General features: G+C 39.3%; 1 protein-coding gene across 6 annotated transcripts; it reads left to right on the top strand.

Moving 5' to 3' along the window:
* Nucleotides 1-57702: 57702 nt before the first annotated feature.
* pbx3b (pre-B-cell leukemia homeobox 3b) lies at nt 57703-132812 on the top strand. 6 transcript variants are annotated; one of them, XM_055050732.1, is made up of 11 exons: nt 57703-58135; nt 58707-58780; nt 115121-115362; nt 116706-116896; nt 119259-119394; nt 120247-120276; nt 125276-125441; nt 126933-127010; nt 127449-127561; nt 128375-128464; nt 131118-132812. In XM_055050732.1, the coding sequence occupies exons 1-11, from the start codon at nt 57888-57890 to the stop codon at nt 131208-131210; spliced, it is 1461 nt and encodes a 486-aa protein (XP_054906707.1). In that variant the 5' UTR covers nt 57703-57887; the 3' UTR covers nt 131211-132812. The 6 variants fall into 6 exon arrangements, with proteins under 6 accessions (XP_054906707.1, XP_054906708.1, XP_054906711.1 ...); XM_055050733.1 differs by lacking the exon at nt 120247-120276; XM_055050734.1 differs by lacking the exon at nt 127449-127561 and having other exon boundaries at nt 57704-58135; nt 131118-131303.
* Nucleotides 132813-144179: the final 11367 nt, after the last annotated feature.

The raw sequence follows: 144179 nt of genomic DNA, 5'->3' as shown, positions 1-144179 counted from the left end.
GGTTTTAGGTCTCACCTTTCTATGTGGAGCCAAAACAGAACCAAAGTTTGAAATCCGTCCCATGAAAATGAATCCCTCTCAATTATAGGATGACTGGAGCTGGCGACAAGACATTTGTTAAAAGTCTTTCCGCTTCCCTTGGCTGCATATATTATTCACAAAGTCATTTCCCACGGGCCTATAACACACGCTGCAAAGCACTTAACATCTGTGCTTTGCTTAAAAGGTTCCTTTAAATAAAGCACTTTCGAACACAATCTTCGGCTTCCTTTGTGAATTTTATCGGAAACCCTCGGTTTGTTGACTCACCCGGGATCTAATCACAACACAGGAGGAACTGAAATGGGAATTTAAGACATTCGTGCTGAGTCAGTTTCTGTTGTCCTGATTGCTCATGCCACAGCTTCCACGTAGTACTTTAATAAATGAAGAAATAATAAAATCAATCATCTTAAATAGCTCTGCACCATTTACAGCAAAGGAAGGGAGGGAAGAGAGAGAGAGAGAGAAAGAAAAAGAGAGAGAGAGAAAAGCAGACTTTTAATTGATGAACTTGACCTGTTTTTCCCTGATAACAAATTTCATTTGTTCTATAAAAATTATGCTCAAGTGACATTATTTGACGGGATCTTTATCACCTGCAGAGTAAATAAGAGTAATTTATGCTGTTTAATTTTGAGCGCGGATTATAAATCACGGCTTGTATCATACATTACAAGGCCCGCATTGATGAGGGGAGTGAGCGCGAGGCCAGCTGATTGGGTTGTTAAGGCGGCGGTTACAAAGCAACAGTTTACAGCGGAGGCTCATTCGCTCAGCGTGGTTCTTTATAGCCGAGAGCAGATTGATGCCGATGATAAATGATGATAAACACCCAACGCGCCCGAGCGGTGAACGATAGACTTTTAAATAAATTATAAAGTATGCAACGATGAAAATCCGACAGCAGCTTGACGCGAGAACAGATTGCAGGTATGTATATTGTCTTCCCTGCGAATAATAAAGTTGAAGTTAATAATCATTACTGTAAATCCAGGTGTCTTCACGCTGCACCGCCTTTGCTGTAATAAAACTCTCTGAAATGATATAATAAAGAGCAATACTCAGTAATAATAACAATAAACCCAAGGTGTATTGCTCTTCGTTATGACTTAACACAGTATAAATTAACACAGACATAATTTCGCCTGTGCAGGCTGATTACAGGCGGCTCTCTGATGCAGGCGCAGCCTTGCGGGGCGCTGAAGCAGAAAGCCATCTCTGGGCCGAGGAGACCCTCAGATCCTCTGTCAGAGGGATGGCTTCTGACAAATATCACTCTGCACTGAGGAAGACATGACAGCTGTCAATCATCTGTTGATAACAGAGGAGGAAAAACAGCTCTCCTGCTGTGGGTTTGACCCGTGAAGCCACACACTCGCACACACAAAGGCTTCACACGTTTACTTTTTTTTTTAAAAGCAAATATTAAACAGCATCCTGTGACGCTTCAAAGACCAACAGAGCGACTAACAGATTACATAATGCGGCTAGGTGTTAAGCAGGGTGCTACTTTGAGTAAGTACACACACTTTTCTACATCCCTATTGTGATGCACAATCGTGAAGCGGAAAGCAAATCAAACGTGATTTCCAAGATATTTTGCAAAACAACCCCAAAAGCGGAAAAAAAAAAAAACAAAACGATCTGTCCGCAGAAAAAGCTATTAGTCAGGAACTCTAGAAATCTGTTTATTCTGGAGGCATGGCAATAGGATCCATGTTTGCTGCAGCGCACATGGATCATGTGGAAGAAAGTGCCATGGTCAGATGTGACCGAATATGAATGTTTGATCAATGTATCAAACATCTTAGGCAATGTGGAGAAAAATTAACAGCAACCATCAATATTGTCGTAAATATACAAAGTGTAACAGCAGAAGGGTTCAGATCGAGGACAATTTGAGTGTTAGAAAGTCCACTATAGCTGCTGTTCGCCAACACTCTTTACATGCGGTTGCCTGACATGTTTCTCCTTTAAAAAGCGAAAGTTGTCAGGTGTCGTGTAACTAGTGCATGATTTCATTTCTCCAGCAGCAGAGACGTGAGAAGATTTATTTTTTATTTAAAGAAGTATTTTAACATCAAATCTATTGTCATTATTCGATGTTGTAACAATGACAATAGATGTGTTCAGTTTCTAAGTTGTCAGCAATATATTAAAATAAGAGTTTCCAAAACGTTCAGTTCCAGGGTTCAGTGTAATTGGTTTGCTGCTCAGTCCTGCTGTTCTTCCTTTAGTTTTTAGGAAATTAAAGGAGGAAAAACAAAAGTTTATCTTAAATCCCATTAGCATTTCAACTTTGCATCACACTGACAGCCCGATGCAATTACTATTTATTGCGATGCGACATAACACTGCTCTAAAGTCTGCGTGCTGTAGTCAACGAAACGCTATGTATTCAAATTAAAAAGGATTAATAACGTTCGTCCTGCAGAGCTTTATGAGTTCCTTCGATCCCTGCTTTCTAAAGCCATTAGTGCTCTTCCTCTTGAGAGGGCGAAGCCCGGAGCCACAGTCAGCGTCCCCTTCCTGCTCTAACCAGAAATGACACAATGTCAATAAGCATACTGATTATTCTGCCCATTTGTTTTGCACAATGCAGTTAACGAGCCTTATTACACAAAAAGACATTGTGAAAACCTAATAACCATTCTTTATCATTTGTTTTGATGAGAGTAATAGAGTGACTCATGTCTGTGGAAACTTCTGGTAGGGGCGCACACCGGGGGACGAATGAGGAACCACCGCAGCGCGTTGTCGACGGAGGGTGGAGGGTTGCCGGGGAGGGGTTGGCCTCGGTCCGCTCCATCGTCTTGAAGTGTTTGTGTTCCTACATCAGCTGTCCTCCCAGTTCACCATTTATCTTCCCTGAACTGTCGTAACCTTTTCAAGCTTTCACTTATGACAGATTCCATATACACTGGGCCAAGCCTCACTGGAAACCAGCTACAGCATCGTGCACACAACTGTCAGTGCAAGGGGAAGCCTACACATGGCCCCCACACGCTGGATTGGCCTCTTCCTGTACAGCCATATAAATCTCAGCAGCATCAGACAGGTGGGAGGAAGCGCTGGCAGATGCAGTCAGACCTCAGACAGGTCCTCTTCCCAACCTCTGGCCCTCCTCGTACGCAGGGAGAGAAACGGTTGTGGGAGTCTGAAATGAAGGTGAGTTTTCTGGCTCCTGTGAGTTTATAGCTGGAGCTGTCAGAAGTTTGATGGTGTTCACATTTAAAAAAGTTATGTAATAAAATACGACATGCAGCGAAATTGAGAAAATATGAGTAAAATGGTGGCTGAAAGAATGTGATATATTAAAATAAGGGGGGTTTAAAAATTATTAATTTAAAAAATCTTTAGAACTAAACTTATAAATTAATGAATGACATCTTCTCGTTTTTAGCATATGAGAAACTGGCTTTGAATCATGGTGATGCTCTGGTGATTTTGACCTCACAAAATGGCACTATCGCTTTATAATAATAACACTGAATCACATTATGTACGAAAAACACAGAAACCTGGAAAAACGTGAGTACCTAAAATTATAGTAAACAATACGATATTTCACTACCCCATGTGCAACACCACTTCAGATAATTTGAGTAGAGAACAATAAGTAAATAACTAAAAATGGGAAAACATTGTTGTTGAGCCGCTGTAAGGCATGCCTCACCTTGCTCATCACAAATTGCTATAAAAAACAGAAGCTTAAGAAAGAATTTTACGCTTAAATGACCTTTTTGCTGCTCTGCTTCAACAACACCACCTTCATTTTGTAACAAAACTATTGACGCAAACTGAACGTTTTTCTAAAAGGGACCAGTAATTATTCAGATTTAAACATGGCGAGTGGCTCAAATGCTGAATAAAATATTCAGATCCAATATTTCTGGTAAATCACCGAATAGCACTGTTGAGGAGATTTCTGTTTAAGTTTGACAGCTTGACTTTCACATTCAGTTCCTTTAATAGGGCAGCACATTCAAGTTTTGCTCGTGAAAGCGTCTTGCATATCAAAGATAACTCAAAAATGCATCTGAATGTCCAGAGGACATGAAACCCTGTGGACTCGTACGCTTCCTCTATTTGGGAATAGACCTTCAGCTGCCCTGATCACAGTTTTCAAAAAGCACCCAGCTGCTCTTTTCTAAAAAATGTTTTGTATCCAGGTCTGTGTCAAGCGCCAGTTTCCCCTAAATATGGGCATTGAAAAACAAACAAAGCTTTCCTTTCTGATGTAAAGATAAATACAAGTGTATTTTGATGTGTGATTATATAATCACACTTTAATTTCACCTCTTGAGTTTGCTGTAGATAGTGTGTGGTCCACATGCCCCTTAATACCAATTGCCATAAGTGATGTGTCCTGAAAATAATTATTTGTTTTGTAAAATTCTCTTGAAACATTTAACAACCAAAGTATATCAGCGTTAAAACAAATAAATGAAAAGTGCTATTGCTGTATTGCATTGACGTCTTCTATAATAATAGCTTGAAGTTATGATAGCATAAAAAGATTTGTGTTGGATTTGTCTTCTCTGATGGGGGATTCCTCACACAAAAATCTTTTCTTTTTCTTTTCTCTTCAAAATGCCATTTCCAACAGAGAGGCCATAATGAACAGATGCGAAGTGTGCTTGATTGACCGGGCCGTGCTGCATGCTGTCTAATCAGACAGGCCTGTGCTGCACTTTCCTTGCCACTCATTCTTTTGTTTCTGGCCTGATGAACCAATTCGCTCTTCCTCCTTCAGAGCTGCAGCAACACTGCCAGAATTCAGTCTGGGCGGAAGTATGGTGAGTGTTTGCTGACAATTTCCTTCACAAGTATTGAATTTGCAAAATGAATTATGAACAGTGAGGATGGACATCTGTATCAGATAGAAACCTGAATACAAAGGGTTTGCAATACTTGACTTGCAGCAAGCACATAACATTGCTGCACCATAAAAGGTTTGAACCCCTCAAGATGCACTCTGCAAAATATCAATAGGAACATACCTTCATACTGATTTGTGTGGTGTCACAGGTGACTCACATCTGTTGTTTACAGATTTGCTTAGCCTCGCACACAGACTCTGAAAGAAAAAGAAGGAAGATATTTTCTAGTACAGATTATAACACTGGGGGTTCTTCCTCAGAAACACCCAGTTAGTCGGAAGTCGTTGCTCACTAAGCAGCGGATGATATAAAAACCCCCTACGCAGACCCTAGTGCCCCACCGCTGTCATTGACATGCTAGAGCATGGCAAAATGGGCCCAATTTATATCAGAGGCAACAGGTGGAGCAGTCGAAAAGTTGCCCTGAGGTGGAGTAAAGAGTGCTGGGGGTAGGGCAAAATTAGGTCATTTTTTGACAAGTCTGCATTTCAAAAGGTTTTGATTGAGCTTGTTGCAGGCGGGGTGTTTTCTTGTTTGTGCCTTTCACAGTTGGCGTCTCTGTTTCATCCCCTTTTTCTTCCATTTCAAAAACATAACCAATTTATATCCATTTATCCTCAATGCTATTTTCATTGATAATCTGCACCCCTGATTAAACCAAGATAACTGTGCAAACTTATGCTAGTTCACATCATTTATTGGACTATGACTGAATAAAAGGAAATTACTTTAAATCCTCAGTTGTCAAAGTGTGGATCGTTAGGTATCATTCACCCTGGCAGGTATTAATTCATGCATGGCTGGTGTAAAACATCCAAGCTTCACTTCTTGAAGGAAAAAGTGAACCACAAAAAAAAAAAAAAACAAAAAAAAAACAAACCTACAAAGAAAGGGACAAACAATTTAAACCATTTATTTGATGTATTTGATGTTTTCTTTTAATCCCAGATGTATCCATTTATGTTAAAGCACTAAGTATAAAGGATAAAGACTCACCAAGCTGGAAAACTCCTGAAATACCTAAAAGTCTTTAAAAACTCACCTTTTGTGAGACATATGCATATAGTCGGTTTCTCCAAAAGCCATGGCAACATTCAAAACACTGCCATCTTTAAAACAAGTACATGAACAGCTTCTTCCATCCTCTTTAAATAGCTTGGCTACAAGTTCATTTACATGTGGCAACATTATCTGTGACGAGACAGAAGAGATGAAAAGTGACCATGAGAGGATGGGAGTGGCCCGGGGGGTGAAGGGTGAGAAGGCGCGGCAGTGTTGCGCTGAAGTCTTGTCTCTGTTTTGAGAAGGAGTAGACCTGACAGAGGCCACCTCCAGAGACTCTTCACTCTCCATCAAAGAGCTGAGAAGAAGCGGCAGGGTCTGTCAAGGGTTCCCAATTCCTACAGAGCACCCACATGCTGCACCTCCCACCCTAAACACCTTTAGTCAGTCTCACAAAGCTCCTCACACTGCCACAAGCCTCCAGACTCATTGGCAATGCATGACCAATCCCCAGCTCAACCAGCCAAACATCACCAGAGTTTAGCGCTTAGAACATGACAGACATGTCCAGGGGCTTCATTTCCACACAGTCTGCGAGCTCTCAGATCATACGCAACCCCTGCAACCCGTGACAGAATCCGCGCTCGGAACACATCAAACCCTCGGCGTTGTTTGCCTTTTACAAATTTAAAACTGTAGCACATCAGGAAATATTTGATAGAAATCTTAAGCTACTGAGACAGGAAGAATAAGATTTCTCCTAACTATATCTGGACACCCAATTCCAGTCATTCCCACCTCACTACAAATTGAGATTCCTTCACTTTCCATTCCCAGTCTTTTTTTTTTTCCAACAGGACTATCACTTTTAATTTTACAAACTTCCTCTTTCCCATCAAAATCAGGTCGGAGGAAAAAGAGAACGCAGAGCTGGAGACCACCATCCCAAGTTTTATCTGCTCGACAAAATGCCGTTATCTTAGTGCGGTGTCAAGAACTCTATCTCTTTTTTTCTTCCAGGTGACAGGCACAGACGAGAGATAAGATTGGAAAAGAATCCCACTCTACTGAGTAAATAAATAATCAATACTCATCTAAATGTAAATGAGAAAGTAGCCCCCTTTGATAGGAGGGTTTTTATCAACCAACCAATTTTCTACAGGCACTCGCTGGGCCTCAACCAAATCACCATCATTCAGCTCCCATGTAATGGATAAGAAAGGGAAAGGGTGAGCGGGGTTGTGGATGGGTGTTGGGGTGGAAAAGAGGAAGGGTCATCTGAGAACGGCTACGTTAGACATCTGCATCAACAGCGCTATTTTCTTTTTCTTTTTTCAACTTCCCGATTGTTGCATGGCAGGTAATGCGGCACGTATCACAGTAGTTATGAGGATTAAGTGCTATTGTTTCTAAAGTTGAGGGGCTTGTCGACATTAAGTGTTTCAAACCAAATCACTCATATTTTTATATGAAGATATGACTTTGCAGTGACTCTTTAGGAATATTCCACTGATGCTAAAGATGACATAAGTAAGACATCATCTCTATAATATAATTTTGCTATTCAGTGTGATGAGAAAAAGAGAAATGAAAAGTTTGCTGGAGCACAAATCCAAAGAGAACACGATCAGATTTAATGCTAGTCACATTAGCATTGAAGCTAAAACTGCATTTCTCTCTACACAACAAAACGCCCCTCAAAGAAAATAGCCATGCAACAACATTTCCAATGCAGGTTTCACAGAAAATATAAAGAACACTAAACAAAACAAACAAAAACAGCAAGCCAAAAAACATACGCATATTATGTCCTCTTACTTAACATCTGGGTCATTGAGGTCATAGTGAGAAGAGACAAGATGGCAAGAAGCAAAAATACAGGATTCGCCTCAAAAGATGAATTTCGGGGTAATTTTATGTCATTTTATATAACACGCAAGCAGTAGTCTTAAGATGCAAACTAAATCTAACAATTCGGAAATCTGTCATGTTCTTGAAGCATTTTTTTTTTTACAAACAAATGCTAGTAAAGAACAAAGGTCAATAAAAAACACAGAGGACCTCTGACCACATTGCTGGCGGCATTCTTAGTAACACTCCATTAACATGATTTTTAGTGATTTGAAAGCAAAGACTAGTGTAAAATTAAGTTGAATTTCTGTCATAAAGAGGATGCTTTTCTGTCTTGTGCCATTGCCTCTGATATCTTTGCACTTTTCCAACCTTCCTTCCCATTCTGTGTACCAGCTGAGAATAGCATTTTACTGATATGAGGATGCTCAGACCTGACTTTAAACTGATCTAATAAAGACCCTCAAACGGCGTTTTCCTCATCCACATTACATTAGGGTTTATTTCATAACTCATACATGTCAATAATAGAAACCATTATAGGGCAGTATACTCAATAACAGAATTCTCCTGCTTGTAATGCATACAGTATTGATTTTGTGTTGTTGTTGTTTTTTTTGTTCCTGGGTCTGTAAGGGCAAACGGTGGAAGTTGCTTCCCTTTAGTCGGTCAGAAACATCAGGAGCCCATGTCTGTCATATACTGTAAGCTTTACAGAAAAAGCATGACCTTTAACTAGATTTGACAACGCTAAATTTGGATTCAATAACTACTACTAATAATTTGGAGAACAGTTTTTTGTGTCCATATGGCGATTCCAGACTTCGGGGTAAGTTGTTCAGGAAAATGTTCGTTTCTCAGGTTTAGTCCAGCGGTGGTTTTACAGCGTCTGAGGCTGGCACTTTACGGCAGAAAGCTTCCAGGTGAAACTGTGTGCTATGGCCCAGGCAGGTTTGATATTTATTGTGCTGAAAGGAAATGACAGAGCAAAGCGTTTCATGTTGTCTTTCTTCCATTTCTTCCACTGAATCCCTTCAAGCTACCCCTCTGGATCCCTTGGGAAACAGACCCATCCAGCTAATATGCCATGAGCTGACAGGCCTCCTCAGGAATGTGTGCTAAAGAGCCCTTTTCAGAATCATAAAGGCATGGTTAAGGCACTGAAGCAGTTTATTTAGAAAATTTAAACTTGCAGCACATAAAGAATACTCTCTGCTCGGGTTGGCGCAGAGCTGGGGGTTTTTAACAAATGTGCAGAATGATAATTATGTGCATCGACCATGTCTAATGAAAGCTAAATTTAAAAAAAGAGATGAACTTTCAAATTCAGCTCACAGTATAAAGTAGAATTTGGAATATTAAAGATTAGTCATAAAATGATTTCAGTTCAAATCAAATTATTAGTTTATGTAAAATTCAGTAATGTTTAAACTTGAACTAAGTTAACTATTTCTTTTTGCCCTAATGACTTCTGCATAAAAAATGTTTTTTAGGATTTACTTGAGCATGTGCATACGTTCAGTCAGTCCTTATGAATCATGACTTGTGTCCAGCAGAAAACAAAAAGGCAGATATGTTTAAATGGGTTACATTTCGAATGAATATATCCAATAATTATCGATATACTTGTGATTAACAAAGTTTCTGTGTTGGAGCAGAAATTAAGGTTTATTTTTATCTTTCAGCAGTTTCAAGCTAATGCTGATGGTAGCTAATGGGAGCTAGCTACATGTAGGTATCATGTTTAATTTAATAGTGCGGCAGCTGATGGCAATAATCAAAATGTCTTAGTTGTGGTTGGCCTGGAAAAATATTTACTGGCTACACTGTTAACCGTATATTTAGCTTTCTTCTTCACGAATGAGATGACTTGACGAAAGACACAGTAAACATTAGGATTTTTTCTCCAGATGTTTTAGTGCTTCAATCTAATGAATTCAGCAATTGGCGTGTTGTTGCGTGTAAGATCTAAGTAAATTTTAAACAGGATAGCTTACACCAATTTCAAAAAAACAACAAACCCCCCCCCCGAATTAGCCTGGGTAGAATAATACTAACATTACGTAGGGCTTAAATAATTTTAAGTACATTTTAAAAATGAATTGGAATTTATATAACAGGTTTAAGTGCATTTTTTTCCCTCTTGAACAGAATAATTTCTGAACAGAAATACTTAAGTATTCATCCAAAATGTATAAGTGAATACTTTGGTTTAACAGTGCCTACAGAAGAAACAAATGTTGCAGAGCATTTTTATTTTTTTTTGCAGAGACAAGGACTTGGCACTACTATGAGTTTCTGACTCAGTGATATAAACGCCGTTTAGCAAGCACATGAAATTGCCTCGAGTTTTCCGAACTCAACTTTAATCCTCTCAAGGAGGATTTGCAGGCTGTTTCTCCAAACCATTTTCAAACCAGACATTATTGTGATGGTGAGAAGGAAAAAAAAAAAACCCAAAATAAAACAAACTCTTTAAAAGGAAATCTTGACAGGACACAGCCAGGGCACAGCTGCTTTTATTTAAATCTGGGGCCTCCACATTTCTTCCATTTCCTGAATATATTGCATCATTACAGAATGGTAATGTGTATTACATTTCACTCTTTGATGAAAACGTAAATGCCTCTTCCTGATTTATTTGCCGGCGAATTAGCAGATAAAATAAAACAATATGAGCGCTTCTCGCACCGCAGAGGCAATGTTTGGCGAGCTTGTCTTTGGTCATCCAATTTGCGCAAAAAAAGTCCTAAAGCCAGAAGTTTTAAGAGGAAGAGATAATCTTACGGTATCAGAGAGCAGTCTTACAGAAGCACATTGTTCAACAACAAAATCACCAGCCATTTAAAGACCAATACCAGAGACCATAAAGCTTTTATGGTTGGTGTTGTCATCTCAATTTTCAAATTCCTCCCCACTCTCTGGCTCTTCTATTGAAGTGTCATCTGATCTGCTGAATTACTGACAAGACAACAGTCATCATGGTAAGGCTCTGCCTCTCTCTCTCCAGCAGCATCCATAGCAACTGTATTACATTCACCTCCAGCCAAAGAAATAACACCTCTGTATGAGAAAAAAGGCTTGAGGCTCCCCCAACTCTTCCTGCATGATCTTTATATCTACTTGACGTCTGAGTTTTTTTCCGTCTGTGCATTAAAATTAGAATGTAGAACGTTTCACTCGCTCTACAAAAGATCACCAGCCAGAAAAGCACATAAAAGATTTCTTTATGCCCTCATGTTAGGAAATTGTAAATTTACTAAAATCAATTTGTTCTTTCCAGAATATTCTGTCATGCAGTGCTGTGAAAAGGGATTTGTCTCTTAAAGATATTGTGATTTTTTAAAATTATTTTTGTCATACGTCAATTATTACAATAATCAAACAACAAAAATGAGAAAATCAAAGTGCAGTTTTCAAATAATTATATCGTTTATTAAGGGGGTGGGGGGGAAATACATATTTAAGTCAACCTGAACCTGTGTGAAGAAATTTACTCTGTAACACCAGTGACTTCTTTTGCCAGCAGTGACTGAGGACTCATCACTTTAACTGGAATCCCTGCGAAGAAATTTTGTCCCTCTTTTCTTTGCAGAGTTGAAATCAGCGGGATCTGAATCAAAGTTAGGTCTGAAATTCATCCAGGCCATCTTTTTTTTAATTTTTTTTAAATCACTTTCTTGATTTTTGAGTCATTAACTATTTATGATGCTTCACACTGCTTTAAAAACTGATGGCCAAATATACTTCATCAAAATGTTCTAGTTGAGAGCAGAAATCATGTTTCTGATAAAGCAATCCCAAACTATTTCACTTCAGCTTTGTTTGAACATTTATATAATATTTTTATTCTGACAAAAGTGTGTTGGATTTACAGCATCTGTAACTTTTTTATTTTATTTTGATAGACCACATAATATTGTCCCAAAGATCTGGCAGATTGTGAAGATGTTCCTTGTAAAATTTGGGATGTTCCTTTTAGTCTGCACTGTTTCTTGCCTTGGGAATTTTTTAAAAATAAAATACCTTTTCATTCATTCTGTCTTTATGATACATTATTTTACTTTTGGAGCATCAACATGAACTGTACACTGTCAATGCAAATGTTGAGCAGTTGCTGAAATCTAATCTCTGATGGTATCGAAACGCAACAACAGGATACTTTTTTGATGCCGTGGTTAAGTTATGCCTCCAAGTGAACAAGAGAGTCCAGTAACATTCAACACAGCACCGTACGATTCTACCATGAAGCATAACTGCAGTGCACTCATTTGACACAAATTGACTCACCTGGAGTTGTATGATTTTTTTGTTGTTGATTTTTTTCACTAAATGATTAAAAAACAACTAAGTGAGCCAAGATGTTCTTTGCTATACTTCTAAAACTATATAATTTTATATTGATAAGTGATTAGCCTCGAGGTAAGTGAACAAACTTTGTGAGGATTTCAGGATTTCACAGAAAAAAAAAATAAAATGACTGAATTTGATTTTCTAGTATTTGGCAGTGAGGGGTGAGGGGAAGACCTAAATGGATTCTCCTGCAGATTAAGAAGCCTCTGCTCTTTTTTTTATATCATAAATGCCCTTTCTGCCTCAGGCACTTTCACATCACAGATTGTGAGAGACACAAATAACTTCTTTATTCTCTTAAGCTTGTAAAAGAGTGTTGCCACGTTCATTATTTATCATCAAATGGCCAGACTGCTTTTAGATGCACTTAAAGGGTTAAGATAAGCGCAAAATCAAAATCTAAAAATGCTGCGAATGCAGCTGTGAGATTCACAATTCTTTGCTTCAGGATTTTTTTCTAAGTTGAAGCTGTTTCTGATCTTGCGATCTGTCACACATTATATTTTAAACTCTGTTTAAACCAGAAACTTTCAGTGATTTCTTTAAAATATAAGACTACAAATACTTTGAAGCTACAGTTAGCATTGTCTTTTCCATTTGTACTTTTCATATTGTTCACACCCCGCCTCTTGCCCAAAACGTTCCCTGGAGAAAGGCACCAGGACCCATCCTGACCCCACTAGGGACAAGGGTGTTAGACATGGATGGAAGGATGGATAAAAATGGGAGTTTATCATAATAACGTAGTAAATGAACTCCTGCTACATGTTTTACGTCACATCCTCAGCAAACACACCTGAAACTCTGCGGCCAGCGAGATTCGACTCCCTGGAGAAAAACAGACAAAAAGTTCTTTTAATAGTTTTGGGCGAAACGATCCTTTAACTTTGTGTGCAGAGCTCATTTTCCAGGTGGGCCTTCCTCCCTGCACACATCTGCTCCTGCTAATGCCATCTCCAAGCAGCATTCCTGATGCTCAGGTGAGTGCTGTTGTGCTGGTGTGAATTGCAGACCTTGTGCTGAACATTGATGCACTGCCTCCATTATCGCCCTGCCTCCTTCCATGGAGCCAAAGCTATTGTTTATGACACTGACACATGCAGTAATGGGTATTTCACTTCTGCGCCTATACTGAGCGTGCGTTGAAACTGGAAACAGAGATAAATATGGTGCGCATCCACAACATCAGTAAATTTCTATTTCATCAACCGAGGCATTAGAGTGATCACCGGTGTGGTTGCGGGGCCGCTCATTGCGCACGCCCGCCGCTGGAAACTGAAATGATAATGTTGGTTTAAAAGAGCTGAAGAGGTCCCATGGGTAAAACTGTAACAATCACAAATTCACCATCTCCTTGTGCTTGCTTTTGTTGTTTCTTGGACTTAAATGTTCGGGGAATTTGTGGTGAAAAACTTCTAAAAGAGACTCAGCCGAAACGTCTCTACAGGAATATCATCAAACATGTACAAATGCGTCTGGAGGGCGGAGGGTGGGGGTGTGTGAGGGATTTGGAGAAGTTCCGACCTACAGTAGAAGTCAGACGAATCCTTCAGTGGAGTGCGTCCCCGCAGACATCCAAACATGGCAGCTGTCACTAACAAGGAAAGTCACATGCCACTCTCCTCCTTTATGTTCAAATACAAACACAGACTCGGGAGTATTAGTGCCAGATATTTTCAATTATCTCGTGTCAACCTTTATCTCCTCACATTTACGGCGCTACAGCTGGATTGATGCCTTCCTTCTTTCATATTCCGCGCACAGTTGTACTTCAGAAGGGGGAAGACGGAGAAGAGGAAAATCGCAACTCTTTCATCTAACTTTTATGTAAGTGTTTCAGATTCTGGTAGCCCGGGGGTACATGGTGCACACAGTTAAATTCTTTAAGAACGCTTTTAACGGCACAATGAGTGTAAATAAAGACGAAGGCTCCCGGGAAATGTTTGTCTTGTTCGTTTCCCAAAAAAAAAAAGAAAAAAAGAGAGGATTATCAGTACAGATAGAGGGATGATTGAGTTCAGGAGATATGGGGAGAATCTGCTGGGGTTGGATTGCTGAAGGTATGTGTTTGTATAATAACGATTCACAGCGTGGTTCTACATCTCTTTGGTAGTTTTCTATTACAGTACAACAAAAAGCCTTTTTCTGTTTACATAGCAAGCTTGCATCAAGTGGAGGATTGTGCACATAAAATTACCATAATAGGCAGCCGTGGAGTTTGCTAATGTGCTTTTCTGGATGAGAGGGCATGCAGAGTCTCGCTGAGGAACTGACAATGTAATGTGGAGAAAAAAAAAAAAAAAGAAGAAAACTAAGAAAAAATAAACAAGCCACAAAATGATCAGAATATCCTCATTTTTTCAAGCCCTGTTTAGTACACGGATGTGCATCCACCCGGGGAGCGCAGAGGTTACCCCACATCTGGAGAAATGAGTTTGACCCTCTCAAAGGGCACAGGGAGTTTCCCCCTTAAAGCTGCAAACAAAAGCAGCAGTGGCGAGCGGGAGCCCAGAGCGCCATTCATCGCGGCTAATGACTTGTTCATTAAGAGTGATGATGGATAAAGACTTCTCACGCTGAGATGAAATCAAGATTTATATGCGTTGTTTCCTCACCCAACTTGTGGGAAGATCATCATCATTTAATTCTATCTCTGCGGCCGGTGATGGGCATCCAGAGAGCGGGCTATCAAACGGTGCAGTCAGCTGGCAAAATCCAAAACGTGCCGTTGGCACATCTGGAGCTTGCCGTCGCAGCTGAGGGTGAGCAATGGCTGCTGGCGGGTGGCCAAATTACAGGCAGAGACGCTTCAGGACTCCGCAGCCTCCACCCTGGCTTCTCCTCGTTTAGATCATCATCATTATTTATTTGCTTATTTATTATTTTTTTTCCAATATGTGCGCTGTGTTGCATTTCAATAGCACTTTTTCCCCCCTCAGCTTAAGCGTATTATCACACCGCGCTAGACCCTCGACCCACCTCTCTCTGTAGGCTCTTATCTCTAGCTGGAAATAGGCCTCAAGACACTTCATCAGTGTCCTTCACCCTGCTATCTGCTGCTCCCAACTTTTATTAAAACTTCAGCCTTTATCAGCTCCTGGGTAATTCAGGCATGACAAATTGGGCACCAGATGCCACCTCCATTTGAGGCCGCTGTACATCTCTTGCTCCCCTATCAAGACAATGGGAGGTGGCAGGCTGCAGCATTGTGGGAAACCCACCTTTAGCCCATCACATCAGGTTACCTCAACAAACTTCCTACATCCATCTGAATGCTAAATACTTTGACTCGGGAAAGTGCCTCTCTATGAATCAGGGCAGATGATGTTCGCTTTATTTATTTATTTTTATCAGTGATATGAGAGAAATACTACACTTTATTGACTCTAAACTGAAAAAAAGAACAATAAGGCAAAGAAAATGTCTCTTTCCAGATGCAGTTTGTGCTTCTGCATGCTGTTCTGCTTGCAGATGTGAGGAGAAAACGATCAACATTCATTTGTTTTGTGGTGCAGAAAGAAAGTATTTGAAACTGAGAAAGTGCTGCTGTGAAAATGAGAATTTGTCTTGTGAGTGCGAATGCGTTATGGATAAAACTGCTGATGAACCGAACGATCAGCTGGCGATTTTCACTCTGCACACCAGTAATCAAACCTTTTTTAGATGCACCATACTTTAAATGTTACCAGTTTGCACTGCCCATAACACTCTTCTGTATAGAAGTTATTACTGACAAAGTAGCAAGAGCACAAAGGTGAGTTTAGCAGATGCGCAGAAATGCACTGTTTTATAAATTTTTTCTCTTTTATTGCCGGTTGTAAAGTAAAAATACATTTTTTCTGAAAGGGTAACATGGATTGGAATTGCTTATGACATTTTTTAAATTATTCACACATTTTTAATTTGTTGCACTTGCTTGTCTAAATGGCCACAATAGTATTATGATGTTACATAAAACCACCAAAGAATCTGCCTTTATAGTTATCACAGCAAATTTTACTGTACTGATTAGTAATGTAAGATCTTAAAGACAGTTCAAGATGTCAGTTTGACATAATTGTTTGTTTTAGTCTATTTAAAAAAACCCCAAAACAAAACAAACAAACATTAAAGAAAAAGAAACACCTCTGAAGAAACTGAAAATGTTAGAGATCCTACAAAATCTAAGGTTTCCTCGCGGATAATAAAATATCGTCAAACTGAATTGAAATCAACATTTTGAAAGCAAGGTCTTGAAAATACTCAGCAGTCCAAATCGGTTAAAAACATTTTAGGACGGTCAAAGCTTTAGAAAGAAAGACCAGAAACCGGAAAGCTGCATTTCAGCGCAGTCATCTTGATGACACGGACAGCTCATACAGTATTTACCACCTCCTCCTCCCGTACATTTCATTTTTGGGCATGTTTAAAGATAGGACACAATTTATGATGCATTTAAAAGGGGGGTAACACGGAGCAGAGCTCCACGCTCAGTTTAATAAACCCACAGGAGGCCGATATAGAAAAGGAATTAGTCAATGTCATTAGTTCATTCATGACTGACTGGAACAGACAATACACATCTACTCACGTGTGAGATAACCTAATTCTGTGGTTTAAAAGATTTTGAAGCTGACAGGCGTGCACATGAAGGAACCAGTTGGATCATTTACTCGAGCTCTTGGGATACAGACAGTATTCATGGGATATGGTCCCTGCCTTGACCTGCACATCATCTGCTCTTCAGGGGATTCAGTGAGGGTCCTGTCTGTAAATAAGAATCCATGATAGAGGGGCAGCAGGCGTGAAGCATGAGATTGGAAACCAAAGGCATCACACTGGGCTGTTGGATCTTAGTGATGTTTAGCAACGCATAACTCTCATAACTCTGCGCACAGACCCCGGCATTTGGCACGAGCCAGTACGCAGCCATGCTCACAGGATAAGACAGACCTCTGAACGCTCTCTCACACACTGTATTACATCGGCATCCGCATTTCACAAATGTGGCTTTCAAATGAGCTTATGATAATCAAAGCCTGCACTTGGAAAGACTTTCTGGATCCAGCAGAGGATGAGACAAAACACACACACCCACACACACACCCACACACACAAAAACCCAGCATAATGTCAGTCCACTCTGAATGTCAACAACTGTGCTGCATTTTATTTCTGACATCCTTTCGTTTGGTCCAGCCATGCCCAGCGCTGCAGTGCTGGCCAAGATGCCAGCTGCGTTTCAAGCCTGAAATGTGTTTTAAGCGCTGCTGCAGGATGGTAATGTGTTGTGAAACCTGCCAGCCCATGAGCATCCCGAGGCAAATAGGAGAAGCAGTGGTTAAAAAGCAGGCTTTTTTTATTGGGTCAGAGCCAAAGAGTAATCTACCACATAAAGGCATGGTGTAACCGGGGGCGATCATATGGGACACGCTTCCCAAAAGGCATCATTTTGCGTGGAAAGCCTCCATTATCTGGTGCCAGTGGAATTTGGCACTAAGGGTCTTTTGTGGTCAATTAACATTTGGAATTAAAAAGCGCTTTACAAAGCCATGTTAAATACATTAGCAAACAGATTAATTTGTCAGGAACATAGCATCATCAAAGACACCGAGTTAAACAGAAAAAGCTGAGACCGATCTCCGAAATGATAAAAGATGTTTTGTTTTTTTTTCTCTTCTTTTACCAACTGATTTCAACCTCACACCGATTTACTCATTGGAGTGCGTTTTCTGCAGTTCAAAGAGGTTTGCAGAGTGAACTGGACTTGGGTGTAGAAGTAAGTGATGAATTGAATCCATTAAGCGGGAATCTTACAAACCACAAAGTGAAAACAGACCTAAAACAAGAACATCATTAGGAAAATGAGCAAAGACCTGAACCTGGAGAGTTTCTGAGCAGAGATGAATGATGGCATCACACCTCAGTCCATTATAGACTCTATTTATACACTGGGACACAAAGGAGCAACACTAGTTAGAGGCTTCTCTCCAATTAGGTTATTACTGGTCTGGGAGTCTTTTTACTGAAGGAAATTTCACAGTGAAAAATATGTCTTTAATCAAGCTGAAGAAAATCTATCCTGAAAAAGGTTATTCCTTGGAGTCTTAAGTCAAGTACTTTAATGCTCTTTGCTTAGTTTTGGTGAATATCTTTTTTTTTATTATCCAGCTGAGGAGGAAATATAAAAGGAATATTTACTGGAAAAACAATAGTCGTTAATGAATGTCTTGGTTCTTTGCTTTGGAATAGATAAAAAAGTAAAAGGTTAAGAAATCAGTGGTGGATGATTAGGGATTATTTAGTTAGGCTGAATTACTTGACACAAGTTTGTTTTTTGGGTTGGTTTAGGTGGAACAGTGTCTGATTCATTTTGTCAAAGAAATGCTGCTTCACTTGGTTTATGTCTGGTTCCAGTAGCAGGAATGCAAGTGAAGGAGGACAGAACTGCGCAGTCTATGTGGGTGGCAGAAGAAATTGCGCACGTCCAACCTTATTATGAAATAGACCAAATTCTCATCACTAAATCACTGTTAACCTTTTTTCACTAATAACATCTAAGTCTCCCATAGAAATATCTGAACCAGTTCCCATAAAGATCCCAAGCAGAATAAAAAAAACCCAACAACAACAAACAGTTATTTGGGCTCTAAGCATTTTAGAAATCATTCGTAATCTGTTACTTACAAAGAGTTGAAAAGTCTGTAACTATCCCCATAGGAAAGCCTCCACTATGAGGGACAGAATATAAATGAAAAACCCAGAAAATCACATTGTCTGATTTATAAATTAACTAATTTGCATTGAATAAGTATTTGATCACTAAGCAACCGACAAGAACGGTGTTTCTGACAGACCTGCGTGTTCATTTTTAAGTTGTCTTGCCCTTCATTCATTACCTGTGTTAATTGCACCTGATTGAACACATTGTATTTATACATATATAAAAAAGCAAAACAAAACAAGAACACTGACTATCAGTGGTTGGTGAAAACAGTAAACAGTTTTGGTAGGGCTGAAATGCCAATAGAGTTACTGTATAATATTTAGATTATTTCCTCTCTCCATATCTGAGAGCCCATCACTCCTATTGACCAAATGGCAGTGCAATCAATCAATCAATCAATCAATCAATCAATCAATCAATCAATCAATCAATCAATCAATCAATCAATCAATCAATCAATCAATCAATCTGACTCCAACCTCTCTGGACAGCCTACCAACAGTCTAAAGACATCATGGACAATGTTGTACATCTACACAAGGTTGGGACAGGCAACAGGACAAAAGGCAACTGTTGGTGCAAGTGGAAAATGCAAGAAACCAAAGAAGACTCGGACTCTGACTTGTGGAATATCAATCAATGATTATAAAAAATGTGATGAATCACCTTGAAAGAGGACCTGGTCAATGATCTGATTGTGTGCAAACCTGGTCAGAAACTGAAATTTTTACCTTTGTTTACCATTGGTAAACAAAGTTTTCTGTACCAGATATTTATCATGCTCCCTGAACATCTCTTTCACTATGTGTGCCTGATGAAACTGGGTAGACTCGGAGGAAATAGCCCAAATGTGATTACTTTGAGGGGATAACTGTGATAGGATGGTCATGACAGTAGGAGGTAAAAAAAAATAATAATAAAATATGGGGTCAGGACTGAGGACAGCTCCTCAAGGATCAGGATGTGAATCGTTAGGGAGAAAGTTACAGCTATGAAGATTAAAGTCAACCAAAAAACCATTGACAAGTCTGTACTACTGTTTTACTAAACCTGTATTAATAAATCTTCCAGTATTCCCATTTCAACCCACCTGAGTGCACCGCACCCCATGAACAGTCCAACTCTTATCAATCCTGGTACAGACAGTATAGAACTACATCACTGAGAAACCAAAATGTTACCAGTCTACCTTCCTACCAACTGCAGACACTTGGTATTTAAACATGTATAATAACTTGTCCACTCTCTACACCATTACAATATTATAACTGCTGCACATTTTTTAGAAACGCTATAAATGCTAATGCTAAAACTGTTTTGTTTACAGTTCTATTGTGGCTATCCAGAACTACACCTGCTCCTTCCAAAACCATCACACCATTTTTATCGCAGAAAATGGCTCTCAACTCTTTCATGAAAACGTTTGGTTCCATGTAGAGGGACACTGAGGGTTAAAAGGCAATAAATGTTGTGCCATAACATGAGGTAATGTGTGTCTGCTCCCACGCAGGCGGAGTGACAGACAGGTCAGCGTACAGCCCTGGAATTCCCCCCGCGCTCCGCCTCATCACTGGACATGGTGGCCTCACTTGAAGTCGAGCGAGGAATAAAGGATTGCCTTCTGTATTTTTTCATTAGACTTTTCTTTTGTTACGGAATACATAAATCCATTGTGGCAAGATGCAATATGTATCACGGCACTCCACCTGCGGACGTCTCATAATGGCTGCCATGTCCCTCCAGTCAGAGATGATAAGTGAACCCCCCGTGAATGTTAATGATAGTGATCATTCTGAACCAGCCCGCCTCTCCGTCTTCGCTCGCAGCCCGGGTGTCACACGCCGGGTTCAAGGGACCAAAATGAAAACAAACACTCATGGAGGTTTATAAATAAATAAAAGACATAAATGAATGAACGAGCGGCTGAATGAATGGGCGAAGCTGCGCTGCAGAAAAACACACCCAGAATATATGGAAGATTCTTTTTTTTTTTTTTTTTTTGCACTGCTCTTATGCAGAAACACGCAATTCCCAAGTGCTGTTGTTTTCAAGGGCCTGATTAATTAGCGTGCCACTTTTAATGCAAAAGTCCACACTGCTGGAATATTTCTGAACAGAGAGACTTATTTCATTATTTACAAAGCCCAGTAAACACCGGGGAGCAGGTGGGTTCAAACAGATGTGGCTGTTTACATGACCACAATAGTCTGGGCTTCATATCTGGTCATTGCTCGTAAATAGCTCTGACAACATGCACACTTGCTGGGCCAGAGGACAGCTTGACTCAGCTAATCGAAGCTGACAGTACTGAAATCACAATGAGCCTTTTTATATCAAGAGCTGCGAGTCAAATAGGATGTGAGCTTTAAGAAGAGCAGTAATACTGAACAGCAGCCCCACAACAAAACCAACCTGAGAAGATCCTGCATGCACAGAAGTCAGTTTCATCTAAATCCGCCCGTCTATCCCCACTCACACACAACCTCATTAATGTAGCTTCCTCTGCAACATGTGTTTTTTTTTTGTTTTTTTTTGTGCTTGCCGGATTGTTTTGACCAACACGAAAACTCTCTAAGCAACACGCTGTGCTTGAGTATCAACCAAAAGGGAAGGGAAAAAAAAACAAAACAGCCAGTTCATCCCCCTTTCTCTGTGTCTCACTGCTTTCCTCCTTGTCTAACTTTGCCAGAGTCCTTGGAAGTTGCCAAATGCGGTCATGCCTGCTTAGCTTGCTGGACTGATTGTGCCAGAAAAGAAAATAAGACACAGATGTATACAAACTCTTGGTGGTGCCAGTGGAGAGACAGCTAATGGCTTCATCTTGACCCTCCCATTGTAGCCGGGCACAGGTGGGGATAATTACAGCTCGCTCCCCTCCCCTCACAGGGGGATTCGACCCTGACAGCTTCAACCCTGTCCGGTCTCCTTTACTGCTATGTGACACTGCTGGGTTTGTGTTGGCAAAACTTGAGAAAACTGAGTTTTCCAAATAGGGACCAAGAACTTTCCCACCAGTGGAAAAAAAAAAAGCCCCATAACAGAACGTCTCCTTTCAGGACAGACAGCGTCACAGTCATTTAGCGAGAAGTGTGTATCATTGCAAGGTTAAATATTTCAGCACAAACAAAGTGAGTTTAGTAGAGACTGAAAAAAAGTAAGCAGATTATTTGTAAAGGTTTTATTTTCTGTTGAGGTACGTTGAATAAAATCAGCTTTTAGGTATAATTAGCAGTCTGATCAAAAACCACCATTGACACTCGACTCAAATCACAAATGAAACTACCACAAAATACATACAGTCGTGTGGAAAACCGTTTTTCTTCATTGTGCAACCACTTTTTATATTTGGAGTGAGATTTTGTGTGGGCAGAGTGAGACTGCACTGCATTTAACAACTGCTCTGACCCCTCCATCAGCTCCTTCTCAAGCATGATGCTGTTAACACATAGTGACTGAATGGGATGATGTCGGAAACTTTTGATGACTTTCTGGGAACAAGCAGCAGGTGGGCCCTTGGGGCGCTGCCCTGTCACAAATGACGTAAGCCTGAAGCTATTTGTGTCTAGGTTGTTTTTGTGAGTTACTGTAGTGGTTCATAAGGTTGAAAACAAAACCTGACTTGAGAAAACTTACCCCAAAAAGACTAATAAAAATAACCCCTCTTTTTCTTTTCTCTACAGCTGGAAAAATTAGGGCTTTGGTAGAACCTCTTTCAGATGTTCATTAGGGTTGAGTGAATATCCAGATTTGCATGATTGTCATTGCATAAAGCAAGAAGACTAGAACTCATGGCAGCAATTCCAATATGAAAGTTTAGTAAATAAAAAAAAGAAAAGAAAAAAATGACAGAAAGTAGAATCATCGATTGATAACATCTGAAATGTAACTATATATATATATTTTTAAGACATTGTAAGGTCTAAAATTGAGATAATAAAATTTTCATAAAGACACTGCGGACAACACGGGTACAATAAAATCAATATCAGTAGATTGAAAACAGGAGATCTTAAATTTTCCACAAAACTACATTGTACAAGTCTATATCCTTTAAAATGTTATGTTCCCTCTATAAACACAGTTAATATCTTAATCTAACTTAACCTAACCTCATTATGTATCTTAAAAAAAACTGCAAGTGTTTAAATAAGCTCCAGAGTGTGACCTTTGTCCTCTCTCTAGGAGTCTCATAATGGAATATCCCTCCTTAATGCAAAGGAGGAGAGCTATCATACAGTCCTGTGTGCTTCACAAAGCCTGAAAAGGAGAGTTTTTCCTCCGTTAGCCTGAGTGACAGCAGAGAGACATGTGTCTTCAGATGAGAGGAGGCGAGTCTCATTACGCCGTATTTGGCTGACACTGAGTGATTCAAGTGTTCCTGGACAATTCAGACACACTGATATAAAACACATTAAATGTCTTTCACAGCACTTTACCTGACACCGCTCATCTGCGCTCATCTGTTATCCCCGAAGAGCCTGCTTTGGTCGCGGCTCAAAGTCTGGGATCGGGATTGTGCTGAGCGGTGAATAAAGAGAAACTTGTAATGAAATACAGAAAGACAAAACATTAAAAGAAGCGAAACGTCAAATCTCATTTGGAAGCTGGTTGTGTTTCATCTGCTCGAGGATTAAATATAGCGCTCGTCGTAAATATATTGTGGTTAGTGTAAGACCGAATTGAGAACACACAGCAGGTAGCATCTACAGCGGGCCTTTTGTCAAAATTGATGGACCACCTGCAGATAAAAATCAAAAGCACCATAAACTTAGCTGACACATATGGGTGTCTGACAAAGTAAACTCTACCGTGTCATACAAATATTTGTTGCTGAACAGTAATCATACATGACACACCATAAAAATATGTTGTCTGACACTGAAACTGAATGTTGACACTGAATATTTGGCCGCTGAAAGAAGAGACAGATACTGAAATTCAAGATTTTTACAAAAAAATTTTCAAGTAGACAAAGGAAACACAGTGAAGAGAACTGAACAGAAAACATAAATTTGAAGTAGGTCACAATAAAGCTAAGATGCCAGCTATTCCAAAAACTTATCCAAAACAACTGAAAGCAAAAGAAGTACATATAAATCACTGAGGCAGTTTTGCAAAAATAGCTTCACGTAAATGAAGCATATGCCTTGAATCCTTTTGCATTTTTGCTATGTAAAAAAAGATCATGAGTGTATTTCATTGGGATCAAAGCAAAACAGTGGAAAACTCTAAAATGGAAGGATAAGGATGTCATTTTTCAAAATGTTTTACAGTCTGAAAGGAATGCTATGCATTTGTATACAGTCCCTCTGAGTTAATACTTTGTTGAGCCTCTGGCTGCAGGTCTTGTGGGTTATGTCTCTTCCAGCTTTTCACATCAAGAGACTGAAATTGTTGCCAGTTCTTCCCAAAATAGCTCAGTCTCAGTCTCTCTGATTGGATGGAGAACGTCTTAGAATGTGAAGTCTTTATAGAGACTGGGTTCTGGTCCATTCTGACGCATATGCTTTGAGGTAAACCTGTGGTGTCCAAACATTATCTCATGCAGGCCGAAACTGCCAGTGTGTAAGTACTAAAGTGTAATACAATTTTATTATATTAAACTGCACAACAAAATTTAATATAGTATTTATAGTTGATTTTTATCATATCAACTAGAAACTGAGCATATTCAATGAAACAAAAGAATCTGTAGAAAAGGAATCTGATTGTATCTTTTAAAAATAGTCCCAGATGTTTGGCTTATTTCAATAGAGGCATACATTTTCTAGAAATTTTTGAATTAGCAGTTTTTTGCAAAGCCCATCTGGTGACATGGGAGAAAACACACACAAAAAAAATGCTCACCGTCACGACTTGTCATAATTAAGTAATTACTCATGAGATAAGTTGTTTCCTTAAGTTATCAAGTCATGGACATAAATTTCTAGATTATTTTCTCCCAGACGGACTCTTTATTATTTATTTATTTATTTTATTTTTTTTCCAGATTGGTTTAGTGAAAGAAAACAGGGAACATCGATTTCAGTGTTTTCTTACACACTCACTGTGTTTGACCAATATAAAAACTAATAAAGTTAAATTAATGATTAGTCTCGTTTTGAGAAGAAGTAGCGTAATGACTGTGGTTCTATTTACTATGAAGTTAAAATAATGACAAAAAATAATAATAGAAAAGACAAGTACTTAGCATTGTACTTTTCTTTTAGAGAAGATTTTAAATTTTCAATAAAAATTTTGCAAAAAAATAAATAAATCCTGACGCATCAGCTGCCTGCTGGACCAAATTTGTTCCATTTTTGGCTTGTAGTTAGGGGTCACGTAAAATCTTTTCAAGGGTCACAACTGGCCACTTATAACCTAAATCATTTCAGTGTACCTTTGGCGAATCTTCACTCCACTTTCAAGACTTTTTGCCTTGTATTTAACTCCATCCATCTTCTCATCAACTTAGCTTCTCGATGCCTGCTGAAGAAAAGCATCCCACACAGTATTGCTTTTTTCCACTTCACAATATATGTGATGCTATGTGTTGTTAAAAGTGATTCAACTAGGTGGGTTGTAAAATGACATGTGAAAATATTGCAGATGCATGAATGCTTTTCCAAGTAGTTGCAGACAATAGTACCTTCTATTAATATATGATGTGTGCAAGAAGGGACAGGGAAGAAACAGCAATAGAAAACCAGTCAAAATTCCACCTTTGTTAAAGATTTGTAAAGCCAGGGATGCCTGATTAGACATGTGGATATGAACTGATGGTTCATCACTGTTGTCAGGCTGCAAAGAGTTTTCAAAAACCAACAAACCAAAGTCAACAGCCGGAACCTTTCCTTGCAAGCATGCAGTCAGAAACTGTTAGCCTTCATTCCTCCTCTTTGACACAAAGGCCTTGATTCACGCTCCCGCTGCAAAGACGTCGAGGCGAGAATGAAGTGGGGATAGAGACGCGGTGATAGGGCAGGTGAGCGGAGAGGATGCCAAGCCCAGTGGTCAGCAGGTAACACAGAGAAGGCGGCTGTCACATCCTGCTGACTTAGCCAAGACAGATGAGACAATCAACAAGCCAAGGCCCAGACAGCGCTTCAACCCCGCCTGCATCCTGTGTTCCAGGGCAGGTTGTCCACACCATCTCTGAGATGATCTCACCTTTCTCTCTGCTGCTCACCGCTGCTCTGGATTGATAACAGACATGTGAAGTGTTTACAGATATTTGATGCACTCTGCTAACCCTTAACGCTGCACATATATAGTGGGCAGTGCACTTTCTTTTGACAAAAACAAAACAAAAAAAAAACACAACAAAAGGTAAGCAGTGAAAAACTACTGTCGACTTTGGGAGTACAAAGATTTTTTGGGGTGAAAATTTTAGTCCATAACTAACAAAGTAGTAGTGATAAGCTATTGCTGCTTCGGTTAACTCAGACTGGTTATTACAGTGTAATGACATGAAAACATTCAACACATGTTGTGAGAAGCTTTTAGAGGGATCCTGAAAATGTTTGACCAGAACTATTTTTTTAAAGGGCAATTCAACTAAATGGTAAGGAAGCAAATGTAAACTTCTAAATCTAAAAAAAATATATTCTGCCATCTAGTAAACAGATTTATCCACAGTGAATCTGTGTAAAGTTCAAATAAATAAAAATGATATGTATTTTATATATAATACAAAATATATGTAACATATTATATTATAATATTGTAATATTATTATTATAACAAGCTTTTGTGAAACAACATAATAACAACATGTATTTTATACTTTAATATTAATATAGTGTAATATGACTGGTATAATATACTATATTAATAATCTATTAAATCAAATCATATATTAAAACACAAAAAGTCTTTATTTTTCCAACATATATTTTAAACTCCTTATCATATAAGTCTAATAAAGTTGCTTTAATCGTGAGTCCCTCTAATGACTTGACTCTGACAGACTTCGTACACTGACCAACATTTGAACCTTGGAGCAGATGTGAGAAGGTTCTCATGGAGTATCTGGATTCAACACCAACATTTATAAATGAGGTGTGAGGCAAGGGTAAACAATCACCGGGAGCACCGTCTCATTTTTTATTAATTGTTGAAAGGTCTGGTTATCGGTTAAAGAAGAATTTCATACTGGCACAAAAAATAAAAAATAAAAATAAAAAATAAAAATGCAGCCTGTGCAAAAACTCAGAATGTGGATGTTTATCTCCAAACTTTTACTTTACTGAATCCATCATTTAGTGGAAAAAAAGGGAAGTTTAAAAAAAAAGAAAGTAATGTACCTGCATGTGTGTGGGTAGGTGTGTGTGTGTGTGTCAAAATTTTTCTAAAGACCAGGCAGCTTCCACCCTCTCTCCTAATTGCATTGATTTTTTAGCACAGTAAATCTAGCTGTGTCACAATCTGCACTCCCCAGGCATGATGTACTGCTCCAACACCAGCCTGCATGTCTGCTCCCAGAATTGCTGGCTTAAAGTTTGAACGGTGATGGCGTGATTAATGGTGGAATTAATTAATTGCTAAATATATGCTAATTGTTTAATCGGTCGCCTGATCTATATAAGATCATTTATAGAATAAATGAGTTGATTTAGAAAGTGTATTGATTAAATGTGACAATGAGTTATATGCCTGACTACCTGATTTGCTATTTTCCCAATTAAATTTGCAAAGCTCTTAAAAAGAGTGTGATTTTGCAAAGTGTGGCCCATCCAAGTGATCTACACCACACCTGACGCGGCTGTACTTATTTATGAAATCCGACAGCTGATAATGATGCATCAATATTAATGCAAACTGTAAATTTTCATATTGCTCTACTGAAACCAATCCAAATGCATTTGTCACCACAACTGCAGCCATATTTTAAATTTTTTAATGGAAACTGAAGTGTAGGTTCTGAGTAAGGTCAAGTGAGAAGAACTAGATTTTATTTTTCTTGTTTGTTTTTTTCAGTTATTTTGTCCTGTAAGTTACATGGAGATTATATTAAATAATAATAATAATTAAAAAAATTCAGAAAACATTATAGACATTTAATCTAAATTATGATAGATTTTCAAACTAGACAAGATGTGATGTGATTTAAAAAAAGCGCTTAAGGGATCTGAAATTATAATGAGCTACAAATAAAGTTATAGCAAGATATAGTAATCAGGAAAGTTGCTGACTTTTCTGCTGCTAGAAGAGATTCTGAAAACTAAGAAAAAAACAAACAATCAAGCACAACTTATACTTTTAATTTGGTTGTTTGAAGCAGAGGATCTGTTAATCCAGTGCACCCCCAGTATTTGCAGGGTTGAGGGCCACCACAGGAACCCATGTATACTTATAAAAAATGCTTAGAACTGACTATTTTAATTAAACAAACACCAAAGTAGCAGACACACTGAAAACTGTCTTAGCTTTACCTCGGAAGCTAATGCCTACACTCTTGCTTATGTTCACTCTTGAGAGTAAACAAATGAAGCTCCTGGATTGGTCGCTCTACAAACGCCAGCCAATAGTGTGTCTAGTATTATTGTGGCAGTTGTTCCAGCTCACCAAGATGCATTTTCTAAATGTTTCTAAATGTTTTAGATATGTCGTAATCAAGCTGTTAATTAGGTCAGTGATAAACAAATGTTATTCATTATTCTCCAGATTCTTTATTTAGAAATTTAAGGGTATCATTATTACAGCATCAGCTATCCCAAGGCACTAAAGCTCAAAGGTGTTGAGAATTCCCTCCCAGTCCGGCAGGGGGCGCCCAAGAGGACCTGACCTCTGACATGGACTACATGTCCAACAACTTCAGATTTGTAGTTCAGTTTGTCTGGAGTCCTAAATATGCTCTGAGGGCTTCTGACAAAATGGGGAACGTTGGTATGAATAATTTTGCTGGTAGAGTGTTTATAAAACCCACAGGGAAGATATACAGGTAAGCATCTCTTGATTCGTTTCCTCACTGAATGTTGACATTCGAGCGACTATTATTCCCAAATGACAAAGTTCAACTAAACATTTATGAAAACACCTTTGTACAGCGACACCCGGTGAAAAACAACGTGTGATAAACACTGACTCGCGCATGTGCTGACACCCACGAAGACTGAAACTTGACTGAAGCTTTAAAAAAAATATGTAAAATTCCTCAACTGGACATCTTATTCAAGCAAACACACAGATTCCAACAATGAAATCCAGATTTTCTCTGAAATCACAACTGCCAAGAAATCTACCTTTCAGACACATTCATCTTCCTCCCTGTCTTGTCTCCCACCTTCTGTTTATTCTGGCTCTCTTCAGCGCCATTACTGCCGTGCATGTCAGATCTCTTAGAGGGAAATGAAAAACTGCAGTCATTTTAAAGTGCAGGGTAGGTTATAAAGTCTGGCACATCACTCTCTGTATTTGTGTCTCCCTTGCTAGTATATTCTGTATTACATGCTGCATACCACTGCTTAATGTGAAACTTCATAAAATGTCTCCCAATTTAGTGTCTCTGTTTTAACTGAAGCTAAAATACAAAGAGCGGCTCCAGTTTTGAGGCTTCCAACACATTTAACACAGAACTTATAAAAGCTAAATATGGTCTCCAGCTCATAGAAAGAAACAAGTGTGACATTTTTACAGCTATAAAACTCACATGCAATCAGCTCTCAAACAGATATTCATCTTTGCAAAAATGTTCTTTGTGAAAAATTCCTTTTTTTTTAGCTCATATTTACATTTTGTCCGTCCTTGTGAGTGAGTGAAAGCAATTAGCCTAGCAAAGCTCTCAACAATGTCATGATCGCACTGAAAAGGAATGATTACACAGGTGGGAAACATCGCCGTGTCTTCAGAAAAGAAATGCACATAAGCAAATGTTGGTGTTCTTGGTCCAGAGGTCAGATGTGGCACTTGTAATGATTTTTTTAAAGATTTTTTGTAGTTCCTCTGAGGTTATGAATGAGAATGGGTAATGTGCCAGTAGCAATATCTGTACAAGTAGCTTATTTCATGTTGCCAAATATGATTTATGACCAAAAAAAAGGGGGAGGGACAAATCTTGTGACTTCACCATTTGCCCTCCTGCACTTCTATATTGCCCGAAAGGAGTTTAGGGGTATTGGATTGACACAGCAGCTGCACACATCTGGTTTGGCCATATACTCAAGCTTTTTTTTAGTTTAACGACTATCTGCAGGACTAAAAAGGGTGAAATAAGGAAAACAAATATATAATAAGGCAGGAGGGAAATAATATCCATGGAAAAGATAATTAAGTTGCAACTTTGTTTCTCAGACTTTGCTGTCCAACATTTTCCAAGTCCAACTCGTAGTGATGTCCTCTCTGGCATTCTTTTAAATAAGTGCCATTAAAGTGACAAGATATGTTTTCACATGCAGGAATAACGTCTGCCGTCTGCTGTGCACAACGAGAAACCCTGATTGGAATAAAATTTACTGCTAAATGCTATTTCTCTGTAAGGCTACCACATAAAAGTTTTACTGCTAACAGAGAGCGAGAGAGAGCGAGAGAAAGAGAGAGAATGAGATAGGAAGGTTTTCAGATGCTCAGTTTTCCGCCAGATGTAGCTAGATATTTACATTCCAAAAAATGTCACTTTTGCCTCGTCTTTCTGCAGAAGATTTTCTCTTGGAGCAATTTTGGTAGGAAGGCTACTCATGGGAAGGTTCATCACTCTTCCATAGTTTCTGCATTTGGAGACAATGTTGTTCATTCTGAGTCTCCAATTGTTAGAAATAGTTGTTCAACGGAAAGCAGAAGACATGTTTTAAACCAGGTTATGTCAGCTCTTTTTTTACACTACCATAGAGATTTCTTTATTTTAGAATATATAAATATATATAATAAACACATTTCTTAAATATTAACATAAATTTAGAGGAAAAAAAGTGTGCTGTGACATGTTAAGACTCTTGTGGTTAAAGCAAGACTGTCTTTTTGTTATCTTCCGTCAGATAATCTGTTTTCAGATTTGTAAAAAAAAAAAAAAAAAAAAAAAAAAATATATATATATAAATATATATATATATATATATTATATATATATATATATATATATATATATATATATATATATATATATATATATATATACAGGCTCCATCCAACCTCAGGTAAATAAATGTATTTGAAAACAGTAAGAGTTGTTCTGTAGTTTGTTCTTTCCTACAGTAAAACTCCAAATTTTACATAATGGAGTTCCTTGCCAATTCATTTCCTGAAACTACCAAAGAATCCCCCAAATTTCACTTTTCATAAGTGCCATTAGCGTCTCTGTCATTCTAAATAATATTAATATAAAATCAATGTGGCTAAAATGTTCAAGACATTTAGAAACTCTATTAATTCCAGCAGTGTGTGGCGTCATATTTAGATTTAATAGAACATTTTTAATGAAGCAGATTGGAAAAGGGATCCTTGCCTCCATTACTGGATGATAGATAACTGAGAAAGGTTAGCAGCCACTCATTAACACTCTCTTAAATTACGAAAGTACTTACTGCTTTTTTTCCCTCCCCATCTTTCATTGCTTCCCTCTTAAATGAGATAAAATAATATTGAGAGGATAGAAGTTGAATCAAGCCAAACCATAATTAAACGCTCTGACGGGGTGAAAGTATCCTCTGGTGGTGGTGGTGGTGGTGTTTGTTAATGTAGCTGCATGTTCACACTTCAGTTTCAGTCCCCACCACTGTCTGTGGGAGTGTGATAGAAAAGTCTTAAAGTCTCTTGTTCGCGTCAAACATGAATGTTAAGTACAATTATTTAAGCAATTAGCTGAATGCTTGAAACAGGAACTGAGTTTTTACTATTTGTAGCTCTTTAGGGTAATGTTGGGCTATAGCAGACAAATCTTTTGCATTTTATGTCATTGCATCAAAAAATAGGGTGCATTTTTTGGGTTCTGCCGGAAAAACAAAACAACCGGAAAGTACATTTAATGAGCAGTTTTTAAAGACTTTAAATTTTGTAGTGGAAATACCAAAATTCTGTGCAGACAGGACCGCTTTGATGAGACCATCTGCAAGGATGTGCAAGAATTATGATTGCTGTAAAGGTGTGAGTTGTTAGTATGTTGCATAAGTAAGACAGTGAATTTTATGTGTGAATCTAACAGAAAACAGCAATACTTAGCTGAAGATGAAAATATCCTTTATAACATGTTCTGCAGCTACACATCTTACGGAAAGCAACTTTTAGAAATACTAAATGTGGAAAAAAGAAGGAAATATGATGGAAGCAAATTAAAAGCCCAAAACTGACAACCCCAAAATTCTCATTGACATGCAAGTCATCGGTCCATGAAGGCACCAGAGTCACCATGACAGTTAAGGGGTTAAAATCCCTTATCTAAGGACAAGAGACTGAGATATTTATAGATTGTATGATTAGCTGAAGAAGACTTAGTTTTGTTCTGAAATGTTTAGTATTTTTCCCCAAAAAACCTAAAAGTCTAGTCAAGTATTTTGGTTTAGCATATTTCATTAGTTCAGAGCTTTACATGACAAAAGTGTAATACAGCCACCAACTATAAAACAAGCAACAAACATGCCATTATTGCATATTATGAGTATTATTTTTTACAACTGATGCGAGTGCTAATCTGGTAATGTATCACAGATCCAATATTAGTGTTTCTTAATCTCATGTTAAAAAAACGAGCAGCATCAAATTACTGATGAGATTAATAAGTAACAACCAAAATCCTGAGATCTGCTATTTACAATTAACCCCAAACTGCTGAAAAAAACAGACTAAAAAATGTAATACAATTTAAATGTGTAACCTGTTTGATGCATAATGTGCATTGATAGTTTATTTTTTTCTTATAGCTTTAAAAGAACTACTGCAGAGACTGAAAAGAGAATCAGGACGAAAAGTAGATCTTGATAAAAAAATAGAGGTCATAAGGTATTCTTCATTTTGCTGAGTACCAGAGAAGTGGAATCACTTGGGATGTTGGTATATAGGCCAGGTGCTGCTAAAACACTGCCGTGCTGTTACATGATTATGGCTTGATCCATCCTCCGACGAAAGCTTATGCTGGCGGAAATCAAGTACCCTGAGGCTTACAGCACGCAGCCCAAGGCCTAAAAGGTAATGGCATGAAATATAGATATAGAGGTGACAGATGTTTACAGTGCGTTGTGAGATGGCATTGAGACACAACGGTGTGGCTCCCTCCATTGGAGAGGAACCTGATGAGTGGTATAGGAAAGAGATGGAGTGATAAAGGAGGCGCTCTGGCAGTGTTTGCAGGCAGATCATTAGGACCCCTCTTTAACTCAACCCCCAGTGACAATCTATTGCTCTCCTCCCCTGTCAGCGAATCATTATGGTCTGATCATTAGTGACATTGCCACATGCCCATCACTCAGGCTGGTGCCATATTGGCAGATGAACAGCCTCTGCCCCAGGCCCACTAATCTGCAGAGTTCAGACAGGAAGGATGAAGTAAAGTCAGAAACGCTGGACTCTTTTCATTCGGATAAAATGTGAAAATCTTCAGCAGCAGTTGGAGTGAGAGGAACAAACTATATTTTTCAGAAGGGATGCATATTTTTTGGCACAGATTAAAGGGTCATTAAAGAAAGTAATTGCTCCCTTTCTGATTGCTTTTGTTTTTGCTTTTTATGTCAAGCTTAAATGTTTACAACAAATCCTTATCTCCTACAAAGATAAGTTGGTTAAAACAAAGCATAATTTTCAAGTTATAATTTTATGTATTAAGGGAAAGAAAATATCTAAATTAACCCAACCATGTGTAAAGACATAATTGCCCCTCTTTTTAAATCACATAAACTGCTCTGATTAACTGTATTTCATTTGGTTCAGTTTCACTGGCCAAACACATGAGCGAGGCTTGTTACTGCCAGACTTATAGAGTTTGTACATTACTTATACAATATCTGTTGTATAATATGAATGAAGTTAGTCCTAAAAGCAACAAATCAACAATTCAGGACACTGCTGCTCAAAAACAAACAAATCTATTTCACATTTGTCAGAAATCAACTTTTTGGGAAATGTTCACAGAATATTATATTGATGTTTTGTGTAACCTGCATTCTTTTTCATGGCATAAAACTAACATAACACTATTCTTTCATTATAATATCAGTAGTGTGAAGGTCCAGGGCTGACTCAGATGACTTATTGTGATCAATGGAGCCATGAATTCTGATCGCTATCAGAAAACTGATGGAGAGCCGTCTGATAGGTGACCTTAAGCTTAAGTGCCGTTGGGTTTTGATCCAAAGCAGATGAACAAGCCCATCCAAGGTTTTGGAGTGGCCTAGTCAAAGTAAAGACTGATTGAGACTGTTTATGCTCAAACACTCTCCTAAGCACCGTTTATATCATGGGAGAAGAAGTGAAATATAAATACTTCAGTCTTCACCTGGACAACAGACTGCTCTGGGGATGCAACAATAAAGAAGAAAACAAAAAGCAAAAGATCAGACTGTGTTTCTTGAGGAAGCTCAAGTACTTCACTGTTTGCAGCAAGATGATGCATGTCTTCTATAGAGTGGCATCTTGTCTGCAAGCATGGCATCTTGTCTGCAAGCATCATCTGCATGACACTGTCAAACAATCAGAGCCTTCGTCTGATCACTTTAACACAGTCCGAGTTTTAAATTTTTAACTTAAATGTGCGAATTTGTTATTAATTTTGAATTAGTTTTTTAGGTTAGCGCATAAAACAAAACCAAAAGAAGAAAAACACAGGAGTGGGAACTATTTCCCAGGGTGCTTAGAGGCATGTTTTTGCATCCTGTGTTGCACCGTGAGTAAGATGGAAGTATGTTACAGTAATCTGACTCTTGTGTGTTATTAAGAAAGACGTTCATTTTAATGCAGCTGCCAGTTTGCAAAATAATTGAAAAATGTGTGCTCTTTAACTATAGACAGTTTTTGTCTCGCTTATTGTGAAATAATTTGGTTTAAATTGCAGCATTAAGTTAAAACTCACACTCAATATTAATGAACATAAACTTGTCTCTTGTCGCTAAATCAACGTCATAAACTTTCATATCTGAGTTAAAACCAAAGGAATTTTCTTGTCAACTTAAATTGCATTTTCAAGGTAGAGGTGGACTTTCATTTTCAAGTTATACCACCTTCAGATGTTTTACAGTATGTGCCAAAATTAAGGGTTGTGTTTATCAAAAATGTTTATGTGAAGTTGTGCCGCTTGATATAAAAGATCAATTTATTTCAAAGTCTTTTGCTGATCTCAATGAATGAGATGGAAATATGTTACATCAATCTGTTATTCACAGGTGAAGAAATGCAGACTTCACAATGTGTCTGCATTGGATTTAATCCAATGCAGATTTAATTTAATCCAATGCAGATTTAATTTAATCACCAGTTCAAACACATAAATCATGATATATGTAAATAATATTTGGACAGGACCAAATTATACATTTTTGTCTGGCACATATATGACGAGAGAACAAAGTATTCAATCTTGGCTATAATATGCACAAACTGAAAGATTTCATTAATTTGAACTCTGGAGACTGTGTCAGCTCATTACTGTATCTTCTCAGATGATGATGCAATGAAAACCAGGAATGCATGGCCTCTGTTTTGTGACCTGTAAATAATTGATAAATCAATTTTCTTGACTGGAACGCCAAATAATTAAGCAACGCAATTCTTATCAGTTACATTTTTGTCTTAATTGTTGCCTTCGCAGAACAGCACAGCAGAACACCATGCCATTTTTCAATTAAAAGGTCCAGATGTTTTTGGAGGCTTCAGTAGACACAGGCAGTTGTGAGAAATGCTTTATCTGCATTGTAATAATCACTAGAACATCAGCTCCGGGCTGCATTTACATACTCATGTTTTATTCCAGGCCTCTTTCTAATGCACCGCTTAATTATACTGAGCGCAGACAATGTCAGACCCCCATAGCTCCAAATTTATTATTGCACCGTGTGAAGCAGAAACCATCAAACCTAGTCTACCTCATCACGGCTTATTGTACCAAACCCATCACAGCTCTTGTACGATGGCAAACACACCCTGATCTCTATAAAGAAGATATTACATTCTCATATTGTATTCATAGAAAACAAATGATAATAAAATTAATCAAGACAAGCCCCATTTCATTTGCAAAAAGTATCGTAACTTAATGAAGTCTTATAATTAACCTCCAATTACAGAAATCTGGGGACAGCCAGGAAATCCCACTAGCGTGACGTGTGTTGTGAGCTGAACACATCAGTGTTGGGGGTCAGGCTTCACCACAACCGAAAGAGTTTATACATCCGGGTGTCTTGTTCCCGAGTACGATGGAGTGAGAGATGAATATATGGATTGGGACTGCAGTAATGTGGGACCTCCTCCAGTATTTTGAAGCAAGGAAAAAGCTGATCCAGAAAGCAAAGATTCACCTGTCATCATGAGCTTCCTCTGTAAAGTGACTGGGCTCACACGTAGAGAGAGGGTGAAGAGGTTTGCTATCTACCAGGGGGCCTCAGAGTATTCAGGCACTGCAAAGGGCCAGTTGAGAAGAATCCCACCTGAATGCCTCCTTCTGGATGTTTTCTGGGCACATCCCACTGGGAAGTTTGGCCTCTGTTCTCTTTCCGACTCATCTTTTTAAAAATGTGGCAGGAATGAATAGTTCCCTCACTTGCTGCTGAACTACTCCATGAAGTTAGTTTCTGATAGGTTGAGCAGGTCCTCATGAGATCTCTGTGGAAGATTGCACATGATGGAAATGCAGCTGACTGACGAGAGATGGGCAGGAAGAGAGAGAAAAACTGAGCAAGTCGTTTTGCTCGGCCAAGAACCAGGACTGATCACTCTGCTTAAATTAGATTTGTAAATTAGATTACAAAATGTGTTTGCATATCACGTTTTGCTGAATTTCTCTTATTCGATGTGTACATTTTTATTTTATTTTTTCTTTCGCTCCTCAGATGTTTGTGATCTCTTATTGAGTCTTTGGATAGACGTTTGAGAAATTAGGGACCAATTATTTATGTTTCTTAATATAGTTTAATGTAACATTCAATTTTACATATGTGTAATTCCATCTGAATATCCATATAGACTTTTATTGTGATAATTCCCACTTTGGGGAGTGAGTTGGGTGGGGTGGGGGGATTAAAACAGACATCCAAACCACACAGTACATAAAAAAAAATCACTTCTTGAGGCAATTTAAACCGACATCTCCGGTTTGGTAAGGTCACATATTCCATTACAGTGAGCAGAGAGTCGAAGCTCAGCGTCCCCATCCTCCCAACCTACCCTCTTCCCCCCCTCCACCCCAGTCCAACATCTCAGCCCCGCTGCTCACCAATCCCTCTAAGGACAGCCAAGCATGGAAGAAATATTCTTATTTAGATGAGGGCTCGGTGAGGGGCACAGTATAGCATAACAGAAGATGAATACAATGTAGTGCGGCAAGCATTGTGAGCGACTCCAATACAACCTCCTGTACAGAAGGCAATCAAATCTGGCAGTCATGTGTAAAGATACTTATCTGCCTGGAGAGGATTTCAGCACCGTATTTCTGGGAGAAATGGAAATCAGGGTTGACAGCTGCTTGTCACTGGTATATATTCAGGACATTTGATCTCAATAGAGAAATTTCCCTCAAAAAAAAAAAAAAAAAAAAAAATCCTGGAAATAATAACCGAATAGTTAGAAAGATGCTGATCCTGCTTTGAGGACATTGCTAAAACAAGAGGAAGCTCCCAACATTGAGGACACATGCATTTTCCCACTTTGCCCTCAAACATTGCTGATAGTTTTGTAAGAAATGTGGCATATTATATTAATGCACTATAACATCTGGACTACGTTATTGACAAGTACCTCATTTGTGATCCTTTATTTTTGTTTTGTTTTTGAGTGGTCGTGTTATAGTTTTCTCTTAACACACCTATAAATTTACACTCCTTCCTGCTCTTGTGAAATATGACAATGCGGCAGCAAAATAAGACTTTGACACGGACAAAAGCACTTTATGAACTGGCATCCCCTGCGAATGTGGAATTATCGCCCAACCACCGAAACGACTTCACAATTCCAGCAAGCGGCGTTAATCAGATTTTCCCCTCCAGAGCCGTAGTTCATTGTCATTGCTAATGGAGCCTCCTCTGCAGGTTGTTGCTCTTCACTAAATTAGTGTGAAGCCTTATCCCAAAAACATTGACTAATACTGCACTTAATCTTGGAAACTCTCAACTCCTGTGAAAAATCTCATCTGGAATGACACTGATTCATCGGAGCGTTGCCCCGCATCGCATTCATCATGTTCCTGACAAAATTAATCTTGATAGACTGAAACCAAATTACACCTGAGTTCACACCCATTGCTCACCACAAACACTGAATAAATATTTATTGATGATATGGGTAATTTTCTCTGGGACAGGAGAGGCTAGTGACGAAAATAAAGATGAAATGGGAAAAGTTTTATAGTAAGAAACCGAAGAACATACCTTCCCCAAGTATTCACTCCCATTGAAATGTTTTATTTTTATTCACATTGTTGTAATATATATATATTTATTTGGATTTTATATGACACAAATCATTGTGAAACGAAAGGAAAACAATACATTTTTTTATTTCAATAAATACAAATCTGAAAAGTGTGACGTGCACATGTGCTCTTTCCTCTCTTTTGATACAAATCTTTATGAGCATCTCTGCACCAGATTTGGACATCCCATTTTTAATTTTTTTGCAGAATAAGTAATGCTTCCCTGCCACCACAAAGCTTTAAATGGTGTAATGTCCTAATTTTCCACCACGCACATTTTACATGCTGAAAAAAAAACCCCATATATATATATATATATATATATATATATATATATATATATATATATATATATATATATATATATATATATATATATATATATATATATAAATAAATAAATAAATTTTAACTCCTGGTTTGCATACTTGTCTTGTTATGGCTTTTACCTCATTGTATCAAAGGTTGGAATAATGTGTTTGTACTCTCCAAGAACAATTTAGGTGAAAATACACACAGGTGAGCTTATTTACTAATTAGATCAAATATGAAAATTGGTCTGGATTTAGAAGGTGTCAGCATAAAAAAGCTTTAATACAAAAGAATGCAGCAGTTTTTAGCTTACAGTTTGAGTTGGCCTTTGATTGCTTAAAAGTGTGTTTAATGTCCTCACTTTAACTTTGACGATGGAAAAAGAGTTTTGAATATATTTTTCTAAAGTCTCAAATCACTGACAGTCTTTTGTTCAGCTTTGTGAACAGTAAACTGTGTCATCTCATACAAATGAGGTAAAAAAAAAACAAAAAATCCCACCCTCAGCCTTACCATCCAAACGCATGCACATCTCCCATCATTTGTCTTCCAAATGAACTCATTTTTCACTACTAATTAAAACAAGTTGAGATGAGGAAGAGCATGGGAGAAGGGAAGCATTTGTTTGGGAACAGCACAGCGATTCATTTAGACATATATGTTTGGCTTCCGTTTTAAAGAAAGCAACGTGACGTACGAACACAGACAAACAGCGACGCCATTGACAGAGAGCTGCTGATACACCCGGCTGACTGACGGGGACGAAATGCTGTGAGCAGCGCTTTTTTTTTTTTTTTTCTCCTTGCCACCAGTTTAAAGAACAAAAAAAAAAAAACTCATCTGTTGTCATACACAGTAATCTGGAAGGCAAACAGCAGTTCAAAAGGAATATTTTAAATGATGGGGCTTTCGGCCTGTATGTTGATGATTGATTGAATAGAAACGCGGCATTCCACAAATCATGCCTGTAATTAGCTGTAAGCAGCACTATGACGATGCCACCTCTGTCTCAAAACACGAACAGTCAGGGTGGGGGCACCAGCAAGAGCTCCAGCAGAGTCTGGGGATTGTGGGAGGGGGATGTTACAGGGCTTTGAAAAGATGAGGGAGGGCTGGCAGTGAGTGGGGGGGTGGAAGCCCCAGGCAGCCTGTGCTGCACACCCAGGTGCTGCTGTCAGCTGGAGTCCTGCTCCTGCTGCTCGCCAAAGACTGATTTAATTATTTCACTTCCCTCTGTCCCTGCATTTCTTTAATTCTTTGTCTTCTCCACCTTCAAATCCTGTGCCTTCTCTCTGAAAGTAGTTAGCACAACATAAAATGCATTTTTAAGAGCTGGCAACGCACCGATTGAACGGGGAGCGATACTGAATACTCGATTTTCTGTTCATGTTTATTGAAGGCATTTAAAAAAAAAGAACACACGCCATTTTGGAAATAAATAAAAATCTTACAGTATATGAACGTTTTGATGCATACATGGGGAAAATGTTTCTCCTTTAAATTCAGGTAAATTCATAAACTGCTGATTTTGCCCTCATTTGACTTTATATTATTAAAAAGAAAACAGGGTGAGCTCAATGGTACATGACATAAAAAGCTGATTACTGGTATCAGTCAAGACCCCAATCGGTGCATCTTTATAAATAATGAACTACTTAATAGTTCACCAAAACTATTAAATAGTTTTAAAACCATAAAGAATTGCCTTACATTTTCCAGAACCAAATTTTGACACAATTATCGCTTAATCGGTTTCCTCCCATTCGCTTCATTTTCATACGTAATGACAGAAATTTGTATTATAATTACAAATGCTCCAGGAGCGGTGAAGGAGATCCGAGCTCCAGTCGCCTGGGTTGGAGGTCGTAGGACTTGTGTTATCAATTCTCAATGATTTAAATTACTCCAGTTCTTTTTCTCTTATCTGATCTTTTAAAGGGCAATGAAAGGGCCCATCTTTATGCTGAAACCTGTCCTCAATCACTGTTAATGCTAACTCCATGTACACGTAAGAGGGCTGATAAGGAATCATTAGTCTCGTTAATGGAATCACAGGTCCAATCCCTTCATCCTTTCCTATTGAAAAGTGCTCTTCATTTCAAAGTTGTTCTGCTTTATTAAAGCTCATTACCATTTCTCTTTTAATAAGCACTCTTTAAAGTCATTACCTGCAGTGGAGTTAAAGGCTCCGCTATTAAAAGGTTACTTTAATGTGAATAATGGCCTCCCGATATACTCAAGTTAATTACTATTGGATACTGGTTCCAGTTTAATCTAATGCCTAAACCTTAATGAAAGATATGTTGCAATACATTGAAAGGACAAAAATTGTTCCCAGTCAACACAAGCGTTTTTGTTCTGCCTCTGCTCAGACACGACATTCCTCCGTCTACAGCCTGAATTTGAACGTGCGCTCCTTCCTCAGAGCGTCAGTGGGCGCATGGTCGGTGTGGTTAATTGCCACAGAACTAAGTCTTATTAAAGGTGTCGTCATTAATCAGCTTTTTTGTGAGATTGTGTTGAAGTCATCATCTACTCTCAGGAAAGAAACGCAGTGACTTCCAGACCTCACAAACCTGTTTTCTCTTTATTTATTTTCTTTTTAAACTAACTAATAAGGGTCATGGTTTCTTTTTTTTCTTTTTACAAATTGTTTTAATTTCACCTTTACTGTATTCAAATAAAATTTTATTAATTTTATTTAAATTCATTACTTTAATTTGAATCTTGTTATTGTTACTATAATGACGACTTTCATTTAATTAGCCTGTCACATCACACCTTTAAGCTTAGCATGTAACTTGTCTTCTTGCTATAATATTTTCAGCGTTGTTTTCTATGAATATATCTATATCTATATCTATATCTATATATATATATATATATAATATATATATATATATATATATATATATATATATATCTCTATATCTATATATATAATATATATATATATATATATATATATATATATATATATATATATATTAATGGCATCAGTATATCACCCGAGAGGGCAGGGTTCGAATCCAGTCTGGGTCCTTAGGCAAGACCCTTCAAGCTACTGCCTACCTCATACCATGAGAGATACTAAGTTGCATAACATGCCGGCTCAGACGTCGCCCGGCCAAACAAGGTCTGCGTCAGGTGTTGGGGAACCAGAGCACCTTGATGACAAATGGGCTACTGGAACAAGACGGAAATGGGCGAGAGATGAAAATGTGGATCTGTTGGAATGCTACTACTCAAGTAACCCTAGTGAGAGAGGTTACATGCAAAGACTGGGGAAGGAATGGTTACTTCGACATCCCCAGTCAACACTAAGCGCTAAACAACTAGTAGCTCAGTGTTCCAACATCCGCAAACGGCAACTGCTATCACAACTTGAGATTGACGAGATACAACACAAATGCTACGGCAAAAGGGAGGAACCCGGATGTCAGGACTGTGGGGACTTAACTACAAGTCCCCACCCAGTGAGGGGATACACGGCCCCAATGAGCGAAACAGAGCTGAATGAGACAGCTGCTGACCTGAGAGAGAATCATGACCCGAATGACAACCAGGCCTCCCCGGCGCCAATTACAACGGCTGAGTGAAGTACCATCTGAAAGTCTCATTGAGAATGTGAATGCAGCATTGAGAACGATCCCTACCAACACCATAACAGAAACCAATGAGCTGATCTACAACTCAGCATCAGTGATCCTTGAGATACTTGGCTATAAGAGCAACCATGAGACCCAATACCCACCATGGAAAAGACGGTTAGAGGCTAAAATCAAGGTAACAAGGAGGGAAGTGAGCCAACTGTCAGAGCTCCACAAGGGTGCAATGAAAAGACCAGTACCCAGAAAGTACAGGCAGATGCCCATACCTGAAGCACTCGAGACTGCCAAACAGAGGCTCCAAGCCTTGTCCAGCCGCCTAAAGAGATACACAAGGGAGAATGAATCCAGAAGGATTAACCGGCTCTTCTCCACTCAACCAGCTAAGGTGTACTCTCAATGGCAGGGTAACAATAACAACAGAGCAGACCCACCAAGGCTGGAGACGGAACAATACTGGAAAGGCATATGGGAAAGGAGGCGTCCCACAACAGCAATGCACAGTGGCTGATCTCTCTACGAGAGGACCACAGCAACCTCCCTGAGCAAGCCCCGGTAACCATCACTGTGACAGATGTCCAAGAAAGAGTCTCAGGTATGAAAAACTGGACAGCACCAGGGCCTGACATGATCCATGCCTACTGGCTAAAGAAACTCACTGCTCTCCATGAGCGAATGGCAGCCCAAATGAACCAGCTGCTACAAAGTGGGACTCACCCTGAATGGTTAACTGAAGGGCGGACAATCCTAATCCAGAAGGATCCATCAAAGGGTCCAGTCCCACCCAACTACCGACCAATAACCTGCCTCTCCACAACCTGGAAGCTCATGTCAGGCATCATAGCGGCCAAGATAAGCAAACACATGGATAAACACATGAGCACGGCACAGAAGGGTATCGGTGTAAATACCAGAGGAGCCAAACACCAACTCCTCGTAGACCGCACAGTTGCCCGAGACTGCAAAACCCGACACACCAACCTGTGCATGGCTTGGATTGATTACAAGAAAGCCTATGACTCAATGCCGCATACTTGGATCATTGAATGCTTAGAGATGTATAACATCAACAGGACTCTGAGAGCCTTCATTGCAAACTCGATGAGGCTGTGGAAAACCACCCTTGAAGCCAACTGCAAACCACTTGCACAAGTGTCCATCAAATGTGGCATATACCAAGGAGATGCTCTGTCCCCGCTACTGTTCTGCATAGGCCTGAACCCCCTCAGCCCAAGTTATCAACAAGACTGGCTACGGATACAGACTCAAAAATGGGGCCAATATCAGTCACCTACTCTACATGGATGACATCAAGCTGTACGCCAAGTGTGAGCGAGACATCGACTCACTGATCCACACCACCAGGATCTACAGCACTGACATTGGGATGTCATTCGGACTAGAGAAATGTGGTCGGCTGGTCACAAAGAGGGGGAAGGTCATCCACACAGAAGGGGTCTCACTCCCAAAGGAACAATAGCAGACATAGAGGACAGTTACAAGTACCTAGGTATACCACAAGCAAATGGCAACCTCGATGAGGTCACAAAGAAAGGAGCCACAGCTAAATACCTCCAACGAATAAGGCAAGTCCTGAGAAGCCAGCTCAATGGCAAGAACAAAATCTGTGCGATAAACAGCTATGCCTTGCCAGTAATCAGATACCCTGCTGGAATAATTAGCTGGCCAAAGGAGGAGATAAAAGCCACAGATATTAAGACCAAAAGCTACTAACAATGCATGGAGGGTTCCATCCCAAATCCAGCACCCTGAGACTGTACACGAGCCGCAAGGAAGGAGGCAGAGGACTAGTGAGTGTGAGAACCACTGTCCAGGACGAAACAACTAAGATCCATAAATACATCAGGGACAAAGCCTCAACAGACAATGTGCTCAGTGAATGTCTCAGACAACAGGGAACGGAGGTTGAGGTGCCAGAGATACCATCATGGGAGGACAAACCCCATGGGATGTACCACCAGCAAATAACCCAAGTGGCTGATATCAGTAATCCTACCAATGGCTGGAAAAAGCTGGACTCAAGGACAGCACAGAGGCCCTCATCCTGGCCGCCCAGGAACAGGCCCTAAACACCAGAGCAATAGAGGCCCAGATCTACCACACCAGACAAGACCCAAGGTGTAGGTTGTGCAAGGAGGCCCCTGAGACAGTCCAGCACATCACAGCAGGGGGCAAGATACTGGCAGGGAAAGCGTACATGGAGCGACATAACCAAGTGGCAGGCATAGTGTGTACAGAAACATCTGTGCAGAATATGGACTGGAAACCCCAAGATCAAAGTGGGAACACCCCCAAAGGTGGTGGAGAGCCAGAGCTAAGATCCTGTGGGACTTCCAGATCCAGACAGACAAAATGGTAATGGCGAACCAACCAGACATTGTCGTAGTGGATAAACATCAGAGGAAAGCCGTTGTGGTAGATGTAGCAATACCAAGTGATTGCAACATCAGGAAAAAGGAGCACGAGAAACTAGAGAAATACCAGGGCCTCAGGGAGGAACTGGAGAGGGCCTGGAAGGTGAAGACCACAGTGGTGCCTGTGGTCATCGGTGCCCTCGGGGCAGTAACCCCCAAACTGGAGCAGTGGCTACAACAGATCCCAGGAACAATCAGACATCTCAGTCCAGAAATGTGCAGTCCTTGGCACAACCAAGATACTGCGCAGAACCCTCAAGCTCCCAGGCCTCTGGTAGAGGACCCGAGCTCAGAGGATAAGAACCACCTGCGGTGGGTGAGAAGGGAATTTTTATATAATATATATATATTATATATATATATATATATATATATACGTACCAGCAAACACATTTGTTGCTTTTGCTTGAGTCTCTTAATTTATCTTACCATCTTTATTTATTGTTTTTTTATGTTTTCATAAAAAATAAGAATTAATAGCAAATACACCATTTCCTCAAACGTATCAGGTCACTCTTTTAAAACATCAAATTCTAAACTTCCTGCCAGTCCCAAGGCCAAAGTTGCATAAAATATTTTACTTAGGCATAAAATCTCCTCCTGTAAACATTTTTGAAAGGATGAGTCGATCTCAGGAGCTCAGGGAATCCAATCCTGTGAAGAGATGCCAACTATGCAATGAGTCCAGCCATGAAATTTCCTCACAAGTAAAAATAAATACCCTACAGTCAAATGTTAGTGGTGCTTCATCAATGTGGAAGCAATTGGGAATGAATACAATTCAGCCATGATGTGGTTAAATAACTTATATGGGGTAAATTTGCAGAGTGGAGTCGGGAGGAGCGGAGTCACACAGTGTGCAGAGATCGGTAACTTTCTGCTGAGCCAGTGGCGGCCCAACTTTAAACTTCTTGTGGCCTTCAGATTTGCTCCATATCAGTGTGTAGAGAGCTTCATGGAATGAATGTGCATGGCTGAGAAGTTACACAGCAACCATGAGCAGAATGGAGTTAAGTGAAGCGCACCACCCCTGTATACTAGATCCTTGGATGGGATCCTTGGAAAGATGACTTCTTCCTCTTCGTGCTGCAATTTAATGGACAAGTCTGTGCTTGTCAGTTTCCTGGAGAGGGAGGATTATGGCATAAGACTGGTGTCCAACATCACTGCCTGACCTCATCAATGCTTTTTTGTTTTTTTTCCGAAATAATGATTAAAAATTCCCATGAATTGTAACCAACAAGAAAGACTTTCCATAACTGCAAAATTTATTGGCTTCAACTGGGGTTTAATTTAGTTTTCAACAAGCTCTCAGAAAGGTGACATGTTTGTGCTACAAGTGGGGCAAGTATTACTGATGATAAACTTAGTTATTTCAAAAATAACAAAAACTTGTAAAGTTGCAAAGTTTTGAAAGTTAAGCTGATAAACTGTGAGAAGTTGACTGAAAACTGAGCAGATTGTTCGATTACTTAAGGCAACAGAATCAGATTGCAGTCCTTGTTGAACGACATCCTGCAACTTTTATATGTGTCTCCTGGTCAACAAGCCTGAATCACACAGTTAGATCATGAGCAGGACTCTGTTGAGCTTTAGCGCGTGACGAGGACATTCTGTGCTTTGATATAAGCTTATTGGATTTGTGATACATCAAAAAGTTACCAGGCACCCACTCTCAAAGTCTAGAGCTTGACATCCCTATTTAAAATAAAAAAAAAATAAAAAAAAATCTGCACAATGAGCATTTAAACACACACACAAAAAAGCTGATGATGGTGTAGAAGCAGAACATGGAGAAAAGTGTTTGGTCCACTTTTACGTACTTTCCTCATACTGTTTATTCAAGCTTTTAACTTCTTATCTATCCGCCTTATTGTTTAAATAATAACACAAAAAATAGAAAAAAAATCTTAAACAATTTAAGGGAGTATTAATTATTTGATGTTTTGTAAGTTATGCTTGTGTCAGATCTTTTGCTCTGAATTTACGGCCTTGCTTGACCCAAAGCAGTGTTGAAATGTAGCTCTGTTTACGAAATGAAATTAGAACATCATCTTACTCGTTCTGGTTGCAATGAAACGGCTGATTGAATCAACCGAGTACCAGATTCGTGAGGTCAGCTTCAGCCAATAAGTGGTGTTTGAGGTAGATGCTGTGTACACAAACCACACAACTCGAAACATAGATTGTGCTTAAAGTAATATGCATAAATAATTTATCTGAGATTAGGTTCCACACTTCAGCAACTGCAGAATAGAAACTAAATTGAACTGCCAAAAACTGTGCAGACCTTTTAAAGGGAAAAAGAGCCAAAACTCAGAACACACACAGAAAATTAATCACAGCTCAGAGTTCACCGCTATCCCAGTCCTCCAACAAGACACATCTGACCTCGCTGCTATCTTTCTGTTTGAGGGCGGGGGGTCAAATAATGAAAGCTGACCCCCTCATTTCAAACTGTTTAAATTCACAAGTGAAAAGTCTAATTGCAGTGATCTGCGCTGAAGGCCAGAGGGAAAGTCTCCCGAGGAGCATTAACCTTGAGATTTCACTTTCCAGAGGAGTCACTGCTACAGATGGGTAAAAAAGAAAAAAAGAAAAAAAAAGAAGTGCTGTAAATTGACCAAACTTTAGAAATTAGATGCTTTTATGTCACACCCTTCTTTAATTTACCACTACTGGCACACAAAATACCTACTTAGTTTCATTGCACTCTTCGCCTGTTCTGGAAACTTTCTAAATCAGCAGTTTTCTTTAATTCCAGTGTCTTCACAAGAAAAATAACTCGAACTCTGATGTTAACAATTAGGAAATTACTAATTGCAAAGGAGCTTTTTTAAAGATTTATGAAAAAACCGATCACTCTAAAGCCACATTTTTATTTTTGCTGAAATGAAATATGCGTCTTGTTCATGCACGGAATTAATGTGCACCAAGTGAACCACATTAGCATTTTCTAGTAATACGTTTTCCTCTCTCTTAAGGTCATGTGGCTTTAACTGGAATCTTTGCTAAGAATCACGTGTGTGTGTGCGCGTATGTGTGTCTGTGACCCATTTCATAAATCCTGTTGCCTCCTCCACGAGATACTAAATGTCAAAAACTAGTGGGTCATCCAATCCTTACTTTCTCAACAAACCAGACTAATACCGCGTTAAGAGGTGAACAATGCTACATGAAATGGTCTCTGTGTGCTAACAACACGTCCTCCATCACATCTACAACAAACGATGCCTCCGTGAAGAGGTTTGTGGGCAGATGTAGTCGTAGTCGCTGGTTTCCGTGCTTCAATGACAGATTGTTTGCAGAACTTCAATGTTTCTTTGAAGCCAATGGGTCACTTCATGCCAGCCACTGTCAGGGAGAGGATGGACAGGCGACTTCCAGCAAAGAACAGCATGATGAAAAGGTGCATCTTGATCAAGAGCGGGAGGCTTCCATTCGGCACTGTCTGCTAAGATCAAATATTTCTGATGAAAATTGGCTGCAGCGCCTGCTATACGGTGCTGCACTTCATAAATACTGCGCCGTGTGCTTCACCTCCTCAACATGTTTGAAGAAAGATGACAATTTTAATCTCTTGACTTCATTGAAGCTAAAAATAAAGAAATTTGCTTTTTGCATTTTGTTTCATAGTGCCTCCTAATTACTCAAACCAGTCTGACTGCTGTTTTCATTTTTCTTTTAAATGTTCTCACCATACAATACACTTAAGACGGAAAAAAAAGACAGTTAGTGGTCACAGTGACAACACTGCTTGTCACTTACCCTTCACAAATGAACTCGCTGTTGAGGATTATCTCCTTTCTGGCATGTTTTTATGAGGAATGAAGAACAAAAGCTCCAGAAAAAGATAAAAAATAACTGCTTTAGATCATGACATGTGGCAGTCTGGACAAAAAGATAAACTAGAAGTTTAAAGTTTATTTTTAATGAAGTGTTGTCACAAAAATCTTTGCTTGGTTGTGATAATTGCTGTTCATTTGTCTGACCATGTTAAAAAAACCCAATTTTTCTTTTCTTTTTTTTTTAACATTATTTATTTTTATGAATGAACTGTAATTACATTTTGAAGAATATTACTCGTCAGCCATTAAAACTAATACAATCATAATGAATCGTATTGTTGTAAATGTGAAATTGGTTAAATTACAACATCAGCTACCTGAACTTAGTAACAAATCCTCCCTAAACCTAACTGATGTTGGTCAGTCGACTATTATTGACAAGAGTGAACGGTAAGGCTGAAAAGCTAACTCAGCGAAAGTGAACAATCATTGTAAGACTTTTAATTTCTATGTATTTGGAGCAAAAATAGTACTTTCTATGAAGCTTTAGATTGTTATGTGAGAGTGCTAATGCTAAAGTCAAACTGGCTCCCTCCAAATGGTTTTGAGTTGCTAATGACTGGGACACTTACAATAGTAAGAACACGTTATGTTTGAAGTATATTCCAGTCACTGTATGACCCAACTTATAAGTTTATTGATTGGAACAGATTTAAATTCAGACATTCAGGAAAACATTGGCTAAGAAAGTCTGTAACAAATGTTCAAATGTCTTCACAGTAGAATGACACAGGCTTTTGACAGTGTGGATTAGGTTTGACAAAGATCTATGAATCAAAAATGTTTGCTTACATTCTAGCATTTTCCAGCATTTTGGATGCATTGATTTGTATTTCAAACGTGAGGTATTTTGAAAGTCAGCAGTGTAGAATAATCTTGTAAATTTACTTCTAATTCTAGTTCTCATTTTAAGGAGTGAATTTTAATTCATCTTACAGAAAGCACACGAGGTGTGTACATTTCTATTATGGGACAAAGCCATGCTGACAGAGCGAGAAGCTAAATACCTGTAAAAACTACACTACTACTACTGCACAGTACTGCAGAGGTGTAGCATCTCTTGTTTTTAATAATATGTTTGAAATGAGGTAGTGCATATTATGTGTTGTGGGACGAATCAAAACATTTAACCCTTAATTTGATGATGGTGCTGTTTGTTTGCAATAAAATGTTAAGGTTCTTTGAGAGGTTATTAGAAATTAATAATTTACTTTCTTTCCCCAGATAACTTTTCTCGCATCCTCATTTTAGTATAAAAACTGATTATTGTTTTCCGGGGACTAATGATACTGGGTAGAGCAGTACCAGTATGAGAAATGACACATTGTTTAATGGGAACACAATTCTCCAAACCTTGTAACTGCCTTCACCTTTCATTAGAGGCCTTTTAACATAGAAGTACATATAGTTCCTTATGGTTGTTTACTTAGAACATCTGTTTCCATCAAATTCCAGTTGTTACCTGATATTATTTGACCCAAGATGTATATTTTATTCCAATAACATCTCAAATATTGTCTGCTTATTCATGTACAATGGAAAGTGTGATCCATAGCTAAACTATGGTGTCAATCTTTTTGTAGAATATTTACCAACATTATGAATGCAACCTATTAAAAAAAATGTATATTTGGAGAGAGCAATTCTCCTCTTTTCAATTTATCACAACATCAAAGATTTCATGTCAGCTTTTCCTGCAGTGCTTTTTTATTAAAAATGAAATGATTTTTATTTTTTAATGACATTTAATTTCTATCAAGACGAGTCCCTCGTGAACATTGCAGTCTACTCAAACCCCGTTACTACAAACCAAAAGATAAACACGTCACACCTTTAGAAAGACACACACTGCTTCCAGCAACATGCATGTTGACAAAGCAACAAAGTCATCACCGGCTGCAGCTAGCACTTGCATTATGCTGATGAATGGCAAGTCCTGCCAGATTACTTGATTTGATAAGCAGTACAACCCATCGGTAACATAATACATCACAAATTGTTTTGTCAACAATTTATGATACCATTTATCAAATGACCATCGCAGTGGGTTGAGTTATGGTGTCATAGCTGGCATAATGTCAATACTCAAGCTGAGTTGAGGGCAGTCTGGCCGCAGTGATTTAGACACGCTCTGGTCTGACCTCTTTAGAGATTTTCTCTTCATTACCAGACCAACTGATGTTCAAAGAAGAGAAATTGTGAAAGTTTATGCTTTAATCTGAATAGTTGCACACAACAAGAGATAAATAACACACCAAACTGTGGTGTGGAGAGAAATCTGCGGTCAGATGATGAGTTTGCATTCAACAGAAGTGACAGTTTTACATATGGTGTCACAAAATGAAATCACTGCTGGACCGAAGTGAAATTAAACAATTTGAATGAAGCGACACGTAACAGATTATATTTGTAGAAGATATTTTATCAATTTACACGAGAAGATCCACATCAGTGTCAAGAGAGGAAGCCGTCTCTCCCTCCCCTCCATCCTCACTAAACTCTTTCAGCACTTCTGCACATGAAACGTTTAAGAAAGCCTTCAAACCGATTAGGATTTTCGCATTAAACAGCGCAGCAATCAAGTTCTGATTCTATTCTGCTCTTGAGAATCAATGTTCAACTGCAGCCTCAATGTCAATTAAAATGTGAGGCCTTAAAATGCCTCCCCTCAAGTCAATCCGTGGCTCTGGTATTGACCAGAATATATGGCCCGTGTCCAAGCCACCGCCGGCCGTTGGCCACTCTTAAAGGTTACTGCAACCACTACATGTACCCACATTAGCAGGAGACTCACCTCTCTGGGTTTATGGCCTGTGTAATAATTTTAAGCAAAGAGAGAAGCGCATTCACTGGAGACAGTAACAGCCAGAGAGTCGAGGGAGGACAAGTATAGTATGATTGATCGTGGTGAGCAGTATAGCTGTGTACCTCTCACCTTCCTCTCTTGATTACTGCCTGCCACTGATCCTCCACATCTGTCTTGACTTACTGAAGACACAGGATCCTCGCATAATGCCCTCGGAATTAAAACCTTATTGAAACGTTGATATTCTAAGGAGACATCTTTATTTTCCGTCTTTTATTTCCTTGTGGTCGCGGAGAAAAATGAGCTGCCTCATATAACCAGATAAAAAACGAGTAGCTACATACTGTAGAAGCACTCAAACTTATTACAGAGCATATTTTCATTATTGTTGATTTTCATGGAATTGGAAACAGCTGCTTATTTATCTTTGCCATTAAAAGCTTCAAATAAGCTGTAAAGCAAAGCTTTTTCCCTTCAAGAACAATTTTTTAAATATTTGTTTCTTACTCGCTGTGTTTTTAGAGCTTTTTTCTACCCACATCTTCTGTGCCGTGTTGGCACCATTTGAATAATTAATTACACATGAAATTTTAAGGTTTCTTTTCAGAATTTTAAGATGGTACAAAGTCTTCTAGGAATTTATATCCAGGCAGCTAACTTATGTGTAATAGTGCAGTTTTATACTATTTGATAAAGGAGATTATGACACCACTGACAACATAACTCACTCTGTGCACAGTTGCAGATTATACTTTGTTATGCAGATTATACTATATTTATGCTAATACTCCCACATTATATTGTTGCTGTCAGGCAAAAAACAACAACAACAACAAAAGGAAAAGCTTGTATCTCCCCAAAGCACAACTAAAAAAAAAATGATCCAGATGGAAATTCAGATTGAAGAGCAATCAATAGAATTGATTTAAACAAGAAAACAAAAATCAATAAATATGGAGATACAGTTGACTGCTATGTGTGTCTAGGATGCATCACTGTCATAACATACCCCACTAGTTAAGTTTTAGCAAAATATACATTGTTACACAAAACTGTTTTTTTTTCTCCTTTGTTTTGTTATCCCAGCACAACTATAAAATCAAAAAAAGAAACAGCATTTTTTTTATTAGATTAATATTTCTTTATGGTATTTCTATCAGTCTGACAACAATCCTAATTTTACAAATTCATTTGAAGATTAAGATTTGACATCTAAAATATGAAAATAGTTCAGTGAATATAGCATATTCTTTAATGACGAGATTATATAAAAACTTAGAATCTACAGCAGTGAAATAAACATATTAATAACACAAATTACTAAATCAAGGGAAATGATATGACAAATGAGAACATAATAATGCAACTGTGAGTATATCTAGTTTATGGCTCTGATAATGAGAGATCATGCTCATATTAAAAGTAACTTTTTTCTGGTAACATGGAAGCGTCCTTGTACTTATTCAACTTACGTCACATTCAATTAGCCACGTATTTCCATTTCCTGCTAATTTGTGTAGTTGAACTGCTGCAGAAAATGTTTACAAAACACTTCCTGCTAAACCTTGGGTCAAATTCAGCCACTACTCTTCCTACTTTGCTCTCCTCTCACAGGTGTAGTTGTAATGGAGACAAAGTGCATGCACCGCAGTGACAAACATCAGGATATAAATAAAACGAAGTCACCAAAGCAGAAGAAAGACCTCTGATAATTAGGTTAGTAATGTCTCCGTCTGCTCCGTCATTTCCTCCAACTTCCCTGAGCAACGAGGAACAATGCAGGCGACTCTCAGACCGGGATGGATCCGTGTGACCGGCTGCCCCTCTACTTTCCTCCCCTACCATCAGCGTGATTCTGATGCAGGGAGGCTGCGAGAAAAAGCAAGCGCCATCGTCAGATGTGATACATGCAGCTTTTCCCCACAAACCTTTTAATGATTTGTGACCCGTTTGTGGACAGAGAAATTGTGAACTCACGCACCCATAACTTCTCACTTAATCTGTATTACTCTCATCACAACAGAGCAAGCCACTCTATCAGTAAATGCTAATCTCCTAATTAACAAGCTAATTAGGCAATTACAGCTTTGCAGAAGGATGCCTAAATGAAATATGACAACACAGTCACTTTCTACAGCACCTGTGGGTCTTTTCAGATGTCACAATGAGAAGCATGATGACAAAGTGTTGTCTCTGCCACTCGTAGGTGCTTATTCCTTCGCCTCGCTGTGCTCACTTTGCAGAAACAGTTTCTGCTAATTTAACCAGGAACAAAACCAGAAAGTCAAAGAAACTGCCTTTCAGGAATTTATTATTTTTTTTGTTGAATATTTGTTTCCACCAATAAAGGAAAACCGCTTGTAGAAGCGTTATGTAAACACGTTTTTGAGAGAACCAGTGCCTCCCCCCATCCCTCCCTCCTCTCAACAATGTCTTACTGTTAGGAGCTGTCACATAAGGAAATGGATTATGTTGACATATGGCTGAAAACAACGGTGAATAGGCCTGCTATGCAATGCAATGAAGAATCATGCACTGCAAGAGAGGAGAGGAGCCGGAGCTGTACCTTTGAGCCTTTCCTGACAGGTATGCACTGTGACTTGACAGCTCAGTATTTCCAAGATAAATGCAGTAGTCCTGGGACTCCCATTCACTAAACTTAAAGACTGCGTCACTCCCCTCCTTCAAGGTCAAATGGATGAGTATAGGAACGCAAAACGGCAAGTCGGTCCGTAATGACTTTATTTACATATTAAAAAATTGTCTGAGAATCCGGTTAGATTAAATCTGAAATACAGGACTTATGAATAAAAGTACATTTTGGAATATATTCTAATGTATCTTGCTATTTTTCTGACTTTCTATCTTGTTCTATCTTCTATCATTTTGCGTGTCAAGTTTTTTTTTTTTTTTTTTTTAGCAAAATGAAATATTCAGTTGCCTTCAGTGCTTCTGTGAGATTTGAGTTTCTCTTTATGGTACATGGCTTCTGCCTGTACATCACATCCTTATAACTGAATCTTCTCATTTATGTGAAGTGTGTCTGACTCATCCTCCTGTAGTTTGTGGAGTGCAGAATAGAACAGTAGGACAATGTCCTCCCCCTGCTGCTAAAGCAATCAAATGTTGAAATATTGTTTTAAGTAATGAGTCACTGTACGTACCATGGCTCCAAATTAAAGTTTTTTTTCTTTTCTTTTTTTTAAGAAAATCTTTCTGTCTTTATTGAAGATTAGTCTCGTCACTCGGCTGTTATTCTTGACAATGAATCATTTATGAATCATTTTCTGTTCTTTGTTTTGACCAGCATGAACAAACAAACCATATCTCAGGAATTCACTGATACATTTCTACACATTCAAATAATTAAGAGTTTATCATGATGACTAGCTGGTGGCTCCTGCTTAAAGAATATAGCAGCTGTTTTATGACATGGGCAATGTGACTTTTTGGACAGGACACAGGTGTGACAAAAGTAGGTTCTAAAACAAAATGCAAAAAAATAATATTGTTTATAGTCTGTGCCCTCAGAACTTTTCTGTTGCTTATTGGGATGTCCAGTCAGTGACTGTTCTGTGCAAGCTAAGCACAATGAAAAAATAATGGCTGTACATTATTGGATGCTAACGATGCAAAATAGTTTTTTGATTTGAGATTATTAAATGTAGTGCTGAATTTAAGGGATTGGCATTTAATCACCTTTTTCTTCAAAATCTAAAAATAAATTAAACATATCTTTTCTGGTCAAACCTGAAATGAAACAGTCTCCATGGAAGAGATTTGTAAAACACAGTTTGAGATTTCTGAAATCTTCACCCGATTAATGAGAAAACAAATTGAACATTTTTCTGCACTCTTCTTGCATCAAGAAAATCACACACTGACACAAGCGTGACAACTGTGACGTACAGACAGGTCAAACCTGTACTTGTTAAACATATTACGCTACTTGCAGATTCTTTAACATTCAGTTTCGGTTTCTGGAGCATTTAGAGAAACTTAGTTACGACTTACAACTTTACAATATTATGAGGTGATGTAGAAATTGCAATGCAATGAAAATCCAGTAGTTCCAAATTTAACAACCGCATGAAACTTGTAGAAACATCAGATTTTTGAAAATGCATTCACATCATTGTCTGTTTAAAATCTGCACATGCAAGATAAGAAAAATCACCAGGAATACTTAGTGACACATTAAAATATCCCATTCTGAAACTATTAGATCTTCACCACATAGAGCCAGAAACTGAATAATATTAGACAAAAGAATCCCAAATAACAACATGAGTTTTAAAACTTCTGGATTCTTTGTTTTAAGATTTAACTGGTTAAATCTGCAGACAGATAGTGAGTCCATATGTCCACTTTCCTCATCTCTTAAAATAAAGATATAAAAAAAGAAACAACAACAAAAAAGGAAAACTTATTTAGATAGAGATACAATGTGCCAAAACTTAATTTTGGTGGAAATTAAACCTTTATTTTATTTTGTATTTATTTTAGAGTCTTTTGAACAAATAATGTACTAAAATCAGTCTCATAGTTATTTTGCAATTATGTTATTTTTGTACAATTCACTAGTCTGATACAGTGGAATTATACAAAATCTGGCAAAAAAAAAAAAAAAAGTCTGTTAAAAGTTAAGCTCCGAAGGATCGTGCATCACACCGAGATTCTCTTGGGGGGGAAAAGCTCTTTCCACAAACTCTTGCTCAGTAAAACAAAAACTAAAGAATAAAAAACCACAGCCTTATTCCCCAATAACTTTCTGTAATGCCAAGATAATGTGCGAAAACTGCCTCAAACCGAAGGCAGCCCGCTTGCTTTTTTCCCCCCTTTTTTCTTTCCCCCGGAATATAAATGCATGGCTGCAGGAGTGCGCTGTATATTTGTTGCCTCGCATCCAGCAGCTTAACAACTTGTCTGCTGCCATAGCAACTGCGGAGGAGCACCGAGCAGCGCCGCCTGCTTGTGCAATGGATGTCACTCGTGGCAACGACCAATCAGAAGTTCCCATCCTTCTGCACGGAGCGGGCTCGAAGATGGAGGGATGGAGTGGGTGGGTCCTGGGCGTCATGCATCTGCCAGCAATAGGACGGACGGCTCGTCAGTCTTCGTCCTTCCGGGCCCGGATTGGCCCGCGGAGCTTTACTTTGCAATAATATAAACATGTCTGGCCGCTTCGCCTGGCTCGAACCGAGGCTCGCGAGCGGCTATGCAGTTCTTCATCAAACTGTGCAAAAACTCTCATTATGCATTCGCCCGCGGTGCTGCAGAGCTAAATCTCGATCATTGCTAGAGAATATGCACATAGCTGCGGCGTGCACGCGCGAGGAACGAGGATACCCTGCCTGCAGCCGCTGCAAGAAAGAGAGAGGGGACTCAGCCGTGCTTTCATCATTATAATCACCATCCTAAGTGCTCGCTCTTAACATTTTGTTTTTCGCTGTTCGGGCGAGAAGTGACAAGAGTATAGACCCCTCCTCTGCAGGGCGGAGCGTGCATTTTCATTTCGGTATTTTGTATTTTTTTCTTTTTTTTATTATTTAATTTTTTTTTTATCCTCCTTCCTACCCCTGTACCCAGCTCTGACACGTCTGCACTGAGTGAGTGGCATTGGCACACTGTCAATCGCTCACTAGCGCTGCCATCAAACAACATAAAACACACACAGGCAGAGGGGCTGGAGCTCATAAATTTCAGCCGGGCAAGATATTTTTTTGCGCATCGCCTTTTATACAGCGTTCTGTCCTAATTAATTTCGATTCGCCGTTGCTTTTTTTTTTTCCTCCCCTTTCTTTTGCAACAACAACAACAACAAAAATCTCAACTTTTTCTACAATTCATATTTTTTTATAGTAACCTCTGGACACCTTGTGCTGCAGATTGTGATTTTTTTAAAAAAATATACATATACAGGAAACATTACTCCACGTTTACCTGAGATTTTAGCCTGTGATTTTTTTTTAATTTTTATTTTTTTAACCACTATTATTTGTTTACACATTTCCACGTTGGATAATTTTCGCGAAGGAGGATTTGGACATTTTCAAGAGGACATGCGCCGGGGATTCTGGTGAAGAGACCACCAAGGACCGATTCTTGTCTCCACTGCCGGTGTTAAATCGCAGAGAGAGAGAGTGAGAGAGAGGGGAGAAAATAAAGACTGATCGGTGCGAGGATTTGGAGCGGGGATATGATGGAGCGTCAATTTTGACGAAGAAGTTTTAAGAAGAAGAAGTAGAAAGATTTTTCTTTCTTTTTTTTTTTTTTTTTATCCCCCAAGCAAAACACTGCCACGCGTTTTTGGGCACTTTGGACCCGCGCGTAAAAAAAAAAAAAAAGAAAAAAAAAAGCATCAAGAGGACTACTTCACACTAAAAAAAAATCTATATATATATATATATATCGATATATAGATACATATATTCAAGAAACACGCGTCTTTATTTCGCTGAACAAACACTGCGTTTGCATCCATCCTCGTCTCTACGGCATATGCTCTAGCCGATTTCGTATATGAGTTTTTCAATTTGCGTGGCTCAGTGCACAGACTCTTTAGCGGCGACCATGGACGATCAAGCCCGGATCATGCAGTCCATCGGCGGCGTCAGTCTGGCCGGCCACTCGGTGCAGGGAGGCATGCCGCTGCCGCCTCCGCACGGACACGACGGGACGGACGGGGACGGGAGGAAGCAAGACATCGGCGACATTCTGCATCAGATCATGACCATAACCGATCAGAGCCTGGACGAGGCGCAAGCAAAGTTGGTTGATTTATATGTTTTGTTGAGTTCGCCCTCACCAGCAGATCGCTGGACGCGGCTTTGCTGAGGGATGTTTGTTGGCCCCGATTACCTGAAGTCCCAGTGTGTTAACAATAGACCGGATTGGCTGTGAGGACAGTAATATGCCCCAAACGGCTGAGCCTCGCGAAGCGTTTAACGCAGGTGAAAAGCTGTCACAATAGGGAGCGAAGGAGTTTTATTTAAACTACCTGTTTGAACCTGAGCGAGGTGGTTGTTGTTACAAAAAAAAAAAAAAAAAAAGGAAACAGAAAGAAAAAAAAAGTTGGCGCTGCACACATGTCAGATTTCAGCCAAGACTGTTGTTCAAATCCAGCCTCATGCAGATGCAACCACAAAAACATCATTTTGAAAACAAGTAATTTTCATAATAAATGTTAAACTTCAGTTAACTTAAAAAAATATATACATTTTTTTTAATAAGCGTGTGTGAGGTGAAGTGCATAGAGGCTTAAACTTGTTCATGTCTAACATGTTTTTTGTTATCTGTGACCTTATTTGAGTGTTTTATTTTTTTCTTATACTGAAACAGGAAACATGGACTGAACTGTCACAGAATGAAACCAGCACTCTTCAGCGTTCTCTGTGAAATCAAAGAAAAGACAGGTAAGATTTTTCCGCTACAGATACAAATATTGGCCTGACATATACAAAAATATATTTTAGAAGAAAAAAAAACTAAAAGCAATAGAAGAATAGATCTAATAGCATTGTGCAGGTCAAGGTTGCAAGGGTTTTTGGAAGAGGAGAGAGAGAAAGGCAGGGTGTGGGGGGGTAGGTGGTGGAGGGGTAGACCTCTGCCCGAATGAATCAATCACCTTTTTAAATTTGTCACTGTGTGCCATGTGGAAACAGTAAGTGTTGTCACTTTCCACTGAAGATGCTCTCGTTCCTGCAGGAGCGTCTTGTCTTTTGAATTTGTGCAGAAAGCGTGCTTCCCTACCCCTGGCACAGAGCAGGACGGGGAAATCCCGCAGCATATGCTCTACACAGCTAAGATCACACGGAAACTTGTGCTTTATAACATGAAAACAATCCCACACTTTCAAGCAGACTACAGTCTGCGTGTCTATAATTAGAGTGCTACTCTATTGAGTCTCGTTGATTTGGAGAAAACAGAAGCAAGGAAAAAATAAAAACAACACAAAATAAAAAAAAAAGAAATAGTCACGTTATTTTTGCTGATGTGAATCAAAATTGATTTGCAGAATTTTTTTTTCACATTTGTATGAATAATTTCCATATTTTTACAGCAAATATTTTGAAACATTCTACGCGCCTGCCAGATGACACATATAATTGAGCTGAGAGCTGAATTTTAGGTTCAATAATCAAAACTTCAAAACATTAGAGCCTGCAGGACCTGCTGCAGAGCTCTTGCTATGATGTCTTCATTTGAATAAAATAGAGTGAATTAGATAAACTCCTCTTGTTCAGATTGTACATTAAGTAATCAAAGATCCTTTTCTTTTTAAAGACCAGGGTAAAAAAAACAACAACCTTTTATTTAAATACCGAATTCTTAAGGTTAAAAGCACAAATTGTGCAGATGTTTATGGTGTGTTTCTGGTGGTGAAATAATTAGAACAAAAGAAAAAAATGTCTAATGAGAAAACCTCCGTGCCAGATTTGTGACCTTTGTGCGCTTTATGAGGAAATTAGCTTTTAGGAGATCATAAAACTTTATGAACTTCCTCAACACAGGTGGCGTCCACAGGGACCGGCTCGGGCTCCTCGGTCTTGTGAAGGCTCTGTGGCTGTGCTGTCGCTGAATTTGGAGAATTTAAATATAAAGACAAATCAGACTAACTTACATAAATGACACCAGTGCTGGATCTGATGCAGTGCTTAGCAGCACAAAAGCGTGTCTGACATGTGGATGGAACAGAAATAGATTGGTGGATTTATTTCTGAAATCACACTCCACTTCCCTCTCTGAATTTACGACTCCGACATTGAATGTTTTAAAAGCATCTCTTTAAAAAAAAAAGGAAAATTAATTTCAGATGAAACAACAAAAGTTTTACGCACTTGCCGTTAGCGTGGGTGTGTGAGATTCAGAATAAATGCGTGTGAAAGAGATGAGATATTGAAGAGAAAGTTTTCTATGTGCTTGAGTTCACGTGTGCGTGCGTGCACGCATGCATGCATTGCAAAGTGTGTGTGTGTGTGTGTGGGTGTGTGTGTGTGTGTGGTTAACCTGTGCTGTGGAGTCCCAGCCTGTCCCTCTCTGAATCTGACAGAGCTCAGCTGCTCTGCTGGTCTTGTTGACCAGTCCGCTCCTCCAGCGCACGCAGCGAGCCTTTCACATCGTTTGCTGGTGTCTCCTTCACACTTTACACTATCTGTTCAGATCACAACACGGTACCGCTGCTTTTCAGCCATAGGAACCCAGTGCTGCCTGAGCAACACTTTTATTTACAACAACTCTTTGCTGGAATTGCTGTGATCAGAACTTATTGTCGTGTCAAGTCAAATAACTTTTTTCTTTTAAGTGGCGTGAGACATTTGAGCACTTGTCAGAGTGTTTGGAACTTTATGGCGCTCCTCGAACTGTTTTTGTAGAGCCACAGCATTTTCCTGCATAGCTAATGCCCCTAGAAGTATTAATTCACTTTGATATGCTAATTAGAGAGCATTATGCAAGAAATGAGATTAAGTGGCAGCATGAAGTCATTTGCCTGTCACTAAATTGAGTGTTTTTAGCTGGAGCCCACCCCAACCTCATTCTTTTTTCTTCTTTTTCTTCTGCTTAGTTTTGCATTTAGATAAGCTAAAAGTGAAACTTGGTTCGCATGTGTCGTTTTTGTCCCTTGGCTGTCGAGGGGTTTTCGTTTTGGTTCCAATTATCAAACCTGAAAGCAAAATTCTGCCATGCTTCAGGACAATAGGTAACATTCAAGCTGCGTGAGATGACAATGGGTGCATTGAGTGGAATTTGTGTGCGATTCAGATGAGTTTTGCAGTTATTCCCCTGAGCTGGGTTTGTATTATCCCACTGGTCTCCCCTCCTCATGCTTGGGAGAAGGAGCTCCCAGCAGCAGGGGCAGCAGCAGGGGCAGCAGCAGCGGTGGGAGCGGCAAGAATAACAAAGGTGAAAGATTACCTCCATATGGTATTTCTGAGCAGGAAAAGAGAGGTTCTGTAGCAAGACTTCTCTTTGATGTGAGGTTTAATCAATAGAAAGAGATTACAGAAAACTATTACAGGCTAAATCACAACGCGCTGCAGAGGGGCTTACCCCTCTCCATGGCTCTCTCTCAGCGGCGAGGCGCTTCTTCTTCGTCTTGCTTGTGTATTGACTTGTTGTTTTCCTGACCTTTGACTTGTCAGGTTCAGAAAATGGGGGGAGGACGGGGAGGTGGTCTGAAGAGGTAACCGAGAGAGGGAGAGAACGTGGCAGATTCAGGCTGATAAATGCTGTGATCCGGTGTGTGAAGCTGTGGATTATAGGGAGAGCCTGCACTCCGAGGCCAAGAGAATATCACCAGGATGTGTCCGACTTGGATTCTGGGAAAGAGAAAAAGAAAGAAGAAAAAATAAAAATCCTTTTGGGTGTATTTAAGAGTTTGTCTGTGTTACATGTTCTGCTGAGTTCTGAAAGAAAGTATTGTCTGGACAAAAAACATTCAATGTGGAGATATAGAGAACTTGGCAGGAGTAAAAAAATAAATAAATTTGGACTGAGTGTGTTAGCGTAAAAGAAAGAAAGAAAAAAATCAGTGTTTCCTGAACTAGATGTGATCTACCGTGCCTTTAATTTAATAAAGTCATTAATGCAACAGGGGTGGCGTTAGGGGGGAATGTGTGATTTTAATACTCTTTTAAAGCAAGTTTCCCCCAACACTGCACAGCAACCAGACTCACCACACTGTTTAGTGTAAGTCACAAACAGAACTAGAAGAAAGAAAAAATATGTTATTACTCCTGGACAAAGATAATGAGCCTTATTCATACAAAAAAATGAAATTTTAAAATACTGTTATATATATACATTTTATACTATAATTTTAGTTTATTTTTGTACATTTAATTCATTGCATTTCAGTCCCTTTTTCTTACACAGAAAAAAAAAGCCCTCGTAAATGCATGACAGAGAACAGAAAGCTATTCAGCAGCTGAGACAATTGACTTTGGCTGCTTTTTTGTCTTGTGGAGCCCCAGTGATGCGGCTGTACTCACTAGATAGCGGTTGTGCAGAATGGGTCGTGCACAGCTGGGTTCCTGGCTGGCTCAATGGCAGGGCCACTGCTTCCTCCTCTAAAGCACAAGGGGGACCGAGGAAGATGTGGCTATTATCTAAGTAGCTTCCAAATACCCTCCATTTCCCCATCAGCCGGGATGAAAAGAAGGAGAGCAAGACAAAGAGGACAGGGAGACAAAGAGAGGGAGTAAAGAAAAAAAAAAAAACAAGAGCATGCATATCAGGGTAAATGCTTTTGTGCTGTGGGGAGAGATGTTTCTGCAGCGGCGCTGCCTTGTGTAGCTGTGCACATGGCCTCTCAAATCTGTTTTTTATGTACAATGATCCGGCGCTGTCCCTCCATCTGCACACTCGAGCACACGTCTTCTCCCCCTCCACCCCACCCATCCACCTCCTCCACCCCCCATCCACCCCGTCTCTTCCCACTCAATCGCTCCAAGCGTTTTCTGCAGGGCTCCTGTGCGATCAACAGCTCATAATTGTTTTTTGCACATACGTTATGCAAATGAGCCTTTATGGCAACTGGCATAACAATTAGCATCCTCCAACAATATTTTACTAGGTTAATTGCGAAATTTCTAAATTGTACATCTGAGTTGTTAATTAGGCATGACAGAGGTGGTGAAATAGTTATCTTCAGGCGGTGGCAGCCAGCAGAGGCTGCTTTGGATGCAAAAAGGAAGGATTGATTGAAATTAGTTTACAGCAGTGAGAGAGGGCCTGTCGGCGAGTCGACGGCCCCTCTTGCCTGTTTACGTGAAAAAAACAAAACAAAACAAGCCAAAAAAAACCAAACCTGGAGCAGACCGGGAGAAGGTGGAGCAAATTTAGGACTTCATTCGAAAAGCTTTTGCTCGGTTGTATCGATCGCAAGTAGTGTTTTTTTGTAAACAGAGAAAAAACCGACATGAGTGATAGAGCTTGTCATACTGATGCAAGTTTGCAAAGACTCTACTTTCATACATCGGTGGAGTTGTACTGTTGTCAAAACTGTACAAAAAAATAAAAAAATAAATAAATAAATTGATAAATCTTTGACCTGCCATACATGCTGGAGCTAAAATTTCCACAAGCCCCCTTCTGTAACTGACACTGATTTTACTGACAAGCTCTAACCTTTGAAAATACTGCAATTTGCACGTACTTGTTTACTTAATTACTGACAGGACAGAGAAAGAGATGTCAACATGTTTTTCTGCAGCAATCCTTTGCGAAAATGAACGAAGATTGTACAAACTTCAGAATATGTAAATGCATAACTTATTGTTTTTATTCCAGCTCTATTTAAGCTGAACAGAATTTATTTTCGCAACAACAAAATTATAAAAATAAGACGCTATCTGCAGAGTGTAGTCCCAGTGTTCCATGTTATTTGTGTCTTCATGTGATGCCATGAAGCTGGTTATACGTGTAAACAGGGTTAGAGTAAAAAGGCTGGTGCAAACCAAGTCCTCCCTCAGTAATGACTGCTATTTGTAGGTCTCTATTTCATTAGTTCTAGTGTTTCAGGGAAGAGTTTCCCTCCTGGGACAATGGGAGTCTATGATCTTCATTTACTCTGCACACATTACATGTGGACAACTCAAAGTCTTATCAGTGGTAAGTTCAGCAACACTGATAAAAACCAGGCGTTTGCTCATATTACTGCTTTTCTCCACATAATCTTGATTACATTATGTTATTTTATGTGGAAAATATGTTTTTTTTTTTTTTCTAGTTTGCGTGTGAGTGTTTTTTTACACTGATAAAATAAGCTGGTAGAAGTTACCAATTACATTAGTGTGGCAATTTGTATACTGTAAATCTGGGCAGATTTGTATCATATTTCTCAATAAGTTTAAGAGCTAATAGATATTTTGAGTTGAGTTTAAATAAACTTACTCAACAAAATTGACTTTTTACTATCTACAAGAGAGAAATAAGCTTTTAAAATTTGTGTATATTTTATGTATATTTTGGATAACTATTCTTGTTAAACACTTTAGATAAAATAATTAAGAACCTCAACTTGAGGAGTAAGTGTGACTTTTAGCATTGACTCTGTTGCTAATCTAATCAAGGGACAAATGTTAATGAAATAGTAATAAATATTTTCAATCAATTCTATCAATGTGGAATATAAACACTTCCCCTGATAACCTTAGTTATGATGTGTTATTCATGATTATAAGCTGTTTCGGGGTTAAGCTCAGCTGGCTAGCAAGTTTAGCTTTAGCGCTGTTGCTAACCTAGTTAGAGTTGCTTACACACTTAAATACTTGCTGAAATTCATACAGGTTTCTCAACTACAAGTCTTTGAACTTAATTTTTCACAAAAATAAAGGAGGTGTTGTTATTAGACTTTAAGCTTCATTAAAGTCATGTGCTTGATTAAAAATGTAAATACATTTATTAGCTAATATCTAATAACCTCCAAAGTTCCTTTTTACAGTGTGGATATGTTTTTCCAAAAAATGGGGAAGTTTTGCAGCTTAAATATATTTTGACAAATATGTCTTAAATCTCACTTTAAACTCTTTGTCACTGTTGTACTTGGAAGCCTGTTGCCTGAAATTGCTCTTTTCTTTTTCATAAGATTATTTTCTTGGAGAGTTGTCTTTTCTTCTTCTGCAAGCTTTAAATTTGAGCTCCTCTCGCCATTGTTCCAGATGCCATTGTTCTGCTTTTCGTACATTACAATGATATATCGGCGCCAGAAATGGGAAAAAGACTGCAATGCAATGAAATTTTAATCAGCGTCTTCTGCTGCTTTAATAAGGCAAATAATTCTTATTGGCTGCTGTGTTAAGATTTCTAATATTTAATTCATAGCAAACCTTGCATTATTCGGCTGTAGCCTTAAGACAAGCTCCACCGTGCTGCTTTCTAAAAGGCAACGCAGAAAGAAAAAGGGGATCTTAGAGCTTGAGCACTGCCAGAAAAGATATCTTGATTTTGTTTGTGCATTTAAATAAATTTATAGAATTATAAACCAGCCATATAATAGTTTCATTGCGGCCCATGAGGTGGAGTCAAGTCTGCTACTGCCGGTGTTAAATAGACAAACTCTTAAACACCTCTATAATTTTGTTTGGGAGTTTTACTAAAATAAAAGCCATTCGCTGAGCTGGCTATGGTTTTTGTTTTCTTAAGTCCCTTGAAGTTCATTTTTGTTTCTGAAGTAATGGAAAGATGGCGAGGGGCCAGCAGTTAGGTGCTGGCTCATGTTACAGCAAAACGGCGGGTCCCTATTTTTTTATTTTTTTTTTCGTCTCTCGGTGAAACGGCTTAATTGGTGTCAGAGCCCCAGGGATAAAGGCCTCTCGCTCTGAAACGCCGCCACACAGGCCCCTGTCTTCCCTCAGACCAAGAGGAACGGCCTAACGTCTGCTGCTGAGTGAGGACTGAGCCGTGGCATAACAATACCAAATGATGTTTGGGATGACAGAAATTAATATGCACTTGCTCCCAGAAAGCCGTGATTAATGACGGCGAGCGGGGGAATGCTGTCCCTCCTTTTGCTCCTCTTGATGGGGTCTGAAAACCTTAAAAAAGAAAGAAAAAAGAAGGAAACAAGAAAAAGCCTGGTTTCTCCTCTCTTTAGGAAGTGGAGGTCATCCAGCGTACATTGCCGCTGTTCCTCTTTTGTTTTCTCCTCAAGAAGACTACGAGGAAGCGGTGACAGACTGTAATGAATTTCAGAATGACTAACTAACATAGCGGGCAAGGTTTTTGTCCTGCTGCATCAACAATTGTAGGACATTTCTCCAAATACCTTAGCAAAGCTGATTTGATCTGATACAATTACGTGCAAATATAACCTGATAATTCTCCTTTATGTGGCTCGTTTTACCAAAAAACAAAGGATTCGGTGTCATTTCCTTCGTCCTTGTTTGAAATTTAATACATACCCATTGATCTGGAGCCAAATGTGTGGACAAAATGGTGGTATGCTGTTGCCATGATAATGATCTGTATCTGTTGTGTCCTAGGAGGAGACACATGAATATTTAATTGTGTCTGCTAGAGAGATCCCCAGACCCTTCTGTTCATTTCTTACTTTCTCTAATGCGTTTCCACCCTCCCAGGTACTTCCTCTCTAAGTAATGGAGAATTAAAGCACGCATTAAAATGACATAAATTGCGACGTAAGGGATTTCTGAGGACATTTGTCTCGGCGCGATGTGCTCGAAAAATTCAAATGGCAAGTTTTGACAACGGACATTCTGCTGACGCCGTGCATTTGCCTCACATCGGCTCCTTCAAATAAGCATTTCCTCTGTCAGAGTGATTGATATGTATTCAGCATGCACTTTTTACGTGGCGGTTTGCTCTGGAAGATGATGTGGGTGCAAGGATATGAGTTTTAAACAGTGAATGAGCTCCCCTCATATTGATCTATTTGTGTTGCCAGAGTGGCAGGTGCTATACGAACACTGCGTCAGCTTTGATTGTTTGTGTCAGTGATCCGAGCCGACACTGAGCTCTCTTACTGTTCGTCGCCATGCTGGCTTCCTGTTGATGAATGGCAGCATGCTGCTCACATCCTAGAAAAAAAAATGTCAGTGTCAAAATTCACACTGGATTTTAGAGATTAGTCATAGTTTGTGTAGACTTGGATTTTTTTCTGCCTTTTTGTTTTTATTAGACGTTCACCAATCAGGGGTTTTACTGGACAATATCAAGTTACATTTTTTTAAAAGTCTGACCTGCCTTTTAAGATTTCAACCAATTAAGGCTTTTCTTTCAAAGGGTCATAATATCTAAATAAATGCTTCAATTTGAATCAGATTATATGTAAAGGGATTATGCATCATAGTATGTGTACTTAATCTGATTATTAAACAAAATAATCCTATCAACCCAGATAAATGTGGACAATTCTGATTCATCTCTACTAACTGTGAGGCGACTGAAATCTTTATTAGGATTACAACATGGTGCAATCGAGGTATTTTTAAATGTTATGTTACATCTTTCAGTGTAAAGTTTCAATTAAGCCATTGAAAGTGACAGAGTGAAAAAGTTTTTTCTCCAGTTCTACAGAGCGCAGAGTAAGACAGTGAACCCCCCCACCTTCCCCACTTGTTGCTGGACACTGCCACTCAGCTGGCTGAAAACAGGCAATGACAGTAATACTTAAAGGAAGGCTAAAGTCTGCTATTTGGAAATATTTCTTGTGACTGACAATAAATTGTCTACACTAAAGGAGTACCATCCATCCCTCTTAATAAGCTAACACAGTTTTCAAACTTTAGCTAGCTATGACCAGTATTTTTATTAAACATCTCTTTCCAAGCAGATATTCATAGTATTTAAGTAGTGATCATCCGTTTGTTATACTTTTTCACTCTATAAAGAGCAGAACAGTAAAATGTCAGGTTTTATGCATAGTAAGCACTCACAAATTACATTTTTGTTGAATTCTGTGTAAGCAAGACACAACAACTAGATATTGTTGTAACTATAAAAAACACCATACAATATTTTAGCAGGAATAAGGAATTATTTTTGCCTTTCTTTACAATAAAAGCATTTGGATGTCATACGTTTTTTATTACATGGTAGTGTGATACCATGTAATACACAGAAACTTCATCATACTGTCATAATGTCATATGCTTTCTTCTGATGCTTTCGGTTTCTTAATATAATTATGGGAAAGCTTTTATCGTGAATGGTAACTCATTATTGAGGGACAGGAGGTGTGGTCCCTCTCCTTCTTTAGACATTCAAATTTCAATCCTAACCTGTGTTTGTGCATGCGTGCGTGTGTATGTGTGTGTGCTGGCAGGCACGCTCGGGTACGGCATTGAAGGTGAGCCCCAGTAAGTATGCAGAGCACGGCGGGCTTCGCACGGGTGCTGAAGGAGAGCATGGAGTGGCAGAGTTAATTTATTTAATGACTGAGCGTCTTATATCTTCCCCAGCCCTGATTAGAATCCATGCTTGATGAAGGAAGCGATAGAGGAGGGGGTGCACTGCCCCCTGGGCCTCAGCACGTACGTTCATGATTTTCTCCCTCCAGCGACTGCTTTCCCGTTGCTCTGTCAACCAGCTTTTGTAATAACAGAAAAATTATACCAAAAATGTAAAATTCCACCACTTTTTTATCATTGCAGTCTTTGAAAGTGGCCATACGTGAGCATGTTTTGCTGCACTTTGACAGCAAAAAAACACAGCTCAGAGCTGATTAAATTTGTGGATTTGCATGTGTGTGTGTGTGTGTGTGTGTGTGTGTGTGTGTTTGTGTGCTTCTTGATAAAGACGAAGCACCGTGGAGCTGTATGAACGTGGGAAAGCCAAACAGAGTGTGTCACTTTGGCAGCGCGGGCTGTCAGCATTGAGGAGCTGCAGTTGTAAAAACCATGACCTTCCTCTTTGCCAGCATGTCTCTCGCTGAGCCAAAGCGCTGCCCCGTAGATTTGGGCTGGCTGTGGGAGGGAATACAAACAGAGAGGAAAAGACAGACAGTGGAGGAAAAAAAATAGAAATACTTAGAGCCATAATTGTAAAGAAGGGCGGGGAGGGGTGATTTGCTGGTTGGAGTAATGAAATACTTCTTGGAGCTATCATGACTGTGAAGCTGAGAGGAAGCAGGAGGACTAAGGAAGAGGGGAAAAAATACTCCCCGGCTTCTAACATTTCCATGAGCCATCATCAGTAATGCTGCAGCAACCCCACAAACCAGAAATTATTTCTTCAGGCGTCGCTGTCAAGTGTTATTCAAATAACACCAGCCTCACATTTGAATAACAGCCGACATTTTGAATTAATTAATCAGACAAGATAGTCTGGGCCTTTTCTCATTAGTCTACAGGTCAGGCTGGGGAAGATATATGCGCTGGAGATGATATACTTGTCTTTAATAGTGATTTATGGAGATTTGGGATTGTACTCGATTTGTCAAAGGGCTCGGTTGTGGAAAAATAGACGAGTGTATATTTCATTACTTTATCTTTGATACGTTCCACGATGTTAAAAGATACAGTCTTCCTGTTTAGATGCGCACAGGGCTCTTTTACATTCGCCCTTCCTGACTAAAGAAACACACACGCACACATTTAATCTCTTCTCATACTGTAGAGCTCTCCCATTTTACTTTTCGTATGCAATTAAGCGAGGGCTGTAAATTATAACTTCGCCGTACTTTAATTATCGCAGTGTAAAAATAGAGTTCCTGTCTTTGAGAGGATTTCATTAACTTCCTCAATATTCCATGGCATATCAGAGAATCACAAGATTGCAGGAGTGTTTGTGCTTGTCATGCTCCCAAAATAATAATATATTTTTTTATTACAATAAATAACAAAAACAAGTGGGATAACTTTAAGACACACTGGTTGGTTGTCCGGTGATCAGACTCATCTAATTTTCTCTTGATCGGCTCTTTTGAGTCAAAAAATTTAAAAAATATAGATGTTTTTCCCCCTATTTATTAAATGCATCAAAATAATAAGTTGCTGTCATTTTTTATCCATTAATGGGTCTTCCAGAAACATCTACTTTGATTTTCCTTGTCTCAGATTATTATAAATTAAATAAAGCTTAGTCACAAATGTTTTGATGCCTAAGAAATGGTGATGCTTCTGTGTTGGAATCACCTTTTCCATATTACCGTTATGTTTTATTCTTTATCATTCCCCCACAAAAAAAAAAAAATATAAATAATAATAATAATAATAATAAAGTGGTTAAAAGTAAAATTTCAAAATCAGAAAAACTGATCAGCAAGAAAAAAACAAACAGAGAAGTCAGAGTGGTTCATCACTAATAATTATGATTCCCCCCCCAAAAAAAATTAATTCAAAACTACTACCTCTATAAAATGAGCTGCACTGTGTGTATTTCTCTTCTATATTTTATTCTCCTTCACAAAAACAATAGGAGCAAAAAAAAAAAAAATAAAATAAAAATAAATAAATAGGTCAAAATCCTCAGAGAAAAAAAGGAAAAGTGTGGTCGGTGCATCTCTAGCTGATTTGCCAATATATTCACTAAATATTTTCATGGCTGCATTTCTGGATCCACCTCAGTCCCGCCTGTTTACCAGCTGGTGTGACATTTTATTTTGGGTTCATATATGTCAGTGTGTGTGGTTATGGAGGTGTAAATTATTTTTTTAAAGGATATCTCGTGTTAATAATATAGTGTCACCTGTTTTATGAGGTGTTAGATATAAATATCTGGTTAGTCTACAATTGTTCTTTTTTTTTTTTACATACTCTGGTTTTAATTATAGGGCAGAAATAGTACAGTATGCATCTGGGATTTCATGCTAGACTCTGTGTGTGTGTGTGTGTGTGTGTGCTAGCACATGTGTATGCGGGTACTTGTGTGTGTCTCTTTGCGCGTGTGTGTGAGTGTGTTAGAGAGTGTCAGGAAGCTCTGAGCTGTTGCCATTCCGGTGAGCAGCCCACACAAAATGCACCAACACCAGTGTGACAAAACATTCAAATAAATTGCTGTCAGGCTGCCGAAACACCAAGTGCAGCGATTTTTATCTGACATGTGGAAGACCCAGACATGCAGTCCTGACAAGTAACGCCGGAGCACCTGTGAGAGACGAGCGATAAAAATCAGAATGCGCCTGATCCTCGGCATAACAATACCTATCATTACTTGATATTATTTCTTGTCTTTAAGAGAGAGCTCAAGATGGGGAGATAGGAAAGATGTGCTGGCTGCTTTAAAGTGAGACTATAGCAAAATGATCTATGGGTGTGCATCAAAGTGAAAATGCTTTTAATTTTAATGCGAAGTTGTTTGCGTGAGTGCATCATCTGGAGAAAAACTTTAATTTCTGTGAATTATTTAAGATGCATTCATGCATTACTGCAATTTGGATTTTTTTTTTGCATGATCCAAATACATTATTTGGCATTTTTTGTGCTTAAAAAAATTAAAAGCTACTGATGGGCTTTTGTATCACTATGCCTGACACAAACAGGCACCTAGAGTGGCTCATTTTGTCAATGCTATTCATTGAGCGTGCAAAAATAACTCTGCAATTCTAAAATCCAAATGAGAAATACTAAAAATAAAAGAAGTAGAAGAAGAAGAAAAAAAAAGAAATCTAGGAGACAAAGAACTGACAGAGGAATGTGCCATCCATTCTCTGCTGTATTGTTATTTTCTCCCTTATAGGTTACTAATGAGGAATCGGCCCTCATTATGATTTTAAGGATGAGAGAGGAAAGCTTTTAATTAATGATATGTAAATGGTTCTGAATTGATTATGTTAGAATATCAAGAGAGATGGGTAGAAGCTGTGGTGTAATATATTTTAATTAAGAATTAATTAAAAATGATGGCAATTTTATAGAGGCTCATGGAAAATAGAAGAATTTATTCTCTGTCACAAGTAAATCAGCCCTTGATTAAATAAACAGACACACTCTGTATTCATGTAAGAGATATATGTATCTAGAAGATATATATCTATTTATCTACATATCTATATATATATATATATGTATATATCTGTATATATCTATATATATATATGTGACAAGTATTTTATTCATGGTGGACCACAAGCCACGTTTTTCTGGAGTTTATTTTAATTCATCTCATTCTTAATTCATGAGATCCTCCTGGTTTGTGTTAGGAGGATCAATAAAGCTGTGTTTCCTTTTTGCATTCAGTGTCTACAATTAGATTTGCAACAAGGAATGCAATTATGAGCAAGACATGAATGCGAGTTTTTATCTCTTGTGGCAAGTGTATGTACACCCCCTAAAGACACCAGTCTGTATACGAGGTAAAAAATAAAAAAAAAAAAGAGAGAGAGAGAGAGAGAAAAAGATTTGTGTGAAAAAGATGAGTTGAGACGAGACGTGGACCCCGGTTAACCTTTTTAATTGCGATTTGCTTTCTTTCATTCATTCTTCGGGGCACAGGGAAGCAGGAGACATTAGGTGCGTTAATAGTGTGCGCCGCTATTAAAGGGAGAGAGGTCTTTGTTTTTCTGCTAACAGTGGCATACATGCTCTGTGCTAAACTCTGCGATCAATGGCAGAGAGGCTGCTATCACAGCACTCGGAGCAGGCGTTGCTCAGGGGGGAGGGAAGCGGGGGTCCCTGGTGGTTCATTTTGATTGGAGCACGGAGTTTTGTGTTGAAAGGCGAGGGAGAGACAGGCTGTTGGAAGCAAATCCCCCTGGATCAGTTAGAGCTTTGCAACAAAAACACCTTGATATTCCTGGGAACATTTGCTTAGGAAAAAAAAAAAAAAAGGATGAATTTAAATAAACAGGCAATGAGAGAATGAGATGATCTAAAGCAATTTTGAAGGTTTGGGTGTTCAGAAAAAGCTTTTGTATCCAAAGCTTGGAATTAATTTAGGACCTCTTTTCAAATCACAGTAGAAAGCTGCAATAGAAAACCATTGCTACTTTGGTTTGTAATATTTTTTTTAAAGAAAACTGAGTGTGCAATATACTGGGACGAGTCAAGGTGTGAGTAGAGAATGTTTGTAACTTAATAAATTAAGGGTGAGTTTAATGGAGGATGTGCTGCTGAGATAGAGGAAGTATTAAATCGATAGTTCACCCCGTACCATACTACCTGTAGGAGCATAGAAGCATCATGAATGGTCACATATGCATGAAATATCTGGGAGAGCACAAGGAGGATGCATGTTCAAGAAAAAACAAAACAAAAAGAAACACGCAATGCCCAGATGTGAGCATGCATGCATATACAGTGTAGGGTGGAGGAGCGTCTTCTTTTTGACACGTTCAACTAGTTGCAATACATCACTGTCAGGATCACTTTCTCCACCTATCCGAATTTGTGCATTAGTTATCCATGGAGGCCTTCATCAAAAAGTTGAGCAGTCTTGACATCAGCTCCCTAGCGGGAGCAGCAAAGGTGAAGTTGTGCTCAGGGTGCCGTGGCGGTTGTCATTGCAGGATGCACTCTCTGCACCCAACCGCATTAGAATGACAACTGGAGAGAGATAAACGAGGCTAAAACATACAAATATTATGCCACTGTTAATTTAGCCGTTGACATGTGAGGGGGAATTACGAGATGCGAAAGCAAACATGCTAGGTGTCTCTTTCTCAAGAATCACACAAATATGATCTGCAAAGTGTTCTATGGTTATGAAATAACCATAGAACCATAATAACCATAGTTGTGATTGTTTTAAGGCCTTTAGTCTAGATTCAGAGAGAAATCATCTGCTGACCAGAATCTGTAAATTGTCTGGCTGGTTGGAAACTTAAATATTTTGTTTTGAGAATTGAATGCACCTGAATTGTCATCGACATTCAGGTGCATTCACCTGAATGTCGATGACAAAAACTGATTGTTCGTACAGAACTGTGTTCTGTGATTGGTCAGGAGTTTGTTGCTGTGTTTATGCAAAACAATGACAGCAATGTTACTATTTCTCTTTAACTGGCCTGCTTCCACTATCCAGTTCTTATAGCCGCAGGAGACACAAGTACTTCTGATGAACATTTAGCTGATGAAATTCATAGGATTTTTCACTGAATAACTATATTAAATGGTTAATTAAATGGTGCTAGCTCCTTGACCAGATGACCTGCGCTGTGGTATAAAAGGTGTATGTGAATACCAACATATCGAAACGTTGCGTCAGCTGTTTGACTTCAGCTGATGTAAGTGGGAGCTTTTACTGAGTCTATAAAAATTCTCTTCGAAGTGGAAGATGTTACTGAGCTAAGACAACTCAAAGTTAACTAATTTCTGGATCAAGTTTAGTGCTTAAAATATGTGTATGTAGAGATATTCAGATTCATTCAAGCTGTGAAAAATTAGGAGAAAACAAGACTTTCTGCAGACAATACTAAGGCTGAACAGGGTGCACCAGAGTTGTTTTCTTTTACCTTCCAACCTCTGTCTTGATAGGTTTTGAAATGTCACATTTTGTAAGGTAGAAGCTACGGTTCTCTTGATGTTAGCTGTACTATGCTTGTTAGTTGCTACCATAAGACTCTAATCCCTGATATCATTTAGCTGACATTTTAAAAATGTTTTTAAAAACCTTTTTGGTAGCTCTCTCTAACACGACAACCGTCATGTCTTTTCGGTTCCTAATGCAAAAATTTTATGACCACTCCTGGCAGGAAGTGTAGTTAAAAATATTGGAAACACAGATCTTATGTTTTCCTATATAGCAGTAATTAGGAATAAATTGTAATCGGCTAGAATCGGTGTCTTGGAATACCTGTCACAAATATTTTGATCAATGCATTTCGAGCCTCGAGTGTGTTTGTGTAATCGAACAGAGAGTTTGGCTGCTGACGGGGAAGTGAGGTCAGGGCTCCCCCTGAGTGCGGGCGCTGTGGAGATGAGGAGAACCTTACAGTGGCACTGCTAGTGGTGAGCTCCGGCCACGACAGAGAGGAGATTGGGAGTAGAGAGTGGTTTGGAAAGCGCGAGGGGGTGGAGGGGTCGGTGGTGCTTCAGCATCTGAACTGGTTGATGGGAGCCAGAACATGAAACAATGCCGGGGGAACGTCTGGTGGGTTCGCTGCACAGAATTACAAGCAAGGGAGCAGGCCTGCTGAGGCAATTACAGCTTAATGGGGTCATTTGGAAGGCAATTGCCAGGGGTTAATGTAGTATGGAGAGATGAGGTGAGATTGAAGTGAAATTTTTGGCTAGAAAATGTGTTCAAATGAAAAGGGAGCAGGCAGACAAGTCGTGCACTGATGGGGTGGGAGGTTGACTGGGGGGAGCTGGTCTCTCACTGAGAGGTGAGAGGCCTGACCTCACACTCAGATGAACACTACTGCAGGCAAAATGCACACGTCCACACAGGTGCACTCCTTCTCCTGCTGCATACAGGATCGTCCAAATTGTCTTTAGTAACAGTTGTATTAATCCCAGCTCTGAAAATACTACAAATCAGCATGAAAAAGAAAAATAGAGCCCTATTCTGTTTTCAAGGGATGCAAAGAGAGATGTGTCAGATGAGCTACAAGAGGCACCTTAGAGAACAGGGATAAAAAGGATCATTATGGCTGTTATGTTAGCCAGTTCATTACCTTAATTACCCAACATAATCTGGTGTTGAGAAGGGTGCGCTGAAGCCTTGGGAAGGAGTCTTTGCCAGGAACTTCTTGCCCAGGTCTCATCTCCCTGATCCCCCTGATCTGCAGTAAGCAGCCTGATCATGCTAACGCTAAACTTTGATCAAAGCCAAACTTATTTAAGGTCAGTCATGTGAAATCTACCGGGAGTCACCATGTGCGGCCAAGTGGTCCGTGATGTAGGAAGTGGTACAGCACTGTGCCTTGCTGCTGCTGCTGCTACAGCCTCTTACTGTGCTGGATCACTGGACAGCAATAGCATTATCATCAGAGCTTTCAAGTCCTCAGCATTTTTATGCGATTATGCTCAACAGTGGAACTGAACATCGTCCACGGCTGGAGATTCCCGGAGACCGCGTTCTCCCCCACATTCTCTCTCTGTCTGTCATTCTGGGCCGCTCACTTTCTGTCATCTCTGTGAAGTCTTTGCCCGCCCGCCTCCCTTCCTCCGCCCCAACCTCCCCCCTCCACTCAGGGTTTTGGCTGAGAGCCGGGCACTTCACTGAGGCAGATTTTCCCAGGATCCCCAAAGGCTATTTTACCAGGACTCCCATTAGGTCTTTACCCATTACCAGTGTTCCAAATCATTTACAGAAGAATCTATTTATTTTATGTAGTAATGGATTCATTTGACACAGTTCTCTGTAATGAAAGTCTTGCTTTTAACATGCACCATACTCCAGTGGATTTATTTACTGGTCTTTCTATGCCTGATTTATTTCAATCTGCTAGAGATCTGGCTGCCTTGCAAAAGTTTTTGCCATTTTGTCATATTGCAAGCACAAACTTTGATGTAATTTGTTGGGATTTTATGCGAGAAACAGAAGTAGTGCACAGATGGGTAGAAGCCAAAGGACAGTTTTCACATTTCTTTACAAGTTCAAGGCGCACATATTTGTATTCATCCCTCTTTACTCTGTTGCCTCTAAACAAAATCTAGCCTAAATGCAAAACACTATGCATGGCAGACAACTAACATTACATGTCAACCTGAACACACTCTGCTCACAAATAAACATGGCGGTGGCAGAATCATCCTGTGGGGATGCTTTTACTCTGCTGGGGCAGAAAATGTGGAGAGAACAGGCATGGTTCAAGCACATTCATTTGTTAGAATGGTCCAGTCAAAGTCCAGACCTGAAATCCAGTTGAGAATCTGTTGTACTGACTTAGGAGGTCTGATTACAAGACTTCTTCAACTTTTCAAATGTTTATTTGTAAAAAGAAAAAGAAAATCGATAGCAACTTATCCTCCTTGCCACATAAAACCTACCAACACATTGAGGTTTGTGGTTTTATAGTGACCAAAATCTGAAAACGTTGAAGGGGAACATTGAATATTTTTACGAGGTATTGTTGGTGCCTGACATCATTCTCACCCAAGTATAGTACTGCACAGTGGAGAGGTGGTTGGGCTTTGTGTCAGTGCTGCAGGAAAACAAGTATGATGCAACTGTGTTGTCATTTCAGAGTGACAAATAGACAGTGGCAGACCATCAGAAAAGGGGAGAGAGTGGAATAGTGTCACTGACATTCTGCTATGACCTTTGGGCCTTTGGGCCTCCACAGTGCAAGGCACATAAAATGTTTACCTCAGGTCAGCAACCGCTTAAACATGCTGCATGTGATGCTTGTGTCTGTAATAAGGATTTTGAAAACTGGGTTGCAAACTCTTTGTCTTCTCTTCTAAAAATCGCAAGTGTTTGCTCATGTGAAAAAGTACTTAATTCATAAATGGTCCATGAAGCTTAAAGCCAATGCAGAAGAGAACCGTAGCGCCTAAAGCTAGTGCACTTCTCCATCCCCTACCCCCTGTCACCCAAGCATCCCATCAAAGCCTGCCTCCTTCCTGTTGTAAGGTAGGGGGAAAAAAAAATCAATGCCGCAATCTTTTCTTTTTGCCTCCTCCAATCCGTAATTGAAATGGAAAATCAAATGAACGCCAAGCAGATAATTGTTTTATCAATATTCCCTGCCTGCCCTACAAGGGTCAGTGCAGAATGATCATGAGTCGGGGATATGACGAGGACAAAATGTGAAATTGAACAGCTAGGAGGCAATAAATCAGCCTTGACAACTAAGAGTGACCAGCATGTAGCTGCAGCAGGCGGCTCTCCCTTCAGAATTTGTCCTAAAGCTGTCTACAATAAATGGGGAATATTCATCTCATTATTGTTGCACTTAATATTGCTATCAAATATTATTCCTAGAGTCCAGACAGGGAGTCAAGGTCACCCGTTCTATTATTGTTGTCACTGTTAGCGTGTGATATTGAGAATATAATGGAGGACAATGCCATGTGGTCTCCTGGAAATATGAAAAGGTGAAGAATACATTTAGTTATCAGAGTCTGAGGGGGAAAAAAAAGTTCAGTGTTCAGTTCATGAAAGGTTGTACACAAGTTTCCCTGGAGTCGTAGCTCACAGCATTCTGACACTGCATGAATTTATTGTTTTTTTCAAACTGTGAAAGTTAGACATTACTGATCGATAGCTAATTGTTTCAGCTCAGCAGAGATCCACACCGGCTTATTTCTACGTCTCCTGCATAATACATGTTTAAATAAACTCGTCGTGCAATCCATGTCTTGTTAAAACCGGAGATAAAACCATTGCGAGAAAATCGACATCTTAAATCATATGACGTCCCTTCCCATCGGACTCATCCAGTTGCAAGACATCGACAAAAATATGAAATTGATTTGGTTGAAGGGTGTTAAAGAGCCGACAGGAGAATGTCACAAACAATGAATGGTCACAGCTTGGAGGAAAATCAATGGCGGAGGTTGAAGCCAGTCTAGAGTGCAACTTGGCAGCATTACAATGTTGGTTGGAAAGAAAGAGCTGTCTCTCAGTCTGGGTTGCCCTGGTCAAATGAAGGGGTTTGATTGTTTTTGACGATGGGATGATACGTTTGAATGGACGTTGTACAGATAAGATACATTTTGCTTCAGCACGGGTGACAGTTTTGGATGAATCTGAACAATCGTTTTTAATTTAAAGCTGCATGATATTGTTCTTTTAAAGTTACTTTACGTGTTTGTCTATTGGCAGTGTAACGATACATGCACCTCATCAGACGATAATGGGTTGTGAGAATGAAAGTTTTGTCATTATTTAAGGGAAAACTTCGATTCCCTTTTTTTTTCTTAATTACAGTAAACTGTGAACAAATCTGTGTGCTATAGAGTCTGTATCCAGCATAAAATATCCCAGTGCAGTTTTGACTAGTCTTTATAATGCTGACAATCAGCCATACTGAATCCCTGAAAAAAAGGTGAAATAGCTTTTTAGTTTAGTTTAGTTCTATTAGCAAGACTTCTTCAGTGCCTTTTAACATGAATCGTGTTTGCCACAAACTGTCTTTATTATTTCAGTCTCTGGCCAATTGATTGCTGTATCTCTACTTGAGTAAAATTGCTTTCCTCCACCTAAAGGAACTCATTCTTTAAATTATTTTAACTGCATTACTGTCTGAATCATAGAGATTTGGAGTTGAATAATATATTATTTTCCTGCTTGTAGATGAGGGGAGAGGGACACAAAGACAAAAGAAAAGGCAGCATTGACAGGATGTCTTTCAAATGGACACAGTGATGGAAATCCCCCCCTACTTTGTTGGGATTGCAGTTGTAAGCTTTGTACCATATGCTACTTTCCTCTTTAGCTGGGATTATGCCATCATTATTGCTGATAAAAGCTGTTTACTGCCTTGGCTCCAAATTGATGCTCGGGGCGCTCTGAAACTGGCATTCCCTCTCCAGAAGAGTTCATTCTATGCCAGCTGCTCGGGATTCAACCCCCCTTTTGTTTAAGATTTCACAGCTTTTGTAATGTTTATTTTCCATTTAGTCTCCTTTCTACCCCGTTAGCGTACAAGGTTTTTCTTGGGCTTCGCATGTGTTTGACATTTACACTTGATTTGCTTATAGCAGATTGAAGGTGTCTGGAAAGCAGTGGTGCACCGCGCAGGAGCTGCAGCTCTCGCTCACAATTCAAATAATAGGGCGTGCTTGATGGTTTGCTACCACATTTTGGAGCAATATCCTGAAGGGTCCCTTTTTACCATTTTACCAATCAATAGCATAATCAGTCAATGCAGATTCAGCTTGACAGCTGAGTTAAGATAACAACTGGTTCTCATGACTAAACTGGCCCCGGTGACCTTGTGGGCCTCAAATTAATAATGTAAAATCAACACAAGACAACCATACCGTGGTTCCCATGCAGACAATGATGAACTACCTTTTTTGTTCCCATCAAAGTTCACTCAGTCGGAGCCATGTTTCAAGGCATACGCTAAAACGTCACCTTTTTTTTTCTTTCCCTTTTTCTTTTGAAGTTAGGCTCCACGTCCCTTAAATAATGTCTCTCACTCTTCCTCTACAGCTCCCCGGTACCCAGGGAAATCATGCTGATCAATATTTCCCATTTTAGAGGAACTGCTGCAAACATTCACACAGGATTTACTGTAGCTCTCTGTTAGACTTTAATCAAGCTATAATTTAGATCCTACTAACAAAAGGTTTTCTTGGAAATAAAGGAGAAGTCTATTTGCTTTTGCCAGGGTTTTCCTCTTCTCTTAGCTTTATTCCATGATCTTTCTTCTGTTTGTTTTAATTCAGATTGTGATCCATCTATTTATCCATCTTTACGTTGTGTTTTTGTTCATGGGTGGTGCTTGCATGCATTGATAATGTCTTCACAGAACATAAATCAGAACATGCTATCTCAGTACCTCTTTATATTGGTTAAGGGCCATTGAACAAAACAGCTTAATGCTCCTTTAACCATTTCATTCATGGCAGGAAGTGGAAAGGCAGCAGCGACACAGATCCTCTGCAGTTTGTTTAGTATATAGCTGCAGTTTGCCAGAATCTCGGGAAAATACATATAATAACCAGTAATGAAGTATTTAAAGTGATGTGGATGAACATCAAATGAAGCTAAATGAATTATATGTTTTATGAATATATGCCTTGGAACAGCTGCAGAAGTACCTTTGGCAGTGATTCTAGCACAAAGATAGGGTATACTGAGGGTTAGTGTGACTGAAATCAATGACTTAATTTGAAAACCATTTCTCCCTTTAACTACTTAAGGTCATAACATAAAAATATCTAAAGTATGAAGCTGCTTAGCAGATAATATACAGAGTCTATAAAGAGTATTCATCCACTTGTATGTATTACTCTTTTTTTAATTGCTTTCACAAACGCATCAGAATCAACAAAATTTAACTTTTTGTCTAAATTTGAAAAAACATCATGAGCCTCATGTTTAATGTCAACACAAAATAAGTGACTGTACATATATTCTTCCCCTTCAGATTGACTGACCTGAACTGGTGCTAGTTATCTGAAAATGAATGGAGATCCCATTGGTGTCGGTCCAGTCCGTAAGCCCATGGAAACTTGAAAAGTGTGAACAGTTTTGCAAGGAAGAATTGAGTAAAATTGCAGAGTCCAGATGTGCAAGCCCGATTGAGATCAAAAACAGAACAAAACAAAGCAAAACAAAAAAAAAACAAAACAAAGTTTTTTGATTATGATTAACTGGTAAATAGGAAGAGGTAAATATCCAGGGGAGTGGATAAATTTATAGTCAAAAATAGCACAGGCTATGGACAAGCTACAGAATAACTGGGTTAATTAGTCTGTAGCCTGCGAGTAAACAAAAGTTAGCCTTTCTATCTGAGAACACAAACAGCTCTAAAGTAGTCTTTACTAAAACCAATTCTACAGCAATGAAGCTGCTTCCTTTACTAATTCAAAATAAGAGCCTCAACCGTACATAAAACAGAGTTCGGCTTTGAATGTACGCCTTTACATGTGGAACTCATAACCTTAACAATACTTTTTCAGACAATGTCACATGCTGCCAGGAACTGGATCAGGACTCATGGGTTTGCTTTGCCATCTCTATTTGAAGCTGCTCAGAGGAACTAAACCTCAGCAAAGACTTCTGTTGATCTTTGTCCATGTCAGGACATGACACATGTGCATGGTCACAATTACCCTGAATTACCAAGGAATGAGACCCTGAACTGTTTTTGTCACAATATGTAGGCATTTTCTGTGTAGTTTCCAGAAAATTTAAAACTGTCGATTTCCCCAGTAGTACCTTTAACGAAGTAGCGCGATGGCACAGCGTTGTTAGGTGATGTTACACAGCACAGTTTGGAGATCAAAAACAGGGAATATTGTGATATTGGGGAAATCCTTCTATCATTTACTCAGCCTGCTGTAATGGAAAATGGATTTGGAAAAGAAGAGAGGGTAATGTATTGGAAAATATCCCTTTCAGCACCTCAGGTTTACTTGTCATAGGTCAGGCTTAAAACGTATCTTGATACAGTTATTAACTCTAATCCAGGCATAAACACAAATCCTCAAGCACCAGCCCAATTAATAATTTGCATAATTAACATGCATTTTAAATAGAGGCTGCTCTTGTCGTTGCCAACGCAAGGATGTGGGTAATTAGGGCTAACGGAGTGGCGCCTAGGGCCTTTACCCGTGGACGTGCTGCAGTCATTTCCAGCAAAGGGATTGACAACTGCAAGACAAGCTCCCTCGGCTTAGAGCAAAACCCCCTTTGACAGAATTAATAGTTGACAAACTGCTCCTAAAGCCCTGGCATTGTTTCTGTCAGTTGTATGGTTTGATGTCACTGTTAGACATTATAAATCAATAGTGTCAGAATTTAGTAATGTTTATAGCCAGCCATGGTTTATTATTTCATGTGACTGTCATGGACAAATAGTATTTATCATAGCTGTCTATAAATTATTCCAGACAGACTGTTGGTTTACTAAAACTCAGGCCGTTCTTACAGGACCCGTTCCAACTTCCCCTTACATATTTAGAGTAATTTGTTTTCTCAGGCATGGGCTCACATTAACCCTTTGCATTCATAACTCCTCTCCTCTCCCAGAATTACTGTGGCTTGATTACTGCGTGTCTGCTGATGCATTAAAGACAACAAAACAGCTGATCAACGCTTGCTGCCAGCTGTTTCCCACATTCGTTCTCACTTGTCTTTGAATTTGATTTTGACTGAGAAGTCTGATGGATGAAGCTCTAGTTCTCTGTTATGTTTTTAGTCTTTGAAAAAAGTATTTGGTCCCTTGAACAATTCTTCTGTCTCTGTATTTCTGTCACACTTATAGATGTTTTATTAGTTTCCCAATGATGGTTTCATTTATTAACAGGAACAAAGCTGGGCGAAGCAACCAGGCCTTATGTGCAAAAGCCTAAACCTGTAACAACTGCACATAGGTTTTTATGACGCAGTGGTCACAGTTCTGTCAGAATCTAATTCAACCATGATGGAGGATTTTCAAGGATGTTTTAGATTTTGCCACATCTTCTTAACTGAATTTAAGTTCAGACTTTGACAGGGCCACTCTAAAAGTTTCATTGTGTTTTCAACATACTCCTTGAGAAATTTAATTTTTTTCATCCACTACGGCAAGTTGACTAATTCTTTGAAGAGCAAAGCATCTCCTTACCATTACACTGCCACCACAAAGTTTCACTGTTGGTTGATTTTTTCCCTTTAACGCTGTTGGGGTGCACAGCTGCCAAACAAGTTCAGCTTTTATTTCTCATCAGTCCACAGAAAATCTTTCCAAGAGTTTTGGAGTCACTAATATGCATTTCTGGCAAATGTGAGAGGGGCCCTTGTTTCTTTTGTTTCTTTTGGTCATCAGTGATTTTTACCCTGGGGGAAATTTTTGCTTTCTCTTTAACTGTTTTACTTTTTTCACTTAAGCAATCAAATAATTACTCGAGAACTGCTCTTTGTGTTCACCGAGGTCATCATCGTCTGAAATTAAAATTTGTGTCATGATCGGAAATATTTATATCACAAAATAAATAAATAAATAAATAAATAGCCAAAACAGAAAAAAGTACATTTTCACAGCACTGTAGTTGAGGTATTTTCTGTTGTCTTTTTGATGTATCTGAAGCTTATTATGAAAAAGCAAAAGTCTTGAATGATGTTTGTTGGAGCTTCCTTAGTGTCGTTAACCTGATAAAGTTAGGCTGTAATACGATTGTTTCAATCTTTTGCTTCAGTTCATCAAAACTGCTCAGTTTTTTAGGTCACGCTGTGTCAACACAAAACGCAGTTATTGTTGTTAGCGATTGATGACATTTGGCTGCTTTACTGGAACACACCAGCACATGGTTTTGTATTCTCCTCCCTAATGGATTGGTAAAAAATAAGCTGGCATTGACCAGTGTCTCTCATACTCAGCTGTCGCCCTTCAGACACATCACTGGGTATCGCTGATATTCAAACGCACATCAGCACTTTGGATATTTTTTTCCAGTTGTAACGTTTTAAACACTTGTATTAATTATCTTTTCTAAGGCAGTGAGAGGCAACTGTTGAGCACTTAAAAGAGAGAAGAGAATGTAAGCTAAGCCGGAGCGGCCTTATTGATCAGCCGTGCCATCGACTATAAGGTCCACTTTCAGCAGGGAGGTCATTAGTGAGTCCCATGTGCTAATTCATCCCCGAGTTGAGGCGTATCCGTTAGAATGCTAATTCACTGCTATGATCTGACAGCCAGGGTAAAGAAGGGGCCAAGCAGGCTGATGCAGAGAGAAAAGAAGAGTGAGCTGCTGCGGTGTAGTGTGCTCGCATTGTGCTTGGGCAAAGAAGAGGACTTCAGCTCATGGGATGTGGCAGAGTGTGCACAGGAAGAGGGGTGCAGAGCTGACCCCTGCTGTCTCTGTCCCCTGGCGGCAGTGATATAAAAGGAAGATGACATTTGGTGTCTACATTTAACTTGCATTTGCAGTCCACTTGAGAGGTCCAGTATGCATGACCTACCTTGATTAAGCCCGGAGCTGCCTTGGTATGTACCCTTTAGACTGAAACAAAAAGTGGAAGCTCACAGCCGAAAGCTGAGCCTGTATAATTGGGCCAAGTAGAGCTGCAGGAGGCAGCCAGTCTCCGCTTCGCCTTTTGTATATTCATGACCCCCCCGACTTGATTGATGGAAGGATAGCATTTGGTGACACTGTCATTTGCAAGTTGAAAAGGTAGTGCAGGGGCTTGAGCGGCACTGTAGCTGTGCCTTAAAAGGGGCATCGGGAAGGCTCATTTCTATGCTGATGATATCCAGCCCCCTCTCATTTTCTTTGTCTCAGTTAGAAGGACATCTGCTGACAAGACTGAGCTAAAAAGCACCAAGTTGGAAATGAAAAGACCGTGGAGGGACATACATCTGTGTGTTTGCATGTGAAAAGCACATTGTTCTATTGTGACTTTAATCTGTGTGAGAGATAGCGATTTGGTTTGTGTCGAACTCTGTCTTACTTTTTTATTGCAATTTAGCATTTTGAACTTAATGACGTGTGAAATGTAAAAGCACACGTTTGGATTTGAATTTGATGTCAGATGACATCATAAGCCTCAAGTGTATGCATTTTGGAAATTTATCCAGGAGGGATGAAATATCATGAAATAATACAAAATATTGGATTTACCGGAGGAGATTTCTTATTTTTCATAACTAAACAGCTGAGTGATTCAAAAAAATATTTTAGCTATGTTAAATTATCCACTTGATCAGTCTATAGAAATGAAATGGTAGTTTAGCTGCAATGCAGGTGCTAACTTCAGCATCATTAGGTGCCAACATCTGGCCAGTCAAGATACAGTTCTTTTGAATTATTGGTTTGTTTTAAGTTTCTTTTTCTAATGGAGTACTGGAAATGCTGCCACATCAATCACATAGAAGCAAAGTAAGCTTTGTTTGCACAGTCCATCTGAAGATCAGTCTTTATTGGAGAACTATGTCAACTCAAGAATTACTTCTTTCCTTCCATGTTTCAGTGTGACAGCAAATACATTTTGTTGCACCTTTACTCAATATTTTCTGTTGTTAGGTGAAGTCTTCTGTTTTGTTTCAGTCTTATTTTTGATGCAAAAGTGTCTCGAAGAAGAATTTTCTTTCTGTTTTTTTTTTCTGGCAATGTTTCAAATGATTTACCTTTTTAGACGTCTTAACTTTGACAAGATTCTTGTGTTGTAAATATGCTCCATTTACATAGAAGAATACACCAATTAATTTAGGTTATGAGACTGCTGTAAGCAATTACAAGCACAATATTTTTATATATTTGATTAAAGTACAAATTATTCATGTTACAGACAAATTCAGATTACAATGACATTTTGATTTAGTTTTGATAGAAAATGAGACTGGTATCTTTGAAAAATAAACCATAAAAAATTTGAGTCAATATTGAAAACAAAGTTTTGTCAAAAAGTATGTATATGCTTATAAATAATTCTTAAATACATATTAATGACATTACAGCAAGTGGTTTCAAGTGGATTAGCTCGGCCTCCTTGACATCACCCAAGATTATTGAATTTCAAGTCAAGATTCTGGTAGCCCACTTTAGACCTACATTTGCCATTCAAATATAAACAATTGTGGACCTAAATTAACATCTATATATAATTTTATGTATTACATTTAATTAAATCCAGGTATTTGACAGAAGTGTAGTGTTGAATGTTATGGAGATGGAGAGCTACACATCTATATATATTTCAAACTGGGGGGAGAATGTCATGTCTTGACAATTAAGCTGACAACTTGGCCTTGAAATAATAAATGTGGCATTTACCATGCAAAGGTAAATTAGACTTGCCAAGCCCGAAGATGCAAAGATATCTTAAGCTGTCAGGATATTTTTCAGTGCATGGAACACTCTCAGTGGGTAAAAAAATAAAATAAAACTGACAGAAATATCAGTTTCTTAGAGACACTTCTGCTCTCTCCTCAGCACCACAACCCACACTTTTCAGAGGCACAATTTATAGCTGCGGTGTGAAAGTGATTGCCTGCAACTCCCATCTTTGTATTTACACCAATTAGCACATAAACTCTAATTACTGAGATCATGGCAACCGGGAGTCCATAAATGCAAAGCGACACGGAGAGCCAAATCAGCTGACAGGGAGGGAAGGTGACAATAAATAGGGAAGTATCAATTAGGCATCAATGGCGCGATGATGCATGCGCATGCTGGGAGGTGTCGCATCGAGGGAGGTGGGAGTGTGAAATGTGTGGGGGCAGCAGGGTGCACAGAAAGTTGCACAGGCTGTGGGGTCTTGTAACTCAGCCACTGATGCACGGCGCAGTGACACGTTGACTGTAAAACACGCTTCCATATTAACACTGAGGCACAATCAGGCACTCCCATTGTGTCCCTGTGAAAAGTAGCATTTATCACAGCGATGCACTTCTTCTAAGGTAACAATTAACATGTGCTAATTCAGGGAGCACGTCGCAAAGTTGAAAGGTATAAAAGTTGGTGCAAAATAAGAGGAAATTAATACGTTATAGCAAAGGGTCATTAGAGGACCGTCACAACTGGATGAGAGACTTGACAGCTTAAACTTGTGTGTAATTATAAGGACTAGGAACCCAATCACAGCTGGAGAGAGCGGAGGCTTCATATAATGACTCGAAATGGATCGTGGACCGTGCTTGAACCTCAGGTTAATCCCAATAAATTGAACTTGATCAAAGACCATGGCAGTAAAAAAAGTATGGCTCTGCACATTAATCTAACAAACGCATAAAACAGGACCAGCTCAGCTCTATAAATTAAACTCTGGCTGCAATAATGCTGATCAGGTGAAATTTTGCCAGCACCAGCTCAAACTGCCTCAGTATGTCTGGGCTCTTGTTACACCCTCGATCAGGAGATGGAGTTCACCCTTTTTCTCTACTCGTGCAGGTTTTAGGTTGTATTTTTTGTGCGGGATGATCCGATGATGAATTTGCAAAGTGGCTGTTTACAAGAGAGCGTAGAGCATCTAAGAGCTGCCAGAAGGTCCATTACCATAAATGTTTAAATCAAACACACAAAGTTGCTTGCCCAAAATAAAGCTGTTTCCTGCATTAATCTGCCAGATATGCCTTCGGTCCAACAATTAGTCCCCTCCCATCCCATCTAGTTTTCTCAGACAGTTTGGGAACTGTCTGAGGAAAGGAACAAAGAGGCAAATATATGGTGTGTTCTCACTGCTGAGGCAGCAGCTTTAGCTCTCCCCCATCCGAATCCAGAAAAATAATTTTCGCTCTTGTATATTACGATTAAGTTTACTGTGAGGTCTCGCAGACCTGCTGTGACACACCAGACAGTTTACTTCTTCTTTTTTCCCCCCTCTCTCCCTCTCTCTATCAACACATGGCTCCAGTGCTGATTTAGAGCCTTGTAAAAATGTCTCATTTTAAAAACTGTTTGCATGCAGGTCCCTCGAACACATTTCATGTTCAGCAGATTTACATTACAGCTATTATTATGATTTTATGATGCCGAAGTCTTGAAAAGTATTTCCCTAAAAATGCTTGGGAATTGTCTGAGTGTAAATATTTGCCTGTGCTCCATCCGTGTTTTTCTCCCACGAGAAGCCAGAAACTCCCAGGCTTGGCATGATTCTCCCAAGAGATCATCATGGCATCCTTCTATTTTTTCAGGTTTAAAATTTAGATTTTATATATATATATGTTTGTTGTAGAGATGAACACATGAGAGTATTGTAGGCAGTCTTTGGTTTTGTAAAGCCTTCACCAGTTTATGTGAACTGACTTTAAGTCCTCTTTGACATTTATAATCTACATAAACATAGTAAACACATTTCAAAATTATGTATTACATTATTAACTGGAGTAGAGGTAATGTCCTTATGTAGCTGTCAGAAAACATGGGATTTAATAGAAACTCTTACTATTTTCAAGCAAAGACTCAGTTGAGAGTTATCAATGCCAAACAGCAGCATTATGTGTTCCTAGAGAATATTGACCAGTTTTTTTCTGATTTCCAAAAAGCTGCCAATATTTCCAAACGTGCCATGTTTCATGATAAATATTGAAAAGGGGGAAAAAACAGAGAAAATGTTCTACAATAACTATAAACTTCCTGTTATCTCTTGCTCTCCCACAGCCTGAATTAACCACACCCATCTCAGCTTGTCATAAAAATCTGTTCCCCGTAAAACATCCAGCGTCTCTTGGCTACCATCTTTTAAACAACTCTGCGAGAATGAGAACTTCTTCATTCTTATACAACATCCACACTGAAGAGCGTTGCTGCTACTGCAACCTGGTTGCACTTATAGAAGGATCTTAAGAAAGAATAGATTGTTGAGTTTTTCAGTATTTAATGATGGTATAGAGTTTTTGTACATCTACATATTTGTTGCACAACCTCCTGTGGACAAGACAGTGAAAACATGTTTATTTGAAGGTAATTGTTTTCAGCATGAACTTCACACAACAACGAGCGGCACATACACTAAAGATTGTTGCTGTCAGTGTAGCCTGGTAGCACTTAGGCATGATGGGTTCTCTGGTCCCATCAGATTTTTCATTTTTGGCCGGCTGATCACTGGTCAGGGTTGTTCAAGTTAATGTGTCTCAATTTCTCTGTGCGTTTTTTTTAGGGGGCTTTTCTGGGTTATTGTAGTCGGTTCAATAAAGTTTTACCTTTTCCAGTTCTTTTACAGACAAAGTTGAGCTGATGAAAGAAGTAGGAATAAATTAGCATCTCCTTATCCTATTTCCTTACATTATCTTGTCTATTAAAAACACCATGGTTTTGTTTTATTGCGTCCGGTTTGCCTAAGGCCTAGGTGGACGTGTCTGTGACAAAAATGTTGCTGAGGTGAAAGAAAAACAGAAAAAGAAGAAGAGGCATCTGCATTGATTCCTCCATCACCTGGACGGACTGTTGATTTTTAGGGGAGACTTATCGCTGTTTCCCTAAGTGCGGCGTGGAGATTTGTTGGAGGGCTGAGTGATCGATTCAGCCGCCTATAGTATCCTAGTGTGTTTATACATGGCTTGTATGGCAGCTTTCATAAGACATTTACCCCATGATTTGCGATGAGCTTATGTGTGAATAATTAATGGCAATTAATCCTTAATTACAGTAATTAGGCAAGTCACAGGAAATTAGGCTGCAGCTGGAGAAGCCCGTGCAGAGGAAAGGGAGGAATGGGGCTGAGAGAACGTGCCATTTAGTGACAGTGGAGCCATGGTACAATGATCGTGTGGCAGGCCTGCACCACTGTGATCGCTTGCCAGCACAGATAAGAGTATAGGAAAACACAGATGCTGCTGGCTCGCGAGCCGGAGTCGGTAAAGCAATCACAGGCACAGAGCACAGACACGCCCAATAAAACCACCCTATTAAAGTCCCAATGGTGTGACCTTTGACCCCAGCCGTGCGTATATTTCTTAGTTTGCACAAAATTACACGCTAAGAGGTGATGAACCTTCAACAGGTTGAGACTGATGGGCCAACAGTAGCCAGTTAATGACGAGGTAACTCCTTTTTTTTCTTTATAAAACCAGATTTACCATTTATTGGGGGCCGCCGCAGGCTGCAGACTTGTGCAGCCAATTTGCTCCTAACGCAGAGCTTATGAATCTGCTGGTGCCAGATAGAGAGGCAGACCTAGAAATATTTATTTCTACCTCCAATAAAACAATTAGCCGGCTTAGAAATCTTAAAGGAAATTACAGCGAACTGAGTTGTTTGGTCGCTGATTTCATTGTTTGGTAATGGTGGGGAGAGATTAGGTGGAGGCCGTGCTGAAAAAAAAACAAAAAAACAAAAAAAAAACAGAGCAGAAGAATAGAGGGCCGAAGCTCTCTGTGTCTCTCTCTGAGCTCATTTGTGCTTTTCCATGCTTGCCTTGATGAATTTCCGCTTCTTTCTGCTCCTGTTGCTTTCAATTACACTCTTATTCACAATCCTAATTGATATGCCAGTCTCAGAAGATGAGCCACGGACTTTTCGCAGTCCATTTTTCTATTCTTAGACCAATGCTTCCATACAACAAAACAAATGTGGGTGTCTGACTCTTTTGTTGCCTTCAAATGCGTTATTGTTATATTTAAAATGAATAGTTAATGCTCATTTAACCGATCAAACAGATCCTCATAAAAGGATTCTTTGAGATGGCAATTTTTATTTTTTTTTGGTGTAATTCTCAGGCTCTCTGCCACGCTCTCTCATCATGGGCATCTCCAATCGTCACCTCCTTTCATGCAGGGCAGACTTTCCCCCCTCCTTTCTTTTCACTGAAGGACTTTTAAGCTAACAGGGAATGTAAGTGAGTAGAGGAGGCATCCAACTGTGATATTACATTAACCCATAGTGCTTGGCCATGTCTGCCTGTGACTGAGGAATAAAAGAGAACATGCTCTGCTCTACTCCTCAGCCTTCAGAAGCGCTATTAGAAATAATGAGAATTTATAGTAAGATAAAAGATGTTTCTCCCAGCTCCTGAATTTTGAATATCTGGTCATATTCCACCACCTAAAGCTGAATCAGTCTTATTGATGATCCGTGCGCAGCTGCAGTGATGTAATTAGAGAACACATTGCATTTCATATTGCATTTTTCTGTTATGAGGAAACAAGCTGCGTGTTCAAAAACAGATATTAGACTGTGCAGCGATATGCGCTTATGCTGAACATGTAATAAAATCTTTTAATCAGAGCTCAGCAGGCGTGTTGAGTTCTTTTGTGCCGTTCAATAAGCAAACAGTTTTCCAGGGACTCATATTTTTATTTTTTCCTGTCTTGTGGAATATGAGCGGGACACCTTTGAGTGCCTGGATAACAATACTTCAGCAGGCTCATCACTGGCGCCGGCAGATACAGCTAACAGTGACAAGGTCAGCATGTTAAGCGGATTCCGCACCTACATTCCTCACTATAAGTAATATAAATGAGGCTGAGTTAGCCGTGAACTCGCAGCGTGTCGCTTGTAAGCTAAAGGGTAAGTGTGCAAAAGCAACATATCGAAATCTCCTCCTGAGCAGATCTGACGACACGTAGCAGTCTGTGCTGCGAAGGATAACAAGCTTGAGTTTATCTGCTGTGCCTTGCCCGATATTCATGCTCTTTAAACGTTTGTTACATTTTCAGCAAAAATGTAATCTCATTATAATTTCCATTGTTCTGTGAAGGCTTCAGAAGTTTGTTAGAGGAGATTAGTGAACAATCAGTATTGTGGAAACTGAAGAACACAGCTGACAAGTCAGGGATATGATTGTGGAGAAGTTCATAATGAAAGTATGGCCTAAGCTTTGAAGATCCCATAAATAACTGATCAGCCCATCATCTAAAAGGAAAAAAAAAAAAAAGTATGCAAAAACTGCAAACCTACCAAGACATGGCCAAGATGGCACAGTTTTTAAATAAAAAATGTACCATGCACTTTGTGGCCATATTTGTAGAAGCATCTTTTTTCACCTTAAAGAAGTTGACAGTAGATGGATGAAGCCCAAAACCAGGAAATACTGTTAAAAAACCTGTTAGTCATGGCAAACCATGAGGAACTTTGGTGGAAGTTCAACTTCCAGCAGGAAACCAAACCCAAACCCAAACCCAGGGCCGTAATGGGAGGGTTTAAATCAAGTCCTCTTTGTTTGTCAGACTGACCCAATGGAAGTCCAGATGTGGTAGAATGTTGATATTTAATTTTAAATCCTTTTAAAAGCTCATATTTTCAGGACACTTTACCTATATGGTCTACGTTGTGATGGTCTGTCATAGAAATCTCATTAAAGGACAAAAAGATTTGGGAGCATAGGAGTGAAAAAAGGTTGCTGGCTATGAATACTTTTTGCAAGATGGTGCAAAGATGCATGCAGTGACAATATATGCTAAACGTGGCTCAACTCCTCATCCCGTGACACATACACACTACGTTACTGCAAGAATTTTCTTCGAGATGCAAACAAACGGTGCCACATAGCATCTTTTCAAACCCCAACTAAATTTTGTCGAGCGCAAGGCTTTAAGTGGGAGCAGCATGGTGGGTGTTGTTGGGGGCATTCTTGTATCTTCACTGGTGTTTACTCACATTGCCAATTAATTATTAATGCAGAAGTGCTGAGAGGTTACAGCGATATGGCGCTCAGGCTTTCCAAGCACTGTCTTTATATGAGCAGTCAACAGAGTGAGAGCTTCAAAGGAGCCCTCTGAAAATGGTTCAGACTCTCGTGGAGAAAGCTTATTACAGTTGAAATGTTTTTCTAGGAGCCCCAGATATTCTTTGTGAATGCTATTGCCTGGAAAATATGGGGTATTTTTGTTTGTCTGTATGAAGAAACATGTAAACAAAGAGACAGCACTTGCGGCTTACTTGGCACAAGCACTGCAGTTCACAAGTGTGAACTTGTTTGGGCAAAAAGATGAAAAACTAAAAGTGCAAAAAAAAAAGAGAGAAAAAAACGGCAAAGATTTGAAAGAGGGAGAAATGAAGGATTTGGTTTCTCAATTTAGAACTATATTTCAACTTATCCCACTTCCAATATGAAAGACTAATTAGTTTCTTCCATTAATTTTCTACAAACTCTATGTGAAAAACAAAATTCTTCTTTACTCTGTGACATTAAATCTGATTAAACTTTTCCTATTTTAGGTCAGTTTGCATTAGCAACATAATTGCTATATTCTAATTGCCAGTATTACGACATATTTTTTATGAATTTCTTTTTTACTTTCTATAAACATAAACATTTGGCAGAATCATCATAAACTTCTGATGAACAAAAACCTGAAATCAGGACTCTGTGATGTCTACATCATAACATGAACTTTATTATCCTTAAGTAAATAATTTGGTAGTTTGCTCAAGATGTCGTCCATTTGAAAGCTCTCCTTGATTCATATCTTGAGATGTTGCTTTAGCATTTCCACTTGATGTTCTGTCGTCTGAATTTGATGTGTTTCATGAACTGCACCACAACATGATGCTGCCACCACCGTACTTCAAAATTGGCATGATCTTCTATTCTATCAGCCTCTCCCTTTATTCCCCAAATGGTTGTGATGGTTAAACACCTAAATTTAAATTTTCCAAATACAAGAAACTGTCTTTAAAAAAGTGTAATCTTTGTATTAGTGGCTTCTTCCTACATGAATGACTTTTCAGCCTGTTAATTAGATAACAGGCTGTAAGCAAATACATTCTCTTATTTGCTTATAGAGTCATAACATCTTTATGTGGCCTGTCCCAAGCTGTAGTAATTCAAATGTATCTAAACTTTTGACCTAAATAGAGTTAACATGATGAATTAAAGATATAGATTTTATTCATTATTCAGATGTTTAGCAACTGCACAAATATTTTGGGCATCCAGAACCGACCTGAAACATGAATGAATGGCAGACTGTTTTTCTATGCAGCATATGTAAACATCTAGTTTGAACTGCAGAGGCAGAGATAAACATCAGTTCACAATCTGCTCTTTTCAAGGCACATTCTGTTGCCTGCAGAGCCCCCCGCCCCTCGATGACACCTCGGTGGATCTGCTAATGGAGGAGGACCTGTAAGGCTATCCCCTGGCCTTTGTCTGACCTCTTTGTGGAGCTGAATTCTTCAGATGTTTGCAGGATCAAGTCACTTAATCTGTGGCATAGAGTGGGGGCCAGAAAAAAAAAACAAAACAAAACAAAAAACAGGAGAGCAAGAGGAGGAGGAGGAGGAAGAGAAAGGACAGCAGACAAGCGCCTCGCTTTGTCTGAAGGAAGAAAATTCAGCGCACAGAGTAAAAAACTGCAAATGTCTGCCTGTTCTGTTATGCACCATTGTTTCACACAGAGCTGTAAATAGACAGAAACAGTGTAGCAGCAGAGCTCTGGCAGCCGGCACATTTTATTACTGCTAGACCATAGACTCAGACATTAGTGAATATGGCTCATTAAATGGCATGGAATGTTACCATTTTACATAATTCCTCCTGTATCGTTGTTGTAAATGAAATCCTGTTCCTGTCTCTGACTGCACTCTCGTCACTCCACAGCCATTACAGCTTGCCCCAGCACTCCTTGAAAGCAGCTATCTGTAATTTCAGGTCTGTGTCACACAGGGAGAAAAAAAAAAAAAAAAAGCATGCTTTACAAGCCTAATGGTTGAAGGAGGTTGATGTAGAAGGGGATTTCACACAAATAGGAGGAAATCTGAAGAAATATTTGAGAATTAGGACATGATGTATTCAGATGGCTGAATGGAGAGAGACTGGGGTGGGCAACAAATATAAATAATGCATGTGGCAAGGCCCCTTAACATAAGCTGGAATTTGCTGCTGCACTTTTTTGTTCTCAATCACCTTGATGAAACAATCCAGAAGAAATGGCTGTGTGAATGAGACCACTGACAAGCTGATTTTCCACCCCTGGCATGAGGCTGCTTTCTCCACTTAATGTTCCCCGATAAAGTGTAGCACAGAAGTAAACCAGAAGAGCCTCCACTCCTGACACATGTGACAGTATTTGCATCAATTATGCAGTCTACGGCTTCAGCGGGAGGGAGAGGGGAGAGAGAGAGCGACGGGGAGAGAGAGGGAGAGAGGAAGAGATAGAAGAGAAAAGGGTTTGTGACAAGATGCAGAGGCAGAAATGGGAATTTCTCTTTAAAATGCATTCTTTAGAAAATAACATTCAGGATCATTTACATGAAAGCGGCTGCAGTGGTGAACCCGGCAAGGCGGCAGCAAAGTCTGTGCAGCGTTTTGACACTAAAGACTTTGGCAAACAGACTACATTATAATGGGAGAGTTCTTTGTCTCCTCTGTATTCGGTGTATGCTGAACTCTTACTTTAAAGGATGAAGGAAGAAACTGTGGAATGAGGAAAGATAGTGGATATGGATGGTGATTGATTTTCAGAAAGACGCACAGGGTCAAGTGAACCAAATAAATGGTGCAGTGCTATAGGTAGACTTTTAAAATTAACCTAACACTGAAATATAATGTTCTGAATAAGGAAGACTGTGAAAGTTGTTTAAAGTCGTTTTCATGTTTAAGTAAATCTATTCAAAAAGTGAACCTCATCTAGAGTTACAACACAGTAATATATTGTAATCATTTATTACTATTTGTTATGATTTACAGCGAATGAAAAGCCAAAGTTCGATCATCCAAAAGTTGTGGTGAGAAAAAAAGTCAAGCCGTTTTAAGGTTGTAAACTTGACGCTCCATCCATTCAGAGCTTCAGAAACACAAATGATGCTTTAACAAAAAGGGTTGCCCACCGTTAAATTGAATACATCAGTGTATTGGTGGTGCAATAGCATAACTAAGCAACACAACATATAACATTTTAACTCCTTCCCATTCATTTTGCCTGGCTGCAAGGTGGAGCCATTGGTAGTACATTTACTTTGCAGCAGGAAGCCTTTCTGTATGGAGTTTGCATGTTCTCTCTAAACATATATGGATCATATCTGGGTACTCCAGCATCCTCCAACAGCATGACTTAAGTTAAATAGTTTCTCTGAATAGTCTGCATGTGTGTGCATGACTTTATGCTACCTGTCCAGTGAGTAACTTGGCTCTCACCCAATGACTGCTGGAGAAAGGAGTGGGTGAAGATAACAGATGGATGGATCAAATGTTTTTAGATTCATTGGAAGCAACAGTGAAATAAATATTAGTGTTATCTAATTTGGTCATTTTTTAGTTTACAAGCATTCTCAAGTTTATTGTTATCATAAAAACAATTACAAATTTTTCCCAAATAACAATTAATGATATAGCCACTGCCTATCCCTTGGAGGTGATCATAAGGTTCTTATGAACAATTAAAGCCCAAAATACAGGTCCCCAGAAACTTAAAATGAAGCCTTGAATCCAACACCTTAAGAACCTCTCTCAGACTTCTGACTATGCCTTGCTTCACAATCCTTGTGTGGCTGCATTTATGCCTGTTGGTTGCACACCTTTCCTTCCACTCAACTATCCAGTTACATGCTTGGACACTGCACTGTGTGAAATGCCAGCTTATTTAGCAACCATCTTATGTGGCTTTTCCTTCTTGGAAAGAGTAGAGATGAGTGCTGGATAACTGTCTTGTAACTGTGTTGGCCGAAACATAATTTTCATACTAAAAAAAACAAACATTTTATTTGCATTATGTATAATTCTTATTTTCCAAGAAAATGTCCATCTGAAATACCATTAATTCCCGCTTGTATGTCGATTCACTTAGATGCACCTGTGCGTATGAACAGCATTTGATATTAGGAAACTCATGAGGCTGCAATTCTCCGGCAGCAGGAGAAGACGATGGTTTTTTTATTATCAGGGGGTTATAACTTTTAAACCGTGTCCCAGTTTCAGCAGACTCCAGCACAGCATTTTCTTTCACTGTGTCCAACCCTATTCCACATCCTTGTTAAGTACAAATACAAATCTGCTGTGCCATAGTTTCGAACCTCTCATCCGCATGTGAACCCGCACTCACAAACACAAACACGCTCTCGCGCACACACGCGGAGTCGCATCACCAGGCCTGTCACTGCCTTTTATCCATCGTCAACCTTCAGCTGTATGGTTTATCCGTAGTGACACTATAGCAAAGTGCTTGACTGCTTTTTGCCAACAGACTGCAACACTTTAACTGTACTTAGTCATGCATCATTATGGCAGACTCAAAGCGGTGTGTCTGGGAACGCCTGCAGATGGTGGAGGCTGAACCATTTGGAAGGGAAAGCTCTGTGACAATGATGCTTATTGCATGAGTAAGTGTGCGCGGACACCGGAGTGTATCTGTGCAGACGCGCTGCATAGAAATTATGTATCCAAAGGGAAAGGGAGAAAAAGGTGCAGTGCTGCTAATTCAACAGGCTTTTGAGAGAACCTTCTTTGTGGAGCATGATATTTGAAATTCACATGTAAGTCTTTGTTGGAAAGAGCCTTTTATGTGCGTATTGATCAGTCATTGTTTACTCCAATCGATGCTGACTTAGTGAAATGCAGCCCTCACTCTGCTCTTTATAGAGATTCAACCCTCTCTCTGCACTGCACTTTTTACGGCTTTGTTCTCTCTTCAAGCCTTCCTTCTGCAGAAAATGTGATAGCGTTTACTGTCACTTGTCACTTTCTCTTTATTTCAAGAGATGACAAAGCTCTTACATTCGGCATTCATCGCCACACACACACACACACACATGGGTATATTCAACAGATCTTTTTTTTTTTCCTGCCGTTGAAAGATAAGATGTTCGCCTCATTCGGCAGAAGCCACATTCCACGGTGCGCACAAAGCGGGTCCCTTTTATTCTTAAAGGAAATAAAGAAGCCATTTGCAAAATATTCTTTCGCGGCGAAATAAAATCTTATCTTTATCCTCCATGACCATGAAGAGCAATATTACTTTTGACATCATTATGTAAAACCGATTCCTCTCTCACACCATTTCCGCTGTGCTACGTTACCACATCTATACACTTGCTATTCTTTATTACAAAGTAGGTGGCCGAGAGGAAAATATATGCATTTGGTTCTGGTGGCATAAAATATGCATATAGGTGCCTCATTTCATCTCCAATCTGTGTTATTCCTTTAATAATTCACAACTGCCCGCAGTTCCTCTTTAATATTTAATTTGACAACTTTTTAATCTGTCTTTGTGTGATGATGAAGAAATCGTCAGCTGTCAGCGAAATGATTGAAGTGTACAATAGGGCTGAAGTGACTCATAGGTTGTAGGCTTCATTATTTGTTTTGCTTCATCTGCAGCGTAAGCTCAGGGGGAAGAATATACTTTTCACACACTAATTTATCTTCCATTCTTATTCATCTTTGTTTCAATGGCTCCCCCCACACGAAGCAGGGCCGTGTGTGACATTCATGCATCATTCATGCTTTGTTTACTAGCTTTTTAGTTGGAGGCAAATCAAAATATTCGAGCGAGAGCATTTGATTGTGTATCCATTGTGAGTGCTGCTTCCAAGTCCTACATTTATAAGCATAGCCATAGTGCGGTGGCAATTATTGTCTTTTTCTCTGCTTCATCCTTATTTTACCCATGAGTGCAGCTAAATAATTAGAGGCAACAAACAGGTGAGCATGCAGTGTCTTGTTACAACCACATAGTTTGTTAGGATTTTATGTGAAAGGCCAACACACAACATTATTGTGATGAAGTGGAAGAAAAACAAGTGTTTTTGTGAAATGTTTTTTTTTTTTTGCACAATTAAACATCTGAAAAGTCTGCCTTCAGATTTCACCTAATTAGTGTATGTTTAATTTAATCTCTGAATTCATGTTCCCCACAGCAAAGCAAGGTGATGGCGGCATTATGCTGTGGTGTGGCTTTTTTTGAAGCTGGTCAGAATCAGAATTGCAAAGGACTAAGCTATGAAGGCCTCTGTGTTTTGTTGGAGAACATTAGTGAACACACAGCATCTTGATGATCAGGGACCACAGCAGAGAGGTCAGAGGTGAAGTTATGGAGAAATTCAATTGAAAGCATGATTTGCTTTTAAAACTATATCCCAGACTTTGAATGTTCCAGTAAGCACTACATATACATATACTTTGGTCAGATGAGACCAAAATACAACATGCTGGCCTATACACAACATGCTATGTGTGGTGGAAAACACACTGCACATCAACTTTGAGGCACCAAGCCCTACTGTTGGAACATGGTGGTGGCAGCATCCTGCTATGGGAATGTCTTTTTTAAGCAGGAACAGCCAACTTATTAGAATTGATAGGTTGATGGATGGAACTAAAAAAAACAAGAACAATCCCAGAAGAAAACCAGTGTGAAGCTGTGGAGATGGCCTATGTCTAATTGGACCGAAGACAGAGATACAAAAGCTCACCACTTTATGTACAATTTGAAAAAAAAATCCCTTCTCATTTCATAATTCGGCACTATTTTTTGCTGGTCTTTTGCACCGAATTATATAAAAATACATTCAAGCTTGGAGTGGAAACACATGAGAGAATCTTGAAAAACTGAAAGGATGTTAAGAATATTTTTGAAGCACTGTGGAAGTGATCCTTGTCCTTACGGAGCCGACCGGAATACAATTTTCTGGCGATCTGACAAGATAATAGAGCTATTTTACTAAATGTGGCAGCAGATGAATGATTAGCCCCTGCTAATTCTGTAGCACCACCTCTGCCGGCTTTTCTGGCAATCTGGCCAGAGCGGGCCCCCACTGTGGAACAGCATGGCACTGGGACTTGTGGTAGCCAGTCCCCCCCATAGCCCTAGGCTGCCTCTACCTTTGGTGTGCTGTTCAAGGTTAAAGGGATCCCAGTAGGGTGTTTAACAGTGTTGTGCTCTCATCTGAAATCTCTCCAAAAATGTGTGTTGGATGATGCTGAAGAATCATCCAAAGCTGTTTATGTTGGGTGTTTTACATCTAAAAGGAAGACCTTGCTTCACTGCTGCAGAGGTAATATTTCTTTGGCACACCTTTGAATCCACACGCCGCGGTAATACTCTAATAAAGTAGCAGGGGAAAGTGATCCGAACCATTTTATCTTGAGGATGTGCCGTTTGCTGTACACACGCAGCTTTTGCTGACATTCATTTTGAAACCACTCGGAGCGCTTGCGACTCTCGGCAACAATACTGAGGGAGAAAAAAAAAAGCCTGCTGAGCTCAACAGTGAATATACCTCTGACCCAGACTGAGGAAAGGGAGATTTATGAAATCCACATGTTTAATACATTTCATTTTGTCCAAGGGATTTGTATTGCTTACCACAGTATTTTAGGGTTGAAACATTCTGAATAGTCACAGCTTGTATTGTCTGAGGAGAATAAACCTTGTCCAGTTGTGGCTGCTAAAGATTTGTTTCACAACACCTCCTTTCCCTTTGCACACATCAGCCAAGCACTGTCTGAGGTATTGCTTTCTGTTCTGCTGAGGTGTTTTTTTATATATATATCTTTAATCTTTAATGCATAATCCTCTGAAAATCCGCTGCATAAATGAAAAAGATAACCCTCACATCAGTGTGGTGACAGAAAATAAGATAGCTGGGTAATTTAATAAAGGATAGGCGCTGGACCTGGTGTGATACGGTGTGTGACCTCTGTGTGTTCATTGTGCAGCTCAGAGCCGGTGAGTGCCGCTTGAATTCTGGAAACCCATCCTGGTAGTGGAACATCTGAGGTGACAAACAGAATGCACCATATGGATTAAAGCGCAGGGAGGGTAGTCACTGAAGTATTTGCTTTCCCAAAGTGTTGACACAGTTTGAAAAAAAAAAAGAAAAAAGGAGAGCTCCTGTGGCCGTGCTTTCCTCTTTTCTGTAATCAGGTAGCTGCTATGGCGCTGAAGTGTTTACCTTCTTAATGGTGTTTCCATTTTGTGTGACTCTGTGTCATTGGCTTCCCATTTGGCTCTGTCTCCTACCACAAGTAAGCTCCAATGTGTAAAGGATTATCACGTTCACTTTTTTCTTTATGGAAGAATCTGAAACATGTTTTGAGAAATATATATCTAAAATGTTCAAACAAAAATGCAGATTGGAAAGCTAAAATATCTGGTGCTCTTCTACTTGACATCCTATTGGTTGGCATTTTCAAAGCAGCCAGTCTAGGAGTGGTATTTATTTTTCTTACTGCCCCCCCAAAAGGGGACAGCCAAGGGGACAATCAGGACTGTCCCTTTCTTATCCTTACATCCTGATGTAGGGATGAGAAGCTTTCTGTTGTGTATGATACACTAGGTCACATAAATTGATGTTCAAGATATAACTGGAATAAACACATAGCAACATTTATTGTCGAGCGGGTCAAACATACTCTTCTTCAGCGGTTCAGGCTCACCTCTCTTGTGCACAGCAAGAGCGCCACCAGCTAATCGTTGTATTTCCTTTACCTTGAGACAACCAAACACATAGGAGCATAATCAGACCAAAAGTGTCTAAAAATCTTAATACAACGGTTCGATAATTTCTTTGTCTGGAACACCACAATTTCCACTGCATATTGATGAATATTAAGGTATACTTTGTGTTTGAAGTATTACAAATTGCATTTTTAGAGGAGACCTCAAGTATTTGCAAATTTTAGCTTTTTCAGGTGGATGTTGTCCTTTACCCCTGTAAAAATCAGGGATTAACTGTGATTTATCATACTGGACTTTATTTATGAGTATCATCATTAATATTAGCATGTTGTAGTTGTTTTGCTCAAAGATAAAGCTGAACCACATTTTTAAGACTTCTGCAGACTTTCACAGGTTATTCTGAGGAAGTAGCTTCCTCCTTCTTTCCATCTGACCATCCCAACAGCATGATGCTGCCAGCACCATGCTTCACTGTGGGGATTCTGAGATTAAACTTCATAATTAAACTGGATTCTATGTAGGAATATCACAAATAGGAGGCCAGATTCAAAGATTCACATTATTATTTGCAAAAAAGTCTTAAAACTCATGTGTCATTTTCCAGCTACTTCATACTCACACACTGGTTTGTGCTAGTCTGTTTCCATTTTGTCCGAGTCTGTGTTGTTCTTCCCCTTTGGCTCTGTGCCTACAGCAGTTAAGTTGCCAAGCTGCGGAGGCTTAGCATGTAATATTTCTGTGTTTGTTCTATTTGGGAGAATCTAAAAAAACAGTGGGTGATGAATCGGGTGAGAAAGAGAAGTATTTTTGAAGTGTTGCAAGTGTGGTTACCTACTGCTGCGGGAGGTACTTACTTCATTTAGCAGCTGACCACATAAAGCCATAAATACTCCTTTCGGGTAGCGCTTGTTTTACATCTAAAATGCACTTGAGTGTAATGTTGACAGATATAGCTTGTGACGAGTGATAGTCAGAATGTATGAGCGCCCATAATGCCGCTGTCAACCACTGGTGCCAGATTGACAATAAGCAGTTCACCTCTGTTTTCATTCAGCAGAGTGCAGCAGACAGCATGGGCTCCTCCACTATATTTATTGACTTGTTTTACTAGCCTGAAACAGGGTGCTTTTATACGGGCCTGCTCGGTCTTAAGACTCTCCAGACATTTACATTATTCCTGAATGAGTTACACACACACATAAAGGAGCACGTCCGCAGGCAAGGTTAGATATATGCTCTTTGCCCCCCCACACCCCACCTTCTCTTCATACAGACTTGTACAACGTTTTATTACCCCGCAATTTTAGATATTGTTACACCGTACCTTTCTGCAGTCGCCTTTGTGCTCCATTATTTAACATTTGTAGGCTAAATTAAATCTCTTACGTGTAACATTTTTATAAAAACCAGTAAAGCATTCTTCAGACTCCACAACCACACCTGTGAAAACTCGCTTTTTTCTGTTTATGCCGAGGCGGATTCAGTCGTGTGAAAAAAAAAAAAAAAAGCAGCTATTTTACAAAGCTCTAAAAACTCATCTTTCGCTGACTAATCTGCACGACTGCAGTGGAAGATAATGAATGCCGGCACCAGAGCCAGAGCCGACACTGTGATCCACCCCACCCGGTCTAAAACTCCAGCAGTATTTACATGATATTTCATTTTTAGAATAAACCTCTTTTCTCTCCCACTGTGAAGATATTGAACTCTTCCGTGCAGATGTCATCTTAACCAAAGCTTATTAAAAAGATGGACATCAAAGTTGTAGGCACCCATTTATCTTATCACACTCTAATTGGCCACCACAGGCTGGAAAACAACTAACTCCAAAATAGGAGGCGCAGGGTGGTTGGGGCTAAAAAAGAGGGTGCCTAAAGACCTCTCAGTGGATTTCTTGCCAATAAATCCCCCAGAATGAAACCGGGGCTTTTCGTCGGGGGATAAAGCTTTCATAAATATATTATAAAATTTGATTTGTTGGAATACCGGCAGACTTGTGAACACAGGGATTTTTTTTGTTGTTGTTGTTGTTCTGATGGATTTTGCAGCAACGTTGTCCCGCGCCTGTCCTGCAGCTCGATGTTTGCTTGACATACTTTGAGTTTTTAACATCACCGCTGACAACATGAGGCAATACGCTCTGAAAAGGTCACACAGCTCTGTAGCCATGAGTGAACTCAGATTAGTTTTTACCGCTCCGTATAATATGTATTGTTTTGAGTTAAGCACTTGGCACACAGTGAATGGAGCTGATACTTAAGCCGAAGTTGCTACAGCTAGACTACACGCCGCACACAGACCTGAGGTCAAAACTGCACAATGGTGCCTTCACTTCATCAATATATGTTATTGGGATTTTGTGTGAAAATCTGCTACACAAAACAAGGAATATGGTAGGCTACATGTTTTTCAATATTAAAACAAAAATAAAAATCTTGTCAGAGTTGACAGGAATGGAGGGGAAACACAGGATGAAGCTAAATACTTCAGACATGTGGCTGTAACTGCAGAAGACCGTCCTTCTGCAGCAAAGGTAGAATTGCTAATTTGTATTGCTAATTAGCTAAATACAAATACTTGTGACACTTTTCCGATTTTTAATTGCAAAAGCAATTATGAAAGAATGTTTTTTTCTTCCTTTTCACTTGTCATTCATGCATTTCATTGGTTTGGTCCTCGAGCACAAAATGTGGAAAAGTAACTTTTGCTTGGCACTGTGCGTTTTCCACTCAACCATGCCATTAAAAGAAAAAAACAGCAAAACAAAACAAAAACAACAACAAAACATTAATTGCCCACATACAGTAACCAAATGCCATCAAGAGCTTCCGCACTCATTAACCTGGCACCTAATTATCTGTCTCCAGTCTGAGTCCTGACAAGCCCCGCCGTCTGAACCCTCAGCTCGGCTTGTGTTGTGCCGTGTTGTGTCAGTACACTCCAACCACAGCCAAGGCACCGTCAGAGGAGACAAAGGCTTCTTGCAGCAAAAGGTTCCATCTCCGCGCGCCACCACAATGTTCCTCCTGTTAATGCCTTCCCTTCCAATTAAATCTGCAACTGTTAATTATTGTAATTATGAGGGTGAGCTCTCCGTTTGCCCCTCAAACCCCCCTTCTCTGAAGCTCCTCCCTCCATGGCGTGTGGAGACGCCACGGGAGCTGGTGTGCTGCTTCACTGGGGTCTCGTCTCTGCTCCGTTGAAGCTCTAGCAGGGAATTGGATGCGGAGGGGGGGCAGACTAGGTGCAGATGACAGGGGTGATGTGAGGGAGATTGCACGGTTCATGCAGGATAACTGGAAGAAGCAAGTCACAGCCAATGGCCACGCCTCCAGTCTAACTCATTTAATGGTGTGTAAAGTACATGCTGGGAGTAATTAGCACCAAATAACCTTTTTTTTTGCTACCTTGTTCGCAGGGTAGCACGCAACAACAAAATGTGATGTATTGTCTGTAGGTGTGCAATAAAACTACTCAGCTGCTCAATTGTAACGGGAGACATGATATTCCCAAAACAGTACTTTACCTGAAATCAAATGACTTTATGTCATGATTCTGATTGATGATTGGCTGGTCGAAAAACTCCAAAATTCTATGTTTTTCTAGTCAATTAATGCGGCAGTCTTTGGTTGTTTCTGGTTGTGGTCACAGCGACACTCTTTGGTGTTTGCGCTTTTAAAGAGTTGAGAAGATCTGATATTTTCCATAGCAATGAAGTCAGAGAAAGAACAGAGACATTGGAAGCCATTTCAAAAGAACTTCACTCGAGACGTTGATGCATGTGTCTCGTTCAATTTGGTTCGTTGTGCATGCCAGACTTTCAGTAACTAACAGGAAGATAAAACATAGTACAGAAAAGTTGCTCTGTTTTATCCTGTTTTGCTTTAAATCTCTGAATAGAAGATGCTACATTCACAAATGCTTGTGTCCTTTTAGAAATCTCAAAGTTTAGGAAAAGATCAGCATTCTCTACAAGTGCACAGACTGTCATAATGGTAATTTTGCTAATTGCTAGTGTGGGATGCGAAAACGGGTCAATGTGTCAACTCATTAGCAACAAGCCAGCGTGGAACATATCTTGTAATCAAAGGAAAACTTCATAAACAATTTTGAAATATTATATTTTCTAAATATGGACCTTCTCAATTCTTAAAATAACTGTATGGGTTGCTTATGTTCCCAGTTTTTTTAGTTATGTTCTGAGTCACAAACAATGTTATGCAACGTTCGACTGCATAACACACATAAAGCGATGTTGCCTATGCTCCTAATGAAAATAATTTGTGTGAGTGTTAACTTCAAGCATTTGATAAAAAGTATTTACAATTTTTATGTTAACTTCACAAACAAGAAACGGCCTTAAAATATCCACTCATCTAAGATGAACCACAAAATCCTGATTGCTCGCATGCCTGTAAATTTTTCACACAGAGCGGACAGTCGTGTTGCTCTTTTTATATAGTAACATGATTCTTCAAATTCTTGCTGTGTTCTGTGGGAGACAGTTGCGATGGATCTGAAGTGATGTGTTGAGTATAAAGAGAGCTGAAAAAAAGTGGATGGCCGGCCGGCTGCCTGTTAAGTCTCTGCATATCTCCGCATCCTCTTTGGCCTGCTTCTGTCACAAGCTGTTGTTTGGCTCGGACCTGATCTGCCCGGCTACTTCGTGCACTGCGCTCTGCAGAACTAGCACCAACCTGCTCTTCAGAAACATCAACTCTATCTCTCAAACATCAGTGATATCTAAGATAATATACGGGCATTTTTAAAGTCTTAGTGGTGCTCGAAAAAAGAAAGCAGTATGTCGAGAGCAGCGCCCGTAATGTGTTACCTCAGTTGCCTCGTCGTGGAGTCCTCACATGCATGCGCAGCTAGCAAAGAATTCTGGCTTTACAATTTGGAGCTGAATTCTTGTCTAAAAAGACACTGAAGCAAAGAGCAGCTCCTTCTGCTTCAGGCAAAGCAGCCCTTTTTTGTGGATACACTGCAAAATCCAAATGATGGACTGTCAACTCTCATGCAGAAATGGCACTGCAAAGAATAATCTCTCTGGCAGTGGATCATGGTTGGCTGTATGTTACCAAATCCGTTTCTTTGCTTATGTGGTCACGTTGCTTTCACGCTACTGCATGCAGACAAGAAAGGGGGAAAAGGCACACAAACACGACATATGTACACTACAACGCTCCCAGCCTAAATCCTTCCTTCTGGAGCATACAGTGAAATATATGGGATTAATAACATGAATGACATTATTTCTTCACCTCCAGCTCTAAGAATAATGCATGCTCGGCTTGGTGTCTGGATGAAGTTTTGCCCTCGTCTTTGCCTGGTTATCGGTGTGTACGAGACCTGCTGTGTGACCTGGTTTCATGCAATCTCCAGCTTCTAATTAGGAGGCTGCAGAAAGGCTGGAACGAGAGGAGGAGTGATTAGTTGCCTTTGGGTATTTCATAAGTGGCTTTCAGTGCCACATTTGCATTATTTGCTTCGGGTCTGAATATCAAATCAGGCTACCTTTTTCAGCAAATTGAGGCTAGCAGCTAAAGACCATCAATACGTGAAATATAAAATGAAACAGAAGAAAAGGAATAAGCAAAACATGCTAATTCAATATAAGTGGAATGAAATGAAATATTGAAACATGAGGTGCAATAACAGTCCCCAACTGAGTCTGCACGGAGCAGGGATGATATTCTCTAACAGACTGAGCATGCTTTCAGTATGTCCCTCAAAGATTTGGCATGTTCTTCTGAAAAAGAAATAAAAACCCCACCAGCATCCATGTTTTGTGGATCATTCTGTGACCATCAGACCATGTGAACCATGCGGACCCTATGATGGAGCACCCATGCTGTACAAGTCCTGTAGGGTCAGTCAGTGTGCTGATCTGTAGCGGAGGTCTTGTCCACTTATTTGGCCAGCCTCCCCGACCGCTGCGTGCGGCCGCTGCAGTCAGGTCTGGTCAGCCATCACTACTCCACTTGGCCATTTGCCCACGCCAAGTCTTGGAGGGCAGGAAACAAAGTGGGCACTCCACGTACAGACACACACACATGCACGCACGCACGCATACACACATCACACACGATCACAGCGAGTGACAGTGGCTCTTGTTTACCCCAGCCCTCCCACCCTCCCTCAGCCTCCTTTCATCCTCTCCTTCTAGTCTGTCATGTTGCGTGTCACTTCCCACAAATGTCAGTGCCACCGTGGGACAGTGATTAATTTTGGTGTGCCTGGCAAAATGTCTTCAAGATGTTTGTTTGGGTTGTCTTTTCCCACCCCCTCGCACACCTCCCCCCCATTTCCATGCGCGTCTTTGCGTCGTGGGTCGAGAGTGGCAAGCACCCCTCCTTCATCCTCCCCTCGCCACCCTCCTGTCACATCCTCCTCTTTAGTGGGGGGAAGGAGCGCCTCATCATCTTTGACGAGGGACAAAGGCTACCTGAACTGACAGAGATCTTCTTTTCTGACCAGAGCCGCTTTTTGTCACTCGACCATTCCACCGCCACCAATGGCTCCTCGACTGTCTGTTTAGTGTGTGCTGCTGGTGTATGATGGGAGAAGTCTTGACCTGGCACTGGGGGGGCTGCAACACTTCACTGTCAGTGTGGCTGATTAGCTTATCACTCACTGCGCTAGGAGGAAATACATCACCATTCCAGACAGGGATTCCCCAGTTTCCGTCTTGCTCCCTGCCTTCTTTCATTCAGCTTCCAATCATGGAGAGAAAGAATCATTGTCCATGCCAGTCTTTCAGCCTCATTGCTCCAAGACCAAAAAAAAAAGGGCTTTTTTCTGTTTTTAATAACATCAGAACTGCCAGATTATTTGTATGAAAACGCTTCCCACGATGTTCGTTGTTCAGGCTTTTCAGCGTTTGACGAGTAAAGCAGTTCAAGCTATCACCCCAATTTATTCCTTTCAACTGGCTCAACAAAGAACTTGAAACGCAAAGTGGCAAATGTGCTTTGGCTTCCCTACAGTGCGGTATCAGGTATGGTAATTACTCTGCGATTAACATTGGGAATAGTTAATGTGTATTAATGTGTTAATGGCATGTTAATTACTGTACATACCACGGAGTGCCTGCAGGCATTCTTTCAGATTCTTTGTGCCATGTGGATGTAGGCCAATCTTTTTTTTTCTATTTTAAAAAAAAAAACCTTTAAGAATGTCGATAAAAAAGGATCCTTATGTTTCATTTGTCAGAACAAAAGATTTTCAATGGTAATGTGAGCCAGTTCCCGACTTCTGCAGCTGAAGGTTACTGATCCAGGCGCCATGACAAAGGAGATGATATGAAGTCAAAGGAGACGCAGAGCGCGGCTGTAGTGACACTTGGCCTCATTGTGAAATGGATACCCTGAGCCCTCTGTAGTCTGTGGTGTGGAGCCTCGTTGGCAGCGGGTCTTAATAACACGGTGGATTAGAAAGCTCAGATGCTGAGTGCCAAGCTGGAGTTGAAGCCTTACTTTGGACGAGCCTCAAACAGAAGGGATCCGGTGATTCTATACGTCTTTCTCCTCTTCCTAGAATCCTTTCCACTCACCCTGCCCACTCTACAGCTTTAAGAGAGATGACCTTTGCAAATATTGGCAGAAAATAAATTTTGCTTCGATCAGTTAGCTTTCGGAGACCTTTGCGGATCAATGCAATTAGATGAACAGAGTGTCGATACGTGGTTGGAGCTGTTCATTTGAGGCACGTGGTAAGGGAGGAGCGGAAGGAGGTCAGGGTTACTGGTAATGAAAAGAGGTGTGATGACATATCCAGGTCACAAGAGGTTAAGAGACTCGGATTTGGTTAAAAAAAAAAAAAAACATTAAATTTGATTTTGGCGAAATTAAAAATCTCAAATTTCTTGTTTCAAATGTAAAGGTTTCATAAATAAAAAAATAATAATCCTGAGAATCTGTGAAAGGTGTGGAAGTCTGCACTGGTCTAGTCCTTGCTGTATTTCTAATCCTAAGGTGGTCCTAAATCAAAAAAGAAATTAAAAATACTCTTTGTGGTTGTAGTAAGTAATGTAAGTAAGTTGTTGGTGCATTTTTTGGACTGTACGCCTCTTCTTTTATCCTACATTTTGATCCATGTGGCTTATAGCCTGGTGCAGCTTTTCTGTGGATTTTTCTTCAACCACCAGGGGGGGCTCTTTAACAGGAAGTGAATCATTGGAAGTCAAAATTGTAAATTAAAGAAGAAAGTGCTGATTTTCATTTAGAACAAACACATGCTAGCAGCAGGCACAACGAAGAAATTTCATGACGTGTGGTTCGTCTTGGGAACCACACGTAGAAGTTCATATGATGCATTTCAAGGCTATCGATGTGGCAGTGCAGATCGATAGCCTGTACTGCTATTGATCTGTACTAACGTGCAGCGTAAGCTCGTCGTGAACGAATCCGTGGTTTGGCATAAGAGATGCAGGGCTGCGTCCTTATAACAGATTTATTAAGGACGCTCCCTCTGCTGCTTCCTTGTGGAAAACCGAGGATGAGATGCTAGCGCCTTTCAGCCCAGTGCGGCTCATATATGTACGTTCCCGTTTTTAAAAAAAAAAACTTTGTGGATGCGGCTTATAGTGAGGTGCGCTCTATAGTCCGGAAAATATGTTATATATTTATGTAAATTGTGCTCATTTGAGATTAGTCTAAATATTTTAGATGTATAAAAAGACACCATCAAAGTTCAGACTAATTAAAAAGTTGTGACAAGGCCTTTTTACATTTTTTGACAATAAGCTATGAAAGCCCGTCTCTGTCAGCATCATTAGCGACTAACACTGAACCCATCCTGGTTTTCTCACAGTGCTTAGAAATCTCTCGTATCTTCTCCGTGTCTCTCTCCTTGTCTTCCTCTTAGCAAATCCCACATTCGACTTCTACTTCACCACTTTTGAAAACAACTAAATAAACAAAACTTTTAAAAGAAACCTCTATCAGTTGACTCCAAGACTCGTAAATACTCAAAAACGTCTTTCTTTTTTCATGTGAAAATAAGAGCATGAAGACAGACATGAGCTGATTACTGATATCAAGATATAACAAAGGCTTTCAAAAGCTAAGACTTCTTAACTGTGAATATTTTCTGGCTTACTGTTTCTACCATTAGAAATCCCATTTCATAAGACGCTACAGAAGCGACAGGAGTTTTCTCTGCTTATTTGGAGTATCGGCTAATGCACCATTGCGACACCTCCATATTTTTCTGTACACTGCCAGTCAGCTGGTGGAAAGAATGCTTCGACACTTTCTGCACCTTCACAACAAAGAAACTAAACGAAGCAGATAAAAATGGTGTGGAAACTAAAAGATCTCCACTCATCGCTCTTGGTAGAGCAACACATTGTTAACAATACAGTATGTTGCAACAAATTAACCAAGTAACGTTGGCAGTGTTACTCTTATTCCAAATAAGAAGAAATAAACATAGCTCTTATTGTAAAATTCGTAAATTATGATATTCACTTATAAATTAAAGCAATTGTTTTGTGTTAATCATTTTTGTTTTAAATATTTATTTAAAATTTATGAAATTACTTTTAAGAAAATTGTTAAACGGTATGGTAAATGACAAAACCTCATATTTACCATGCAAACAATGTGTCAAGCTTAAAGCAGCGACTTCCATATCTGAGGGTCATAATTGTCACTTTCATAATTTCATAATTGTCGCTTTCATCTGACTGTCTGCCACATGCCCACTAACAGTCTGCTTTGGAAACAGACATAGAAGTGCTGACAAAATCCTGTCACTTCTACAGAGAGACTCAAAAAAAAAAAGAAGAAGAAGAAGCATTTAGGTATCGAAACAGGAACGTTCCAAATAAATCTCGGGCTTTATTTGCAACAGCTCCCTCTCTTTCAGTGTGTTGTCTCGAGGCTTTGACAGTGCAGTGAGTGCAGCAGAATGAGGTGGAGAAGCCCAGAGGAACCCCTTTCCTCTTCAGCAGGCCACATTAACCCAGCAGGGCTCTGACTTTATGGCTCTCCTGCTCACACTTCAGTGATGAGAGTAAACAAGCAGCGGGCCAAAGGTCAGCTAAGCCCACAGAATAAAAGAGGGCACAAGGGGGGGAAAGGAGGTGGGAGGAAAGGAGAGCGGCCCGAGGCGCTGCTCATATCACTGTCAGGGCTTCAAGCAGGGAGTGATGTACGAGACAACAGCCCTGAACCGGAAATGATTATAAACAGGGAGCACTGGGGGTGGAAGAGGGAAAAGAGCTGCATTGTCTTTATCTGTCAAATTTAGCCTTTTCTTTGGACCAGATATCTGCGGTAAAATTTGTGCAAAAATAAAAAGCGGGAACCGGCCCTGACAGAGAGGCGCGGATTGATCACAGTATTCTCCTTTTTGAATGAGGAACAACCAGGCGTTCATGTGGGTTTCTCTTCCAGCGGCCCCACCTGCATTGTTGAAAGACGGATGAGGCCGATTAAGGACACGTGGCGTCATTATTAATATAACTTCTGATTTTCCCTTTTTCATTTTTACATCATTAAACGCAACTCTGGTAATTAAGTGAGCCGGCGTCGTCGTGGCCGTCGTGGCCCGTGCGAAATCACATCGGCACGTATAGATTTTTCATTCTTAAGTTCTGGTCGCTCGCAGGCTTTAGCAAGGTGACTCTCCCTTTGCACTGAGATTAATCCCACTTTGACTGTGGAGGTGGATTAGAGCTCAAACTTGTTTTAATACCCATATCATCAGACACAAAAAAAAAGGAAAAAGAAACCGGGATAAAGATTTTGAGCAGAAAAGCAGCTCCGTGGAGCTAAAATACGACTGTTGAATCGCGAGTTAGCTCGCAGATTTGTCTGCCACACAGCAAATTAAAGATATTATCTTGCTGCAGGTTATATTGTGGAAGCTGTGTGCGATGATATTCAGCTTAAGCAGAGAATCCCAAATCTTTTAGCTTCCTTAACAAAGGTTCACAGCAGGAGACAGAGATAGAGCTTTTCGTATCGTTTTTTAAAAATTATTATTATTATATTGTTATTTATTTATTTAATTTTTTTTTCCCCAGTTCGTTCCTCCCAACACGTGTTATGAATGACCAGCCTGAGCTGCTGTGGCACAAACACACCCTTGGCGGACTCCTGCAGGGCCGTCTGCCTCTCGGAGCAGCGGAGGAGTAATCATTTTTATCCCGCTGATTCCCCAAATAGAAATGGACACAAATGATAAAAGTGTCGCGGCCACTCCACATGTCTGTGAACTAACAGGATTACACGTCACTTTCCAATGTTTTGTCGCGAATGGCTGCGATATTGCGTCCAGGAACTTTTTGGGGGGCAAGGGGGGGGACGGTAATATATGGTGGGAGACAAGTAGCTCTTTTATGGTCTGTGATTATTTAGTTTGAATGAAACCAGTGATTTATGCCCATTTAGCTGAAAAGCCGTGTAAATTCCCCCCCCTCAGCTGCGTTTTCCCCTGGATGTAGAGTGAGCCGAGTGAAAGTGACAACTGGGTTTGGTGTGGAATAGCGCGCCGCGTCCCAGAGTTATATTTAATATACCTGACATGAAAAACGTGCCTACCTACTTACCACTACCCGCAGCACAAAGGAGAACCCCGTGGCCCACTGAGCTCCGAGGGTGGGAGTAAATAGCAAATTAGGAAATATGAACTGTTATGGCAGATAAACCACCAGCGATTAGAGCATGTTGAGATATGTAGCCATGGCGTCTGGTCAATCAACATCTGAGCCACGTGCCCATTTCGTTTTTCTTTTTTTGTTTGTTTGTTTCATGCTGCACAACAAGCTGGAGCAGAAAGCGGTGGAGTCAGGAGTGGTGTGTGCTGTGGATGGGGGGGTTAGTGGAGCAGCGGCAGATTGTCCACTTGGATGGCTTGGCTCTGCAAGCATGATGGAGCTCTGTCCAGCATCTCAATGTCTCCAACACAAATAGGCACATTCATCCACTCCTCTCACACCATTACACCTAAAAGACTTGAAGCCAGCCCATCCATAAATAGAGGCAAATTTGTTTTTTCTTTTTTTGTTTGTTTTTTTTTTTCCTTCGCTGGCACTGCGACCAAAGAAAACACTAACAGAGGCGAGGAGGCCATAATATGTTTGCCTAGATTTTTCTGTTGCAGTTTTTTTTTTATCTCAAGATAGCTTTTTTTTAGGACACAAAGGGGTTGTTTTCTGTTGTGTATTTTCTCCAGTGGACAGTGGCAGTTCTTTCATGGTTAGCATCTTGCCCACCAGGGTCCAAACTGTGTTTTAAATATCCTGTTGTCAGTGTAAGACCAGTCTGTTTTCTATTTTACCATGTATCCCAAGATATCAATAAAAACAACACATGCATGGTGTAAAATCAAGAGGATTTTGTGCAACTTTTGGTTCTCTTACATGTCCATACCTCAATTTTGGGCATTTATATATCATTCCAAACTATTTTTTTTAATATAATCTCTGTTTTGTATAAAAATATCCAGCTCTGTCTAACCACAGTAGTTTGAAGTGGAACAGATAATTCCTTAAAAAACTGTGAACTCGCAATATTAGTGATACCTGGTTTAGCATCATCAGCCAGCCTCAATATATTATCACATTGTATGTGAGTGTGCACTTGTTTGGGCATAAACTATGAAATTCTTTGAGGTGCCTCCCCACGGTGGTGGCTAGCAACTAAATACATCTACTAAGACAACAATTTTTGAAAAAAGAACAAAAAAACACTTTTAAGAGCAGCTTTACTCCACCATGCTTTTACTTTTACGTCATTAGACTCATCATGAAATATGGCTTAGTAAAAGTAAGTTCACCGATTGAAGAACAAATGTGTTTTAAACGAAAACCTGCAGGTTAGGTTAAAGTAAGATTTCTTTGTTTCTTCAAAAGCTTTGTTGATGACTGTTTTTGTACTTTTACTTGACTTCAAATTTTGGGTACTCTCCCTACCTGTGGTAGTCAGTAAGTCGTATCAGGCATATAAAAAACCCACCAGGATCTGAGCTTGGAGGGGTCAGTTGGTTGAAGATCGTTGTTACTGGTTCTGATTTTGTTCCCACCGGCTGACACAATAGAGTCTCTAATCGTCTTACTCAGAATCCAGAGGCTGGCCATATCTTAATGAAGCTGTAATGAGATGTCAAAAATCTCTGAATTGCGAGAGGGATTATTGAATTGAAACAACTCTGGCAATCATAATGTTTGAGTGGCCACTCAGTATTTACTGCTTATTGAGCCACCTTTTTATCCACTTATCCAAACTAGATTGGCTGGTGCTTGTTTTTTTTGTGTTTGTTTGGTTTTTGCTGTAATTTTGACCCGCAGTGTTTTTGTGTTTGTTTACTCTCTGGAAAGCCCTGGCGTTGTGGCTGCAATGCCAGTGCACCCAGGTGTGAATGTATGTTATCTGCTGTGTGATTACGAAGCGCTGAGAGGCTGCCGAGACAGACAACCAATGGAAACAAACAGCAGGATCTGTGAGCAAGAACAGATTTCACAATTAGGCACTTTGCAAATGACTGACTAAGTGTGCATCTTGCTGTATGAAGATTTTATTCCATCCGCTTTGTTTTCATTTACATCTTCTCCCATTGTTAAAACAATAATATAATAATCTTGTGAAATTAAAACAGGAAACCGTACTGAGATTTAGGGGATACCTTCAGTCGGGTTTGTGGGAGACAGAGATACTTACAGTAGGTATAGCTTCCTGTTTAGCATCTTTTCACAAAGTAGAAGTGCCACTTCACTATTGAGCATTTGTCAGTTTATGGATGTTGCTGTCATGTCAGCTTTCCTGTACACCCAGTGTGCAGCACAGTGTGTAAATAAAAGAGAACAGACATAGATGCGGGCGACAGGAACACAACACATACACAGGAGGCGCTCAGTTCATACCTGCAAGGGAGGAATCACAGCATGGGAGACCGCAGACAGAATGCATTTAATTGCACTTGACTGTTCAGTCATGGTTTTGCATCTATTTTTTGCACTTTTTTTTTCCTCTGTATGTCATTTGCTGAAGGTTTGTTCTTTCCTTCTGTGCTGCTGCAGGTCTCAGCATCCGAGGTGCCCAGGAGGAGGACCCTCCGGACCCCCAGCTCATGCGCTTAGACAACATGCTGCTGGCGGAGGGAGTGGCAGGGCCGGAGAAGGGCGGAGGATCCGCGGCAGCTGCGGCGGCGGCCGCAGCCTCGGGAGGGGCGGCCGACAACTCCATCGAACATTCTGACTACAGAGCCAAACTCACACAGATCAGACAGATCTACCACACAGAGCTCGAGAAATACGAGCAGGTAAGAAGGGATCTTTGCAAATTCCAGGGTCATTTTTCCTAAAGTTTGAGTAAGGATTAGGTTTTTGCTTTCCACAATCATTTACATGTCTGAATTTGTCAAAGTGGGATGGAAAACAAACATCTTTTTTAATTGTTTTCACAAATCTGAAAAGAACGCTTTCTCTATGTCATCTCTGCTGGGTTCCTTTGCTTTCATGACACTCTCAAAATAATAAAAATGAGACAATTGTCATCTATTTATGTATTAAGAGACTTTTACAAGCAGTAAGATCACTAAATTGTACAAGATTTTCAAAACCACTATTTTGCTTTACTTGTTATTGGTGAATAGGATAAAACATTGACCTTTGCAGTTGTAGCCCAGAAAAACCTGGAGTTGTTTTAATAGCAGACAAGCTACTGTGACTCCTAGTCCTAGTTCATTTCATTCATCTAAAGAACATTTTCAGCCATGCTTTTATTTATTTATTTTTTTTAACTGCAAAAACATTTACAGTTTACATTCCCATTCCTGATGGGAATGTTGAGATAAATTTTTGAGCTTAGCCTGCTGCACCGAGAGCAGCTTATGCCCTCCATTAGTGAGAACATTCCTGGCATTATGATGAGAGAGAACAGCTCTGGAAAATAAATTGCAGTATTATGCACTGTGTTGTAGATGATTATAGAGATCCCAAGGATTGGACTCCTCATCTTTGTTCAATAAAAAAGTATGATCAGCTCTTTCACCTAGCACTCTGAGCCTCCCATTAAGCACTAAAGCATTATGGGTTTAAAGAAAAGGTGTAGCAGTGATGTCTCAGCAAGCCACTGAGCTAAATTAGACTAATTTACTCTGCGCTTTGCGAGAGGAGGTGCGGGGGCACGCAACACTTTGCCCGGAGTAAATGCATCTTTCTTAAGGGTGTTTCTGTGTTTTAATTATCTAAATGTAAATACTTAACGAATTTTACTTAGAGTAATGAGCTAAAGTGTGCACTGCGTAAATGAGTTATTCTAATTAATCTTGTATGAACTACTGGTTTAACAGAAGCCTGTTTGAATTCACTCTGTTATGGGCAAGCAAAAATTGCAAATGTGCACTTATTGAAAGATGACTTCATCTACTATGTCATCAGAGTCACATGAGCACTAAAGCAGTCTGCCAAAGTTAATTTGATGAATGAAAAATTGAAATAACTGTTGGAAAATCAATCTGTGTGCTTTCTGTCTTTCTTTCATTCATTCTTTCTTTCTTTTATGATTTCTTTCTTACTTTCTTCCCTTCTCTCATTCTTTCTCACGTTTTTGTGAGTGCAGATGACTCACTTTGGTTGGTTATGCTGTTCTGTTCCCTTTCAGGCATGCAACGAGTTCACCACCCATGTGATGAACCTGCTGAGGGAACAGTCTCGCACGCGGCCCATCTCGCCCAAAGAGATCGAGCGCATGGTGGGAATAATCCACCGCAAGTTCAGCTCCATCCAGATGCAGCTGAAGCAAAGCACCTGCGAGGCTGTCATGATCCTGCGCTCCAGATTCCTTGATGCCAGGTCTGTGGATTGCGTATGTTTAGCGTACGTGTGTGCACTGTGGATATAAAAAGACTCCACATGGCTGTTGAAATACCACATTTTCGTGACCCGAAGAAAAAAAAAATAGACCATGAGAAATCGTTTTAGAACGTTTTTCCCCGTGCACCGTGATCTCTATTGTTTATTAATCAACTGAAAAATACACCAATTTCAAGTAAAAGCCTGATTGCATAAGTGTGTGCACCCTTAAAATAAGACTGGATGAAGTTCCTTTTGATTCAGTTTCAGCAATTATCGATGGTAGCATATCTGCAATCAATATAAGAGAATTAGCTTTTAATACAGTTCAGCTGTAGATTTTACTGACGTTGACAACAATCACGTTTGCAAAGAGATTACAAAAGACTAAATAATCTTGTTGCACAAAGGTATCAGTCAGGAGAAGAGTACAAAAAATCCACAACAATGGCTTCAGAAAATATAAAGTCACTGAAAATGGATGTTTCTCCATAACTGATTGAAAAAAACTTGTCAGAGAGTAACAAAGATATATATATATATATATATATATATATATATATATATATATATATATATATATATATATATATATATATATATATATATATATATATACAGTCTTTTGAATTCTCCATAGAGCTAAACTTAGACTTGCCAAAATTTCCCAAAACCCTAAAATAATAATGCGTTATGGTGGAATTAAAGTCATATTAGAGTCTTTAGTCTCAGTTTCTGACACAAAAAGAAAACACCACATCATCAAGGAAAACCCAGTGAAGGTTACTTGAATTAGTCTTTTTTTCTTACATTGTATTAAGTCAAGAGTATCAGTCAGTTTTTGATCCAGAACTCTCAGGTGTCTGCAGGAAACCTGAAGAAGAAGCATTTCATTTTTCCACATTGCAATAAGTTCAAGCACCGCAAATCAACAAGAAAAGAAGGAGAAGAAAAAAAAGTTTGGGAATGGTCTATGTAGAGCCCAGAACAAAATCTGACAGAAAATCTTTGCGGTGCCCTGAAGAGGGCTGTGCACAAGAGACACCCTCACATCATGATAGATATGGAGAACTTTTGGAAGTGAACATTGTCAAGTCGTAACGTTAGATGCCGATAGACTCCTACACATTAAGACAGAACGCATACATCAAATCAAAATGTAATTGCAAAACATCATGTTAAAGGTGTACACACTTAGGCGACCAGAATGTTGCAACTTTTTTTACTTTCTTAGGTAAAAAATCCCTAACAGATTTGTTTGTTCTTCAGTATTTAATGTCACGTGTCACATTAAATATGGATCAATTTCAGAAATAATTTATCTTTATCTTTTTTTTTTCTTTTTCTTGCATTATAAAATCCTGGGATCTGAAAAGGAGTGTGTACAAGGATGTGTGTATGTGTGCATTAGGTACTCAAAAACTTCCTCTATGCTTCTGTGTGACCCACATAAGCAAAACCCAGCGGGCGGGGGGAGTTCTCGCAGACTTTTTGTGCAGGTCTGAAGTTATTCTCGCCTTTCTAGCACAGCACACAGTATGAACACCGCAGAGATGCATGAATTTAATTACACCCATGTTCCATGCATTATCCATTTTGAAGACAATCACGGCCCCACACCTGAAAGCAGTTAAGACCAAGTGAAATGCGGGCGAGTCATGCGTAATGGATGGAGGGGAGGTCATCGGCAGGTGTTGTGGATTACTCTAATCACTAACAGTAACCATGCAGTGTGGAGCTACGCCGAGAGCAGCACAAGTTCTGGCCAAACAAGCCGAGTGGAAGCACATTTGCTGCCTGCCGCCGCTTGTGTGGAGCACGGTAAACAAGGCAAAATAAGCAAATGCTCAACAACATGATAAGTAGTGCCCTTGGGAAGGAAGTGGACCCAGATCTAGTTAAGAGTTTTTCTTGTTTCTGCCACAGAACCCAGGGCTGTGGCACTTCAGGAGCAATGCTCAACTGTGCGTGCCGTGATTTCTATAATGCACCGAGATGCACTACGACTGGGCTTTGGCGCTCCATCATGAAGCCCACCCATCCGCTGCACTAAACTCTCCACATTACACGCTTGGACTGGGGATTGGAGACCAACAGACCAAATTAAACATTGTATGTGTTTTGAGACAGCGCATTTTTGTGTGGGTCAGCTTATTGAAGTCCGAGTTCGCTGGTTTTTTTCTTATGCGCGGGACACGATATCCCTCTCCCAGAGGCCCTTAACAACAATTCCTCATTATTTTCACCATTTATGTGTGAGACTGATTGTGCAGTCCAAAAACAAATGGACGGGTTCACGCTGGTCTCACTAACAGGCCCTTTTTCTCAATTTTTTCTTTTCCCTCCTTTCCTCTCCACTCAGGCGAAAAAGGAGAAACTTCAGCAAGCAGGCGACGGAAATTTTGAATGAATATTTCTACTCGCACCTCAGCAACCCATACCCGAGCGAGGAGGCTAAGGAGGAACTGGCCAAGAAGTGCAGCATCACCGTTTCCCAGGTGGGTAGCACTCCTCTTAACAGTGGGCTGCTGGGCAAAACGAGGTGGGGGAGCCTAGAGGGATCGTTACAGTGGGTCACACCAGCGAGACACAATGTCCTCTGCTAACCTTGACATTGTGACTGCCTAATGATGCTTCAGTCAAGGCCAGTCCCAGTCAGTCAGAGCAGGGCCACGGGGAAGGGAGGCCTATATCATCTTAGCCTCAATCATAGCAGTATGCTGTCCTTCCTTACTGTGGCTCCCCTGACATTTTTCCTTCTCATTCCCATCCACCATGTTTCCTTTCTCTCTCTCTCTCTCTCACTCTCACTCTCTGTCTCTCTGTTGCCCGGTCAGTCGTTCAGGTCATAAGCTGGGGAGATAAAAATGGCATCATCCATTACTTTAAGAAAAGCAGTTAAAGGCTGGTGCTTTGAAACTCTGGGTGAAATTGGGTATTTATCTGTATGTTTTCCCTTCAAGTGCCCTGGCAGAAGTTTGCTAATTCCCTGTTATACTTTACACTTAAATATGAGGCTTTCCCTCATTCTATATATCATAGCCTCCTCATTGGGTACACCTGAAGGCAATATCCCTCACATTTAACACCACTCAAACCCAGACACATCCAAAGTATTATTATTCTGTGCTCTCCTTTCCTTTTTTCTTCCTTTTTTTTTGTTCTGCTGTGATTGTACTATAAAGATTTTTATCCTCTGTTGTTCTGTGGCTGTCCTCATGAGACACAATAACATGGAAACATGAATCTATACAATTATCTGCAGTGTTTTGTGTGTGTGGGGAGGGGGTATATTGAGTGTAGTCGTGAAGAGTCAGATACTGTAAAAGCCCATTCTTTTTTGCCTTCAGGGGGTGGGAAGCACCATCACAGTATCACAGGTATGTCATAACCTCTCCTGATCAAATGTTTTCATGTTCTTTCAACCTCCTTTTGTTTTTTTGTTTCTTTCTTTCTTTTTGAATGTCGTAGGCTTCCAGTTTTCTCCACTGCACAGAACCTTTCCCCTCCCCCCTCTCACACATGGACCAATGCTAATGTTAGATAAAAAAGAAGAATGTGAAGTTTGACTTTACATTTTGAAAAGTGAATGACAATATTCAGTATTTGCCTACAATGTACCTGCAAGTCTCACAGATCTATAATTGCATCACACCCACGTAATCACTGTGTGTAACAATGTGTCACATTCCTCTATAGCCATTTATTATCATGATTTATTATTTTTATGTTTTTCCGTTTTTTTTATTTTATTTCAATTAGTGCTCCAATTTATTTTTGGTTTGTGTTTTTCTCCGTGTTTCTCCAAACAGGGCTCTGTTTCTTTGCACTTGAGTGGAAGATAACATTTTCTAATATATATTTATTTTTCTTTTTAAACTACGTGAACTCAGATACTATTCATAGGGTTCCTCTTGGTGAATGCATACCAGACAATCCTACTGACTCATTTTGGTTGGGGAATACTAATACACTTAGACTTTAGCAACACTTTTCAGAAAGCAGTTTTATTGTTATTTCAGTTTATTTCAATAAACTGATTGGGAGCCTAGTTGTGTAAATGGGTGTCTCAAAGGGCAAAATTGTCATTATTTGGTTAGTAATGTATAACTAGGTGTACAGTCAATTGTGAGAATGTGAGTTTTAAGTTTCATTTAATGTGGGGATACTTTCTAGGTTTTAATAGTGTGGGGTTGCTTAGATGATTGTATCAGAGGAGCAGGAAATCATAACTATTTTATCTTCTACCTGCTTCTTTTTCAACAATTTGTGTACAATTTCATGTTAATTGGCATGACTAATTTATTTTTGTTTTTCTTCTATTTTGTTTTTACTTTTTCTGTTTGAAATAAATAAATGCAAACAAAAATTATAATAAAGGTTTTTGACATATTACTAGCAATATTTTGAACAATCTTTGATCAGGGTAAAAAAAATCGAGTTTAGCATTGCCAAGTGTATTCATTACTTGCTTTTATGCCATCTTAATTCTAATAGTAAAGCAAAAGAACCTTCAATTATCCTACTTAATATACTGAGAAATATTAAGGTAAAGTCTTACCACTGTATTTAGTTTGAACTAGAGAAAATCAAAGGCAATCCAGGTTGATGAACAAATCTGTTAAACGTTCCTTTAATTTACCACCAGATAATGCTAGCATTATTAAAAGCAGTGAACAGAATAATTTTCCTAAAGTGTTTGTACTGCATGCAATGACATGCAAATAAGAAATAGAAAATACAATGAGGTTTAACTGGCAAAATATGAGCTGCCAGTGATGCCACGGACATGGAGCCATATCACAATACCATCCTACATTCTGACTGGTATTGAGCCAAAACTCTGAAACCTCGACGTAATGCTGGGCATATAGGTAATCCCTCACAGTGACTGAACCTTTTCAGAGTCACAAACTCACTGTGGTCACGTTGAAGCCCTGGCTGAGTCATTTTTCAAACTCCATGTTGCTCTTTTTTGTCCTGCTTTGTTGATTGCGCACATAGTTCATTAAGTAAACACCATCCGTTGTGTTTGGTATGCCAATATCACTCTGCGGCTTTGCTCGATGCATCATCGCTGATGAAACACCCGGCATCAGTTTAGCAGTGATCATTTAAAATGCCTGCAATGTGCAGAAGTCATCCCAGGCAGAGATCCTTGCTTTCAAATGCGTTTTGTTTCATGGACTCTTAAAATGCCTCAGTCTTCAAAATTGCTGAAGTTCAGTCAGAGCTTGACACCTCCTCAGTGGCTCTGTACTCGCATACTTACTTGTGTGTTGCAAACAAGAGCATGGCATTGGGCTACTTTCATCCAAGACTTCAGAGGCCAGAGTTGATACCAGTTTGTGACCGGATCTCTTGACACGATTCCTAAACCTTTTTTTCAGTTCAAACATCAGTTATTAATGTTTCAAGAGGCATGTCTTTTCTAATCTTGGGTGACAATTAATTTTGGAGAGAGCGCTCTGACAGCCTTTTGTATGATTTAAAATAAAATGATTACAAAAATTACAGTAAAGGGTTATTTTATTGCTGTAGATTACATAGAGAATTCAGGGGGCAAGTTAATTAGGCAACAATAATTTTTAATTATTTACAACAGCTTCCCAGTCTGTAAAAATTGTCATAATTATACAACATTATGTCTTTGCAACATATATGCATTGACTTGTAAATGTTGTGTCTTTTAGGAAGCTCATGTTAGGCACTGCAGTCACATAGTCTTACTCTTTTTTTTTTTTTCCAAACACAGAAGTGAAGTGAATGCACTGCCTCTCATGAGACTGAAGGGAATTAGTTCTGCAGATTGGGTTTTGCTTCACAGCTTACACTGCAGTGCATTTGCTCATTGTTTAGCTAAACTTGAGGATACCTTGAGTGATGGCGTACAGGACAGAGAAATGTGGAGGAAAAAAGAAAAAGAATTAAAACAAAATTGGCATTGAAGTGAATTTGGTGACCGTTTCCTATATTGCTGTAATAGCATGTTCTAAAATAGTGGCTGGATTACTCATAAAATAATTTTAGAAATATATATGCATATAAATATAGATTTTCCTTTTCATAGATGTTGATTAGTTTAATGCACTGCATGAGCATTTTGTTAAATTAAGCAGACTGATGAGCATTAGAAGAAAATAGTGTGATTTTTGTTGGTTCGTGGCCACAATGTGAGCCATCTAAATGAGCGAGAATATTGCTCGGTGTTTGTCCCTACAATCTACTGTAAGCAGGTTAAGTAAAAAGGATGATGGCCAGGGCTTTCATTGCTTCCAATTAAACCTTGCTTGTTAGTTTAACCTCTAGGTAAACCCATCAAACAATTGATGTCAAGGAAGCCCTGCCAACTGTGGGCCTCGCCTGAATGGTCATTAATTTTAATTGCCTAGATATTAAAGATTTAGAGTGCAGAGACGTGCGGGATAGAAATGATCTGATGTCCTGCAAATCCAGTCAGTTTTTACACCACGGCATTGGCGGACTGCTAGGGATATTAAAATTTAAGCACATGGGTGGAAATTAAATAAAGCGTCATTAGGGGCAGCTGCTCTTTGGCTGGTCCAGCCGTGGGCTGCAAGGGCCTGAGAGGGGGGCTGCAGCACAGCGACAAGACACTCTAATTTATAGGGCCATTAAAAACAAGCATCATCTCATTATTATTCCGCTGTTATTGCAGAGCCAGCATTTGCACATAAGGTTCACTCCTCATGCAACTTTTCAGTGTATGATTGTGGATGTCATCATTCCAATAAAATTAACACTTATAAGCCTGAACTAGATGTGGACCTAACCAAATTTTGACATTAAAGGTTGTTTTTTTAAAAAATTATTAATTTTGTGAAAGTTTGGTTCTGCATTAAAACAAGCTGAAATAAATGAAGAAATGCACCACCTGGACTTCACTAGTGGAAAATATAGGAACCTCTCATTGAAAATATTGTGTACAGATTATTGTGGTTCAGCTGGTAGGAAGTTATTTAACCCCAACTCGTTCTCTTAAAGAAATAAATCAAAACGAGTAAATAAAATGGGCAAGTTTGGCAAAATAAATAAATAAATAAATGTTAAAGCATTTGCCTTCTGTATGATTACGCAAAAAATCTCAGCTGGTGGGTCAGAAATCCTCATTGTATAATATTGACTCACAATTTTTTTTCTACAATTTCTTCAAAAATTCTAATCAGCAATGTGTTAAATGATCCTAAATGGTTTTATTTTATGGAGAAAAAAAATATTTTTGCCTTTGAAATAATTTGGAATAGCTGATGTATAATTTTATCTGTAACATGTTATTTAGATAAACAGCTCTATTTAAATAAACATGCACCTTATAGCCTTCTCAGTCTTTATAGAGAAAAAATGTGTATAAAGAAGGAAATCCTGGAAGTATGCAGCAACACATGAGGGAGGGGTAGAACTATGTTACCATATTTTTCTTAAAGTTGGAGAAAACTTAAGTCACTCTGGAACTTTCTTTGAAAACGCTTAAACCTTCATATCGGTTGCATAACGAGCCACAGCCAACATGTACGTTTGTAAAAACTTTGAATGTTCTAACAAAATCTTATCGCCACTTTTTATTTATTTATTTTTTTAAATTGATCATTGTATGTGACTGCTACTCATAGCTGCACGTCTTTACTCTCCTGCACATGTTTACACATTTTAATACGAGGCAATCCTCCAAGTCACCAGTCACGCACGCATACAAACACACAAAAATGTTCTGTTGTTTTAATGTCATGCCACATTACATAGAACATATAATTATTAGTCTTCATTAAAGCTTCAATAATATTTTCAGACAAGTTGATCAGTTTGTAATTTTTCTAACTCCTCCCCCTCTCCTTTATTGGTACTTATGCAAAATCTGACATGTTGCCGTACACAAGCTAAATATCTCACAGCTTTATTTGCCAACTTGTTTTATTATATTTACTCTGTGAAGAATCTTTTTTATTTGCATAAGGTGTCAGTCAAGTAGTCACTGAAACGGGATCAGGAAGCATTCTTCAGTGAACAAAAATCTGAACGTTTCTAACTTTTCAGCAGCCTCTGGAAACAGTCCAGTTAGAGAAACTCTGTCACACTGACTTTAATGTTAGTGCAATAGGAGCCTCCTGTGTTTTCATTTTGTCAGGAGACAAATGTGGGAGTGTGTCATGCTCCTATCCATGAGAAGACACAAGTGGCTCCTGATTACGGCTTAATTAGCTTGTGTACCCGGCGGACATCACCGCAGAGGCTGGGAATTGGGTACTTGATGGACCCAAACATGACATCTTGAAACAATCACACTGCTGAATGCACGCTGCTGTGGCTGCTTGACGTCTGACTCCTCTTGCTCCTCCTCCCTCTGCTGTCTCCCGCACACAGGTATCCAACTGGTTCGGCAACAAAAGGATCCGGTACAAGAAGAACATCGGCAAGTTTCAGGAAGAGGCCAACCTGTACGCCGCCAAGACGGCCGTGAACGCGGCACACGCTGCAGCCGCTGCGGTGCAGAACAGCCAGGCCAACTCCCCCACCACTCCCAACTCCGGTAGGCATTCGTACGTCTAAAAAAGAACAAAACAGAAGTGAAATCAAATAAAAGCTCTGCCCTCAGCCTCAGTCCTAAACCTGCTGCCTTTCTACCACACTCACTCATGCACCATTCACACTGGCAAGAGTGACAGGCTCTGCTTCCAGCTTGGGGATCACAGTGTCTCCTGTCTATAAGACAGTTGATGCCAAGCAAACTCATGCATAAAGAGAGCGTTCCTGACTTGTGAACCGAGAACACATGTTTTTTGGGGAAAAGAAAGAAAAAAAAGTGAGTGTATTCAGAACGATGCCATGGGATTTGTTTTCCCTTGACTTTGTCAACTTCTTGTCATTTGTAAGGTAATGGTATGCAGTTCCACTGAATAGTTTGAGATTTTCCCCCCAAAAAGAGCAAAAAACAAAAAAAACAAAACAAAACATAATTGCTGGGGGCATCTAATTAAGAGTAATACGAAACTACGTGGAGTTTACAAGGTTTGCTTTTATGTGACACTTAAATGTTTATGATCATCAAAATCATTTTTACTAGTGAATGCGAAATAAGTTTTCAAATGGTGATTTCATTTATCAACATAAAAAAAGACTGTGACCTGGATGTTCTGCTGTGAAGAAATAAAAATATTGATCAGAAATAAAATCACAGGCATATTTCAGCACGGAAATTGTCACAAAACTATTTCTGAGGATTTGGAAATCCAGCAAACCACAAACCTTATCGATGGAGGAAACATGGAACGGCGAAGGAACTCAGAAACGAGATTGGACAAAAAAAACGGCTTCAGTAGAAAAGTTCCTATGCAAAAGAAACACTGCTGACCAAAAGAACACAAAGGCCCCATCTGTTTTCAGTTTTTTTTTCCTGTTTCTTTCTCTGAGCATCTTGACTGATGAAAAATTGTACAAAAGTGTTATTGTTTTAGAAGGTGTATGTCCTGTTTCATCTGGTGTGAAGCTAAGACAAAGTTTCATCAGTTTGTCATGTTAAAGTGAAGAATGTATAAAAGACCCAAAAGTGAACAAGATTTGATTTGAAGTTGCCTTCTTAACGACCAGACGTAAATCAGAGTAAGACGGCGTGGCATAACCTTAAGCAGACCAGAAATCCATCGCGATGTAAACATGGCTGGCACAACTTTTATACATTTTAGGGTTTAAAATGTTTTCCTTTTTTTTGTTTGTTTTACATATGACCATTGGCTTGGATAGCATTTTCTCTTTATTAAATGAAATCATCATCGGAAACAATATTTTGTATTTCTAGTTATCTTTTTTCTTTTGTGCTAGAAACACAGATTCTCCCTTGCATATGCTAAATCTGAAAGGGAGAAATACTTTTTGACAGCATTGTATATTTATAAGAAATATCAAAATAGAGCCTGGATGCTTTCGTCCACGTTAATAAGTAATGTTTGATTGAAATTGGACTTGGCTGACCTGCGTGGGGATGTGGCGAGCTTATGAAGTGGTCCCTTTTTCTTGCACCCAGGATTCCAGATGAAAGATGAAGAGTTTCAGCTGGATTCTGCAGAGAGCAAAAACACTCTTTTAAGCAACATGTTTACTGGTACTGCTCTTTTCATAAGCTTCTTATTGTCTTTGTCATGTACCATACGATGCCTCCCTGTCAGATTTTAGCCTGGAAGTAGCTGATGTGGAACAATTGGGAGCTTAGGCGACCCAACCACATGTAGAGCCGGTCCCCCTGTGTGTCGTGTGATCCTCATCCCATTTGTGTTCACCACATTCCTCATGAGACATTTGGTCCCGCTGCATTCCGTACCTCCTCCGTTTGGCTCCTTTGCTTTCCCTTCCTTTGCCCCTGTAGTTGCTTGCTTTGTGGAGACTTTCTTCTGTGTTCTCGTCTGCCTGAGTTGGGTTTTGTTTACACAGACGCACGCGTGCTGCGAGTCTGTGTCGCTTGTGCGTGGGCGGGGTGTGTGTCTTGTGCTTCTCCCGTTATAGACCTCTCATGTTTTCAGCCACTTACATCTTCCCTTTCCAGGTTCTTCGGGTTCTTTTAGCCTCCCAAACACTGGGGACATGTTCTTGAGCATGCAGAGTCTGAATGGGGATTCTTACCAAGGGGCACAAGTCGGAGCCAATGTACAGTCGCAGGTAGGATCAACAACCAGGGACAGTTCCTGAGATGCCACCACAGAGAGCTGTCCTTGTCTTGCCTGTGTACTGAGCCATCCACAGTGCAGTCTGAAGCACATTAAAACCAAAAATAGAAAATAAGGGAAAAACCATGCCGCTCCTGCGAGGGGCAGCTCAAATTACCCAGTGAGGCCTCCACTGCTATCCGACTGTATGAAAGTGTTTACTGACTATTTCGCTTTGGATGGAATATTTTGGTAATCAAAATATAATCCCACCCCACTGCTACCATGCCAGGAAACAGTTTCCTGGTTACGAACGTTTTGTGAATGCATTTGGCTTTGACTTGGGCTCTTGGGTTCGGTATTGGGTTTCTTTAGTACAATGTTTCCCCTTTATTTCCTGTGCCGTGTTGCTGTCCTCCTGTCTCATTGTGTTATCGTATATTGTCAATGTCTTCCATCCTGTGAGTTTATTATCAATCTGGAAAGTATTAATTCCTTCAAAGCAACCATTACATATGTGCTTTGTTGCTTTCGTTGATGCTTTGATTATATTTTTTTTCTTGTTTATCAACCCAAAGCAATAGCCCAGAACAGTACATCTGAGCATGCTTGTTACATTGGTATGCTTTATTTCTTAGGATGATCTGTTAGCTGTGTTAGCTAGTTAGACCTCTGGCTGTCTTGGGAACCTGTTTATTTTTATTTTATTTTTTTCCAAAAGCTTTTTATTAGCACCTCTTGCTTCACCTAGCATGTTATGCAGTTATGTCCAAAGTGGAGAAAGACATACATTTGACCAGTTTCTGCACTTTCTCTGTCCCTTTAGGTGGATACCCTGCGCCATGTTATCAGTCAGACGGCAGGATACAATGATGCTCTAGCAGGAAACACCATGTATAGCCCTCATGTCCTAAATGTAAGTTTAAACTCCAATGGCTAACGATTAAACTGGTTTGCCTTCTGTAGTACTGCTTTTATCATCGACTACTCTGAAAAAGTTGGATAACAATATCAACTGTCTTGCATTGAGAAGTTATTTACACAGAAATCTTGCATTATTTACACAGGAAATTAAAGTTGGAATAACCGCATCGTCAGTGATCTTCCTGTGTAAATGTGCTGAAATAATGTATCGTCAAGTAAATGTAATTTTACATAAAAACGTCAAGAGAGGGAAAATACTACATGCTTACAACATTTTAACAAAATCTCACCTTAAAAATATTGAGCTTTATCTTTAACATGATATTTTACATCTATTCGATAAAACTAGAATTGCAAAATTTCATTTGTTTCCCCTTTCAAAAAGTGATTTGTGTAACGTTAGATAACGTGAGTTGTCACTTCATCACCTGAAATTATTGTATTCACCATCACTTTGTCTCGGAAGATGAATTAGATGAAAATAAAATAAATAAGTCTCCTGCTGCATATTCTTCTGCATTTCAGCTGTTTTGAAATGCTTGGGAGAATTTTCCACGGATTTCTCCTCATTATAAAAAGTGAACACGTGATGGCCCGAAGCCTTTCTCAGACATGAATTCCATCTTTCCTGATGAGGTTTGATATGGCGCCTTTTTGTAAAGCAACGCATAATCTGAAGCCATTAGAGTAAAGATTAATTTTCTTGATGAGGGAGGAAGAATAGTGAGGGAGCAAAAGAGAGAGAGACAGAGAGAGAGAGAAATGGTATCCGACAGCTTTCTCTCTGCAGTATATCAGAACCGCTCCCTTTGCATTGTTACTGTATGCCTGCTGGGTAAAATGCACACACACACACGCACGCACGCACACGCACACATTCTCAAATACCACTCGGAGTTGAGGCATCAAAATAAAATAACACATTTAGTTCTTACTGAAAATTACAGGAGGATTTCTGTGAAACAGAATTAGCATGTTTTATGAAAACAAATAGTGGCAGTTGTTTTTTGTGGTTTTTTGAGAGTTCAGGGTTTTAGTTTTGTTTTGGCTTTACTGTTGCTGTATCGCTGTAAGCTATGTCGGCATGTCAGCTCTGAACAAGATCAAGTGTTTTTTGCGTTCTCCAAAGGTTTCTCACTTCCATGTGCGTTGTGGACCTCATGGTTCACCAGAGTAGGCTGATGCTCCAAGTAAACACTATTTAATATCTGAAAATAATATGAATATTAAAATAAAAAAAAAAACAGAAAAAGGTGAAAACTCTTGTAGCAAAGCTCCGTTTTTCTCCTTTTTTTTTTCTATCAGCAACAATCCGCTTCTTCTACATGCATTTGCAGAGACTAACCTTTAGCTTTGTTGATGGTGACGTAGAGAGATCCAGTAAAGGCTAGGTCATGCCTGGAGCAAGGCATAGTCAGGCTGGCTAGGGCCGGCTCTCTTGGAGAGGCCCTGCCTTGTCACTTCCTCTCAGCTCTCCCCACCTCACCCGGCCGAGCCCTCCCTCTTCTTGACTGACAGGAGAATATGTAGCGACAAGCTGTCGTCCGCTGCTGAAATCTGCTTAGACACTGATTTCAGGGACTACTCCCATTGGTTCGGACAAGAGACAAATTTGTTTCCGGGGTGTCTCTTTGCTGATGCGGCTGTATTGCAATGACCGGACTACTCACATGGCATCAACATGTCTGGAGATGCAATTCCCCAAATGTGTTTGCCATCTTTATTATGTCTTCTTGAAAGAATGACTTCTTGCTTATTTTGTATTATTTTAATATCAGATACAGAAGTAAATATAGAATGCAGTTTTACAAAAAAATTGTCATTTATCAAGGAAATGAAGCTTTCACATTTCTGGAAGGGCTTTGGCCCACTCTTCTTTATTATGCAATTGTTCAAGTTCATCCACATTGGTGAGTTTTTATGCATTAACCGTTTGTATCACAGCATCTCAGTGAGATTAGATTTGAACTTTGACTTGGCCACTCAAAAAACTCTTTCTTCTTTTTTTTTCTTAAGCCTTGAAAAAAAAAGGCTTAAGAGGCTTTAGAGGTGGACTTCCAAAAGTCCACCTCTAAAAGTCCACTTTTAGACTTTTAGAGTCCACCTCTAAGAGAGGAGAATTTATTTTTATTGTTGAATCCTGAACAGAGATCTTAACTGAGACAAGAAATAAAATGTACAACACTTCTCCATGTTTTTTTCCCCACTGAGTCGCAAAACCTTAGAGACGGTTTGGTAATTTGTTTTCAAATTGAAAATGTCTACATTTATTTCTCATTTCTCTAGATTGAGGCACAATGGGTAACTTTCATGTTGTCAGAATGGTTCGATTTAACTCATTTCTTTCTTTTTAGCTGTAAGACAGTAATCAGCCCTGGCTGTGTCTACTAAAATAAAAAAAAGCACAAAAAATGTGCTTAGTCATACATACGTAAACATTAGTTTAAGGAGCTTGTTCCGATTATTTAATGAAATCATCATTTGAAAACTGAAATGTGTATTTACACCTAATCCTTATGTTGTCCATGAAAAGGTTTCAATATGACCGGATGCATGAGCTGTTCATGCTCTCTTCCATCTCTGACCTGCTTTCTCGTTGCAGCAGGTCAAACTGAAATCTCATCGTTTTTCCATTTGTCTCCTAGGCTAATGGAGGATGGCAAGATGCAAGGACTCCATCTTCTGTGATCTCTCCGACAGAAGGGCCTGGAAGTGTGCACTCGGACACCTCAAACTGATTAATGCATCTTCCCCTGCAGCGCAGCATGGACTTCTTCATTTCCTGTAAAACAGACAAGGACTTAAAAAAAAAAAAAAAAAAAAGAGCAAAAGAGTTTTCCTTAAGATTTCCGGTGACTGCGGTGCACACGTGCACATGTCATCCTCCATTACGGACACAAAGTGTTTCCTGATCACTCAGACTTTTTCTTTCATGAATCGACTGTAATCTCCATGCTTTTGTTGTAGTGGTAAACATGCAGGCGTACAAATACAAAGTCTCTCCCCAGAGCCCCCCCTAAACCAAACATAATCTTCCAAACTTTCAGGACAAATATCTCCAGCTCTGCAACGAAAATAACCGGATGACATTTTATGACATTTTAAACACCCGATCGTTCGATTGTTGATTTGATAGCCGCTCTCCATTTTGATAATTGAGCGCTCTTTCGTTTCCTTCAGTTAATGCAGCTGTTTCTTTGACTCTAATGTGCTCGCAGTCTTGTCCGGCGACTCGACAATGCTTGACACTGACGGCTCAGTGGCAGCTTCGCGGTTACTTCTCAAGATTTATTTTTGTCTCACAGCTGTGTACATGAGTGCGAGAAAATGACTATTCAAAGTGTGGAACATAAAGAAGCGTAATTGATTGCTTGACTAAAAACGTGACACGGTTCCATATTTTATAATTTGACGTTTTGTTGTGTACATATGTAAACATTTCTTTTGTACTGCTTATGGAATCAACAAATCTCCCCTACTGTAGATCATTCTGACACGGCCTGCAGGAGCCCGCCCCATTACGCTGGAAAAGTTGTACATAATATAGCTGAAGAGTAATTAAAACATCCGACCAATCAATGCGCCACTTTCTTACCTCATTCATAAAAACCAGTCATTTGAAACATTTCCGTAGCTTAGAGTGCTCACTTACTACCTCTAAACAATATCACCATCAAACCTTTTCTTTTCTTTTCTACTTTTCTGGTCCTTATTTAATGGTTTAATCTACTTATTTTTGATTACATCTCACAACAGTGTAAACTCTTCATTCCCTATGTAATCTAATGTATATTTTAATCTTTTAATAAAATTGCGTTGCTGTACTGCAACTTAAAATGAAACAAAAAATAAAAATAACAATATTAACACAATGGGGGAGGGGGTTGGACAGTCAGGGAAAGGGTGAAGAAATTCTTGGTTTAATGGCTTTTAACGAGGGCGGGGGTGACAAACGCCAAACAGTAAAACTGTTGTAAATACTGAAGAAGAAAAAAAAACAAAAAACATTTTGAATGTTGCTCATCTTGTTACTAAATCATTCAGAAAAAAAAAAAATCACGATAAAAACTGTAATGCATAGAGGTTTCAGTATTCAGAACTGTACATTTCCAGCTCTGTTCAACAGGGTGCAAGACTTCTTTTTCTCTCTTTTTTTTCTATTGTATGTGATTCTGAAACTGAAAAAAAAAAAGTCATGACAAATAATTTGTGGCAGTGATTCTGATGTATTAAAGATGTTTAGTGTTACTTTCTAACCAGACTACACCCTGGACAGAAAAGTCTTCCTTGTGGTAGTTGTGTAATTTCAAACATGAATAAAACTTTTTGCTTTCATGACACCAAGGATTTTCACTGTCTGTTTGTTGCATAAGTGGGAAAGCTTGATGTATTTTTTACCTATACCGACCTGCAGAAAAAACAAAAATTAAATTGATAATGAAAGTGCACAAAGTTGATAAGTTCCTTCATTTGATCAACAACAAAACAGTGCATTATGTTTATTTTATTTTAGAAGAAAAATTGATGTCAAACATCACATATTATGTACTTTCATGATGGTATTTTTACCTCTTTAGACTTTTCAAGTTTTATTATGCTAAAGTCAGAATTTTATTAGGATGTTTGTCATAGACCAACTCAAAGTTGTAGTTTATTGAAAGATACAATATTTATTTTTTTCACAAATAAAATCTGAAAAGTATGACATGACATACCTCCTTCAATTGGGGGACACAATAAATATGTGGAAGACATGCAATATGCTATGTATGAAAAGCCAGTGCTAAACACTCTGACTACACCCCCCAATGGTCAAACATATTGTTGGCAGCAGCATGTCATGATGTCTTTTTTAAAAAAAAAACGGAACAAAAAAAAAAAAACCCTGCAGTTGTAAATGCAGCAGGAGGCAGTTCTGCGAAGTATTTACACAGGAATGCTGAATCCAAATGTACTTCACACTTTTCATATTTCTATTTGAGGAAAACAAATGCCATTTTATTCCACTTCACACTTGTCTGCGGTTAAATGTTAGTCTCTCACAAAGTTTGTGGCTTTAACAGGACAAAGAGCAGAAAATCTCATGCGGTGTGAATACTTTTGCGAGGCGCCGTGTGAGGATGCTTTGTGTGGACGGAGGATGAGGATTTGGTAGGGAGCCACCGTTAGCTGACATAGTTAGTGCAATTAACTGAAATGTCAGACACTTCTAATTCAGGCTATTTTGTTCGTCTGTTGTGAAAAGGCTGGCTTAATGGATCATTGGTTCGCAATTCCACATGGAAATTGACATCCATTTATTCTCATTTTCACAGCGGCGTTCTCCATTCCTGTCTCTTTCCCTTCTCAGCTTGTGTCCCATGTTTGTGTCACTCATTCCTGGACTTTCTTGGAGTTTTGTCAAAAAAAAACCAACAAAAAAAAAAAAATCCACTCCTGAAAATAGGACTTTGCCTCTCAGAACAAGCAACATGCACACATGTGGCTTCATCTTAAAATGTGACGGCGGGGGGAAAGCAGAAAAAGAGATGTAACAGCACAAGTTTAATTCAAGCGCAATGCACAGACGGTTTCCCGGGAGAGCACATTTGTCCACTCAACCAGTGCAGAACTTCATTGAACACCTTTCTCTTGAAATCATATCTTTATCCTGAATGTTACACATCCGTGCTTCAGATCTCCAGCTGTATTTTTCACAAGGCAGTTTAAGCAGAAATACTCTGCTGCTTTTGAAAAACCCTAAAAAACATTGCCCTCACCCCCCCCAGATCCCCGCCCCCTCACTTTGCATAGCTTTTATTGTCAATATATTTTTAATGCATGTATTTATTATTAATATATTCTGCCAGAGACCAAGTTGTATATTTTTTCTATCTTGACTATTCAGGAATAATTAAAAAAATGTAAATTTAAACCAAGCTGGCTGTGCTGCTGCCTATTTGCTTATTCTGCTTTTCTTAATAAATACATTTGCTTCACAACAACTTGGACTGCTGGGTTTAAAGCGGTGTACTCTGCACAATTGCTCTCAGAACCTTTTCGAATAAAGAAGTTACATTTTCTTAGATTACGCCGATTAGAGGTTTTTCCAAGGTTCATTAAGGACGACATTTTCTAAGTAAAATTCACAGTGAAAAGCATGCATCATTAAATATGGAAATTCAGAATTATATTAGCAATATGCACCAAGCTAGTGCCAATTAAATTAGAGAAAGATATCATTTATATTATTAAGGTAGGGTTCATATTAGATTAAATATAATGTAATTTTTGTCACGGTTTGATTTATTGCTCATGGTGTATTGTTCACAGACCCATGTTACACCACTTTTCAATAGAGTGATTGTTTATATTAAAATGTAAAATGTAATGGGCTCCCACTAATAAAAGATTAGACTGCTGTGAGGTTTAAACTAAAAGTTCACAGTCATATATTGTTTTTTTTTTTCTTATGTTGTTTTTTTTTCTTGTAGATTCTGATTCCATTTGCAAGCGTTCCAACTACTGCATCAAACCACAGTCAAAGCTCGAAAGCCATGGAACCATTAATGCATTCTGTAACACTTAAGTAATGTGATCGCAAAGAGGGGAATAGATAAGTCTGGGTGGAGTCTGTGACAAAACGTTGCCGCTTTGATGCATGATCAAAGATTGCGGCATCACAAGAAAAAGCACAAACCTCAGACTCCACTTTTTTTTTAAGACAAAACATAACTTAATGTGACAAAAACATTTCAGTAATAGAGATTTTACAGATGCTTATTTCTGAAAATAACCAAATAATAAATAAGTAAACAAAGTGATTGCTCTCATGTGAGTTTTCCTGATGAAATGCCAGGTCCATCTCAGGGATTTAGTGTCATCAAAAAGTTTTTTTTATTGGAAGAGTTTATGGTAAAAAGCAAAACATAAGTGATACAGATTCATAACTTATAGAGTGACATCTCTCAACTTTTGGTTATTTTGTTGACTATGACTTCAACATAAACTCCAAATCCTGTTTTTAAGAAGGCTCGAATAATACCTGTAAACAAAATGCAGAAGCACCGAAATATTTTTGTAATTTTCACACTATGTCCTACATAATATTAGAGAAGACTTTCCTGATAAGTCTTTGACACCCACCACAAACAGAGCAAAGCAGCAAAAGTCATCTGGGAAGAAGCCGGGTGTTCACCATAGCTATATCTAAGTATGTTCATGGAAAGTTGAGTGGAAGAAAAAAATACGTGAGAAAAGACAAATCCAGATGAGATTCAACTAACATTGCCTTAGTTTCTGGAATGGCTTAATGTAAGGAACGCCACAATTGTAATTCACTCTGTCGATACACTGCAGTTCACACCCCAAAACTCTAAAATGGAAAATGCTTCACACACCGTTAAGACTATGGTTTCCTATGTTCCTTGTGCATGTTTTGGTATCACACTTTTTGCTTCCACTCAACTTTCCTTTGATATGCTTGCATACAGGACTCTGTGAACAAACATAAGCCTTAGCAATAAGTTTTGTGGTTTATGCTTTTGGTGTAGACTAAGATGGTAGAGCAGTGATTCCGAGGATTGAACACAACACATCACGTTTTCACAATACTGGGTCTAGTCCCTTCTGATTAAAAAAGTGAATATTTTCTCAGAGAAAGGAGAAGAAAGAGATTTTTACCATATGCCAATAAAATTACATTATAATTTTTTAATGCCAAAATGTGACATTACAGTAACAGGAGATTCCTGAAAAATTACCGGTGAAGTATTTCATTAACTTGCCAGTGCCCATCCATTGAAAACAATAGCTTCCCATCACAGATTGATTAGCGGAATGTGCATACAGCCATGGGACAGGAAGATGAGACAATAGTTTGATTTACAGAGCAGATGTACGGAGGACCACGGACTCCCTGCACTGATCTGTCCAGCTGCACTGACTTTCATGGAAAGAGATGAGGTCCTGGGTGGCCTTCGAGCTGAAAACAGTAGAGTTAAATAGAGTTAATTAACATTTGATCCTAACGCCCTCTACATCTCCAGAAGTTCATTTTCAATTCCGCTTCAAGCCATTCACTCATTTTGGTGCTGGGAGATCGAAAGTAGTGTCATCTCTGAACTGAGAGGTGGTTTCCCATCGCTGCTGCTTGGGCAGAAAACAGGCAAGTTGAAGGCTTGTGACAGGAAGCAGATGTTTGCCTTACCTCTTAGCAGACACATGTCAACAAGCGCTGCCTTTGTGCTGCTCAAATTTCCTGACACCGAGCAGGAAAAGATGGAATATGGAGGAAAGCAGGAGAGCTACGATTCCGTCACTGCTTCGTTCTTCGTCCTCAGCTCAGACATTTACACGCTCTTATTAATTAAGCCAGAAGATACTTTTTATTTAGCAATTGCTTTATGCCTGTTCTTTTACCACAGCATCACATAATCAAATTGATGTAATTAGTAAGAATGTCATTAATTTAGTTCAGAGTTTCTGGTTGTAAAACTCAGATTTCTTTTGACTTAAAATTAAAAAATGCAACAAAAAAATTTTATGAAAAAGGGGTGCTTTAAAGTTGAAATTAAAGTAAAATTAATGTAAACAGGAATCTGAAAAGTAATTTATTGATTTTTTTTTTTCATAAAATTTTACATGGTGTGTGTAAAAAGATATCCATTTCTTGTATAATATGTATGTAGTGTATTAGAATTTAATTTAATTTTCAAGTTTTCTTCATCTTTGAGACAAACAAGCATAAAAATTGAAATCTGTTTTCAGCGGAACTTATTTGTGTTTACATGTTGACCAAGAGGGCCACCACAAGGGGAAATCCAGGAAGATGACTGACTTAATTTTCAATCTTTGAAGAAGGCAAAAAGTGAGAGATCTAAAGCAAGAGCATGTTTCTGACTACATGCTCTTGTTATTTGTTGTTTTTCTAGAACAGAAATGTCCTGCCAGGTGTCATTTGTCACATTTTTTCAGCAGTAATTCAAACACAGGATGGCAACATGCTGAGAATGACATTCAAAAGATTCTTGAAATACCATGGATGTGTTATTACAGGAGATGTATTTTAAGTTTGCAACCTGGATGATCCTTACTAGGGGATCTTGTCAGCGCTGCTACTTCAAAAGAGATATTCCACTGATAGTTTAAGGTCTCAATGAGTTTACGGAGAGGTTGGAGCTGACATAGAGGATCAGGAGTCAGCAGTTTGCTCTGTGTTTCTTTTAATATTTCTGTCCATGCCATCCAATAAATATAAGATATAAGATCACAGAGTATTTTCTATGTTTTAATATATATCAAAGAGCCACGCAATTCTTTGATGATGATATTTGAACCGCAAAGAAACAGAACTGTTCAGAGAAAGTGGTTGCTGCCTGAAAATGAACGACTTGTATTTTGATTTTCCAGGATGGACCGGAAATTTAAAAACTAAGACGAATATATGTATGAATGCTTTTTTCATTTATTCAGGTTACTTTTGTCTGGTTTGAAAATTGTTGGAAAACCAGACCCATTTTAGTTTATGAAAAAACAAAAAAAACAAAAAAACAAATAAAAACACCAAAAAAAAGCAGATTCAGTTTGTGAGTGGAAAAAAAAATGCTGTTTTCTTCACACAGCACTTGTAAGATAATTTAATCAACTTTCAAACCTTGATGAGACACTGTTGTGTAAATTAGCTTTATGCACAGGACACAAAATTATTATGATACTGATTCAGGCCTAAAATTTACGATCCAGCTGCTTTGATCCTGGGAGTTATTTGAAATCCTGACTAATTTCACAGAATATTTTCCCGTCCTCCAGAGCAGCATGGCTATAGGCTACGTGGTGTAATGGGAAGTCATTAGCTTTCGGTCTGATGCAGTTTGTTCTCAGTCCCTCGCTGCTGCATTTATATTTTATATCTCATGTTTCACACTGTATTAACAGCTGTGGCTTGTTTTTGCCATCTGCAGACGCTTACTTTAGTTTACCCGGCTTTGTAATAATAACATGTTTTCTTCTTGCAGCTCTCTCGATAGACAACGTACTGCACATTTTTGACAGGTGCTGAGGCATTTGCTCCGGAGACATGATGAGGAGGGTTATTACTGCATTATTTAGTTCCTTCGCAAATAAACAAACACATCCCCTTTCCTGGTGTAATGTGTGTCTCGCTAGTCAGAGCTCTGTTTTGCATAGCTCCAACTCTGAGCACCAAATTATGATTTACGCTGTCGAGCAGGAACCTCAGTGCCCCTTCTTACCTCCAACAAGGCCCACTTAGTGTCAAATATTTTCCCTTCCTTACCCTCTCATTTGCTCGGTATCTATCTCCTTTTATGACCTTTTTACATTCACCTTGCCTTGTTTCACCTTCTTGCTACCACCACAGTGGCTCGGGTTCCGCTCCACAGTCTAGTTTCAGTATAATAACTTGACACTTCACATTGCATTAGTCTTAGTCCTGACAACAAGGTTATGTGACCTATAGTGTCAGAGAGCATACAGCATAGTTGCCCGCAGTAGCTATTTATCAAGACAGCTTTGGGCCACCTATGATTCACAGCATTACAAATACAGATGTGAGCCACTTAAACTGAGGACATACAAGTCTAGTGACTTGCGGTTTAGTCAGCAGGCATCGTCTGAGATTTTTTAATTTCTCACAATGAGTTATTAATTTATTTAGTCTTATAGGTTGCATTTTAACTTCCATTGAAAAATAACATTGGTATAAACATTATGATTAATCAAAAGTTCTTAAAGTAGTTTAAAAACTGGTCAAAATTTAGTGATTTTGTAGGAACCAGAATTTATTATTTCACTAAGACCATGTTTCATAACATATAATTAACATCGGGTCTGTTTTCACAGCGAACGTATCCAACATGAACTGTTGGATAAATACACATTCTTTATTTGTTGCTTCTGACCTCAAGTATTGACTGAGCCGATGTGATGTACAAAAAATGCCTAAAGCTGGACAGACGAAGTCTGGCTTTGAGCCCTAAGGAAGCCATTATGAGGCCAGGGATCTCCATGGTGAACAACCCCAATAGGCTGCTGCCTACTGGCATGAAGTCATTTTTTCATTTATGCCATTAGTCATTGTACCAGCTTTGGCTATGAAGCCACATAAGAATACTGCAACTGACTATTATTGCAAATTGTCATGAGGAACCATTACCTCACATGGCCCAAACTTTTGTGACTTTAGCAGAGTGATAGTGAATAGCAAGTGGCCTGTTCTTGCATATATCTAGTCCAGAGGACTCCAAAGTGCTGTACACTACATTCAGTCATTTACCAATTCACATACATTTTCACATGCTGACACGAGATTGGAAAACATAATACATAAGCCATTCCCTTTGAGCAAAAAGTAATTGTAAAGACACAGAAAATACAACAACGGCTCCTTTCTGACCGATGTAAAAATGTGTGAAACGTGAAAGGAAAAAATATACACAGTGTAGCGTCAACATTAGTCGTTTGGCCTATTTTATAAAGAGAAAACCTAAACTGATAATCACCAAACCCTACTGCACTGAAGTAATCAACTTCCATCCGTCCGTCCGTCCGTCCATCCAATTGAACATTGGAGAAGTTTGAGTGGAAAAGTATTATGAAGTTTTAACATTAAAAATGAGGGTACTCTGACCTTAAGCCATGACCTCATGCATGTACTGTAGCAACAAATGTGCTGTTTATCAGTTTTAGCTGATAAGGTAACAAATAGGCACAAGTTTATTAGTAAAATTATACCAGCACAGTAAGCATTTGTGTTCAGCCTCTATCCCTCAGCCCTGTGCTCTTTACATTTCCACCTCATATGCTCTGGTATATATAAAAACAAAAATCTCACAGGACTGTACAGCTCCTGGATCCATTGTGGCCACTATGCATCACTGTGCTGCATAATTTATTTTATTGCACAAGAAGTAAACCTCTATCACTCTTCCACACAATCACAGCTTTACTGAACATGTTTATCTTGTTTATCCTCCCCCGTCTTTCTCTCTCTCTCTGCTGGGGTCTCTTGGGTCCGAGCGGCCCCTGTCTGCTTCCTGGTGGTGTCTGGGAGCCCACGTCTGCGAGGCACCGGGATTATTTTCCCTCTCCAGCAGTTGTCACCAGCGTGGACCCAGATAATTTATCTTGCTAATGGCAGGTAGGTCAGTTGAGCACCATAATTGTGATTTCCGTCTTGCTGCTGCCCCTCAGTATCTAAATGATATAGAAAACACCAAAAGCAGCTGTGTTTAACAACAGGTCTGCATGTTCAGCCTTTCAGAAGATTTGCATGTTAACTTCAGTCTCAAAAGAGAAATGTAGATTTTTTTTTTATTTTATTAGAAAATAATCAAAACAAAGAAGCACAAATTTGAGGTGAATTGACAATAAAAAATAAGTTCTAAAATCATTTCCTTGAATTTATTGAACAATTCAGTTTACAAAAATGTGAAGTTTTCTAATACCATACACTTTACTGTGCTTTTCTTGATATCCAAAGATTTCAGCTTTGGTCTGATTTGGACTTCTTTGCCAGAAATCTTGCAGGGATCACCTGGCAGTTCAAGGTTTAGGGTGATTTACATTTTTTTTCTTGTACTCAATAGTGCTCAAAAGTTTGCATCTATAGCCATTGACATCAGTATAATTTGCACTAAAATGTTTACCAAATTGATAATATTTTTGTTTTGACTGAGTGCAGATTTTCTTTAGCTGTTCAACGCATTTCCTAAAATGTTTGCATTTCTTTTTATGTGTGCATTATATCAGTGTTAATGTCATCTGCGGTCAAATCTATGTCAATATGTATGACAAATACAGTTACTGAACAGGTTGACATCTTGACACTTAAATTGTCCCACTGCATATTGTTTTTAAGCTTGGGAATTGCTAAATCATTTCAAATTATTTAAGTCCTCAAGTTGCTCTCAGAGTACTTCTGCCCTGTATGCAGCCAACTGCTGGTCGTGAAGTAGATAATAAAAGACATTTTCCAAATGTATATAATGAGCTCTATGCTTTTTAAACAGTTAACAGATTTTCTTCAGAGTTATAAGAATGAAATCAGCAGTCAGTCGGAGTCACTGGGCCATGAATCTCCAGAGGAAAGTGTACATGAAATGAGCCCGGGCTGATTTCAGTCGGAGAGGAAGGTCGTCACCACACAAATGAAAAACATGAGAAGTGGTTCAAGGTCTAATCAAGTCCTCAGACTGCACTCACTGGGAGCAATTAAGTTCCTCCCTCTCAGTGAACATAGGTAACCAGATCCCGCTATTGACAGTCTCAATAAAAGGTCATTTACTGTATGGATAAAATGATCAGCCTCCATTGCCTGAGAACCTCATAGCATAAAATGGGCCTGAAAATTGTGGTCAGAGCTGCGACTAAAAATAGCGACTTCTTTACAAAATTGGCAATGACACAAAATCGAAGGACGGATCCACATGAAAGAGCAAAAGGAATACATTTGAGAGGTGGGCCGACGGTACATGACGCACAGCGTATTTGGAATCTACATGCAGCATCTTCGCTGCGTGAATTTCAAGACCTTGGCACTCTGTCCAACTCAACCGCAGGAATTCATTACCGTCATTGCTGGTCTGACACAAATTAAGTCCTGGTACTTTCTGCCGTGCCTCTCAGACCACAATTCTTCATCATAAGTCATCCCTAATTTGTATGGTTGTCACAGGCAGTTGTTGTCAAGTCTGTTAGCTGGCTGCTGCCTTTGTCAAAGCCTGGCAGGACTGGACGGACTGAAGCGAGAGAGCAATGCCACTTTCACATTCTCATCCAATCTACATCGTTTTCACAACCAAGTCTGGCTTTGAGCCAAAACATACAGTATAATCATGGACATATAGAGTTGCATTTTCTCATATTTTTTCAATTCAATTAAAAAAAATAAAGAGTCGACACAAAGCGTAGAAGTTCAGATCTAAAAATGTTTCTTTGCAATATTATCAAAAGCAGGAAACATCTGTTCTTGTCTACTACCCTTTGAAGTAAGCTATGACTTTTTAAAATAATCTGACTTTTAAATTACATTTGTGGTTTGAGTAAAGGTAACTTTAAGATGGAAACAAGGGAAGTTTGATAAAAGACGTTAATACCAAACGATCCTGTATCTATAACAAAAACACAGATTTCTAGATTGCCAATGAGTCAGTCGGCCTGTTATCAGTTTGATTTTCAGCATAAAGAAGCATAAATCAATTCCTTCCAGTGTTTTCAGATCATCTTTAACATCCAGTCAAGCTTGAATAATGTTAACAGGCTGAGGATTCAGGCTTAGCTAAAGGATAAAGCCAAAGTTTGATGTGACATCAGAAAAATATTGAGAATAAATTCCACAAGTTCAGCTCTACATGAAAAGTTTGAGAAATTAGCAGGGAGTGGGGGAAAAAAAGCAACTTAATTTATGATAGTCAGGAATCAGCTGTCATCTTACTATAAATTATTTTTCTGCCACCCTACCATCGCCGTTAATTAGTTTCACAGCAACACATAAATCCCCTGGGCTCTTTGCAAACCCCCCCAAAAAAACAAAAAAACAGTGTATCACTCGCTGACTGGAAGAAAAAAAGAACTACACTTTATGTATTGCAATGTTTTACTACAGGGTTTTAAAGGTTTTAGCTGTGCATACACCTCTCCCAACAAGAAGTGTAAATGACACTTAAACTTACTTCATTTGTGCAATTTGTTCCTGCCACAACCACAAACTTCAATATATTTCATTGTAATGAAAAAAAGCAAAACAAAGTAATGTACAGCTGTCAAGCAGGAGTAGATTACCACAGCTTTTTTCACCTTACCTTCAAGGGATAAAAAGACTCGATTAGGTTTAGTTCTGGACTTTGTGCTGAAGATTCCCTCTTTATGTCGTTTGTATGGTGAGATCAAACTACATACATACTGTTTGACTATACTCTAAAAAGAAAAAAATCTTAAAATGATGGATGTGAATGCTGAGTTAGAAATCTTAAACTGTTGTCATGTTTACGTTGACAAGGTATTATTATGATCATTATTATTACACAGAAAATGAAGATGGAACCAGGTGACACACGACTCACATCTAACTTCTGTCCCAGCAACTGTCTCTTAAATCACTGGTGCAGAAATTCACTGTGCAGAAACACCTGGGGTTTGCTCTTCTACCATGCTTTACCAGAACTTTGCACTTCCATAAAATCCTGCATTGAAAACTCATAGTATTTTATTTTGGTGCTTTTTTTATAGTAAATATACAGTTGTTCAAATGAAGTGTACATATGATTGTGCAATCAAAGAAGCGGTAATTGAAATTTGAAAAAAAAAAAATCACTTTGTGAAAACACCAAAAGATCAATTTGAGCATCTTTTTAACATCGGGGCATCCCAATCATATCTGTCAAACCTGGATTTTATTATTCAACACTGATTGAACATCTTAAAAAGTAATCTATTGAAATCTTTACTATATTTGTGAAAACAAAACTTCTTAGCTTCTCCCCCCCCAAAAAAAAAATTGCTCAAATCACATCTTCTCATGAGCCAGTGTGTTGTTGCACCCTCATCATTTACCTTTGTTTATTAATGACAAAAGCAGCAGAAATGATGTTTTCTTCAAGAAAAATTCTTTTACAGTGGTAATGAGTCATGGATAAAGAGTGTGTTTAACTCAAAGCCGCCCAAAAGGAGGGCTATGATTAGATTCGCACTTCCACTGAGTCCCTCTG

The sequence above is a fragment of the Poeciliopsis prolifica genome, unplaced genomic scaffold (assembly GCF_027474105.1).
Source record: "Poeciliopsis prolifica strain line A6 unplaced genomic scaffold, Auburn_PproV2 SCAFFOLD031, whole genome shotgun sequence".
NCBI lineage: Eukaryota > Metazoa > Chordata > Actinopteri > Cyprinodontiformes > Poeciliidae > Poeciliopsis > Poeciliopsis prolifica.
The sequence above is the reverse complement of the archived record's forward strand: the minus strand, read 5'-3'. Positions and strand labels throughout refer to the sequence as shown.

Coding starts and splice junctions, on each gene's coding strand:
- pbx3b (XM_055050732.1), top strand. CDS start 57,888: ATGAGTTTTTCAATTTGCGTGGCTCAGTGCACAGACTCTTTAGCGGCG. Junction 119,395..120,246: donor GCAGCATCACCGTTTCCCAG/GTGGGTAGCACT, acceptor TTTTGCCTTCAG/GGGGTGGGAAGCACCATCAC. Junction 125,442..126,932: donor CCCCACCACTCCCAACTCCG/GTAGGCATTCGT, acceptor TCTTGCACCCAG/GATTCCAGATGAAAGATGAA.